The sequence below is a fragment of the Podarcis tiliguerta genome, assembly GCF_965153285.1.
Source record: "Podarcis tiliguerta genome assembly, chromosome: 2".
NCBI lineage: Eukaryota > Metazoa > Chordata > Lepidosauria > Squamata > Lacertidae > Podarcis > Podarcis tiliguerta.
In genome coordinates this window covers 41095000-41211076 of record NC_139535.1, presented here as the reverse complement: position 1 = coordinate 41211076, position 116077 = coordinate 41095000, and the positions used below count along the sequence as shown (strand labels likewise).

Here is a 116077-nt window from a genome sequence, read left to right as displayed (position 1 = left end):
CACAGCCCTCCACTTCATCAAATCTGGCCCTCTTTGAAAAAGGTTTGGACACCACTCCCTTAAAGGTAAAGGGACCCCTGACCATTAAGTCCAGTCATGACCGACTCTGGGCTTGCGGCACTCATCTCGCTTTACTGCCCGAGGGAGCCGGCGTACAGCTTCCAGGTCATGTGGCCAGCATGACTAAGCCGCTTCTGGCGAACCAGAGCAGCGCACGGAATCACTGTTTACCTTCCCGCCGGAGTGGTACCTATTTATCTACTTGCACTTTGACGTGCTTTCAAACTGCTAGGTTGGCAGGAGCTGGGACCAAGCAACAGCAGCTCACTCCGTCGCAGGGATTCGAACCACCAACCTTCTGAGTCCTAGGCTCTGTGGTTTAACCCACAGCACCACCCGCGTCCCATACCACTCCCTTCGGACGTCCCAATTTTCATTGGAGAAATGTTGGAGGGGATAGAGCTATGCAACCCCCGAGCCCAAGGAGATAAATAACTATACAACCTTTAGAAGACATCTGAAGGCAGCCCTGTGTAGGGAATTTTTTTTAAAGTTCAGTGGTGCCTCGCAAGACGAAAAGAATCCATTCCGCAAGTCTCTTTGTCTAGCGTTTTTTTCGTCTTGCTATGCAACCCTATTAGCGGATTAGTGCTATTAGCGGTTTAGCGGCTATTAGCGGCTATTAAAGGCTTAAGGGATTAGCGGATTAGCTGCTAAAAGGCTATTAGCATCTTAGTGCCTTAGAAAAAGGGGGTGGGGAGCGGAAAAAAACCCCAGGAATCGCAAGACATTTTCGTCTTGCGAAGCAAGCCCATAGGAAATTCGTCCTGCGAAGCACCTCCAAAACGGAAAACCCTTTCGTCTAGCCGGTTTTCCGTCTTGCGAGGCATTCGTCTTGCGGGGCACCACTGTTTACTGTTTTATTTTATTTTTTATATGTTGGCTGGGACAACCCAGTCAGATGGGTGGTGTGTGCCATCATCCACACCTCTCTCATCCAGGCAAGCAAGAGGCATGATCACATTCCACCCAGGCAAAACCACTTGAGAAGGGGACACGGCTGGAAAGAGAGGTCTGGAGGTGCGCCAAAGGCTCTCTACCTCGGCTATGTAGGAACGGTGGTAAATTTGCCCCCCAAAAGGGCTTGGGGCTGGTAGTGTGTACTGCTTACCCCACTGAGCTCTCCGACAAAACTGCTCTTCTCCTCGCCCCCACCCCCCTCAGATCAGTATGCAAGAAGAAAAGCAACATTGCAGCTACAGGCAGAATAGAAAGCAAAGGCTTCTTTCTGTTCTGCGGCTTCCCTGAAATATCTGCACACCTTTATGTTGTCGGCCCTTTTGATCTTGGCTTGCAGTCCATATAGCTGCTGGTGCCAAAGGCTTGGGGTTGCACTGTGCAGAGGAAGGCTGAAGAAAAAGTAGGACACCTGAGCTTACAGGAGAAGAAGGAGAAGGAGGAGGGGAAGAAGAGGAGGAGGAGGAGGAGTTTGGATTTGATATCCCGCTTTATCACTACCTGAAGGAGTCTCAAAGTGGCTAACATTCTCTTTTCCCTCCCCACCCCCACAACAAACACTCTGTGAGGTGAGTGAGGCTGAGAGACTTCAAAGAAGTGTGACTGGCCCAAGGTCACCCGGCAGCTGCATGTGGAGGAGCGGGGAAGCGAATCCAGTTCACCAGATTATGAGTCTACCACTCTTAACCACTACACCACACAGACTCAAGGTGCATCTTAATATTGACGTAGAGCTGTGTATCGGTGCTTGCGCAACTCTTCCCATTCAGGTGGGTTCATTAACCTCACTTCCAAGTCCATTGGGATGACTTGCTCATGCGCAACACCCTTTGCCAGGCTTGCCTGTTACATATTTGTTCCATGGAGTAGCCACTTTAACTACAGCAAGACACAATGGGAGGTTGGTCAACAGGAGCTTGGGGTCAGAAGGCTTCTGGTAAAGACCCTAAATTGGCACTGTTGTCTGGCTTGCTCACTCGAGCCAAGAAAAGAACCTGATAAGCTTGGCTCCACCTTAGCCAAATCTGCTGGATCACAGCTTTTGTCTGTTCCACAAACAGAGGCAGGTTGTTCAACTAGATGACCTTCTCCTGTTTTAATAAATACTTATACAGTCTCTACAATTTTCTAAGCTCTCTTACTCTCATATGTTGGAGATGATATAGATGATATAGATATAGATTATATAGATATAAAAGGCAGCTCCTGCCCATGCAATCACAGTCTAAGGGACATGAAATGAAAGGAAAAAAGGAATGCAGAGGGAAAAGGAAAGCAAGCTTTGGAGCATCTAAAAGGTAAAGGTAAAAGGACCCCTGGACGGTTAAGTCCAGTCAAAGGCAACTATGGGGTGCAGTGCTCATCTCACTTCAGGCCGAGGGAGCTGATGTTTGTCCACAGCTTTCCGGGTCATGTGGCCAGCATGACTAAACCACTTCTGGCGTGACGAAAGCCAGAGCGTATTGAAACGCTGTTTACCTTCCTACCGCAGTGGTACCTATTTATCTACTTGCACTGGTGTGCTTTTGAACTGCTAAGTTGGCAGGAGCTGGGACAGAGCAATGGGAGCTCACTCCATCATGGAGATTCGAATCACTGGCCTTCTGATAGGCAAGCCCAAGATGCTCTACTCCTTCCCTGGCCAACAGATGGGGTCAGGTGTCTCTCTCCCCTGACGTGTTTCAGGTCTCCTTTAAGTGTATCTGTGGCATAGAAACTTGGATGGAAATTCCAAGTTTGCAAAGGAATGAATCACTAGTGCAGGGACTGGGAAACTGGCCTCCCAGGTGCCACAACTACCATCATCACTGACCATAGGCCCTGTTGGCTGGGCCTGATGGGCATTGGAGTCTAACAACATCTGGAGGGCCACCTGTTCCTTGTCCCCCTGCACTAGGGTAAACAAGTCAATATGAACATATCAGTAGAGATAAATAACGTTTTAATTATGGAAATATGTGGAGTACCCATTAGGATAATCAACAAACAGCATGTGGTGTGAACTAATAAAATACACTTTATAGTCAAAACAGGAATTGCTGAGATTCAGTTCACAATTTATGGACAAGGGCTCAGATTCTAAAGTCCACTCATATGTGTATGGAAGAATCGAGGGCCTCAGCAGGTCACTGCACTGCAGGAAGCAAGCACCAATCTGCATGTTGGTCTTCAGCAGTCCTCAAGAACCTGCCAAAAGAATCACTAAACCCTGAAAATCACTTGGCAGAATCCATTCTCCGAAGTTAACAAAACACATTTGGGGAGGTAAGCCCACTGAAACGTTAGAAAAGGCAAGCTCTGTGCTGATTACTCTGCTACAGCCTTTCCCTGCCCCCATTTGGTGGTTTTAGACTCTGACTCCCACTTGACTGTTTGGCCGGTGGTCAAGGATGTCCTAGTTGTATGTAATCCAAAACATCTGGATGGTGCCCGACTGTGAAAGGCTGTTCTGCTACATGATCTTGCAAAGAGTGCCTTTAAATGTAATGCTAATTGTAAGAATGTGTAAAATACATTGACACTGCCACATCATCTGGGCAGCTTACCAAAAAAACAAAAAAAAACCCTCAATAAAATGTAAACGATCAAAGCAATTAAAACAAATCGGCACAACTACCCACACAAACAGCACAAAATAATTAAAAACAGCACTAGAACACAGCTCCAGGACAAAAGCTTGTTCCATAGACAGAAATAAAATGTCCGGGAGAATAAAAAGGACTTTTAACTGATGCTGAAAAGATTTTCATTAAGGTAGGTGCTAGGCAAGCTTCCCTGGGGAGGGCATTCTTTAATCAGGGCACCGACCCTCCCCTAAAGGCCCTGTCCCTATTGGCTTGTTGTTTAGTCATTAAGTCGTGTCCGACTCTTCGTGACCCCATGGACCAGAGCACGCCAGGCACTCCTGTCTTCCACTGCCTCCCGCAGTTTGGTCAGACTCATGTTTGTAGCTTCGAGAACACTGTCCAACCATCTCGTCCTCTTCTCGTCCCCTTCTCCTTGTGCCCTCCATCTTTCCCAACATCAGGGTCTTTTCCAGTGAGTCTTCTCTTCTCATGAGGTGGCCAAAGTATTGGACTCTCAGCTTCACAATCTGTCCTTCCAGTGAGCACTCAGGGCTGATTTCCTTAAGAATGGAGAGGTTTGATCTTCTTGCAGTGCATGGGACTCTCAAGAGTCTCCTCACCCCATTCAGGGAAGGAAACTGGAGAAGGGTGCATCAGGGTTTCTGCAGGCAACATGTTCCTTGAGCATTCATCCTGATTTGCTGGCACAAAGTTTGCCTGGAGGTTATACGATCTCCTCTTGATTGAGTTTTTGTTCTGATTTGTATGCGGGGATGTTCTAAGCCAATGAGAATTCATCCTGATTCATTTGTGCAGAGGTTATACAACGGCCCATCAATTGAACGCTACCCTACTCTCTCTTTTTTTAGTGCATTTCCCCTTCACTTTCTTAACCCCAGAGACGTTTGTGGGTTTTTTTAAGAGGACTTGTTGCAACAGAGCACTGACAGAGTGAATTCAATTGCACAAACCTACATTTCCAGTATGTGATTGAATTCCTCCCTGGAAAACAGTGACAGTTTGGAGGCAGCTCAAAAGTGTGGCCAGGTATATAGGGCAGGTTGTGATCCTTCAGGAATTCTGGCCCATCTAAAAACTGGAAAAGGCATTGCAAAATATAGATGTACTGGTGGCTGAGCAGCCTGACAGAGCATTTGAGATTTCATTATCTCTGCTTCCTTGAGAAACTTGCACTCCAGTTGACAGGGCAGATGCAGGTGATGGATGGAACATATAAAATAATGTGAGAGGAGCCTTGCTGGCCTATCTAGTCTAGAATCCTCTTCCAGACAGGGAGCAACCACATGCATAGGGGCCTGAGGGCATCTCCCACAGTTGTTCCCAGCAGCTGGTACCCAGATATGGACTCTGGCCATGGGAGGAAGGAAAGACCCCTGCAAATAGACTCACTAAGTAAGAACATAAGAAAAAAATCTGTTGGATCAGGCCAATGCTCCTTGCAGTCCAACATCCTCTTCTCACAGCGGCCAACCGGATGCCCGTAGCAAACATACAAGCTGCGTAAAGAAGTCCTTTCTTTTACCTTCCAAAATTAATCTTCGCTGGACAAGTTCAATTGTTATGCAAAAGGGAGAAAACTGTTTCCCTGCCCACTTTCTTCATGCTCTGCATACTGTACTTTTATTCACTTTATTTTATTTTATTTATTAAATTTGCATGCCGCCCTTCATCCAAAGATCTCAGGGCAGCTCACCGCATAAAGATACAAAATACAGATGTGAAAGCAAGAACAAAAACAAAGCAGACTCATAACGCGCCATCCCATAAACACATTAAAAAGGTGGATAAGAGAAGAGAAATGTTTTTGCCTGGCTCCTGACAATGTATAGTGAAGGCGCCAGGTGAGCCTCCCTGGGGAGAGCATCCCACAAAGAGGGAGCCACTGCCGAAAAGGCCTGTTCTCATGTTGCCACCCTCCGGACCTCTTACTCACCTTTTCTCCAAACTGTCAAGCCACAAGCGTAGCATCCTTTCCCCATAGGGGAGTCTCTGCCTTCCCTTGACCATGTTGGTTGCTCTTTTTTGAACCTTTTCCAACAAATGGGCTTTACACACAGGGGGCTTTGAGGTGACCTGTTTACATCCCAATTTGTTTGCTGAGTGGTTAGATTACACTGGCTATTTAGACAATGTTACATAAAGCAAATGCTATCTCATGTTTCCCGGTGCCTTTTCCCGTCGCTTTCCTTGTCGCAAGAAGAAGAGAAGAAGTCAAGTCTTTGGGGGGAAGTGGGTTTATTGTACACCATCTCCAACCCAAATTTAACTGTGCAACCTGAGCAGCAGTTTGGACGTGTCCACTGTCCTACCACTGGCTTTATAATGTCACCGTAATTAATTCATGTGGCTCTGTGAAGAATGCTTCCTGCGTAATAAGCATTTCATTGTAGTCTGTGGTCTCTGCGGTTATCTTCCCGCTGAAACAATGTATTAAACAAGGCTGCTAATAAATCACATTGAGCTAGAAAATAGCAGCAAAAGATTATTTGGAAACTGAATGCAGAGGAACATCCTTTTCCCCTTGAGAACTCTGTCTTAACTGTTTTCGGATGCTGATAAAAAGCATCCTATCTGAGAAGCTGACGGTGCTTTTAAAACAAATGTCTGCTTGAGGAATCTTTAACTTCTTTTTTGTCATTGATACTGGTAGGTGACCCAGGGGTACTGTCAATGTGGGACAACAATGAGTGGTCAGAGGGAGAAGAGGAGGTGGCAGAAGCTGAAGAGGCAACAGGGCTGTGTGAGGAAGGAAAGTCTGTGACAAAGAGAAGTCTCTTGGGAGAGACCAAGAGACAGAAATGAGTCAGGCTGGTGAAGAAGCAAGGGTGTCTCCCCCTCCTGCTGCTACGAGTTCCCCTGCCCCCTGGTTTCCCTGGACCAGGAGAGGCATGGAACAGGAGGAGCAAAGGCAGGCATGCTGGCGTAGTCTCAGATTGCTTGGGGGAAACCTTGAAGAGGAGGGGACTTAGGCAACTGTTGGGAAGCAGATGCCTACTGCAGAGAAAGTGACAGGAGCTGTAGACCTTCAGGCAGTTGTCACCACTTCCATATAAAAAATATGAAAATCGGCCCCACCTTCAGTTCTTATCAGCTGTCCAGGGCACAGGTCCTTTGCTGTCCTGTATCCCTGTGGAAGATCTTCCCCCAGCCAATTTCCCCAACTTTCTCATTCCTCTCGCACTTCTCTGCCCCTTCCATTGGTGTTTCCAGTGAAGCTGGTTTCCTTCCCACGATCCAATTTGTCCCCTTTTGCAAGTAACTGGCAGTTAATGAGGAACATTGCACTGTGAGAAAAATAAAGTCTGTTTAGTGTCTGCATTTCATTGGCCAATGATGATATAACCACGGCTGAGGTAGGGTGACTTTTTAACACTGCCTTTTTCGATTCTGTCATTATCAGGGCTCATTCAGACGGCACCAGAGCTTATTCCAATCACGTTCTCAGAGAGCAGCCATTGCCGCCGGTTTGCTTTCGCTCCTCTTGTCTGAAGGAATGAAAGCAGCCCACTTCACTCAAGAAGTTCCATCCGCCCTCTGCTCCCCAGAATGACCCGCCACTTGCACAGGTGCTAAAGTTTCCACGGCATTAATTGGCTGGGCTGTGGCGGCCAGATCGCTATCTGAGTTGTATAATTGGATTTTTGCAAGTTGGCAAGATCACCCCATTATTCAAACATGGAACTCTAAACGCAAAGTAATGGCTACACAACTTAGATTAAAAGAGGCTGGGGACCTATTAAATATTATCTCATTTGAGCAAATAATTAGATTCCCCCCCCTTCCTGCCACACTCAGGGCCTTTGCCCAATAGGTACTGCTGAAAACTGTCAGATTTCCTGAAGCTGGGAGGCTGGTTTGTTTTCTCTTAGCCACCTGACCATAAAGTAGAGCATTAACAGAATTAAAATGCAAGAGATTTTTTTAAAAATCCCAAACATTTGCATCACTGAGTGCACACAATGAGAGCAAGCATCAAGCTCCAGAATCTGAGCCTTGCAGAGTCTACAAGGTAGACAATGAGCGGCTGACGGCCCCTCGTGCTGGGTATTGGTGGGCGTGAATTGGGTGGTTTCCTTCCACTATAATAATGGGGACAATGAGCCTCTGATTGGAATTCTCTTCCCAGCCCGGCTTCTATTAAATCATTGTAGCAGCCTCCTATTAGCCAGCTGAGCACTGGCTCATGCCATCCACATGCCATAGCCAGGGGTGGCCAGGGCTGTACCACTGGAAGCCATCATTGGAACTGGCAAGGGATGGTTAACCCTATGATGCACAGGGCATTTCTGATTTCATTGACCGCTTTAGCCACTGCAGGGAGAGAAATGCTTTGAAATATTAAGAGTGTCTGAGTTATAAACAAAGCTAAGTGATGGGGGGGGGGATAAATTATTTGTACTTTGCCTATCCTAACAACTTTAGAATCTCAATTCCTTCAGATGAAAGTTTAGAATTGGCTGAATGCAGACATAGCCAGACTTAATGGAAACCTCATGAAATCTATGGCTAATTTTAACTCTCATTGATTTTAACTGGTCCGATCTAAACACAGACAAGTCTGGCTCCAACCCAATGTTTTGACTGATGCTGTTCAAATGGGAGAGATTGTTCAGTTAAAGGGAAATCACTGCTCAGCATCCCATTTTATAAATATACATATACTTGCAATGCTTTTCCCCCCAGGGGGTACCCAAGGGTACACAGTACCAGCAACCTCCTTTTTTGATGTTAAAAAGTGTAGCACTTACTGTAACAACTTCATGGTGAGTACTGACTTCTATTTTTCTAGGGAAAAATTATATACCAGTTCTATATAACAATGCTGTAACCATCTTGTCTGCAAAAGGAGTCCTCTGTGTGGTGTGCATATCTCCATCAGCTCAGTGGTTTTTAAGCCCCCAGTGCAAGCTAACCTTTGTTCACCAAATGTGTAATGAAACAAGCCACACCTATTTCTGAGCAATTCTTTTGAACTCCTAGTTAGGATTGCCTGTCAGGCTTCAATATGTAAACCAGCCATATAACCTAAACCTGTTGATTTTCAGCTATCATATTTCTTTCTTCTTCTTTGCATCTCCTTCTCTCCTAATTAAGCACATGAGACATGCAAACTTCAAAACGTTGTGCCTGCAATCCTGAGAGCTACTGTTACACGTGCTCAGTTGCCCACCTTTAACTAGAAGGGCTTTATACTCTTACTGGCCATCCCAATCTCTACCGAGCAATGCGGGGTTCCAGGGGTCTTGGGACTTAACCAGGGTTTGTGTTTCCTTTGGGGGGAGGGGAAGAGGCACAGTGCAGACCGTAGTGTCTTTATGAAATATGGTTTATTCACATGTATTTACACCTGAGTCAGGGTAGAGAGAGGGGACCAAGCATCACATCTCAAGAGGAGCTTGTTTCCCACAACGACACAGCATTGAAGGCAGCCAAAGCACCATATCTGTGTCTCCTTTACACAGCATGTCCATCCAGCATTCTGCATTGCACAGGGGCCCATCTTTCTTCCTCTAAAGCCTTGCTAAAATGCCTCAGGCAAAGAGAATACCTTTTTCCCCTGCGGTGAAATCACACCCCCTTGTAACCCTGGCTCCCTCCCAGGTCTGCTATTGTATTTTTGCTAACTAACACACAGCTGGGGGAGGGACTCCACCCCTCTTCTTGTCTGATGTTGAATGCTCCACCTTTTGTCAAGATAATGACTCTGTCATCACCTGTTTTGTTCTTGGATAGCACATCTCTCAGCCACATTTTCGTGTGTTTCCTCCATGTGAGGTCTGGGGGGTAGCAATACGAAAAGGGCCTTTTCTGCAGTGCCCCCCCCCATTTGTGGAATGCTCTCCCCAAGTTCACCTGGCCCCTTCCTTATATATATTTAGGAGCCAGGCAAAAACATTCCTCTTCAGCCAGACATTTGGCTGATTAATATACTACTTTTAAATGTGTCTGTGGGAAGGGGAGGTGTTATTGTGTTTGCTGTTTTGTTTTACTTACTTGTTTCTATCCTGTATTTTATTCTGTGAACCACCCTGAGATCTTATGATGAAGGGTGGTATAGTAATCCAATCAATCAATCAATCAATCAATCAATCAATCAAACTTGAGGAAGCTGCCTTGACTTATTTTTTAGGCCTTGCCATTGAACAAACTCCACATTTACTAGTAATTTCAGAAATTATGGGGAGAACTTGGAACTCAGGAATTTTAGGGGATCCTTGCCCCCCTGCAAACCCATAACAATACCTTTTTAAAAAATGTTTTAAAATTACTATGTACTCTGTCACAGACCTATGGTCACTCCCTACAGCAAGAGTGGGGGAACCTTTCTCAGATCATGGGCTTACATTACCACATGTGGAACTGCCTTCTGAGGCACATGATTGTGATGGATGGGACCATAGGCAAACATGGGCAGAGCAACAGAGGTAATCCTTACTTTTTGTACAGTGGCCTACATTCCAGCCATGCAAAGGCCAGTGATTTCTACACAGACACTCCTCTGACCAACCTGGCTTGATTGGTCTTCGCCCAAATGTCTGGACTGCCATATATGTGACCAAGAGTCAAAGGACCATCATGCAAGACATGGCAGAAGACCTTTAGGAAATAGTCCTGCAGTAATCAAAAGGCTTTATGAAGGACAGAGGCAAAGAGTTACAACTCAGTCCTCTGTATGTTGACTCAGCAAGTTGTACGGTGGGCTGTCAATGTGCATCAGGCTGAAGCCTCAGGCACAAAACTATGTTAAAAAAACTAGAATAGATTCCTAAAAAAAATATATTGCTCTCAAAACCTAGAACAAACCACAAGGCACTGGAGCATTAGATTTTTCACACATCAAAAAGATTTCTCAAAATCTCAGCTTCCTGAGTGGCAGCCCAGGAAATGCAGCTTTTTTTGTACCATTGATTTCCACTCAATGCCTTTTTGTCATATTTTGTATTACTAACACACAGCAAATGAGCTGATCGTGCAAGCTCTAAAAGAGCAGAGAAAATCCTATACGAGGAGCCAGGGTCTGAAAAAGGCGGTATGTTCAGACTGTAATTTGTCTGACTGCCCATTCCGGGAAATATCTGATGTAACCAAACCCTGAGCTCAGTGCAATGCATAATTAGCCTCCTTGCATTGGAGTCATCGGATCTAGTGATTAACTGAGATCGACTCTCAAGCAAGGGGAGAAAGTAGGTGAAAGCTAATGTGTTTGTCACTGTGACCTGGGTCATCCATTAATGTACATGAAACTCAAGTCCCCTCCATTCCTGCAAGAAATGGGGGTTTACTCTTCCTCTTGATTTCCCTAGTTGAAATCTAATTCCTGCCCTGGCCATGTTACCATTTGGAAGGAAGTATTTCAAACTGCCATATGTTCATGGGAGAATCTGTGGGTTTGTGGTACTTAGCAAAGAACATAGATGTAATTGCTGGCTACAATCAAGCTCTGTTTGGTTACAAAAGGTCATTGGAATCCTGCCTGTTACCAAGGTTCTCAGGCCCCCTGGCACCCTGAGCGTGCCCCTGAACTCCACGACATTGAGCTTCACTGTGCAAACTGTGTGACTTTTGTAAGCATGACAGAGGAAGCACATCTTGGCTCCCACTAGGTATCCTCCCTAATAGGAGATAAACTTGCCTTCATTGTCTGGGAAAAGAAGGTGCTTCAGATGTATGCAAATGCCTTAATCTGCACCCAATTCCTGTGCACATCACCAACCCAGACATGGACCTCTATTTGGGCAAACAAAAGCACCTTCTCAATGAGCAAGCAAGCCCTGGTTTTTACTTTTTGAAATATGGTAACCCTAGCTATTTGCATTTCTTAAGGTTAGGATTCTCCATTTCCTCTTTGCACTGGGTTCTTTTGCAGTTGGCGCTCAGGGTCTGGACCTAGTCTCCTTATTCAATTTTCTTCTGCTACTTAAGGCTGCTGCATACTGCTCTGTGGCCAGAAACTTAAAGTAGCCTACTTCCGGCTACTTAGCATACATACATTTTATTTTGCAAATTCCACCCTTCTCCAGTCAACCTTGCTGGCCTTTTGTTTAGGGAACCCATTCCTTAAATTCTTGTCCCCAATGGGCCATGAGGTTCAGTCTGCCAGGATTCCATGGAATGCTCCAGGGCCCAGGAATACTTCAACTCCAGCAAGCATCTCCTTCCTCCCTCTTCTACCCTGTCCCCTTGCCTCTTCTCTGTGTTGGTCCATTTCTTCAGGCCTAGTCAGGAGCCTAAAGGGAATACAAAACTATGTGCTTTCCTTTTAGTCATTTTTCTGTTCTTAACCTTGGTAGTGGGTGGGGGGAGGTTCAAGGAGAAGCCAGGCTGCTTGATTGCATACTGTACCACATGGGGTTCAGGGTAACCAGTGAATGTGTGTCTACTTTTGGTCTCCCATCATAGGCCCATACCATTTGCATACTAGTTTTTCCTGTTGCATTTAGGCCTCCAGGCCGCCTGTTACATCCCCAGTACCGTCTCCTTATATGGCAACAATAATATTCCCCACTTCCATCTATTTTTGCATCCATAGAGATGAGCAATTTTAACCTGTTTGTCCATGTTAAAATTTTGACAATTTTATCCTCTCTAGCCATTTGAATGTTATGGATTTTAAGCATTTTACTCGCTGTAGTCATTCTGGTGTATTATAATAAGCCTTCAGCTCTACCTGGATTTGGATTTGGTGAACTAATACTCATCCCCCTTGGTAATTAAGGTGCAAGGCAACATCCATGAAGAATGCCACAACTCGAGGCCCACGTTCTTGAATAACCACATCTCTGTGATTCCATGTGTTTGCATTTGTGTCATATGTAAGATGGGCTCAGGTACAACAAGCCTCCCTACCACAGTTTTTAGCAGGACTGGGGAACTTCAGCTCCCTTCAGTCCCACGAAATATGGCCGGGGCGAAGGAGAGACAGGAGTTCCAGTCCAACAACATAAGGAAGACCACAAGCTCCCCAGCACTGGTCTTCAGCATCCAAGGATCTCACTTGAAATTACTTACTAAACCAGAAATGTCACCTATCCCAGCACTATGGTATTCTAGCAGTAGTTTATTTGGGTGGGGTTTGCGGGGCGGGGGACTACCTCTCTTTGAAGCTGCTATTCAACCTGGGAAGGAAGCACTCCTTAGAATCAATGGAACCTCCTGAGCTTGAAGACAATTTAACTGAGACTGCAGCACAGAGGGTTAACCCACTCCCCATGCTGCCTGGTTTTGGTCCTGATGACAGCTCTCCCATGACTGCTATTTACACTTAGGAGAGTGGGAGGGGTGAAATGCCTTCACATATCTCATGCTTGGTCCTGGGCTTGTCTCCTGCATACCACAGCAGTATATATACAGCTTCCTTGTGCCTTGGAGCATTTTCTCTCTCCTCTAGCTCATGGGTAGTCAACATGGTGCCTTCTAAATGTTGCTGGTCTACAGTTCTCATCCACCCTGGTTGTTGGCTATGCTGTTGGAAGTTGGAGTCCATCTGAAGTGCCCCACAGATTACCACGGTCTAGTCTACCAAACCAGGCAGCCAATAGCACAGTATTACAGACAGAGGTGACCACAATAGGACCTTGTCCATGGGACTTCTTGCTTTTACATGAAGGTGTAACAAACCATGGTGCCTGAGCCAATTATGGTGAACATATGGCAGGTTTGTGTCCGATCATATAAAGGACAGCACACACATATGCATGATGGTGTCATGTTCTGGACTTCACCAACACTACTGCTACTGTTTTTGGGGTCTCCTGTTGAACACCAACTCCCTTCAGTCCTAGCCACCACAGCCAAAGACCTGGGATGATGGACTGCAAGCCTGAACCTCTTCAATGAAGCAATATTTCTTTTCCTCAGCAATTTTATTAGGGAGGCAGAGTTAAAAGAAAGTTAGCCATCTATTTCATCTCCTCCAGCACTATTGTGTATAATGACATTTGGCAGACAGCCGATCTGCACCCTGTCAGAAGTGTTGTACCTCATCTCCCTTGATTGGGGAATTTTATGAGCAGCATGACATCGTGGGGGAGGGGGTGGACAAAACAAGAGGAAGCCAAAGCTATGCTTCGTGTCTTCAATCAGCAGTAAGAGCATGTCAGTCCACCATCAATTTCCTGGTTCCCCATTTTAATTAAAAACTGAATTTCCTGAGAAGGTGTTAATTCCCCACCATTGATGCATTAAAAATGCATGTTGAGGGAGATGTGATTTGGGGGGGGGGGGTCAGCTTGGGAGACTTAGACTAAATCAGCAGGTCATCCCAACTGCTGGGAAGGGAAGGGAAAAGTCAAAGGGAAATGACTGATGCCCCAGGGAATGGATTTCATATCTTTTCCACATTGGTTGACCAGAAAGCAAGGATAGGAGGGGAGGGAGAAAAGGGAAAGGGGCAAAGAAGCAGGATGGCAAGGGGGAATGATCAAATGAAAGAAAATGGCACATGGCAAACAGGAAGGCAGGTGTCCTAAGTATAGCAGGCGAGGCATCATTCTGATCAGGGCTGGAGAAACTTTTGCCCGCCAGAGGTTGCTGAGCTTCAGTTCCCACAAGACCCAACTACCATGCCTGATGATCAGGGTGTTGGGAGTCATAGTTCAGTTTTGTTTCCTTGTTCAAACGAAAACTCTCTGAGCTGTTGAATAAGAAACTGGTGTTTAATTGCTGCTGTGCTCTAATGATATTTTAAAAAGTAGTCTGGAACTACTTTTGTTGGGATAGAAAAAATAGCTGGTGCCTTTTTTTCCTTTTTAAATAAAAGTAAACAGCATATGGGACACGGGTGGCGCTGTGGGTAAAAGCCTCAGCGCCTAAGGCTTGCCGATCGAAAGGTCGGCAGTTCGAATCCCGCGGCGGGATGCGCTCCCGTTGCTCAGTCCCAGCGCTTGCCAACCTAGCAGTTCAAAAGCACCCTCGGGGGCAAGTAGATAAATAGGGAACGCTTACTAGCAGGAAGGTAAAGGGCGTTCTGTGTGCGGCTCTGGCTCGCCAGAGCAGCGATGTCACGCTGGCCACGTGACCCGGAAGTGTCTTCGGACAGCGCTGGCCCCCGGCCTCTTGAGTGAGATGGGCGCACAGCCCTAGAGTCTGTCAAGACTGGCCCGTACGGGCAGGGGTACCTTTACCTTTACCTTAAACAGCATATACCACGTAACCATTGTTCTCTGCTCTAATCTGGAGAAAAGAACCACTCAGCTGATTCATTTCAGTCACTAACCTGGTGCATAATGCCCTTATGCCTGTGGGTGGCGCTGTGATCTAAACCACTGAGGCTCTTGGACTTGCTGGTAGGAAGGTCAGTGGTTCAAATCCACATGAGGGGGTGAGCTCCTGTTGCTCTGTCCCAGCTTCTGCCAACCTAGCAGTTCAAAAGCACACCAGTGCAAGTAGATAAATAGGTACCACTGTGGCAGGAAGGCAAATGGTGTTTCTGTGCACTCTGGCACTCATCATGTGTCCCATTGCGCCAGAAGTGGTTTAGTCATGCTGGCCACATGACCCGGAAAGCTGTCTGTGGACAAATGCAGGCTCTCTCAGCCTGAAGCGAGATGAGTGCCTCACTCCGTAGTCACCTTTCACTGGACTTAACCATCCAGGGGTCCTTTACCTTAAGCTTCTTTACCTTTTACATGCCTGCATTAAACAGGTGGGTACCCACTTCACCCTACTTCTGTGTGTACAAAAAACTGTTTAGATTGCGCTACAGGATAACCTTGCATTGTGAGAACTTTGAACATATGCCCCTAGGGCCAAAGCAATGAGATCGAGTTCTCAAAACAGTCCGCTCCTTGCCTCTACACCAGCGCCTTGATGGCGCGGTCTACCCTATCTAATTCTCCCCAAACGACTCCAGCGGAGATCCCACCTATTTCCTAAGCAGCCCAAAGCATAGTTCTAGATCAGCACGTCGGACAGCTCTCGGCGTCCTCGGAGCGCTTAGCCAAGCCCGGCGTCGCGGCGGGCACGCCCCCTTCCAGCCCCGACGAGACCTTCCGCCAGGCTCAGCCAGACGACCCCTCCTCCTCCTCTTCCTCCTCCAGCCCCTTCCCTTCCGATCCCACCTGCCCACAGCGAAGATGGCGGAGGCGGTGGCTTCAGCCGCCTACGCCAGACGGGTGGGCGCTACCACGGCAGGGAGTGGGAGGGAGGGCGGAGCGGACCATCGGGGCAGCCGGGAGCCATGTTGGGGCTGCGGGAGGAGGCGATGCTGCCGCCGCCGCCGCGGAGCAGCCAGGCCCGCAGGGAAGGCAGGAGCCGCCGCCGCTTCTAGATAGATGGTGGTGGCGGCGGCGGCGCAGGCGGAGAAGGGGGCAGAGCCAGAGGCAAGGCGGGGCCGGAGCAGCGCCAGGCCCGGGCAGGGGGGCGGGGAAGGGGCCGAGGGACCATGGCTGAACCGCGGCAGCAGCAGCCGGGACTACCAAACCGCCGCCGCCGCCGTCCTCGCCAGTGCCGCCGGCTGGGGCTGCTGCTGCTCCTTCTCCCTTTGTTTCCCCTCAGCCTGGGGGAGCCGTCGGACAGAGGGGGCTTGGGCTGCGCCCGCTTGGCTGCGCCGGGAGGGCCGAGCTGCGAGCTGCGCTGCTGCGCTCTCGTCGGGGGACGGTGGGGAGCCTCCTCCGTAGCCGGTGCCCGAGGGGGCGGCTGGGGCTGCGACGGCACCTTCTCTCAGCCCCCGCCGGGGGCCGGCAGTGCCTCCTGGGCTGGCTACGTGACCCCACCGCCGGATAAGAAGAGGAGCCGACGTCCAGCGAGCGCCCCGGGGGCGTGGGGCAGCTGCTCCCGCTGCTTGTGGATTATAAACGCTTCCGCACTTCTTCCGGATCCCCCACGCCCGGCGTGGTGGTGCCACCGGACTACCCGGGAATGCCTTCTCCAGCGAGCCAGGCTCGGGGCGGACTGGGAGCAGGCGGGCACCTTCTCCAGCCCTTGCAAGCCCAGCGTCGGAAAGCCGGACAATGGAGCTTATAGAGAGACTAGCCGGGCGGCCCCATCCCAATCCCGCCTGCGCGCACCGGGTCTCCACACCCGGAGCCGGCGAGTGCGCCTCTGCGGGCAAAGATTTCCCCGCGTGTGGAACGACACGGACCCGCGTGGGCTGCTGAGATCCGACACAAGAGCGACGAGAGGAGCCGCGACGCCGGCGAAGCCCCTTTGGCTCTCGAGAATGTGCCTCCCTTCTTTTTCCCGCTCGCCCTTCTGCGGGTGGCTCGCCTTGCTGACCTGCCTCCAGCTCCGCGCGGGGCAAGCGGGGCACTCGGGGGCTTCCCGTCGCTGTGCCGGGGGCGAGTGCTGCGGAGCCGGCCAGGAGCAATGCTGCCTCCAGCCTTGGGGAGGGAGAGGCTGGGCAGGAGCTGTTTCAGCACCACCACCGCGCAGGACAGCTCCCGGCGTCTCGCTGGGCGCCCACCCAGACGGAGAACGGAGGAAGCCGGAGCTCTGCCTTCTCTTCCACCCGCTCGACTCCACCAAAGGCTGTTTACAAACTCTTTGTTTCGGCGTGGGTTTTAGGAGTCCCTCCACTCCAGACTTCTTTCCCTACCTGCCGCTAAAACCTACTCACCCAACTATGCAGAATGAGCTAACCCATTCCTCGTGTGCCAAGAAGCGGAGGAGAGAGGGGGCATTGCTCCCTTTGCTAAGGACTCGGAGAGCAGCCAATCGCCACCCGCTCTTCCCTCAGTATAATTACCAGGTCCAAGTGGCCGAAAACCAGCCTCCGGGGACCCCTGTGATCACAATGGCAGCCCAAGACCCCGATTCAGGTGAAGGTGGGCGCCTGCTCTATTCCATGGATGCCCTGATGAACAGCAGGTCCCTGGAGTTGTTTAGTATCGATTCCCAAAATGGCCTCATCACCACCACTGAAGTTTTGGACAGAGAAAATATGGACCTGCACTACTTTCGAGTGACCGCGGTGGATCACGGGGCTCCCCGTCTTTCTGCCACCACCATGGTTGCCATCACAGTGGCAGACAGGAATGACCACAATCCAGTATTTGAGCAGAGTGAGTACAGAGAGACTATCCGAGAAAATGTTGAAGAGGGCTACCCTATCTTACAGCTGAGGGCCACAGATGTGGACTCCCCACCCAATGCCAACATCAGATATCGTTTTGTAAATGAGCAAGCAGCTCACTCTGTCTTTGAAATAGACTCCCGGTCAGGGCTGATCACCACCAGTGGGCAAGTGGACAGGGAGAAAATGGAGAAATATTCTTTAGTGGTGGAGGCAAATGATCAAGGTAAGGAGCCTGGCCCTCGATCGGCCACAGTTAGAGTCTATATCACAGTCCTTGATGAGAATGACAATGTCCCACAGTTCAGTGAGAAGCGATACATAGTCCAGGTAAGAGAGGATATCAGACCCCACTCGGAAATTTTGAGAGTTACTGCCACTGACTTGGACAAAGACAATAATGCTTTAGTTCATTATAACATCATCAGTGGGAACAGCAGGGGCCAGTTTTCCATTGACAGTGTGACTGGGGAAATACAGGTAGTGGCACCTTTGGATTTTGAGGTTGAGCGGGAATATGCACTGAGGATACGTGCCCAGGATGCAGGGCGGCCTCCTCTGTCCAACAACACAGGCATGATCAGCATCCAAGTAGTGGACATCAATGATCATGCTCCCATCTTTGTCAGCACCCCTTTTCAAATATCAGTGTTAGAAAATGCCCCTTTTGGCCACTCTGTGATCCACATCCAGGCTGTGGATGCAGATTATGGAGAGAACTCTCGCCTGGAGTACAAACTCACTGGGGTCTCATCTGACACCCCCTTTGTGGTGAACAGTGCCACTGGGTGGATTACTGTGAGCGGCCCCTTGGATCGAGAAACGGTGGAGCACTACTTCTTTGGAGTAGAGGCCCGGGATCATGGCTCCCCAGCGTTGTCTGCCTCTGCTAGTGTCACCATCACTGTAATGGATGTAAATGACAATCGGCCTGAATTTACCCAGAAAGAATATTTTATTCGTCTCAACGAAGATGCTTCCGTGGGGACCAGTGTTCTGAGTGTCACGGCAATTGACCGGGATGTGAACAGTGCCATCAGCTATCAGGTAACAGGTGGGAACACCCGAAACCGTTTTGCCATCAGTACCCAGGCAGGAGTGGGACTAATCACCCTCTCTTTGCCCCTGGATTACAAGCAGGAGAGGCGCTTTGTGCTGACAGTGACAGCCTCTGACCGGACTTTGCATGACACTTGTCATGTCCATATCAACATCACTGATGCCAACACCCATAGGCCAGTGTTCCAGAGCGCCCATTACTCAGTAAGTGTTAACGAGGACCGCCCTGTCGGCAGCACTGTGGTGGTGATCAGTGCCACTGATGATGATGTAGGGGAAAATGCCAGGATTACCTACTACTTGGAGGACAACATTCCTCAGTTTCGCATTGATGCAGACACTGGTGCCATCACGTTGCAAGCACAGTTGGATTACGAGGACCAAGTGACCTACACCCTGGCCATTACAGCCAAAGATAACGGCATCCCTCAGAAAGCAGACACCACCTACGTAGAAATCATGGTGAACGATGTCAATGACAATGCCCCTCAGTTTGTTAGCGCTCACTACCAAGGCATCATCTCGGAAGACAGCCCTCCCTTCACCAGCGTGCTCCAGATCTCCGCCACGGACCGGGATGCCCATGCCAACGGACGAGTGCAGTACACCTTCCAGAATGGGGATGATGGGGATGGAGATTTCACAATAGAACCCACGTCTGGGATTATCCGCACTGTCCGCAGGCTGGACCGGGAGAGCATCCCAGTCTACGAACTCACTGCCTATGCCGTGGATAGAGGCATCCCTCCCCAGAGGACACCTGTCCATATTCAAGTCACCGTGCAAGATGTGAATGACAATGCTCCTGTCTTCCCAGCTGAAGAGTTTGAGGTTTTAGTGAAGGAAAATAGCATTGTGGGCTCTGTGGTGGCTCAGATTACAGCTGTTGATCCAGATGAAGGGCCCAATGCACAGATCATGTATCAGATTGTGGAAGGCAACATCCCTGAAATTTTCCAGATGGACATATTTTCGGGTGAGCTCACAGCCCTGATTGACCTGGACTATGAGAGCAAGGCAGAGTATGTGATTGTAGTCCAGGCCACCTCTGCCCCCCTAGTCAGCAGAGCCACAGTCCACATCAAGCTCATTGACCAGAATGATAACAGCCCCATCCTTAAAAACTTCCAGATTCTCTTTAACAACTACGTCTCCAACAAATCCAATACCTTCCCTTCTGGGGTTATAGGGAAGATCCCTGCGTATGACCCAGATGCATCTGACAGACTGTTCTACACCTTTGAACGAGGAAATGAGCTGCACTTGTTGATTGTCAACCAGACTAGTGGGGAACTCCGGCTGAGTCGCAAGCTGGACAACAATCGTCCTTTGGTGGCCTCCATGCTGGTGACCGTCACAGGTAAAGGCAGTTTCAGTGCTTTTGGTGACTGTGGAAAGGTTGCATTTCCTTGACTTATGACAACTGGGCCAGCCTTTTAGCCATGTTAAACGGCGCCAGACTCTCAGTACTGGACCATTATGCCGGGGGTGGAGGATAAGGGGGATGGGGAGAGACTTTGATGGTAATTATGCTGGTGGATCTTTTATTTATTTTCCCCCTGCTTCCTTTAGGGCGTAATAGCTCAGTGGGCTACCAAAAAGGCAAGATTTGATTGCTCGCTATTATCTCGTGGCAGACTCATTTCATAATTTATTAGGCAGAGCCAGGTTCCTGCCCTGAAGAGTTTACAATCTAAATTAGATAAAGTGCGCACAAAGGAAGGGAGAACGGATGCAAATGGGCTGAGACAAACCTGCTTGTTGCGGGGAGGATTAAAAAAGGAGGGAATGGCTGGAGTGGCTTCCCGGCTCTTTTCTTGGCTTTCTTTTGTTCAGTGCTGGAAACAGCTCACTAAATGTAGAGTGTGCTCCAGCAAGGCCTTTGCAAGAGGAGAATCTGCGTCTGGGTTTGGTTGCAACAAGTGATGTAGCCTGGAGAGCTTTGCCTTCCTAGGAGCTTTCCCCACAGCTGTGGAACTTAATTGGAATTGGGTGGGAAGAGGGAGGGAGCAGGTTAAGGGTTGCCCAGAGAAAAGGATACCACCTAGTGCAGGATTTCTGAGGCACGCTTGCTGTTTTGTTCAGACCATGCTCCTCTGTTGATTTTAAATCTCCCAGCCTTCCATTGGACTAGCCTGGACTAGCTGGAAGCAGCATGATGACTACCACAGTTTCCACAGGGCTTGTGGGTTTCTGGCACAGTGGTTTAGCATGCTCAGCACCAAAAAGTACCTTGGCTGCAGACAGGGGGTGGTGGGGAAAGGATTTTGTTCTGAGATTTGGTGCAACTGTCCATGACTATCTGTCATTCTGGCCTTCCCAGCAAGGAACTGAGCGGCATAGAAAGATCTACTCTTGTTGCCATGCTGAAGGGAGTTCCTTTTAAATTGGCTTAGGGATACCGTGATGGCAATGATGGCTTATTGCCCTCAAGCATATGCCAACAAGTCTCCCATCTCCCGGACCTCAGCTTTCCCACCTGCAAACCATGGCAAGGCGGAGTTACTTTTGCAAGCTGCCTTGCTAGCAAAATGCAAAAAGAAAGTGCCAACCCATTAGGTTTTTTGTAATATGTTTGAATGCCAATTAGAAGTTAGCCTCGGAATTGTCTAGGATGTCAGGGCTCAGCCTTAAAAGAGGAAGTAGTAATGAAGAGAGTGGCTCTGAGCTTAATCGGGCTGTCTTTCCCTTGCCCAATAACAGCCTTTGCACATCTGGGTTTGAGAGTTAAAGGCTTCTGGGACAGAAGACATGACATCTGGTCATATATTCAACCCCAGCTCCTCTTCTTTTAAGAATCCCATGCTAGACATGTCCATTAAATGCATCTCTAAGCCTATGGATCAGCTGCCTTTCTCAAGGTCTTGACTCCCTCTCTCGCGCGGCTCAGGTACACATAATTGAATGCTTTGGAGTTTTCTCTTAAAAACAAGTTGATCCCCCATGGCCAAACTGATATTACTCTAGCTGGCTCTTAGATGCTGCCTCAGACCTAGGCACTGAAAACGTCAGTCCCCCTCTTGCTGTAAGATGGAAAATTGTTCCCAGTGCCATTTGGAGTCTTAACAGGCTTTGCCCAAGCCACAACTCACTCATCTTCATCAGGATTTGGCCTGATGGTCAGATTTCATCAAAACTGCTCTTTTTCATTTAATTCACTTAATTGGTCATGTTAACATGTCAGCATGTCTGTCTTGGCTCCAGTCCCTTCTTTGTCCTCCCTGCCCTCTTACTAAACAGAGTTTACATGGGCTTGGAGTATTAATCCTACTCCTTTTTAATGTTACCTTTATCATTATCAATTTTTGCTGTACTGGCATAAACTAGTTTTGTGCCTGAGTGTAATACCATAGATGGCACTTTGGTAGGTCAGGTCTAGACATATAAAAAACAAATGTGTCTCTAGAAAACTTCCCCTGCACTGTAAGGAGATCTTATTTTAATTTTATTAGTGGGAAGCTGTTATAGGAGAGGAATTACACCAATAGCCAAAGGCCATCAAGGAAAATCTACATTACGGCCAGGAATAGGATATAGATTGCTTGAGCTGCTCCAATCTTTCGCTCTTTCCGTAAGGCCACCCCCTTCCTTCTGTTGCTAGCAATAGGTGTGCTTGAAAATGGAGCCTAATTATGCCAAATAACCCAACTGTGACTTGTGCAAACGGGTGTGGGAGGAGGCCCCTGTTTATGGGGAGTGGGGAGAGACAGAGGAAGGAGGTTGTATGTATCAGTGGCTCACAGGCTTAGTTACCCAGCTGTGTCTAGGGAGACTTACATTATTCATGACTTTCCCCACATCCTTAGCTATCATCTAGCCCTCTCCTATAACCCCCCCCCAACTAATTTAGGGAGTGGGCTCGGAAAAGGCAGCCCTTGTTTCCTTCAAAAGTATGGGGGGTGCAGGCGATGTGTTCTGCTGGGGCTCATTGCTAGATTGGGGTTCTTCAGGGGTTAATTGTAACTGCAGGGCAGGGCGATATCGTATTCAGGCACACAGGCAGGCATTGGGCGCTGATTACTGGAGAGCTAAGCTGACCTTTTCATGCTTCTGCCAGGGTGCGCTGCTGACGCTGGCTCTGCCTCCCTAACACACTTAACCCCGCACAAAGGCAGGGAGAAATCACATTTTCGGGTCTCACATTAAACTGCCTTAGAACAACAAGGCTCTCGAAAGGACGGTGTTGTCATTTCCCCAGCTTCCAGTGTGGAAATGAGGAGAGAAAAGGCTAAGCTCATGCAGGCGAGGAGAAGCATGGAAAGGGAATTAGGCAAAGGAGCCCTCCCTGGGGGCAGGCGAGGAGGTGGGGGAGAGGTGTAGGGGGAGCGGTGGGGGGGAGAGCGCTGCGCCTTTTGTTGGCTCTGGTGGTGGCTGAGGATGCTCAGGCCATTTTGTTCAAGCACTTCTTGCAACCCCTGGATTTTATTTTTGTTGTGTTTTTTCTTTTCTGTTTTTTAAAAAAAGAATCTATTGTTTCTGGAGTACCTCCCATGCCAAGTTGATCCAGTGGAAACAAGTGCCAGAGCTGGTGGCTGGAATCAATGCACAATTAGTCATGTCTAGGGAAGAGGAGGGAGCAATTTACGAAAAAGGATCTTAATGGATGGAAACCCCAGACTTACTACCTTGCTCAATAATGCACAGGCCCCACGCAGAAATTAAGATGGCAAGCCTCAGTCTGTATCATGGAGCACACATTTATTTCAGAAGATCAGCAACTGTTGTTATTATTACAGCCGTACCTCGAACAGAATCTGTTCTGGAAGTCCTTTTGACTTCCAAAAATGTTTGAAAACCAAGGCGCGGCTTCCAATTGGCTGCAAGAGCTTCCTACAGCCAATCAGAAGCCACGGAAGCCCTGTCAGATGTTCGGGTTCCAAAGAATGTTCGCAAACCGGAGCACTCACTTCTGGGTTTGCAGCATTCGAGAGCCAAAACGTATGAGTACCAAGGCGTTCAACAACCAAGGTACAACTGTATTGCAGCATTATTGTTGTTGTTGTTGTTGTTGTTGTTGTTATTATTATTATTATTATTATTATCTTTCATTCCTTCTCATCCCATGAACTCAGCAACTTCCAATAGATGGAACATTTAACTGAGGGCCAGGCTGGACAAATCAGTAATTCTGCCAAATGCTTTTTTTAAAAAAGTAAGTTGTAAGTGTGTAAATCTCGATATGGATTGGTGGGGAACTGTTAAAGGCCTCCCCACCCTCCATGCCAGGGTGCTGATCCAGATTAGGTGCCCCAGTGCCTGCAATCTCCTTTTTAAAAGACACTCTTGCTGATGGTGCCAATGGCATCCAATGACTGTGAAAGCTACAAAGCCAGGTTCATATCTCAACTCAGCAACTGATTCAGTGCCAGCACTTTGGGAGCACTAGTTGGTTCTGCTTTTGCTGTGGACACATGGAGATGGTCTCACACAGCAGAGAGCCACCGCGGGACAAGGGTGTGCATCACCACCCAGCTCAAAAGACACATCCCAACAATTCAGGAAGGCCCAGAGGAGCATCACAATGTGGTTGAGCACCCATGCACAGATCCCCCATGTGCTAAAAGTGTAAAGCACTTTGTAGAGTCAGCATGGTATATAAATGATACTAAAATTATAGCTTTAAGCTTGCCTAATTACAGGGTGAATGTGTATACTATCCTAGCTACTGATGCTGGATCAGAAGATGCTGTCATGAGTGGGTTTAATCCTGTTCATGCGAAGAATTAAAATGAGAGGTGTAAGCCAACGCTATCCCTTTAGGAACAGACTTAATAAAGCTATTGATAAATAGAGAGAATGAGCTGCATCATACTAATAGGCTTGACTAAAACTTTACATTACTACGATCAAAATGATTCTTCCCAAAGGGAAGTGAGTATGAATCAGCTAACGGAGTTTCCTTGGAAGTGGGAGGGCAGGATTCCTCCCAGATTCTTCAATTATTTCTGTGAAAGGCCTCATGTCAAAACAGCTAGTGCCGAGGCGGGAGCTTGTTCCGTAGAGACAGGAAGCGCAAGCGGATGTCTGCTTCTGCTGCTGCTACTGCTGCTGCTTAGAAAAATTAATTCTGGAGATACAAAGCTGCCTAACCAGCCTAGTGGTGGGAAGCTCTTCTTCTTTTTTTAATATAATTTTTATTAGGGTTTTTTTTTAACATATCATTTCAACAGTAATTAAACATACTTTTACATCTTATTCAAATTTTTGACATCCATCAATCCTGTCTGAAAATTTTCCAATCTAATCTCTCAGTATGCATTTCTTATCTTCCCTATTACATTTCAAACTCATAACCAATATCTCTATCTTTTTCTACTTTGTGACACTTTGTATATTTCTCCTTACAAAACTTCTTGTAGTCCTACTAGCGTAATTTGTTGATTACAGTTGCTCTTCAAATAATTCATATACTTCTTCCAATCGTCTGTAAATCTCTGCTCCCACAGGTTTCAAATCCTTCCTGTCATTTTGTCCAATTCTGCATAGTCCATTAATTTTGTCTGCCATTCTTCTTTCATTGGATTTTCTTCTTGTTTCCATTTCTGGGCTAACAATACTCTTGCCTCAGTTGTTGCATATAAAAACAATTTAACATCTTGCCTATTAATGTCCTGACCTATAATACCAAGTAAAAATGCTTCTGGTTTTTTTAAGAATGTATATTTCAACATCTTTTTCATCTCATTATATATCATTTCCCAGAAGTTCTTTACTTTTTTACATTCCCAAGTGGTGGGAAGCTCTTCTAACAGACCAAGGGCAAAGCTTGGTATTATAAGGAAGATGAGACAGTCACAGAAAAGAAAAGAAAAAGCCCTACTCTGTATGCAGTTCCTTTCTCCTTCTTTGTAGCCCCTCATTCAGAGATCTGACTGGATCCTTTTCTCCACGCACGCTCCGTGGGCCAAGTGTGACAGGTGGATGGGGGCCAACCCCTTCCCATCATCTGACGTCCCAATGACACAAGGTGACCCATTTTTGCGCGCACCAATTGTTGGGGATTAGGTGCTCTGCTCATGAAAGACCCCTTTGGTGTTGCCCCCCCCTTCCAGCAGCAACGCTGGCTTCCAAATAAATCCAGCACCCCTACCAGGCACAGCTGTGTCAAAGTTCTTACTCTTCATGGGTGGGGCCAGATCGGTTGCTTCACCTTTTACGCAGCAATCGTGGGTTTCATGGTTGCACCAGTTTTGCACTGCTGTCTACAGCAGTCAACACAGGGAAGGCATTGCGCATCTCCAGACACCCAGTGGGTATGGGTCTGGGAGGCATGGACCCAGTCATGGTTCCCTGGCACACACACAAAAATTCAGAGATGTGCACTAATGTTTTCCATGTATACCACAGCAGCCACTGGTATAATAACACTGGCAAGCACAATTGGCAAGCCTAGCATGGGGCTTGAGATTCAGCAAGCAGGAAAACTGGCTTGGGAACCCTAAGGACTAAGCTCCACACAGGCCTTCCAACCGACTTCTGAAATTAGGCTGTCAGTCAATTATTTGACTGGTGTAAAACCACAGCGGGTTACATGCAGCTTTCCATCATTCCTTCATGCAAACTGGGATGAAGTCACTTAGGACCACTGACAATGATCCTATGGACTGCAGGTGGAACCACAAAGACTGTCGGAAGTCTACATGCCATCCTCTGCAACTTGATTTTTCTTGATGTGGTTAAAAATAGGTATCAGGGTGAGGAGATGGCTGAAATTCACATTGTAGAACGTCTTTGAAGATCTGGAATTCTCAAGCTGTCATGGCCATCTAGAGCCCCCGGAATGCGCTTGCTGTCAAGACTTCAACTTGAAAAGCTTCATGTGTGTTTCTCCACTGTAGTCAATCAAATTACCCTGGAGCTGAGTTCACCCTCTGTTTTGTGCCAGATGTTTCTCTGGAGGGGTCCCATCTTTGGGATTTGCTCCCTTGTAGGTCTGCCAGAGCTCCAGGCTAGTCATTTTCAGGGTGTCATGCAAGCTGCATGTATTTAGGTTAGCTGTTAATTAACAGTTTTGTAGTGTCCTTGGATTGTGTGTTTTAATCTCCGCATTTAAAGTTTCCAAGGCAAGAGGCACTTTAATTAAATTAGTAATAATGCATCGTGAAAGCCAAATTTGACCTGATTTGCAAAATCGCTTAATTCCCCCAAATAATCACCAGGAACTTTAAAGAGCTGTGGATGCCTTGCAGAAGAACATAACAAGGGAGGGGGGGGGGCAAGTAAAGAAGCATTTGCTTCAAAAACAAGCAGCTTTTGTTTTTGCCATTCCTCTTTTTTTCATGGGGCAGTGAGCAATCGGAAGCATTTTAAGCCAGAGGTATATGCCAATTAAATTTGGTTAGTTGACATCCTGGTACATGTGTTTAGGATTGCGAGTTTAGTCCACAAAAATCCCATGAAAACATACAGACTTGAAAGATGAGTCATTTCCCTTCTTTTATGACCTGAAAATCATTGGTCTCTGTGTGTGATATCCTTCGTGCCTGCCTGGGCAATTATGGGCGCCTCCAGGCGAACTGCTTATACAGAATCCATCCTGATTTGTTTGCACAAAACTTAAACAAAAGTTAGTCCAGTCTTTGGGGAGCATCCATCGCGACTTGCTTGCAGGGTGTTTATGTGTCTTCCCATTAATCATTCATTCATTTCCAGTGCACCTTCCTAACCACAAGAAGTCTGCTGGGTTGTCTGTTGTTGTTTTTAAAGTGGATTTGTTGCACCAGTGTTAGAGTGCTTTAATCAGTTTAAATTGTACAAATCTAAACTTTTTCTTGAAAACAGTGGCAGTCTGGCATCCCACATTCTTGTTGCTGTCACTACTGCTGCGACTTGGATTTAATGCTGTATATGGAAGAGGAAAAGCTCTTAGTCTTGGTGGGGATGGGGGTGGGGGTGGGGGGAGCACATCCTGCTGAAATTATTCTGATGTAGGGCTAAAACATTGCACAGTTATAACCACACACCGTTAACTGTCCCCTGGAGTGCTTCCGTACTCAAAAGCCAATATGGATGGTCCCGCATTAGGGACCAATTAGTTCCATCCACTTGGACACAAATTCATGGCCACAGCATCCTTTTGTCAAGGCTAGAGTGCTCTTTTGTGTGTAGTCCAATTGCCCTGGGTAAACCGATCCGCCAAGAGGCATCGTTTCCCAGCACTCAGTGTGTGTTGAAAAATAGAAATGCCGTCGAGCCAAGACCAATCTCCTTTACCAGTCACTGTAGCATGTGAACGGCATGAAAAGGGAACCAGCTAGTGCAAATGTTAGGACAAGATCAGCCCCATTTCTCAGTTGCTTTCCTCCTTGCAGCTGCTCCTGAAAGTGCTCATGTGCATAATCAGGTGTATGATTTGACCGGTGGTGCATAGATCCCATATATATATATATATGTATGCGCAAATGTGTCGCTTCCTTTCATAGGCGCCAATTGGCAGGGACGGTGTCAAAGTGGCCTAGCATTAAACACCCCCGACAAATATTTGCGCAGGAAATAACACTGCGAGGCCAAAAAAGCAACCCCAGCTCTTGCTCCAATCCTCACATATCAAGTGCCTTTCCCAGCACAAAAGTATTATTTGTGCCAGGGGTGACACCTGCCAGATCAGAAATGGTGTGCAGTTATCTCCTCTGCCAGGCCAAACAGCAGCTTGCAAGATGGGCAGGCATGAGAGGTGAGAGGCTATCCCTAGAAGTTTTGGACTATCTTCTCATTTTGCACTAAGAGGGTCATATACCAGGTGGTCCAGCCCTACCTAGGACTGGGAGCAGTTGATATATGCATATGATTTTCTAGCTACTCTGAAGGTCTCCCACTACTGAGTTCCTTGTGCTGTACCACAAGTTACCCCTGCCCAAATCCCCTCCTCCGCACAACTATTAAGGGTGTAGTAGTCCATCTGGACACAAGTGGGTTAAGCCACTGGGCCGCTTGGGCTTGCCGATTGAAAGGTCGAGGTTCGAATCCCCATGACGGGGTAAGCTCCCGTTGCTCGGTCCCAGCTCCTGCCAATCTAGCAGTTCAAAAGCACACAGTGCAAGTAGATAAATAGATACTGTTCCGGCGGGAAGGTAAACGGCGTTTTTGTGCGCTGCTGAGTTAGTCATGCTGGCCACATGACCCAGAAAAACTGTCTGTGGAAGTGGACAAGTGCGGGCTCCCTCGGCCTGTAAAGCGAGATGAGCGCCGCAACCCCAGAGTTGTTTGCGGCTGGACTTAATTGTCAAAGGTTCCTTTACCTTTACCTTTTAGTCAATCTGGCCACCCTACAGCTATGAACACAGCTGAGTTTTAATTCCAAGTGTGGATTTTAGGTTGGGCAGAGTTCTTGTGTGAAAAAGTCCAACTTCCTTTAGAAACAATGGACTGGAGAAGTAAATTGAGTGGGTTCAGGCTTATCATAGATTTGAATGACGTCTGGTTTGGGCCTTCCCCTTTTGCATCAGCAGCCATTTCACTGAATGCAACTGAGTTGTTGACTTCTGTGGTAGTGGTAGTGGCACCCGCCCTGTGGAACGCCCCCCCATCAGATGTCAAAGAAATAAACAACTATCTGACATTTACAAGACATCTGAAGGCAGCCCTGTTCAGGGAAGTTTTTAATAACTGATGTTTTAATGTATTTTTAACCTTCTGTTGGAAGTCACCCAGAGTGGCTGAGGAGACCTATTCGAATGGACATCGTAGAAATAAGAAATTATTATTATATATTATTATTATTCTGTCCTAGGCTAGGCTGAGAAAATGTAATCACTCTTGTTGTCCCTTAAGGGAGAGCGTCAATGGCCCATGCAGCGATGCATGTGAGCATCCACCCGCATTTAGCATGTGGCCTGTGTATGCTTTGTAAGGAGACGAAGAGGAGCTTCCTTCCTGGGGGAATTGATCAAAGCAGCTGAGCATTGATCCCTTTCCCCATTTGTATCATCCAGTGCCATGGATCCACTGGCTCATCCAGTGCCATGGCTACAAGGGGTGGCTACAGGGGGTGCTAGTTGGGGTGTTTGTTTGTTTTTTTGCCCTGGGTGAAGCCTCCAAGGCATTAATAGCCCACCCTTTAGCCAAAAAGGTTCACAGAGTATCTTCTGAAAACCACTTCTAAGATGGCCAGCAAAACAGGAAATAGGGTTAACAGATCAGCAGCATCCCTGACCCTGAGATTTCAGGATCCAAACCTGAGACCAAGGGGTGGCCCCTGGTGATGTCACAGGGACAGACCCTGGAGACAGAGGTTAATTGGGAGACGGGAGGGGAGAAGGGGAGACACGTCCCAGAGTTAATTTGCAGCCAGTTCCTACCAAGCTGAAGCTTATAAGCTGCAGGCACAGTCAAATGTGTCAAGATGTGTGTGTGTACGCAAATTTGCATGCTGGGAGTGCCAAACTGAATTTTTGACCCGGATGAAAGAAAGCCTAGTTTCACCCCTGGGCTCATCCACACTTCTGCTTGCCCTGCCACTTCCCCCGGGGAAGCCCCTGCTTACTGCTGAATCAGCAAACGTCAGCTGGGTTTTCTCCGGATTGACATTAGCTCTGATTTAACGCTAAAGGGAAAGGGCAAAAATGCTCAGACCCATGCCTAGAGAACATGGGACAAGCAGGAAAGTGCTCGGACCTGTGATTTCTAGGCAGGGGACAAGCATAAGTGTGGATGCTCCCTTTGCCACCAAGTGCTGCCTGGGCTCACTCCTGTAATATTCCAGGAGCAGAGGAACATTCCGCTTAGCTCTCGGCAACCATAACCCCACTCTAGATGCGCATAAATGTTTGGCGAAAGCCACCGTGACCTGTCCATGCAACCACTTGCTGTGCCTGCCTTCATGCGCCTGCAACTACATGTTGAGGAAGCTCCCTGTGGGAGAGGGACATGAATATTCACCAGCCTCTGGCTCTTCATCAGTTGCCAGGGCCTGCGTTTGTCGAGAATGGCTGAGGCTCTCTGATTAAAATTACTCCTGGGGGGGTTGGCGCTTCCAGCAGGCTTTGGGCTGCCTTTGTGTGTCGATTGAAAGGTGGGGAGGGGGAGGGGGGTCCTCCTCTTAACCATCTGCTTCCCTTTAATGTCGAACAGATTGTGAGTCTGGGCAAGAGGCCGGAGCTACCAGTCAGGATTGCACTGCAAGCGCTACTCGCAACGTAACACAGCCCCTAAAATAACCCTCGTAGTGTACATTTGCGTGTGTGTTTCTGCATGTGCACATGCCCACAAGACCGCCTTGCTTGCACACAGTGTTTCATGATGACGCATTGTTCCCAAGAAAGCTTGCGAGATTGCCAGCTTACCACTATGTGCTCGGAGCTATGTGGGGAATGAATTGGTCAGAAGAATTGACCACTCCCTTAATCCTAGAGATCTCTGTCCAGAACTGAATGTGTGGTAAATGCTGTTCTCCTCCCCACTTTACAAGATATTCGATGAGTGCTGATATGCGTTGCTTTCCAAGCCATTTTCTCCTAGGTGGGTTTAATTTGTTCGCTCACTTCTTACAGAAGAGCCAGATGACATTGCCGTCGAATCCCTACAATCCAATGTTCTCTCTGTTGCCCTTCCATTTATTTTTATTTATATATTTAAGACTATCTATAGACTGCTTGATTATAAAACAAACAACAAAACCTCTAAGCAGTTTACAAAAATACAAAGTATTAAAATTATAGATAGAAAGCAGGCATTTTGAAATGTTCAAAAGATGGTTAACAGCTGAAGCAGTTAAAAAGAAATAAAACATGCGTAGCTTTGATGTGTCTGGATACGGTAAAGGTAAAGGGACCCCGGACCGTTAAGTCCAGTCGCGAATGACTCTGGGGTTGTGGCGCTCATCTCGCTTTACTGGCCGAGGGAGCCGGCGTACAGCTTCTGGGTCATGTGGCCAGCATGACTAAGCCGCTTCTGGTGAACCAGAGCAGTGCACGAAAACGCTGTTTACCTTCCCGTCGGAGCGGTACCTATTTATCTACTTGCACTTTGATGTGCTTTCGAACTGCTAGGTTGGCAGGAGCCTGGACTGAGCAATGGGAGCTCACCCCATCGCAGGGATTCGAACCGCCGACCTCCTGATTGGCAAGCCCTAGGCTCTGTGGTTTAGACCACAGCGCCACCTGCGTCTCTTTTTATGTGTCTGGATAGACAAGCCTAAATAAAAATGTTTTAAGTGGGCATTCAAAATAGCACAGTGAACTGCTGCAGTCAAGTCCTCCCAGTCCAGGACTGCTGTGGCTATTGCAGAAATCGCAGGTGGTAAAAGATGCTTCTACCCACCGAGACTACCTGGGCGTTCAGTGACTGAGCTGGGTCGGGAAGCACCCCCAAACTGTGTACCTGCTCCTTCAGAGGGGGTGCAGCCCCATCCAGGGCAGGGAGTTGACCAGTTTCTCTGCCAAAGGAACCACTCACGCACAGTGCCACAGTCTTGCCAGGATTCAAGCTCAGCTTATCTTCTTTCATCCACCACTGCATCCAAGCACTGGTCCATGGCTCACACAGCCTCTCCTGAGTCAGATGCTATGGAGAAATAGAGCTCAGTTTTGTCAGTATACTGATGGTCCCTTGCCCCAAGACTCCTAATGACCACTGCCAGCAGCTTCATAGAAATATTCAGTAGCCCTGGGGATAGAACCACCAAGGAAGCAGAAATTGTTCTCCCAATGCTCCTGTCTGGACTCAGTTCCATAGGAAGGGCCGGAACCACTGAAACACAGTTCCTTCCCTCAGTTCCCATTCTATGAAGCCAGTCCAGGGGGATACCATGAAAAGCCACAGAGAGGCTGAGAAGCAAGGTTGCTTTCTGTAAAGTTCATTCATCAGGGCATCCAATGGCAGCTTAGTCCAGTGTGGTGTAGTGGTTAAGAGCGGTAGTCACGTAATCTGGGTAACCGGGTTCGCGTCTCCGCTCCTCCACATGCAGCTGCTGGGTGACCTTGGGCCAGTCACAATCTCTCAGCCCCACTCACCTCACAGAGTGTTTGTTGTGGGGGAGGAAGGGAAAGGAGAATGTTAGCCGCTTTGAGACTCCTTAAAGGGAGTGAAAGGCGGGATATCAAATCCAAACTCTTCTTCTTCTTCTTCTATGGCTGGGTTGTGTGATATGGCACTTTAAAGACAACCACAGGGCCCATATAGAGTGGCAAAATGCAACTGTGACTTCTCTTTGCTACTGAATCTTTAATAAATCATTATGGCCAACTTCCAGGCACAACTGGCCATTTAATTAGTTGCTTCCTACTCAAAGCCTAAGCAGTCCCATTCTTCTTCTTCTTCTGCTTCTTCCCATCATCATCATCATCACAATTGCACAGTTATGAGAATATATAAATAGTAAGGTTGCTTGGCCTACAAGAAGGAAACAACTAATTAAAGGGTCATCAGGAAATGATTAATTAAAGGACCAGATGGTGTCTAATATTCATGGGTTCCAGAGAGTAGGTGATGGCACACTAAAAGGTTGATTGCCTCCCAACCTCACTGCTTAAGATGGCTGTTCTGCCTTGCCTCCTCTCAGGAAGGCAGTTTCTGCTCTGCAGCTTGCTTTGCATAATGCTCTGTGTGGGGAAGGCTTTTTTCTTCTCTGTTTTGCCGCATCAGAGGCATCAGCAGCCCCCCTGACAGCCTAATGGTCCATCTAGTGCTGTCCTGCTTACTCTCTGCCTGTCAGCCCCTCCCAGAGTCTTGGGCAGGTGATTTCTCCAGCCCATGCTCCTAGTGTCCCTAAGTTGTCAGTGCCAGGGTTTGAAAGCAGGAACTTCGATATGGAAAGTTTACCCAGGTCCACCGAGCATCGTTCAGTTGTTTCCATCCTTCATTTAAACCCACTGCCATAACCCAAAACTATCCTTGTGCAGCAGCAGCAGCAGTGATCCCTGACACACTGTGACCTGCTGGGGCAAATCAATGTTTGCTATCGATAAGGTGCTGCCTGGCCCAGATGTGAGCAGTGGGAGTGGGCACTGTAGCTGTCTGTTCCGCAAAGGGCAGGAACAGGCGGCTCCAGAAAGGGGCAGGAAGAAGAGGCGGCTGGGCCTCTGGGAACAAGCGAGATGGTATAAAGGCCATGTGTGGGGTCAGGGGTGAGCATGGAGGGGCAGCGGGTAAGGTGCAACGTGAGGCCCAGGGAAAGTGTTTCTCTTTGTTCTTTGGAAGGCGAGAACCAGGAAGTGGATCTTTGGATGCCACATTGAAAAATAGAATTACTTGTGTTTGTTTTTGTCCTCCTTCTGGTGTAATATTCAAACAGGGAAGTTGTGCATCTCTCCCACAGTGGGACGGATGAGCTGCCCACAGAGCAATTGGACAGTACTTGGGTGTGTGGTGCTGCTGTTACGTTGTAAGCGTTTGAATACATCTCAATCTGGTAAATCCCTGTTGGGAATCTGCATGGGAATCCCCCTGTATGTCAATCTGAGGTGCCTACAGGAGGAGTAGCATATAGATATGATATAATCTGGTATCACAGGCCATATGTCTATTCTTTTAAATGAATTGGTAGTTTGTTTATTATTACAGTGGTACCTCGGGTTAAGAACTTAATTAGTTCTGGAGGACTGTTCTTAACCTGAAACCGTTCTTAACCTGAGGTACCACTTTAGCTAATGGGGCCTCCCGCTGCCGCCACACGATTTCTGTTCTCATCCTGAAGCAAAGTTCTTAATCCGAGATACTATTTCTGGGTTAGCGGAGTCTGTAACCTGAAGCGTCTGTAACCTGAAGTGTCTGTAACCTGAGGTACCACTGTACATTTATACATGTTTTATCCTCACAACAACCCTGTGAGGCTGGTTAGGCTTCATGGCTGAGGAGGAAATATTTTGAGTCATTAGAAGAGACAAGATGTGGGTTGTTCTATGCACTAAAATAAAGGAATATTTCCTCAGTTTTGAAGGGTGAAGGCCTGGATTTACTTTGGAGTGTGTGTCTACTATGTGTGTGCACCCTAAAATTTTAGAACAGCACAATCACGAGAATAGAATGTCGAAGGCAGACCCTCCAGTCTGTAAGTGCGCCTACAGGCCCCAAAGCATTAGCAACCCCAAGACCATGAAGTCCAGATTTAGAATTACTTAACTGTATTTCTTTCCCTGAGGCAGAGGAGCAGGTGGGGGTGGGGAAATGTCTTTCTCGAGGCATGAGGATGCACAGCAGAATTTCCTGCTTTGGTTCCACATGAGGCTTAAAAAGGGATGATTCAAAGGAGAAATGAAAGCCCCCTGTGCTCCACACCCCCTACATCTCTGACTCCGCCATCGAGAAGATTAGTTCCTGTGTTATTGCACCGGTGCCTCTATTTGCTCTCTTATTCCTCCCTCCACACATTCCCACCCCCCTTCCACCAGCTCTGTCTTATCTCCAGAGCTCCAGGGGTTGTTGGTGCCAGCACCTGAGGCTTCCTCTGGAATTTTCCAGGGCTGCCAAAGGAACTCTCACTCTTTAAAGGACAAAAGAAGAAGAAGAAGGGGAAGGAAGAGCTATTTCCATCGTTAAATCTTCCTGAGCCGTTAGCTTCAAACAGGAACGGGAGGAATCAAAGCGCTTGTGTCTGGGCTCTGTGGCTGCCAAGGGAGAAGAAGACAATCAGACCCGAGCCGTACATGGAGGGGGTGCCATCAACTGTCTGCTCATTGGGTCAGCAGAAGGAGGGCGTTTCTCTCTCTCTTTTTTACAACACTGCTTCCTTCCTGGAATATTGGTTCCCAATTAGAGCAGCTTCAAAGTGTGGGGGACTGGGGTGCTTTGGGGGGCTGTGATGGAAGCACCCTTGCTTATTACCCTGGCCATATCCATGGCTGGCTGTTTCTGCTTCCACCAAATCCTGCAAACATGATAGTATACCTGAAGGAGCGTCTCCACCCCCATTGTTCAGCCTGGACACTGAGGTCCAGCTCCAAGGGCCTTTTGGTGGTACCCTCACTGCAAGAAGTGAGGTTACAGAGAACCAGAGGGCCATCTTGGTAGTGGTACCCACCCTGTGGAAGAAGAAGAAGAAGAGTTTGGATTTGATATCCCGCTTTATCACTACCCGAAGGAGTCTCAAAGCGGCTAACATTCTCCTTTCCCTTCCTCCCCCACAACAAACACTCTGTGAGGTGAGTGGGGCTGAGAGACTTCAGAGAAGTGTGACTGGCCCAAGGTCACCCAGCAGCTGCATGTGGAGGAGTGGAGACGCGAACCCGGTTCCCCAGATTACGAGTCTACCGCTCTTAACCACTACACCAAACTGGCTCTCCCTCCCATCAGATGTCAAGGAAAAAAACAACTATCTGACTTTTAGAAGACATCTGAAGGCAGCCCTGCTTAGGGAAGTTTTTAATGTTTGATGTTTTATTGCATTTTTAATATTCCGTTGGGAGCCACCCAGAGGTGTGTGTGTGTTGTTGTTGTTGTTGTTGTTGTTATTTACAGGGGGACTTGCACCAAGTTCCCTTACAGAGATGTTCCTGAACCATGAACACCTGAGGAGGAAAGGTAGGGCCATATCTAGTGCTTAGGCATGCTCAGAGTAGGCCCATTGAAATCAATGGACATGATGAAGGCTGTGATCCTAACCTCACTTTACTCTGGAGTCAATAGACATGACAAACTGATCGTATGTGTGCTGCCTTGGATCAGATCAAGGACTGCCTTTCCCCATATGAACTGCCCCGGACCCTCTAATCATCATCTGAGGCCTTTTTTCATGTGCCTCCTTGAGAGGTCCGGAGGGTGGCAACACGAGAACAGGCCTTTTCTGTGGTGGCTCCCCGTTTACGGGATGCTCTCCCCAGGGAGGCTAACCTGATGCCTTTGTTGCATATATTTAGGCACCAGGTGAAAATGTTTCTCTATCAGGCCTTTAATTAATCAGGCCTTTGACTGATTAACATTTTATGGCTGTTTAAATGTATTTGTGGGAGACAGGTTTTTGGGGGTATGTTTTTGTTTTTATTATGTATTATTTTGTGTTCTTATTTTGTATTTTTATGTTCTGATCTTTGGATGAAGGGCAATATACAAATTTAATAAATAATAATAAGAAAATGTTAATAAAAAGCTGCCAAATCCAGCATTCTGTGCAAATATTCTACGACTTGGTTGTCCATCAGAAATGGATTTGTACTCCAGCAGCGGAATCCTGCCTAGCTTATTCCCACCTCTGATGTAGGAATGGATTAGGTCAGGGGTCTGCAACCCGCGGCTCCGGAGCCGCATGTGGCTCTTTTACACCTTTGCCGCGGCTCCGGGGCGGATACTAGCAAGGGGAGGAGGCGCATTGTGCGCCCCGACACTCCCCACTGTGGCGGGCTCTGTACTGGCTGTGACGTCGCATGGGGGCGGTGCGTGTGTTAGTCACGCACCGTCCCGACGTTACCTTCCCTCCCGCCGTCAGATAGTGGCTCCGGAGATATATTTGTTTTAAATGTCGCAATGGTTTTGCGGCTCCCAGTTTTTTTTCCTTCGGAAACGGGTCCAAGTGGCTCTTTTTGTCTTAAAGGTTGCAGACCCCTGGATTAGGTCTTGAAGGTAGCAATTGAGGTGCAGGAAAAGCCGACTTCTTTGGAAACATCAGCCGTTACTGCAGCTGCAGGTGGGATATCAGGCAGAATGCAAGAGCGGCTTTCGATTTCAAGTTCAGGGCCTGATTGCTTTAAGGCAGCCTCACCCAGTCTGGTTTCCCCAGATGTTTTGGACCACAATCCCCATCACCCCCTTATCTTTGGTCATGAGTCTGACCAGAATCGTAGTCCAGAACAGCTGGAGAGCCCCACAATGGGCAAGGCCCATTTAAGGGATGGAGCACAACTTGAGCGCATGGCACATGTTTTGCATGGAGAAGACCTCAGCTTCAACCCCTGGCATGTCCTGTTGGAATGAACAGGCAACAGAGCAAGCAATACTGAGCTACATGGATCTAATAACCTTACCTAAAATAAGGCAGCTCCCCCTATTTCTGTCCTGTATTTAGGAGGTCATTTTACTGAATCCCTCAGGAGGTTAGCACCTTCTTTTACTTCTTTAACAGTCACACAGTAAAGTGAGCATTCAGTGGGTGAAGCATTTCCTGGCCTGAGATGCGGGGATCTCTCTGCCTTTTGATGCAGCCCTAACCTCCCAGGGAGCATGCAGCATTGGCCAATTGCCTGAGCTTTCTGTATTGGTTTACTATTCTACAGACACCTCTTCAAGGGTGTTTAGCAATCCCATGGATGATGTGAGCTAATGCATTAAAGACGTCATGGTGCAGAGGACCTCTCTTAGGAAAGGCAGTCCGGCCTGTGTTCAGATCCCCATTCCCTTCCAGCTCTAATGCCTCTGGCTGCTTTTAAAAAACGGTGCATTGATAGAATGTGGGAAATGCATTTGCAGCTTCTGCAGGGGGCAAGTTAGTGGAGTGTGCTGGCTAACCTGAGCTGTCAGACAGAAAATCCTCCGTTCAAATCCCAGTCAGCCATGAACTCACTAGGTGGCCCTAGGCAAACCTCCCAGCCTGTCATCTGTGTAATGCGTATAACATACCCTACGTGATAACTTTTGGGATGTCTCTGAACAAATACATTCCCTCTCGAATATTGGCCTATACAGTGGTACCTCAGGTTAAGTACTTAATTCGTTCCATAGGTCTGTTCTTAACCTGAAACTGTTCTTAATCTGAAGCACCACTTTAGCTAATGGGGCCTCCTGCTGCTGCCGCACCGCCAGAACACAATTTCTGTTCTCATCCTGAAGCAAAGTTCTTAACCTGAGGTACTATTTCTGGGTTAGCGGAGTCTGTAACCTGAAGCGTATGTAACCTGAAGCATATGTAACCCAAGGTACCACTGTATAGGGAGGTTGCAAAGTGCCTGGAGCCCTATATGCACGCTAAAGGGGATTAACCCACAAACCTACCTGTGCATCTCTCTGAAATGCAGGTGGGGTTTTGCATTGGATGTTGCTGCCCTTTGCAATCCAAAGCATTGTGGGTGGTGGCGGGGAGCCGGCCTCGATGCTCCCCAGACGAGCCTCCCTTGCAGCCTGCCGTCCAGCGTGACAAGTGGAGCATGAACCCCCTTGTGGGTCTCCCCGGCAGACAGGGCCCATTTGTTGTGTGCTCTGCCTTGAAGTCTAGGTTATGTCAGCGCTGCGGGAGACACCAGATGCAATTATCTGCCATTCTGCAGGGCTGGCAGCTCATGCATAGAGAGGGGAGCGGAAAAGATGCTCCCGCTGTGCTGTCCCTGCAATACAATGCCTCCCTATGCGCCGTGTTAACAGCTCATGACCCCCGGGCTTTTCCTGTCACAAGTCTATTGAGGAAGCTGGCTTAGGTGACAGAGCCCAGGGCTTAAGCTTGAGCCACTTTTCATTGCCAGGCTTCAACCTGGGAACAGGATGCTGACACAGAGATGTACCTGTATGGCTTGCTGAAGATGCTCAGCCTGCCAGCCCTCTCTTAGCACCTCTTCCAAGGTCTCTTCTGTTACATACGGTCATCATATATTTTAAGTGCTCAAAACTACCAAGCTTGGTACAATTATGCAATTGACAAGGCACTGCCTCCAGTATTACAATCCACTGGAGTAGTCTGTACAGATGTGTCAGAATTGCATCTCTGCAGTGGCACCATTAATATAGGGTAAGGAAGGGGGGCATTTCTCCTTTTGTTTTTCACACCGCAAATGATGATTTCTATGTCATTTATTTATGAGGACATTTATATCCCACAATTCCTCCAAGATGCTCAAGGTGGGGTACACAGCTCTCCCCCTCCCTGTCCTCACAACAACCCTGGAAGGTTGTTTATTTATTAAATGCCTATAATGCTCTTTATCCAAGGATCACGGGGCGGTTGCGGCAGAGCAGTGGTGACTGGCCCAAAGTCACCCAGGGGGCTTCATGGTTAAGTGTGTGGTGGGTAGGTGGGATTTGAACTCTGGATCTCCCCCAAATTTGGGCCAGTGCTCTAACTGGATGATTCCATGCCCACCCCCACCTATATCCGTGGCCAACTCACAAGTTCTATTCACAGAATGTCTTGTTATGAGCAATGCAATGAATGAGCCCACCTACTCAATCTATCGTAATGCCTCCTAAGGCATTGCTTGTTTATTTAACACCATCCAAATGCTTAGCAAAGTCCGGAAAGGAAAGGACCCCTGCCCTGAAGAGCTTACAGTCTAAAATTCAATATAGAGGAGACAAGAGAGGCAAAGGATATAATAGAAAACAGGGAGAAGAGAATGTGCATGTATGTCAGTTGCAAGATTTTATTCCATCTCTACTATAGTGGCCTATAAGCTTTGAAGGTGGGAGAAGAAATGAACACAAAGACCCTCCAGGGGTCTTTTTTTATTGTGTAGTTGTGGTGATTTGTTGCTCGTGACAGTATCAGGGCAGTTCCATGGAATCCCACTTTCCAGAACTGTTTGTGCCTGCAAAGGTTCTGGGGCAGACAAATGCTCTGTTGACCAATGAGCGCACACTGAATCCCTGTAACTTTTTATATTACAAATAGTTGGATGCTATCCCACTTTTGTCCCACTGCAGGGCAAGAGACAATGATGCAATGACAGTGCAGGAGCAACTCATGAAGGGAAATGATGTGTGGACAGTCCAGGATAAATCCACCACTGATGCACAAATATTGTTTTAGTGGCACAATGCAGGATTCAACCCTGCAAACAGCAGCAACAACAATGCCAGTCAGGGGGGACCCTTTGAAAGTCCTGACTACACTGTGTTGCTGTTTCTAATACATTTTTTAAAAATAGTTCCTCTGTAATATTGCAGAACATGCAATCCTCTGTTCTGATCCTCGCTTTGAACTAATTGTGTTGATGATACTGCCACGGAGCTTATTGGACTCCACTGTGCCTGTTTGCTAATGGAGTGACAAGTTGTGGCTGTTGTTGCTGTGACTCATCTAAAGCATCTGTTCTTCATATGCTGGGAGAGTGTGGAATCATAAAAACACTTTGGCAAGAACTTTATTAGATATGTTAATGGCATCTTAAGAATCATTAGTTTTGTCAAGCTCTTGAGCATCTTCCAGTTGAATGAAGCCTGACTGAACTACAATAACTGGGTGCAGATAACTTTTTGGGTGCTTGGGGAAGGGCTCACATTCTAGATATGCATGCTAAAGGAAAAGATTTGTCTATCTTCCACCTACTGCAGGGTAACTGACCTGTGTCAATGTTGTCACTATGGTTGCTGCTAGAAATTAGTTGCAAAAAGGCTTTTAAAATATACATATTTTTTAAACAGTTTATCATGTTTTTTTAGGAGTGTGCTGGATTTCTTTTTGATTCATAGCTTCTAGCAGCCTTCCTCAAGCTAGTGTCCTTCAGGTGACTTGGACTACAATTCTCATCAGTTCTTGCCAGCATGATGTGTGTTTTGCTTTGCTAGTTACCTTGAGTGAGCTGGTCAGAGAATGATAGGGGGAAATACTAATAAAAATTTGGACACAGTCTTCTCACCCTACCCTACCAATCTTAGTCTCTCTCTCTCTCTCTCTCTCTCTCTCTCTCTCCACACCCACCCACACCCACGTGAGCCTCTGATCTGTGCTGCAGATCTGGTTCCCAGCAAGTACCGGTAATCTATGGAGTAATCTATGGGGAAATGTTTGTAAGCAGTTTTCTGTGTGGGGCTGTGTGGAATCACATTGCTAAGAGTTGGAGCAGCTTATTTCTGGTATTTCTTACCTACTCTCCCCCTTCAGATCCCAGAGCAGGTGACATAAAACAAAATCCAATAATGAAATAATGAATATTCAACAAACCATAAAATGACAGCAATCAAAGCATAAAACAAATACAACTAATAACACAATTTACAGGGAGGGTGACCAAAGACTTATGGTGCAAGTCCAAAAAACTCTATAGGGAGTGAGTTTCACAGCTTTGGGGCTTCCACAAAGAAGGCCCCATAGGCATGGGGAGTTGCTATTGGAGTGACAGGATTCAAATGTCCTGCTGCACACCTCAGCATGCAGTATTCATCACAAAAACCTTTAGAACAGGGCAATCTGGGATTGGGGAGGTATAATTCCTGGTGTTTACAGGGTGTGGCACATGAGTGTCATGGCTTATGTAGCTAAAGCAGCAGCATCTAGGCACAAAGGGGAAGTATTGGAAGGCTTGGGAGAATCCCAATGTTTGCAGAAGCCTAATCAGCCTAAGCAGGACTGAGCATGCTCAGTGGCCATAGAATGTGGGAGGGGGCATTATTGGTTTGTTTTTGTTTTATTGTGTATTACGTATTTTGTGTTCTTGTTTTGCATTGTTATGTTTTTAACTGCCCTGTGATTTTCAGATAAAGGGCAGCTTATAAATTCATAATAGAATAATAGAACGTTGACTGATTGTGGAGGGGGAAATGGATAACCAGGAGCAGGGGATGGAGGGGAGCGGCTGGCATCCTGAACAGGGAGCACGCCTGTAATCCACTACTCCACCATGTGGAATTTGCGAGAGAGGGCCATAGAGCATCTGAGTTGCATCCCCTGTGTCTCCAGGTAGAGCTGGGATAGAGTTCCTGCCTAAAACCCCGGAGAGCTTCTGCCTGTTAGTGCAGACAATATTGGGCCAGCTGGAACAATGGTCTGACTCTGGATGTGGGTGGCACTGTGGTCTAAACCACTGAGCCCCGGGCTTGCTGATCGGAAGGTTGGCAGTTCGAATCCCCGCGACGGAGTTAGTTCCTGTTGCTCTGTCCCAGCTCCTGCCAACCTAGCAGTTTGAAAGCATACCAGGGTGAGTAGATAAATAGGTACCGCTGTAGCGGGAAGGTAAACAGCGTTTCTGTGCGCTCTGGTTTCCGTCACAGTGTTCCGTTGCACCAGAGGCGGTTTAGTCATGCTGGTCACATGACCCGGAAAGCTGTCTGTGGACAAACGCCGACTCCCTCGGCCTGAAAGTGAGATGAGTGCCACACACCATAGTTGCCTTTGACTGGACTTAACTGTCCAGGGGTCCTTTACCTTTTACCTTTACCTGACTCTGGATAAGGCAGCTTCCTATATGTTCCTAGAATCTTCTGTCCCCCGCCTGGTGCTAACTCAAAAAGTCCTCTGTGCAGTGTTAAGGCAGCTCGCTACCTGTTGACACTTGCGGGCACCATTATAACTGTTGTGCAACCACAGCGCATTGCCGAGGGCACAGAGTTCTGCTAATGCAGTGGCCGCTCTGGCTGGATGTCCCGTGGTGCTTTGTTATAGCTGAGAGGAGCGCACACTCTGGTTATAAATAGCCACAGCTGCACCTCACCATTTTTCAGCTGCGGGAGAAAATATGAAATGTGTATAAATAAAAGCACAAAGAGAGCAAAGACATATGGGCAGGGAGTAATGGCTTGACTTCTTATTCCTCAGAAACCCTTTTCCAGGAGGGGACCATTCCATCACAGTCATGCCATCTCTCCCTGCTTTCTCTCTCTCTCCCTCTCACTACAGCTATTGTCGGGGACTGTCAGAGAAAGGGGGAGGTTCAAGCTAGGAAAGAGGGCACCAGCAAAGAGAAACAATTGTCCATAACAGAGGTCCAAGTGTAGAAACATGAGAATCTGTCTTAGACCAAGCTGAGGCATTGGTTTATATTGGGATATGCTCTGACTGACTGCAGTTTCCCAGGGTTTCAGGCAGGGGCTCTTCCTAGATCTACCACAGAATGCTACCATTTTAACCATTTCTCTCCATTTCTTATCCCCCACAATCTTAAGTTCAGTTCTACACATTTCAACACCCGTATGTGATTTTATTCTAAATTCCTCGTTCAAAATCCACTAGCAAACTTCTCCTAATAAAAGCATTCGTCCACAATTTTGCCAAAAATACTCATTTTTGCAAAAACATTCCCCCCAATAATGCATTTTAATGCCACTTTCACTAATATATGTGTTTTAATGCACACTTTACCCTAGTATATGCATTTTTGTACACTCAACTGGAGAACTGCATTGCAAAATTCGGAGAAGTGCAAATTTTGAAGGATGACTGTGTTTCAGCTTGCGTACTGTTCTAGAAAGTACGAATGAGTGTCAGCGATGGGTAGGAGCCAGAGAAGTGGGGGGATGCATGGGCCAAGGAGGCAGGTGGGGAGGAGGATGATCCAGGGGGAGGAGCCAGTGATTTCTGCGGTTCTGTGCTATCCACGAGCAGCTGCAGGTGGTGGTGGAAGAGGGGAGTTGAGAGTAGGCACAGGTCCACGGTCTGAGACGGGGCACAGGTCCACGGTCCTAGGTTGCCTAGACAGCTAGGTCAGGGGCTGATCTACTATGAAACTAATGAAGCTTAAGTTTCAGAGCCCCTAATCCTGGAAGGACCCCAGAAACAACTTTAGTCCACATTGCTTAAATAAAATGGGTTTAGTAGACGCAATTTGAGTTGCACAACTCAAATTGATTTTTTGGTTGCATGTATTTCAACTATCTCACAGATTGAGAGTTAATAGCACATATGCTGTAAAGGTTGTTGTAAACAACCCCATTGAAGAATATAACAGTGGCTACCCAGACCTCATTGGGGACCCATAATAGTACAGTGGTACCTCGGGTTAAGAACTTAATTTGCTCTGGAGGTCCGTTCTTAACCTGAAACTGTTCTTAACCTGAGGTACCACTTTAGCCAATGGGGCCTCCTGCCTCCTGCCACTTTAGCCAATGGGGCCAATGGAGCACGATTTCTGTTCTCATCCTGAAGCAAAGTTCTTATCCTGAGGTACTACTTCTGGGTTAGTGGAGTCTGTAACCTGAAGTGTCTGTAACCCGAGGTACCACTGTACAACCCTTCAGGGCTCCAGTTAATTGTTCTCGCTGGTCTGGGTGTGTTTGGGACAAGGAGGGAGGTTTGCCTTTAGCCGTGAACTGTATTTAATTTCTACCCCTTTCCTAACCCTCATACAGCCCCCACCCTGCTCCGGGAAGAGAAGGGTAGCTGGCAATCGCAAGGCAAGCAAAGCCACTAGGCAGAGAGCACTTGGTGTGTGTGTGTGTGTGTGTGTGTGTGTGTACGCGCTTTAAGACAAAGTGACAAATAGCATGCGAGTTAAGTCTGAAGATGGAGTACTCCATTTGGTGGTGAATGGCAAGGCTCCTTATGGTGATTGTAAAACATTGCTACAGTCCTGTAAATTTCCTCCGTCTCTTGCTGAGTATCCATAAGCAACAACCCTGCCCTGAAGAGCTTACAGACGAAAGATGTATTTCAAGGCAAATCGCTCACGAGATTCTAGCAATGTTTTTTGCAGAAGTTTGTGCAGGCCGCGGAAAAGCATGCCGCAGGGACCCAGTTCTCTCCTCTGGTCTGAGCTTCTGGAATCTGGAAGCTGCAATTAATACCAATAGATGGCTAACAGGGACAGAGGGAGCTGTATTATGTCAAAACAGAGGATTAGTCCATTGGTGTTATACCACTGAGCCACAGCTCGTTGCCTTCCACTTTCCCCAGCACACGGCCTCACCTTCCATTCCGATGCATCCCTGTCCATATGGCTGTGAACAGCCCAGAGCCACCCCCTTTTTAAATTCCCCTGGTGCTTTCAGGTGCGAGTTTAATACTGCAAGGGAGCCATTGAGTTGTGGCAAATCAGTAATTGGCAGCAGACTTCTTATTGGATTTTCCCCGGATTAAATGGGGGTGGGGAAACATGGGGGTGGCATTTTGATGTGTGAAAAACTTGCGTGCATTAGAAGCACCAGTCCCACATCCACACTATATATTTAAAGCAGGCATAGGCAAACTCAGCCCTCCAGATGTTTTGAGACTACAACTCCCATCATCCCTAGCTAACAGGACCAGTGGTCAGGGATGATGGGAGTTGTAGTCCCAAAACATCTGGAGTTTGCCTATGCCTGATTTAAAGTGTGTTTAAACTATGCAGTCCCCCCCCCCCCCCGGATCCTGGGAACTCTTGTTTGTTAAGGCAGCTGGGAACTGTAGCTCTGTGACGGCAAAACTACAGTTTCCAGGATTCTTTGGGGAGGGGGAGCCATGCACTTTAAATGTGCATCAGGTGTGCTTTAAATGCATGGTATGGGTGTGACTTGTGTCTGTTCCACCATAGCTATATATTTTATTGTAGAAACCTGGGCCATAACTACCTGAGAGTAGAACCCTGCTGATAGGAGAGTCTCCTGCTGGCTAGGCTGGTCCAATGCCAAAGAGGGCAGGCTCCTGCAACTTTAATCATTGTATAGAAGCTGCAGGAGGTGGAAGGAATTCACAAGAATCACCTGCCTTTTCCCACCTGTGCGCGTCTGTGAGATGCATCGGATGAAGTGGGCTCTATTCAACGAAAGCTTAGACTAAAACAGTTAGTGCTTAAGTTGCTGTAGTATTCTTGGTTGGTTTCATCAGGTGATTGGTTCACCATATCAGAAGTGACCCTCCACATGTGCATTGTTCCCCTTAGCTGCCTTTATGGGGGACAGAGTGTTCTATGCTCTTGTTTTGTGGGAGCTTGCGATAATCCACTTCCAGAACTCCCTCCCCATTCAGAGACTCCCTCCCAAAGAAATAAAGTATGCAAAACTCATATTCCCATACATAACACCACAACTTTTAGCAGTGTACTTCTGAAAAACAAACACATTCCTGTTAAGTGACCCACAAGCTTTGGAACTGGTCTGTGGTTTCCTGGAGGATTGGTAAAAGGAAGAAAGCTCTGCCATTCTCCCGCAAAGATATGCACCCGCATTGTTCAGCCTGGACACTGAGGTCCAGCACTGAGGCCTTCTGGTAGTTCCCTCACTGTGAGAAGTGAAGTTACAGGGAACCATGCAGAGGGACTTCTCTGTAGTGGCATCCACCCTGTGGAACGCCCTCCCATCAGATGTCAAAGAAATAAACAACTATCTGACTTTTAGAAGACATCTGAAGGGCAGCAGCCCTGTTTTGGGAAGTTTTTAATGTTTGATGTTTTATCGTGTTTTTAATATTCTGTTGGGAGCCACCCAGAGTGGCTGGGGAAACCCAGCCAGATGGACAGGGTATAAATAATAATGAAATAAATTGTTGTTGCTTCTGTTGCTGTTGTTGTTGTTGTGCTTTGCTCCTCTTGCCAGTCTCAATTTGTGAGCCAATTTCTCTTGTATCAGGTGTTTGTGTTTGAAGCCCTTCGCTCCGAACCCCTGTTCCTAACCTCTCCCTTCTCTGCCCTGCAGACGGGATCCACAGTGTGACAGCCCAGTGCGTCCTGCGCGTCATTGTCATCACCGAGGACATGCTGGCCAACAGCATCACGGTGCGCCTGGAGAACATGTGGCAGGAGCGCTTCCTCTCTCCCCTCCTGGCCAACTTCCTGGAGGGCGTGGCCACTGTCCTGGCCACCCCAAAGGAGGACGTCTTCATCTTCAACATCCAGAACGACACGGACGTCGGCGGGCAGGTGCTGAATGTCAGCTTCTCCGCCATGGCGCCCCGCAGCGGCCATTTCTTCAGCTCGGAGGAGCTCCAGGAACAGCTGTACATGAAGCGCATGACTCTGACTGCGGTCTCCATGCTGGAGGTGCTCCCCTTCGACGACAACGTCTGCCTCCGCGAGCCCTGCCAGAACTACATGAAGTGCATCTCGGTGCTCAAGTTTGACAGCTCGGCTCCCTTCATCGCCTCCGTCTCCACCCTCTTCCGGCCCATCCACCCCATCACGGGCCTGCGCTGCCGCTGCCCCCAGGGCTTCACCGGAGACTACTGCGAGATGGAGATCAACCTCTGCTACTCCAACCCCTGCCGCAACGGAGGGGTTTGCACCCGCAAGGAGGGCGGCTATACCTGCATCTGCCACCAGCACTTCACAGGTAAGGCCATGGTCGAACCTCAGCGAAAGAGGAGGCTTGCTGTGGGGCGGGGGCAGTGTTTTCCCAAATGAAATTCTGCTCTCAGGGGCTTCCATATGCCTACTTAGGCGGAGTCCTTGTGCCAAAGGGATCCACATTCTGCACTGAGGATACTAGACGTGCTTTACTTGTGTGGGTTCATGTTTCTCGTCACACTGATTTTAAAAATAATAATAATTAAGGCTCAATATAGGCACTACCCGTAAACATGTACGCTGGAGGGAGATTGGACTCTGATCTGCCTCCTGGAATAATCTTACAATAGAACATGCTTGTGGCCGCTGAGACCATATATCATGGGTCCTGAAAGACCTACATTGGCTCCCAGTATATTTCCGAGCACAATTCAAAGTCCTAAATGGCCTCAGCCCAGTATACCTGAAGGAGTGTCTCCATCCCCATCATTCTGCTTGGACACTGAGGTCCAGTGACAAGGGCCTTCTGATCGTTCCCTCACTGTAAGGTTATAGGGAACCAGGCAGAGGGCCTTCTCAGTAGTGGCGCCCACCCTGTGGAACGCCCTCCCATCAGATGTCAAGGAAACAAACAACTATGTGACTTTTAGAAGACATCTGAAGGGCGGTAGCCCTGTTTTGGGAAGTTTTTAATGTTTGATGTTTTATCATGTTTTTAATATTCTGTTGGGAGCTGCCCAGAGTGGCTGGGGAAATCCAGCCAGATGGCAGGGTATAGATAAATCATCATCATCATCATCATCACCTTGCCTATTACCGTATTTTTCGCTCTATAAGACGCACCAGACTACAAGACGCACCTAGTTTTTGGAGGAGGAAAACAAGAAAAAATATATTCTGAATCCCAGAAGCCAGAAGAGCAAGAGGTGAAAGCAGCAATCCCTCTTGCTGTTCTGGCTTCTGGGATAGCTGCGCAGCCTGCATTCACATTTCCACTTACTTTTTAGGAGGGAAAAACTGAGTCTTACAGAGCAAAAAATACGGTACTTTTTTAATAGCCATTTTAAAAAATGCACATTTAAAACACACCACTTGCTCTCAAGAATCTTGGGAACTGTAGTTTACCCCTCAAAGAGCTACCATTCCCAGCACCTTTAACTACCAACAGTTTCAAGGATTCTTGGTGCTCTAAGTGCATGGTTTGTGCACAACCTCTGTTACGGGGGCTTTAAGTTACAACAACTGTGACTAGAAGAAAAACTTTCCCTCAATCACCTTCTCGCAAGATATTGGATTATTGGTCTGCAAGCCTGACTAACCAACCAAAGCTTATACCAAAGCTGCTTCCAAACGGGAGGCTCTGAGCGCTAATAAATCACTGCTTTTCCACTGTAAGCTATAAGTGGAATTGCAATTGACTTTCTACACTACTGGGGATATTGCACTTTTTCTGCCTGTTCATGGGCACGACACAGCGGCTGTGGGTGGGGGAGGGAAGATCCAGCCCACCTGAGCAGCCATTTGGAAGGGGGCAAGGCAGAATCCAAAGAATCCTTTTTTTAAAGGGGGGGGGGTGAGCGCACGCCTAGCACTTATTAATTTAAGCATGATTCCCCATTGCTACCCATGAAATGCCCATAAACAAAAGTAGTTAATGTTGGTTTGTGGCTGGAAGCATTTAACTGGTGAGGGTGGAATAATGTTGCTAAAATGACAGTGACTGAAAAGTGTCCCCCCCCCCCTTATTAGCATTATTTTGCTATAAATCTCTAACGTTATTTTACGTAAGTGTTATTTAACTAACATTTCATTTTTAAAATAAGAATTGTTGATTGGAAGAGTTTAATCAGGAGGAAGAACCCATGATGAACAGGTCCTCCCCATTTATTCTTTCAGAAAGTTAGCATTGTAAACCTTTCCTTTAAGCAATATTGTGCTAATGTTTTATTTATCTTTTTTTTAAAAAATGCTGTTCACTCAAGAGTTTTAAGGCTAACTGGAAGACTGATGGTCTGCAGGGCCACAGGTCCCACATCCCTATTGTAAGGGCTGGAGTTGTGGGATCCAGTTCCCTGCCCGCCTGTCAAAACTGGCACTGCTGGGGTGGGGAGATAAATATCTGGTCTGCAGGCTAGAAATGATTCCCCATTCTTGCTTTAGAGCTTTGGGTTTACTATAATGTAAGCACTCGTCTGCCAGCAGGTGAAGAGTAGCAGGGAGCCAGCTGGGAGGAGAGGAAAATGTGATGGTGATCGGCAGGTACTTTCCATGTTCCATAGTCAGGCTACATGGCCAGCAGCAATGGAGAAGATTTTCAAGCAGACCTAGTTACTTACTAGCAGGGTTCCAGCTTAAGGCTCAACAGGCAGGCTATCTTGCAAAAGAAGGTAGTGAGAGAATTGCAGAGATGGACAGGCTGTGAGTTATAAATCTTTACAACCACACTTTCCTCCAGGGAAATCGTTCATGCCAGTCTGCTCAAGACTGAAAAGTGCAGGCTCTAGGATGGCTTCAGAAGGGGCGGAGACTGTTGTGTGTTACAAAAAGAGCTTAGTTCACCAAATTAGAAATACAGGCATCAGGGTTGTGTTTCCAAAGTCTGCTTGTCATCAGAGATGAGAATAATAGAACTGTAGAGTCAGAAGGGACTACAAGGTTCATCTAGTCCAACCTCCTGCAATGCAGGAATCTTTTGCCCAATGTGAGGCTAGTATTATGACCCTGGGATTATGAGCTATCCCATGGATGAGAGGTTGTTCTCAGGGCTGCAGGAATAACTGAGGTTGAAGTGTTGATTTCTCCAGCAGATGCCTAGAGTTTGGAAGTAAAATATAGTTGAAGAAATGTCATCAAATATCTGTGTACTTGTTCCTGGGAAACCTGCGTAGTATTCCAATGTGTTACTTAATGCTGTCCTAAGAAAAAGGTTGCTTTAGGCATAGACACAGAGCTGTAATATTTATTTATTTATTTATTTATTTATTTATTCATTCATACCCTGCCCAAATGGCTGGGTTTCTCCAGCCACTCTGGGCGGCTTCCAACAAAATATTAAAAACACAATAAAACATAAAACATTTAAAACTTCCCAAAACAGGGCTGCCTTCAGATATCTTCTAAAAGTCAGGTAGTTGTTTATTTCCTTGACATCTGATGGGAGGGCGTTCCACAGGGCAGGCGCCACTACCAAGAAGACCCTCTGCCTTGTTCCCTGTAACCTCACTTCTCACAATGAAGGAACCACCAGAAGACCCTCGGAGCTGGACCTGAGTGTCCGGGCTGAACAATGGTGGTGGAGATGCTCCTTCAGGTATACTGGGCTGAGGCTGTTTAGGGCTTTAAAGGTCAGCACCAACACTTTGAATTGTGCTCAGAAATGTACTGGGAGCCAATGTAGGTCTTTCAGAACCAGTGTTATGTGGTCTTGGCTGCTGTGTTCCAAAGGTTGCAGAGTTGTGACAGCAGTTTTTCTGTTGCATTAATCAAGCTTCTTAGATGTTCTACTGGTATTCAGACTGGGACTCCAGGCAACTTACACAAATTAAAACACAGAAGGTTTAAAACATATAAAAGAGTAATTAAGCTATAACAGCATTACAACAATATCAAGAAACCTAAGTTTTAGCCAGAGTAGACCTTTTGAAGTTAACGGACCTAACACAGTCATATTTATTCTTTTTAGTAGATCCATGCTGAGTAAAACTTAGCTGAATGGACTTTAACAGGATTTAAGCAACCTAATGGTTTACAGAAATGCAAGCCTGATCCTGAGCCTTTTATACACGGAAGGAAGACCTACTGAGCTTAATGAGGCTTCGTTCATGTAATTGTGACATGGTCTTTTCATGAGCAGGATGAATGTGAAGATAGGCATTGCGGTTCTTTCACTTAGATACTCACACATGGATGGTTTCTTGCAGCTGAGACAGCTATTAACATATCATCCCTAGCAAGCCTCCTGTTCCCTTGATCTACAGGGTAGATCACGTATTCACCGGACAGACAATCAGGAACAGAGGAGCCAGGGGCTGGCGGTTGATAAAAGGATGAGGCAATGGGTAAACTGGCTTTGCACACCTCGGCCTGCCAAGAGGGAGAGGCGCGCCTCCAAGCCTGGCTGGGGAAGAGATAAGCAAAGTCAATGGTAATTAACCCTGAGCGTCTGAAGTGCAAGCCCACATTAGGAGGAGGGTTAATGTGCACTTGCTTGCCTGTCACTTCCTGGCATCTCCCCCATTTCCTTAGGAGAGTGGACAGGACCAAAAGAACAGAGCAAAGAACCAGTGGAGGAATTAGAGGAGGGAGGGGATGGTTTCATTCTGCCCCTCCCCTTACAGGCTGTTGCTAAGTAGCTCTGTGCTGAGCTGAGCCTACCCAACAGACGGACTGGTGGATGAAGAAGTACCTCCCCATCAGATTCTCTGTGTTTATCACTCTCGCTATTTATGTTATTATTATGAATACTTACATTCATTATTTAATTTGTAAGCCACTCAATAGGCTTCTGACCAAGCGTAAAAATCAATTGCACTGAAATACAAAGCAACCCCATTCAAACATCTATCATTAGAATCGGCAATAAAGCAACCCCATTAAAACAACACAGCAATGAAAACAGGAGACATAAGGTGAGCAGATGCAGAGGAAGGCAGGGCCTTTGGTATTTCTGAATAGGTTTCAGGTTTTCTCGCCCATGCGTGGAAAGCTTTGCTTGCCAAAATCCCCCTCCTCTATACAGCTGTGAAATATCTTCCTTTGTAGTCAGTCAGCCTGGTGCGCAATCTTGCCGCGCATGAGGGGTCTTCCTTTTGGGCCACTGCTTCTGCTCTTCTAATTTTTAGCATTACTGTGGGTAAGCTCCTGGGTCAGCAGGCCACAACCCAGAGATGCTGCTTTCACCTGTGCAGTGGCCGGGGGAGACAAGAGTTGCCCAGTCCCGCTGCTTCCCCTGATCATTGCCTGCTGCAATAGGTGAGAGAGAACAGGGTAGGAGAAGTCACACTTGCCCTTTCTCCCATGCTACTTCGCAACTGGCAAAGGTATGAGCAGCATCTGTGGGGTGTGAATTGGTGACCCTATAAACTCCCATGTGGTGATGCTCAGTATCTGGAACTGGCAGGCCAACCGGAAGTGACCATTAGGGGGCAAGGAGAGCCCAGCTGGGTCAGGTCAAAGGTCCATCAGGTCCGCTCTCCTGCTGCCCACATTGCCAACTAGATTATGCTTCCAGGACGGCCACAAACAGGACACAGAGGCACACCCTCAGCATTGCACCATTGCTATCCCCAGAAAGGCATCACTATCGTAAGAGGGAAAAGGCAGAAATAGATTGACATAAAATGTGCACATTCAAAAGTATAGCCAAAGAGATGCTCTGTGTTTATTTGCATTTATGAATTGTTTCCTATAAAATGTTTCCAACAGAAACGTCAACCATTAAAACAATTTCATAGATAAAAACAACTTCAGTGCAGATACAAACTGGGATAGAAAGAAATCTCCTCTTGAAAGGCTGCTTGAAGTAGGAAGGTGCTAAAGTACAAGAGTGGAGGTGCCGGTTGAATCTGTAGCAGGAAGGTCGTTCCAGAGGGCAAATGCAGCCACACTAAAGGGCCAATTCCTACATCACACAGAATGGGCCTCCTGAAATGATATCTGCAATTTGGGAGTCATTGGAGCAACCCGCAATTGCCTAACCTTGGCTCCCATAGGTTCAGGTTGGGGCTCACAAGCGAGAGACTTCAGATAGAAGCAAAACAGCAGCTATAATTAAAATGCAATCCATCTCACCACAATGAGGAAGATTGCGACCGGGTGACCTGCGTGTTTGCTTGTTCTTCTGTGCAGGAGTTTCTAACTGCTAATGAGCATCCACAAGGCCCCTGCTGCTCTCCCTTCTTGTGGGTCTTTCTCTCTGAACTGAAGACCAGATAGCCCTTCAGATAGAGGACTGTAAAGCAGGACACGCGCCCGCCCTGCTGGAGCTAGCATACCTGGTGAATGTCTTTGATTCAAGACCCAAGAAAGGGTCATTAGTGTGGTACAGCCAAAAAGAACCAGAGGTGTAGGAACAGCAGCAGCAGCAGCTGGTGCTATGGAAGTTTGAAGCCCATGAATATTTTGCAAAGCAGGTAGCTTCTGTCTTTCCAGTTGTAACAGATTAAATGTGGCTCCCGCTCCCGTCTTCACTCCCCCTGGTATCAGACTGGAGGGAATCATTACAGATCTCATCAAAGAGAGGGCGCTTTCATTTCAGAGACAATGGGAAATGCCTCAGGTTCCCCTGGGGACGGACTACACGGAGCCCCACCATTCCCTCTTGCAAGATTTAAAGAGGTGGCATCTCCCTCTTCAATTGCTGCATAGATCATCCTTGATATTTAGCAGAAGGGGGATGAAATGAAGGAGCAGACTGATGAAGGAAGGCGTCTTGCAAACAGCGCTTTTCTCAGCCCTGAATCAGCATCTGAGCCCAAATAGGCATTGCTGGCTTGTGTTAGGGGATGCGGGTGGCGCTGTGGGTTAAACCACAGAGCCTAGGACTTGCCGATCAGAAGGTCGGCGGTTCGAATCCCCATGACAGGGTTAGCTCCTGTTCCTCTGTCTCTGCTCCTGCCAACCTGGCAGTTCAAAAGCACGTCAAAGTGCAAGTAGATAAATAGGTACTGCTCCGGCGGGAAGGTAAACGGCGTTTCCGTGCGCTGCTCTGGTTCGCCAGAAGCGGCTTAGTCATACTGGCCACATGACCAGGAAGCTGTACGCCGGCTCCCTCGGCCAATAAAGCGAGATGAGGGCTGCAACCCCAGAGTCGGTCATGACTGGACCTAATGGTCAGGGGTCCCTTTCCCTTTACCTTAGCTTGTGTTGGATTGTGTGTACAGGTAATTTGGTCCGTCCTTTATAGACGTTATCTCCTTCTGGATGAATCATAGTCCTTTTAAGGACTATGACTCTAGCACTCATTACTCAGCTTCCTCCAAATCATCACAATTATTACCTATGATGGGTAGGATCATCTCTGAGTGTTGTGGTGCAGAGACAAATAACAAATCTCCTGGATATTAAAAAGAAAGCTGTCCTAGGGCCACTTGGGAAAGCATTTTTTTCTCTCATTTAATCTGTTCCAGCCCTGCTGAGTTTTCTAGATTACCTTCCTTATTGCATTGTTGTTTACTGGCATTAGGGCATATTCCAGTGTCAGCCAGACAGATTTGTACTGTGAGATGACTGTAAATTTGGATTGTGAAAACAACCGAAGTTTGATCTGTCAACCAGGGATGACTATAATCTGTAATTACAAGCCTTGTCTTTTGAATAAGTGTTTTGGAACTGCCTTCTGGTGAATATCAGACGGGCTCCAACCCTTTTGGGAATTCGTCACCCATTGAGGACCTTTTTATTCCACAAGGCCTTCCTAGAATGATGATCCTGGCCTGGTCACTATTAATTTTTGAACAGTATAATGTTATTTTAATGGGTTTTTATCTGGTATTCATAAAATTGTATCCATTTCTGTTTGGTACATTGCTTTGAGATTCTTTTGGACATAAAGCAATTAAGAAATTTTCTAAATAAGTACCGTATTTTTCGCTCTATAAGACGCACCAGGCCACAAGACGCAGCTAGTTTTTGGAGGAAGAAAACAAGAAAAAAATATATTGTGAATCTCAGAAGCCAGAACAGCAAGAGGGATCGCTGCGCAGTGAAAGCAGCAATCCCTCTTGCTGTTCTGGCTGCTGGGATAGCTGCGCAGCCTGCATTGCTCCATAAGACGCGCACACATTTCCCCTTACTTTTTAGGAGGGAAAAAGTTAGTCTTACAGAGCAAAAAATACGGTACATAACTAACTGCCCCATCTCCCCCCGCAAGACCCTTAGCCTTCCAGATCTCTTACTGGCTTCAGAGACAGACTTTTACAAAACCATCTGCTTAAATAGTGCTGCTGGAGATGTGCTGTCCTCCAGTGCTGCTTGATACCAGTTTGTTAGTAACAAAACCAATGGACTGGGTGAGCTGTATGTTAGCCTGGTAGCTGTGGCAACTGTCCAGTAGTGCAGCAGGAGGTGTTCATCTTTCCATGCTCCTTGTGGTTAGTTTTCCATCCACAGCTCTAGATCTGCCTAGATTTGTAATACTGCCATTCCAGAGAGCCTCTTTCAGCAGACTAGAGGCATGATGGGCTCCTTAGATCCTAGCCAGCCCTCTCTTTGCCTCTGTCTCTTAAACTCCTCTCTTGTTTCAGCTTCAGAGAAGTGGAGGTGGGAGGATATTGACATTTGCAAACTAATTGTCTTTTCCTGCCACAATCTGGCAAGAAGCAATTGGATTCAAGGCTGTTGGATTCAAGGCTGTGTGGCCCTCATCATAACTGAATATTGGTGGAAGAGCAGGGGGACCCCCCCCCCCCCGTACTGAGCCCATACCATCTTCTGTAATCAGCATTAGTCCTACGAACATGCAAAGAGACTTGCTGGATCAGATTAAAAGGCCCATTTAGTCCAGCAGTCTGCTCTCAAATGACCTATGAAAAGTCCACAAGGAAAGCATGAGCCCAGTAGCATACTTCTGTCAGACTTGGAAGGTGCAAGTGAGTTTAATGCCCATGCGAGGGCTAGACTCTGTGCTCTAGTGAACCAGAGAAGTATTTGAACTCATGTGTGCTGCGATGCATAGGATATGAGCCTTGCCGACAAACGGTTCGAAGGAATTAGCTCTCAGCTGGGCCCGAGAGTTGTTGTCTCCTCACCTGTGTGCGCACTGACAAACCACTGGCAAAGAGAACTCCCCTTTGCCTGCATTCTTGCTCAGCCAAGGGAAAACTATAGCAGCAAACCTGACATGCCTGGTATTGGTGACGACAGCGAAGAGTTCAGCTTGTCAGTTCAGCTTGTCGGAAGGACGGTGTGTGGAATCTGATGGCTCTGCTCCCCAAGGCACCAAATGGTAGATGGCGACACCAAGTGGTTCTTTGGGGGCACAACAATGCAAACAGGAGAGATCTTCCAGAAGCCACATTTAGGGACACAGATTCCAGTTGTGTTGAAAACTGCCTCAACTTGGCAGCTGTAAGGAGCAGAGAGATTTGCTGTTGCTAACCACTGCCAGGAGCACCTGATGGTGCCCGTCCAGCAACTGTGGTGCTTCTTTTGAAAGAGATAGATGATGTCCATTTCCCCTAGGGCAGCTGCCTGGCCTGCTTTAAACTAGAGCAATAGGCTTCTTGCTGCCTCCTCAGTAGTCAACAAGCACAGTGGTGATGGCAGCCCCATGTACCCTGCCTGCGAGTGGAAACTGCTAATATATGCACATTGTCATACTAGCTCTTACAAAATGCTCCCCGCTGAACATTTCTATCTGGATGGATGACCTTGGTGTTTCATGCTCTTATCAGCTAATTATGAGTCCCCAGGTGATGGCTCTGGCGATACTCGTGTTAGAAAACAAATCTTTTTAATGCATGAAATGGTGAGGGAATTGCTAGTCCCCATCCCAAGCTGTTTTAGCGTATATGCCTGGAAATGAGGCCTGCTGAAGCCTCAGGAGAGTAGGCCTATGTAGCTGGTTTGACAAGAACAAGGGCTTTTGATATGTTTATAAACCTGAGGGAAATTCCTCAGCTGAGTTTAATGTGCTTTTGTGAGGAGAGCCATACATGGGTGTCCACAGGAGGGAGGCAGTTTACCCTATCCTGTATGAACCGTAATTACCAGCCTTTGATTTTTAAGCAAGCTTTTAGCACATGTAGAACCTGAGACATGAGACAAAATGTACAGGTATTATTCTCATTTCTTAAAATGAGAAATGGTCACTCTGCCTTTCAGTGTTTTACTTTGCCAGTCGCTCATGGAAAAATTCCTGCAAACATACATGGAACTATGTGTAAGGATTTTGTTCCTGCTAAGGAGGACTCAACTGAGGGATCTGCTGTTATGGCCAGCCCATCAGGGACTTCACACAATCTCTTTCTTTGGGTGACTGGAAGACACCAATTCTAATACGAGTAAATGTTTGCCTTGTGTGTAAAGGAGCTGATCTAATAGACCTTTTCAAATTAGTTCACAGGAGATATTCACTGAGAGTTCAGCATAAGTTTCTCCTCGGCCATGCGAAGCGACCAGCAGCTTTCAGGGTGATGGAGTTGAGGTCCTTGAGATAAAGCTGGAGTCTGAAGAAGATGCCATGCTTTGAGTTTTCATGGTTTTCCTTGGTGTATATGGCAGTGGATGGGGTTTTAGATCTCCAAAGCATGGCTTCCTAAACTAGAACGCTTTGATGCATGAAGTTTTACATAGGGTATAATCAGGAGGAAGAGGCTTATCAGGCTGGAAGCCGTTGCAGCTGATTGGCTTTTCTGGAGCACTGCAAACATGATTGACAGTATGCAGACATATTAGGTGCCTTTTCTTAGCAATCTATATATATTACTCCACCCTGTTCAATGCCAGGAACTCTCAGCCTTTGCCTCTTCCACTCCCAGAAGCCCCTTGATCTCTTTTCTTCTGCTTTCCCCCCCAACAGGTGATAATTGTGAGGTGGATAGTCGGGCCGGACGCTGTGTCCCTGGCGTATGTAGGAATGGAGGCACCTGCACCAATTCTGCCGATGGTGGCTTTCAATGTCAGTGCCCACCTGGGGGCTTCGAAAAGCCTTACTGTGAAGTGTCTACACGTTCCTTCCCCCCAAAATCTTTCATCATGTTCCGAGGACTTCGCCAGAGGTTCCACCTGACCCTCTCCCTCTCGTAAGTTATTTGAGCTGGAGCCTTGTCATGTCAGTTAACAGAATAGCCATTTTTCAGCTGTAGCTGATGATAATCATTTTCCATTCTGCTCTCCAAAATGCATTTGCCTGACCTTTCTGGGTTTCTCCTTCATACTAGATTGGGCTGAGATATGAGCTCTAGCTGAGTGTCTACTCTTCAAATGTGACTTTTTATAATCTAGCTGGAAGAAAAGAAGATTATTAGAATTAAGGTAAAGGTAAACGACCCCTGACAGTTAAGTCCAGTCGCGAATGACTCTGGGGTTGCGGTGCTCATCTCGCTTTACTAGCCAAGGGATCTGACGTTTGTCCACAGACAGTTTTTCCGGGTCATGTGGCCAGCATGACTAAGCCGTTTCTGGCGAAACCAGAGCAGTGCACAGAAATGCTGTTTACCTTCCTGCCAGAGTGGTACCTATTTATCTACTTGCACTTTGACATGCTTTTGAACTGCTAGGTTGGCAGGAGCTGGGACTGAGCAACGGGAGCTCACCCCGTTGCAGGGATTCAAACCACCGAACGTCCGATCAGCAAGCCCTAGGCTCAGTGGTTTAGACCACAGCACCACCCGTGTTCCGCATTATTAGAATTGTCAGCCCCTTTTTTTCTCCTTGCAGAATGGCTCTTATCTTTGTTGGGATACTGCCAGGGAGACAAAGGCCATCATGCCCTCTACCGTCTCCAGACGATCCATCGATCTCCCATAGAAACGCAGTATCAGTCAATTAGCGACACGAGCCTCAGAAATAACATGCCACATTCCAAGGCTGGTGCACGCTCTTTCAGCAGAGTTCGCACAGCGAAAGATGCACTCAGAAGAGCATTATTTACAACTTTATTCAGTGTTGGTCAGAACAAAGGAAAAAACATGACTGCCTGCTTCGATGTCTCCAGGCACAGAGAGAAAGAAAACAACAGCTATATAACAAAAGAGAAACATCCTGTGAACAGGAAATACGCAGGCTGTGACACAACAACCTGCTCCCTTCTTAAGGTGGAACGGAAATATCCTAACAATCTTATTTTATCACCTTATCTTATCATCTTAATCTATCTTACCCACCCTTCACCATAAGGTCCCAAGGTGGGTTGCAGCAATTAAAAAACACAATACAATAGAAATTCAACAAGTGCAGCTTTACCAGATATGGGATGCAATGTTAGCTCTCACTTGTTGGCCATTTAAGGCAGAAAAAGAAAGACACCAACCCTCCTTTTTCTTGATGGTTGAATCTTAATCTTAATTATTCTGCAGTTGCAACATTCTCTTCAGCCAATTGTACCCGATGAAGTATAGCCCCAGGGAATGTCATAATTCATCTCAGGCCCAGGCTAGCTAATTAAGAACTTTCAGAAATGCTTATTCTTTCTCTGCTTTATCACTGTATTGCTTTGTTTAGATTTGCCACCTTAGAGCGCAGTGGCCTCCTAATCTACAACGGACGTCTAAATGAGAAGCATGACTTCTTGGCTGTAGAGATTGTGGATGGGCAGGTCCAGCTGAAGTACTCCACAGGTAGGTGATGTAGATGGTTCTGCAGTACTACTTGCCTACTTTCTTACAACGGGGGTGCCTCCTTTGCAGAGCTGAGCAGGGAGGAGGAAGAGGGCGAAACCAGAATGAGTTGGCTCTGCCAGACATTGGGTCTGGCGCCACCTACTGTTGGCCTCCCTGCCTTCTGCCCTACCAGCTCTAAGGGGCACCAGGCTCCATTCTCTTAGCAACAGAAGAGTGATGGCCGATGTCTGTGGTTTTTGGGGACCCTGGTACTGCAAAACATGTTCAGGCTAGAATAGGATGCGATGGAAGGAGCTTTATTGGAGAGAAAGCAGAATCAGCAATGCAGGACTGCAGAAAGGAGGTGCAAGTGAAACTGTTGTGGGGATCCACTAGAACTCAAGCGGGTTCCAGAGCTCAAAAGGACTAATACATGATGGGTTGGGGGTGAGGACTGAACACAAACAGTGTACCTGGCCCAGAAAATCATATTAGCAGCCCTGCAGAGGAGCATGGGGCTTCAGGATAGCATTCAGGTTTGAACTCCTGGTGTGTGCCTTGTGTCTTCAGGGTCTGTACCTGAATGTGTGATTCTTTGTGAATCTGTGTGTTGAGACATTGAAGGCAGGGGTAGAACGGGATAAGCTGGAGGGCTGGGTTTCTGTGTTGCACTGTGTTTGCAATCAGTGGTGGTGCATTTGCTACCACTGGGACTGAAGAGGAATCCTGGGTGATGCTTTGCACAGGGCAAAAGGGCTGAGTGCAAAAGCTACCCCAAGGATGTTCACCTGGCACCTTCACAACATCTTTAGGTGTTAGGCAAAGACATTCTCAGGCCTTTAATCTATGGCCTTTTAAACTGAGGGCATGTATAGTTTTTGTTCATTATTATGGTATGTATTGTTGTAAACTGCCCTTTGAACTTCGGATGAAGGGCAGTATAGAAATTTAATAAATTCTTATTATAATTAAAGAGTGTTAATGGGAAACCACAAGGTACTATTTATATGTAGGTATAGGGTGTGAGCAGGCATGAAGCTGGGGAAAAAAGCATCAAATGGTGTAGATTGCAAGGGAACATATTTGTATGCGCAGCAATGTTTGTGTTCGCGTGCCTGTATAATATGTATTTGTACGTCGTCGTATCGTGTTGGGTCTGAAGGTCACAAACAGTCAAATTAGATTGTGTCTCAGAGGACTAGTTAAGCATGTTTTTTGTGTTGGGATGAATGATGGAGCTGTGTCAGTGGGAAGCCATGTTCTGTTTTAAGCTGTGGTTTAAAAGGCATCCTGTTATATGACACAACAAGACCACCCACCCAAAACCATGTCCGTTTAGATGTGAAGAGATATGGCCTTTTGTGGGCTGCTCAACTTCAAAGGCAATGTTCAGGTGTCAAGTGCCTTAAATATAGTTACTGAAAGGGCTGTTATTTCCGGGACTCTTAATGTCTCTGAGTCGATGGTTAGGGTGCAATGGCTGACCACAGCCACAAATAGGAACCCAAGAGCATCAGCTTGTTTGCTTGCTTAGTTGCAGGGGGGGAAATCAGATCAACACTGTGATACTGGACTCCTCAGCTTTGCTTAGGAGTGCATGCATGTTTATGTGCACCGTGGATTTATATTAATTACATTCCGCCTTTCAATCCTAATATTCCATAACCAATTAAATTAAACAATCAACCTATTAATAAATGATCAAAAATACAAAGAATGAAGGAGGGAACCACAATTTTTTTAGGGGGTTGATTCTCTCTGTTGCCTTTTTAAAAAGTCATACTAAAAGCCGCCAATCACCTCCCGTTCCTCAAATTTAATCCTCTTCAAAATGACACTACCAAGTTGTTACATATCCTAGACAGGATTTGGCTGTAACAGGTTCTTTTTTCACAAGCTGTTCAACACGGGGAGCTGATGCTTGGGAGGGCCAGGCAAAGATTAGCTCCAAGGCAGCTGCCTTTCCTGTGTTCCCTTGCCAATATACTTGGAACCATTCGACTGAATCACTTTGAAGGGTGCATGCCTTCTTCCTAACATTGCAGTGCCTTATTCATTTCTTAGAAAGTGTATCTAGAAATACTAAATCAATGCTACTGCATGTTTCAAAGCAACTTCTCTCTATCTTTGTGCATATGCACAGCACTTGTGTTATCATGCTGTCTTCCACAAGTTGTGCTTTTACATACATGCCTACATGTGATGAACTGTCAGTGATTATATGGGCCAAAGTGAGACTCTCTTATGATATGTTTGGAAGAGTGACACTGCTACCACACATTAGCAGTGTTCCCTTAGGGTTTGTCAAAGGGCCAAATGTGCCCTTTTCCTTCAAAAGTAACAGCTGTAGGAGGCTCCCAAGCAGGATCAGGATTCCAGGACATGGCAATGACAACTGGGGTGCGATGTAACCCTTCTCGGTGGGTCTGCAGCACAGTGGAGAAGAATTAGCATGCCACCCTGTGCCATGGTCCTGCTCCTGTTTGGACTGCCATTTTTAAAGAAGGGAAAGGGACAAAATTTTAAAAATCACACATTTTACATATTGTCCAGTTCGGCCTGAAGTCTTCCTGGCTGACATTTCATGATGTCTCTCCTTGCAGGAGAGTCTAGCACCATTGTTGCTCCCTATGTGCCCGGAGGTGTGAGTGATGGGCAATGGCATACAGTGCAGCTTCACTATTACAACAAGGTAGGTGCTGGCACCTTTGGCTTTCTGCCATTGTGATTATTTTGTTAACCTGGTTCTGTCTTCCTCTGCAGTTCTTTTCCACGTGCCATGGATTTTAAGGGGAAATATGATACAGATTCATTCTGTCAGATTTTTCTCTCTGGCCTGATTTTGTTTCTTGTACATTTTTTTTTTTTTACCTGGCTAACTGCTGCCCCACCCAGCAAACCACTTCTTCGTATCAAATACGCTGGCTTTAAAAAAATGTGAATTGCATTAGCAGGGGTGTAGTGCTGATAATTAATGGGATCAGACCAGGAATGGAGAGGTAGTTGAACACTTTCCTTCTGGAGAGGGAAATTAGCCTAGTTGCAGTCTTGAGGAAAAAAACCCTCTGTTCTGAAAATGGTTTTGCTTTGCAGCAAATTTTCCCTCTAATGCTAACCATTGCTTCAAAGGAAGGATTTTCTGCAGACATGCGTCGGGAGGGTTACATTAAATAAGAATCTGATGTTCTTTGTACCTTCCTAGTTTTCTTTCTGCAGGGATTCTGCTCCCCACACACCCGCATCTTGCATTCTGACTTGTCTTTTTTCCTGAATGTTTCCTTGGGACATTAATGAATTGAGAATAAGGCAATGTGGCTATTTCGTTTGGGTGATGCCTGCTTAGTCCTTGCTTTATCATTTCAGCCCAAGATCAGCTCCCTGGGCTCTGTGCAGGGACCTTCCAAAGAAAAAGTGGCCATTCTGATGGTGGACAAATGCGATGCGTCTGTGGCACTGCAGTTCGGCAATGAGATTGGGAACTACTCCTGTGCAGCAGAGGGGGTGCAGTCCAGTTCCAAAAAGTGAGTGCTTCCCACTTGCAGCTAGACCAAAAATGTGCTGCCCACTCTTCAAAGAGCTAAGTAGAAACACCTTTCCTTAACCCCCCCCCCCGCCCAAATGCAGTCAAAGCTCCCTCTCCACTTCATGCTCAAGTTGGGAATGAGAAGCTTGGAGTGTGGTCACATGATTTATAATAAGCCAAACCCTACTGCAGTGTGAGCGGGAGTCTCACAGTTACCCATACAGACTGCTCTGTGCCATTGTCTCTCTCTGGGTTTTTGCCTGCCTCCCCATCCCACAGCTACAGAGACAGCTGCAGTTTTTATTACTCGGCTCTGTATCCTATATAGGAGCAATGGTTAACCTGTGACCCTCCATATGTAGTTGGACTCCAACTCCCTTCAACCCCGACTAGCCAGCATAACACCACACCAGCCAGCATGGTGTAGTGGCTAGAGTGTCAGACTAGGGCCTGGGAGACCAGGGTTCAAATCCCTACTCTGCCATGAAGCTCACTGGGTGACCTCGGGCCAGCCACTGCCTCTCAGCCTAATCCACCTCAATAGGTCTGTTGTGGGGATTGATTGAGGAGGGGAAGAACCATGTATGTCATCTTGAGCTCCTGGAAGGAAACAGTGGGATAGAAATCAATAAACAATAAATAAATAGTCAATGGTCAGGGATGCTGGGAGTTGTAGTCCAAGAACATCTGGAGGGCACAACTTTGGCTACCCCGATACACACACATACACACATGCTGTCTAATGCCAAAATAGACTTTTACAAAACCAAAGAAATACAAATATCCATAATTAAAATGCACAAGAAAGCAGTACCTTCAGAACAGTGTAGCAATTGCAAGCAGGAGCCTCGGGCAATCCTCTGGACACCCTACTTGTCAGGTCCACTGCACTTGCCTGTGTGTGATGGCTCAGACTGGCTAGAAGGCATTGCATATGCACAAAGCAGTCCAGAGCTTCGATCCAGGCAAGGGAAATATTAGCTTTTCGTTTTGCGAATTTTGTTTTGCTTGTGGCTGTTTCTGTGTGACTAAGTCATGCATCAGAAGTCACCTCCAGAAAGGGGGCCGAGAGAGGAAAGTGGGGACTTGAGGATAGCAGGGCAAAAATGGAATGGGGGTTAAGGAAAGGGTGGGAAGAGGGGAAGTGGAGATTGCAAACGCACTGAAAGGCAGAGAAAGTTAGAAGCAAATAGGAATGAATTACAAGGAAAGAAGATAGTCCTTATACTGAACTAGGGACACACACACACACACACACACACACACACATTACATGCAAGCCTCTACTCAAAAGAAGAGCTGCATATAATGAAAAATAGATGCAAGGGAATGGGACATGAGAAAAGTTTGAACATGACTTCTGAAATAACAAGAGGCCTCTTAATATTGGAGTGTCTGTTTTGGAAAGAACACTGTTGAAGACTTTATACAAGTCAAGCTTCATTTTAAGGATTTTCCTTAGTTGGGATTAGTGTATTGTGTTTGTTTGTGAGTGTCAGAATCGGTCATAGGTCTCAGGTAATCATTCGACAGCCTTATTTGCATTGGCTCTTGGATGCTAACACTTGCTTTTCAGTGAACCGAATGAAATGGTGGGCGTGTAAAGGTTTTTTTATCAATGACTTTCATTAAGAAAACCCCAAATTTTCCACTACACCGGCCTTTCTCATGGTGTTCTTCAGAATGTCGAAGACCATTGAACACAAATTGGTCTACCTTTTAACAATCTTGTAACACACAAAATCAGGGGTGGTTAATTCAGTGAAAGTCTAGAGGTCTTCCTGTCATTTCAGTTCACGTATACAAAGTGGGGGTGAAAATTAAAATTGTGAGTGGTAACTATTCTGTAGTAAGGACAACTATGATAGCTTCATTTTATTTATATATTTATTTTCCACCGCTTGATACCAAACTAGGCTTCTGTGTAGTTTATATAGCATGTTTTGAATGTTCCGAGCACTAATTATATGTCATCTCAGTAATGCTTACAGCAACCTTGCAAGGTAGGTTGATATTACATACTGTTTGTCAAAGTTATAATGGCAAGACCCTAGAGGACTCTATATGCTAAATATCTAACAGCATCAATGAGAGTGTGGGCTGGTGGGATGACTTTCATTTTTTCTTTCTTCCTTGTGGTGATACGTGGAAGATCTGGTGTCCCACCACAGTCCTGGCTGCCAATGGCTTGTCCTAAATCCTGCATGCTTGGCTCAGGGAGGGTGGGACTACCTGAACAGTATGGCTGCATTTAATGTCAAAACGCCTGTGCACGGGGCTTCTGCATTTCCCTGATTTGTAGATTAAGCAAAACGCTTGTCCCCTTTCCCATTATACTCCCATTTCTATCTTAAAGGTAACCTTTCGGAAAGCTGACCCGCAGCAAATACCACTTACGGGCCTTTTCTTCCTCCAGATCGCTGGACCTCACTGGGCCTTTGCTCCTTGGAGGGGTCCCCAATCTGCCTGAGAACTTTCCAGTGGAGCACAGGGAGTTTGTGGGGTGCATGAGAGATCTGTACATTGACAGTAAACGCATTGACCTGGCTTCCTACATTGCAAACAATGGGACCGCAACAGGTAATGTCAGCTGCTTAACCATGGATGGCTCTCCCAAGCCATGGCTCATTCCTCAACCATATCATCCTTGCCTTCCATTGCAGTGTTGCATAGAGCTTGGCTATAGCTGGCTTGATGGTTCAGGGAACCAGGCCGTTGTTTTAATTATACCAAAGGCTGCACCAGTACCAGCTGGCCCTCTGTTTTGTAGCTCTGGCAAGACTCCTGGAAGAAGAGAGGTTCAGCCCTGTATGTTTATTGGCCCTTTGTTTTATCTAACGAACGTGCATGACCATTTGGCTGACGCTACGATTGTAATACTAATAGGGGCACCTCTGCTTTCTCATTGCCCGGGCAGGACGTGGGCCACACCCAAACCACTGACCTAATGGGAAAGGCTCTGTATCCTCAGGTCACCATCCCAAATCAGTCTTTCCCACTGTGGATTTCTTGGGGACTTCATACTTGTTGTGCTTAACCAGAAAGGCATTTCCAGAGGGAAAGGTGAGACTTGGAGAGGACCATTCTTGGTGTCTGCTGCAGCCTCCAGACATTGTGAAGAAAGGCAGTGCTTGAAGGACTGAATGAGGAAATTGATGGCATCGGGAGATGTTCCTGCCTATTGTTAATGTTCAACATTGAGGGCCTGTTATCATAGTTTAGGAAAGTTGGGAGTTGAAGCCAAAGAAGAAGCTATTCCAAGTAACATCCTTTGTCTTCACTTGTGCTGTCCATCTGCAATGTCCCCAGGTTGCCATGCCAAGCACTCCTTCTGTGATTCCAACCCCTGCAAGAACAGTGGCACCTGCACTGTGGGCTGGTCTTCCTTCTCCTGCGAATGCCCAGTAGGCTTTGGAGGCAAGGAGTGCAGGCATGGTGAGTGTAACTTGGTGAAATATTCAGGAGGCACGTGGAAGGGGTGGCTGGGACTGTCATGGGAGTGCCAGCCAGGAGGTATGGTCAAAACGAAACACAACACTTCAGCCTTGGAAAGGTTCTGTTGGAAGGGGATGTGGGTTCCCAAGGAAAGTCAGGCAAAACTGATAGTACGTTTTGTATTCAGTGTCAAAGCATGCTGCCTTATAGAGCACATATGTATATCTAAATTGTGACTTTTCCCTTTAAACTGCATGTGAGTGGTGGTCAGGAAAGAATCAGGCATCAGTTTTGAGGATGTTGAAGAGAAAAGCACAATTTCACAGAGGAACATAGGCTTGACTGAGTCAGGCCATTGGCCCATCTTGCTCAGTATTATCTCACTGACTGGCAGCAACCGTTCAGGATTTCAGACCAAGATCTCTCCCAGCCCAACTTGGAGATGCATGGGATTGAACCTACATGCAAAGCACGTGCTCTAACACTTACCTAAAAAAAAAAAGAAAAGCCAGCCCTCAAATGTTTTTTTCAGTCTGTAGAATCATTGAAATTTGCAGTTCTCAAGTGTTTGGCCCAGACCTGCTAAACCTGCCATCTGGTCATGTTGCTTGCCTTCCTTCTGCACAGTGTGTCCACTCCTCGGCATTTTAAGTGAGATTAAATCTCCAGCTCCTCTCCTCAGGCCTAATCCAGGGGCATTTCCTTGGCACAAAATGGCACAAAAGTCATTGGAGTGAAAGAAGCAAGGGGGGCTTTGGGGCATCTCCCGTCACAAGTTTCATCACCCTGTTCTGATCTCCAGCATCTGTTCTGATGCTCCTCTTTTCTTTTCCAGCCATGCATCACCCTCACCATTTCCGTGGCAACAGCATCCTTTTCTGGGACTTCAAGAATGAAGTGAAGATCTCCACCCCCTGGTATATGGGCCTGGCATTCCGGACACGCAAACTGAACGGGGTGCTGCTTCAGGCCCATGCTGGCCAGTACACTACCATACTCTGCCAGGTACCGTTCCCAGTACCCACAAGCCTATCATCTGCTTCCACTCTGTGCTGTGAGCATTGTGACAGGTATTCATTCCACTCAAAGCTGTAAAACCAAAGCTCATCTAGCTCAGGGGCTGACTGTGACCCTCCAGGCCTCTCTGGCCTTTGGAAATCTCCCTTGGATCCATCTCTTACCAGCCTCGCTCTGAGCTTTCTTGGGTCTTGCTCCCTGGGTAGAACTTGCTCCATTCTAACGTTGCCCTTTCTTTAGCTGGACTCCGGCCTGCTCTCCTTCATGGTGAACAGGGGCTCTGGACGCACCACCAAGCTCCTCCTGGATCAGATGCACTTGAATGATGGGACGTGGCACGACCTCCAGCTACAGCTACAGGACGTTCGGAGTGGTCGAGAGACACGTTACATCATCACCCTCAACCTGGACTTTGGCTCTTACCAGGTGAGCCCTGAAGGTCCCCATTATCCCCAAATGATCCACATTTTGTGAGTCTTCTTCCACCCTTTTGAGTGTTCCTTAACAGAACCTTGTTGCCTGCTTCCTTCTCTCTCTCTCTCTCCCTCTCTCTCTCTATGACCAATATTAATGGTCTCTTCCAGCCTTGTAACTGAGAGCTTCTTTTTAGAACATGTAGAGAACATGTAAAGTATGAAATTGCTATTGGTTGGGTTTCTTTTCTCAGGACACTGTAGTTGTTGGAAATGAGCTACATGGCCTGAAAGTGAAGCATCTCCATGTTGGGGGAATCCTGGAGTCTGGTAAAGTGCATCACGGTTTGGAGGGTTGCATCCAGGTAAGTCCCGGCAGTTTTCCAAATGTTAAACCTTCTCCGTTTTGATTCTGTGACAGGCAGTTTTCACAAATGGGAGATTTAAGAAAACAAAGAAACACAAAGGTCACATCCGTACCGTACGTTAAAGCATCACTATACCACTTTTAACAGTCACGGAGAATCTTGGGGACCTTCATTGGTTAAGGGTGCTGGAAATTGAGTATTTGGGAGTTCAGCATCCTTAACAAACTGTAGCTCTCAGGGTTCTTTGGGGGAAGCCATGACTGTTAAAGTGGTATAAGAGTGCTTTAAATCTATAGTATAGATGTGACGCAAGCCACAGATTTTTTCCCTTGCAGGGACTGCCACTCTTTGTGGGCAGAAGTGGTGGGGCGGCTTTCTATAGGACACCTGAATAGTTGGTAATAAGGGAAGAGAAAACATCAGGAAAGCTTGGCAATTTTACAAAAGAGTCGCTACTACTTGAGAGGCTGGCCAAATGGTCCATTGGCTTTCCTAAAGAGATCCTGTATAATGCCCCTTTCACTTGGCTTTCAGGGAGTACGCCTGGGTGACACAGCCACGGGGATGGCATTACCCAAGCCCAGCAGCGCTCTGAACGTGGAAGCAGGATGTACTGTGCCCAACCCTTGTGACTCCAACCCTTGCCCTGCCAACAGTCTGTGCCAGGACAAGTGGCAAAGCTACACTTGCGTCTGCCAGCCAGGTAGGAGATGCACAACCCTAAGCCCAACCCCAACCCCAACCCCAACCCCAAATCTAACCCAACCCCAACCCTAACCCTAACCCTAACCCTAACCCAACCCCAACCCCAACCCCAACCCCAACCCCAACCCCAACCCTAACCCCAACCCCAACCCAGCCAAGTAGGAGATGCACAAGCAACACAGATCCTTCACTTGCCCATGATTTTCACAAGCTGCCCAGTCATTTTGTGTGTGTGGAGGTGGGGGTGTCCTCAGTTCAGTGATCAAATAAGCCAAATTTTTCTGCCAAAGGTGTGTAAATCAAGCAGATTTGCACAATCCCTATACCTCAATCATAGCCTTTGGCTTCTTCTGTTGCAGGATTTTCTTTTTGGATGGGTGGGTGTAAGAGAGAATTGATAAGGGCTTGGCACTGCGATCCACTCCACCTTAATAAACTCGCTGGGTTCAGTTAGAACATTACTTCTAACCTGTCCTTCCAGGTTACTATGGTGCCAACTGCGTTGACGCCTGTCATCTGAACCCCTGCAAGAACAAGTCAGTGTGTCGGCGGAAGCCTGGGGCTCCCCACGGCTATGTCTGCGAATGTGGAGAGAATCACTTTGGGCAATATTGTGAGCACAGGTGAGATCCAGGACTGCTCCCGTACTTCTCAACATCCTATGGGCCTAGGTAAAGCTCTTTTCCCTATTCATTTGGTTTCCTCCACTCCAGTCTTTAACAGATAGGCCACTGAGGAGAAAAACCAGAGAATTTCGTTCTTTGTGCATCCATTTGTTCCTCCCATTAGAGTTGATTAGCAGCTTACTTTGGACATGGCTAATTAGCAGTGAGGTGATCTGAGCGTATCAGTGTGAGATGGGGCAGGCCTGCACAGTTCGTGACCCACCAAGGCAGGTGGCCGGCAGCCCCTACCCTCATTTATGCAATTTGGGGAAGAGAGGAAAACCAAGAAGGCGATCAAGCTCCTGGAAGACTGATAAAGATGGCTGTTGTGCTGTGCTGGGTGTATAACATCAGGGATCCATCTGACTTTCCCCCCTGCAGGATGGATCAGCAGTGCCCCAAGGGATGGTGGGGGAATCCAACATGTGGGCCCTGCAACTGCGATGCGGCCAAAGGATTTGACCCAGACTGTAATAAGACCAATGGGCAATGTCGCTGTAAGGTAAGAAAACGGAGTTTTCTTTCTCTCTGTGAAATGTTTTGGGGCTCTGACTCACTTTGCCCACCACCCACAATATAGCCCTTCAACACTCTCCAATGTCATATTGCTTGCACCGAGCTATGGGAATGTAAACCCCACCTTGATATTCATTCTCATGCATTTCCAGTTTTCGTTCTCAGGTCTCCTGACCCAGTGCAGCATAGCGGTTAGAGTCTTGGACTCGGACCTGAGATGACCAGGGTTCAAATCCCTGCTCAGCCATGAAGCTCCCTGAGTGATCTTAGCCTGGTCAATCTCACTCAGTCTAGCCTAGCTCGCAGGATTGTTGCGAAGATAAATGGGTAGTGGGAGGAATCACAAGAACCATGTATACCAACCTTGAGCCTCTGGGAGGAAAGGTGGGAAATTGTCCATTAAATTTTAATTAGTTTAATGTTAAGTAAACGTCCAGTGCACTTCCAACGCCATAAATCTTATCTCAGCAGAGAATTTCGTGTAGCGGTAGAAGGAAGGCAGGAGAGTCAGTACCTTTCAATGAGGAATCCTGGAGCAAGCACTTTGGAACTCAGGAAAAACTTTATTTACAAAAGAAAAACCCTGGCGATAAAGCACACATGCTTTTATCTCCGGCATAAAGAAAACTTTACTCTAAACTTAACTCATATCAGCAAACACGCCCATGGCCACAAACTGAGTCGGCAAGTCAGGTCAAAAAGGGCGGGGGGAGAGGGAAGGACACACAGGTGAACTGACTATTTATACAAACTAACTCACATTCCTGGATGCTTAATGACTTCCAGCTGCTCAGTGATTAGAGCGACTTGTTACCTCTTAACCCTTTAGTACCAACAGAAATAAATCAATAGAAATTGTGTGATTGCTGGGATAGTAGAGTATGAGACTCTTCATCTCGGGGTCCTGGGTTTGAGCCACACATTGGACAAAAGTTTCCCGCATTGCAGGAGGTTGGACTGGACGACCCTTGAGGTCCCTTCCATTTCTATGTTTCTATGCGCCACCTGGCAAGAGTCCTCCATTTCCTTCTCTCAATACCTGTGCCTGCCTGCCTTCTTGCCTGTTATCAGCACGTCACTCCTTGACCCAAACCCAACGCTACAGGCTTAGGAATAGTGCGTGAACCAGGATAGAGACTGTTTAAGGAGCCAAGAAGCTGCTGTTCACTCTGGCGCTTCCTAGGCATGGTGGATTGGGAAGACCCTGCATCATCAGATGGCCAAAAGCACTTTGGGAGCACTGGAATGGAGGAAGCAGGGCTGGCACAGTGCTGCCAATCCCACCCCCCTACTAAAACCCACACCCACTTGTGCAGCCAAGTTTGGCTTTCACTCAAAAGCAGCTGCCAGGGGCAGGGCAGGGCCCAGCAGCAGAGCTGGATCAGGTCAGCAAAGGAACCTTCTGAGCCCCTGGGACCCTGAACCAGTGTCCCCAAGCTGACTGGCTGCCGGTACCAGGCCTGGGAGGCAGGAACAGCTTATGTGTTTCTGCAACTTGGGTCTCCAGCTATTGTTGGACTACAACTCCCATCACCCCTGATCACTAGCTAGCAGGACTAGGGACCCAAGTTGGAGAAACACTGTATTGAATCTGACTGACTGGCTGGACTGGACTGGGCCGGGCTCTGCTTTCTGCTGCCCTAACAGTGCTCCTCTCTTTGTCCCACCAGGCCCTGCTCCCTTTCTCCTGCTTGTTTCGTTGGGCTCCCTTATGTCGGCCCTCCCTTCTTGCCCACAGTTTGCCCTTCGCTCCCTCTGCTGCCCCCTCCTCCTCCTGCAACCCGGCTCTCTAACCGCCTCCCCTGCCCCTCTCCCTTCTCCCCGCAGGAGTTCCACTACCGCCCCAAAGGGAGCGACACTTGCCTCCCCTGCGACTGCTACCCCATCGGCTCCTCCTCCCGTTCCTGTGACCAGGAAGTGGGCCAGTGCCACTGCAGGCCTGGCGTGATTGGCCGGCAGTGCAACAGCTGTGACAGCCCTTTTGCCGAGGTGACACCCAGCGGGTGCCAGGGTGAGTAGGCGTCCACGTTTCTAAACAGTTCTGAGGGAGCCTCTCATCTCCCCTGTCAAACTGGGGAGATTGCTCCACCTGTAGCTGCCCATTCCCCAGAGCTGGGCTTGCTCTGCCTGTTTTTGCTTCTGGCCCTTCAGGAAGTCCAAATAAATACGTTCAGCTGAACGTAATAGCTGATTTGAGAGGAATAGTCATTTCCCCCAATTTTTGGAAGGGGGGGATATATCTCTCCTCCCATTCGCCAATGGCTTTGTCGTAAGTTGGTGGAAGAGTAAACTCAGGATGCTTTAAGAGGGGTTCTTCATGAGAGCAGCTTCAGCACTGAAACTTCATGGAAGATGGCAGTTTAAGCTGAAAGACAAGCAATTCACAGTACAGTGGTGCCTCGCAAGACAAAAAGAATCCGTTCCGCGAGTCTCTTCGTCTAGCGGTTTTTTCGTCTTGCGAAGCAACCCTATTAGCGGATTAGCGCTATTAGGGGTTTAGCGGCTATTAGCGGCTATTAAAGGCTTAAGGGATTAGCGAATTAGCTGCTAAAAGGCTATTAGCAGTTTAGTGCCTTAGAAAAAGGGGGTGGGGAGCGGGAAAAAATCGCAACACATTTTCGTCTTGCGAAGCAAGCCCATAGAGAAATTCGTCCTGCGAAGTGCATTGAAAAATGGAAAACCCTTTCGTCTAGCGGGTTTTCCGTCTTGCAAGGCATTCATCTTGCGGGGCACCACTGTACAGGCAACATAGGAAAAATCTGAACTGGATCAGTACATTTCTTGTTTCAGGTCGAAATGCAAATCATCTCGTTCCCAATGAGCCAACCTTCCCACCTTTATTCATTCCATATTTTAACATAATTAGTTAGCATGACCATATTTGAGACATTTATCCGTCATAGAGGCTTCCTGGTCGCTGCTGCTCAAGTACTATATGAAATTCTTTCTGCAGAACACAGCTCTACACAGATTCTGTATCACACAACTCGGGTCTGTGCTGCAAAGGATTTGGAAGTTGCCCCTCTGGGTCCCTCCAGCAGTTCACAGCCTAATATTTCTTTAATGAGTTGTATCATCCCCCGCAGTAATTTTAGATTTTTCTCACAAGGCCACTGTATGCGTATAAAATCTGCTGCCTCTGTAGTTTTGTGCTCTAGGTTCCTTTTTTGTGCTTTATAAGCTATTAAATGCCATTGAAAATTGAAATTTCATTTTAGACAATGTTATATTTTAGTCGATGTTACACTGATCAGTTTTGAGAGTTCTTCAAAGGCCTCCCTGTCTTCAATCAAGGCATTGTGTGGAATAAAACCCCTACTTTAGATTCCCTGTGACTTATGTTTCTGTGTTTGGCTTCACAGTGCTCTACGATGCATGTCCTAAATCTTTGAAATCTGGGGTGTGGTGGCCTCAAACCAAGTTCGGCTTGACAGCTGTGGTGCCTTGTCCCAAAGGTTCACTGGGTAAGTGTTTCCACTTGCAGGGCGATGACTTTATGGACAGATTAGATCTGTCCTGTTTGGTTTCAGCAGACCCAAGTCACTGCTAGTCCCCCTTCTAAGTCATATCTTTTCTGTCTTCTTTTTTCCAACACTGTCCTAGCTGATTTCTGGGAGCCATTGTCATCAATAAGATTTTGAAGAAATTGGGCCTTCTGAAGTAGGCTCAAAGATGTTTGTTGTCCTGGCAATAGACTATTTCTGACAGTAAATAGAAATGTGTTGGTGATGCTGCCAGGGTTCAGGATTTTTCAGTTGGAAGGGACCTTTGGAGATCCTCCAGCCCAATCGCCCACCCCTGGCTCAGTGCAAAAATCTCCATAGCATCCCCGTCAAGCTGATTTGTAAATATATTGATGGTGCTTTTAACAGGTGGTGGTTGTTTTGCATTATCTTAGCCTTCTTATTGCTGTGCTTCCCTTTGTGCTTTTGTTGCTGTTCTAGTGTTTTTTACTGCCTTTGAATTCTTGATCGCCACCGGGTGGAAAGGTGAGAGATGTAGGGTGGAATTCAAAGAGGTGCTAAGGAGATCACTAGTCAGTGCAAGCATTTCTGCTTGCCCTACAGAACAATCTCTCCCCTTCCCTCCCCCCATGTGCTGCTTTGAGGGGGCCAAATTGGGGGTGCATGGGTGGCACAGGGGAGAAGAGAGGGAGGAAGCCTCATTGCACTAGCACAACTATTTATCTGATCAATAAATAAATACTTCCAGCAAATGAGAGCCAATCATCTCCTGGGGCTCTTACCACTAGGAGGTTTCTCCTCAAGTTTAGTCTGAAATGTGCTCCCCTTCTATTCTCACCTATTAGTTCTAGCACTGCCTTGTACTACTGCCGTCCTTAGTGGGGGAGTGGGTTGCAGGGCATTGGGCAATCCCATCTATTCCCACATATAGATGCTCTGATCAAGGCACAGCATTTGACAGAATGATTTGGGGAAGTGTTGTCTTTTAGGCTCAAGGAGATGGGTTGCCTTGGAATGTTTACAGATTGGGGGGGGGGAGTCGCACCGTTGTTTTGTTTAAGCCATTGCTTGCTTGAATCTAAATATACTCTTTGGATAAGTTTTGTGGTACATATAGGTTTTGTGGTAAATACACTTTTTGGATAAGTTTTGAGGATCGATACACATACAGGAGTGGGAACCTTCTGCACAGTTGCCTTTCAGCAGAGACTCTGTCCTGGGAAACTCACAGTGCATTAGCATTGCTTTAGAACTTTTAATGTTGTCCCTTTTCTCTACGTTTCTTTCTCTTCCACCTGTGCAGGTTTGCGGGGTGCAGGTAAGGCCTATTGCTGTCTCTTTTCCTCCCCTCACCTGCTTTATAAGGGCTGCTTTGTGTGGCTTCTCCATTCCCTGCTTCCTGCTTGAGACACCGCTGGACCCCACACTTTCCCCATCAGCTGCAAGGGCTGCTGGCACTATCGTTCTTGCCTTGCTTGGCCCTGATTTCCTTGTAATCCTGCCTGAACCTTCAGCTTCTTTGCCTTTCACCAGACACTAACCTGCAGAAAATGGCCTGCAATTCCCCCTTTTTATTTCCTCCCACTCCCTCTGCGCTTGTATAACCTGCTTCCGCTTCTGCTTAATGCCTTGATGTTCTCTTAGGAATTATGAGCAATTCCTCAACCATCCCTACCAACCAATGAGCCCTGAATCTGAGAGGTGGAATGCCAGCACAGCCAGTGGTGTAGACTGTGCCTGGTTTCCACCTCTCAGTTTCAGGACATAATAATAATAATAATAATAATAATAATAATAATAATAATAATGGTGATGGTGGTGATGATGATGGAGCACGTGTTGGCAAAAGCTAGTATGAACATAAGAAATCGGCTTGGTTGTTGCCTGTTGTGTTGGCTTTCTTGCTTTCTGCTAATTATTGTCTTGGCCATGCCACATGTTTTACCAAGTGTGCTCTCAGCAAGGAGATGCAGCCAGTCCTGACTCACTGGATGAAGATACATAAATACACATGTTTGCAGACCCTCAGTTGCTGCATTCACCCTTCACATTTTTAAGTGTACACCAGTGGAGGCTGGTCCATGGGGCAGATGGGGCACAACCCCACCAAACTTTGCCTGCCCTTAGCCAGCCCTCACGTACTTGCCTCCTTACTTACAACTAGTTTAGGGGGTGGCACTGGCTGTCAGCATGCTCCTCCTTAGTCTCAGTTTTGCTCTTGTAGAATTCAGCAAGGTGGAGGATGATAGGGACAAAATCAGAGCAGGCTCCATCTTTCATTGGCTGTGGTTCCATGTAGTGTTGCCTCCTTGCTTGCCACCCTATACACCCCAATGGGCACCAGCCTCCATCTGTGTCTGCTTAAATGTCTTAGGTACACATCTCAAAAAGCAGCCCAGGGTGCCACTTTCTAATAAAAAGGAAAGAAGGGCATTGAATTGTGCAATAAGAGGGTTGGCTGCATGCAGACTTATCTTCACGTGCAACATGTGGAGTAAGCTCAGTTTCTACCCCACCTTGTAACACCACATGTACAATCTTTGGATTCTAGTTCTTGTGCTTCAGGCAAGCCAACTTTCTTGCTATTGTTGTTTAACCTCAAGAGCCTTGCATGATTAACTGCTCAAACCTTTTCCTTGATGCTTCCCCTCAGTTTTTTACAGGTAGTTTTTTTACACTGCTCTGTGGGGCTGACACAAGGGCCAGACATTCATCACTGTAATTCTGACTGCTGCTGAAACTCAGGGCAGGTTCCCCCAGATCTTGATTCAGGGAAGATCGTTATATATGTTCAAAAACTGGGTGACTTAGGGAGCAGTCCAGTCTCGGCCGTACAGCTTGTCGTAATAGCTGGCCCTACAGGCAACAGATGAGGGCCAGACAATCCGCCCGTCGCACCAATGGACCAGCTGAGCAACATAGATCTGCAGAGCTCATGATATCCTAGCCCTTGGAAAGGACTTTCCCAGACTTTCTCCCTGACAGCGTTTAACAAAAAGTGTGGAGGATTGAGCCTAGAATCTTGAGCTAGCAGAATGGGTAGCCTTCCACTGTGGAAGCTTTAGCAACTGCCTGGGGCATCTCAGTTGACTGGACTGTGGACACTCTATTCAACACAGGAGATCTCAGCTCAGATATACTTGCTAAGGAGCAGCATTTGTTTGCCTCCAGCATTGATTTATGTAACCCTGGCCCTCCCATAACTTCATTTCCCCTCCCCATTTGTAGAGCAGCAAAGATGACAGATTCACCTGCCATGCTTTTGAACTATTAGAGATCACAGCTGTTGTTACTTTGCTGATGTCTTTCCCATTCAGGTCATTGCTGAACACACTTCTAGTGCCACCGGTGAGGATGGCAGATGGCGCAGGTCATGCTGATAATGGTGTCAGTGCTGTTTGTGATATGGAATATAGCATTAAGGGTGTCTTAATGCTCCCACTAGATATCTATATCATTTCTGTATAGATATTGGTAGTGTGGGCCTTCTGGCTTTTTGTGATGCTGGTGACAATTCAAGTGTCCTAGAAAGCTGCATGGCTGTGATTGGTGCCACAAATGGTGGGACCTTGCGCTCCAGTGCAGTGTTCTGTGGCTTAAACACAATTTGGGACTGTCACATTTCTTTGACTTAAAACATCCAAGTCTTTAGCCCTTTGGGTTGCAGAAAAATTGAAAACATGCAGGTGGCGTGTCGGGGCTAAGCCAAACGTTATGTGCAAACATGTGTGCTTTGCCCCAAACATACCTCTCCTCCCCTCTCTGAAAAATGGCTTGTGATGTGGAGGAGGTGATGTGGAGTGGAGAAACAGTGGAGGAAAGATGACATTTTTCTGCTCCAAATTGTCCATGTAGCCTCTTCCGTCATCTTCCGTTTTTGTCTCTCCAAATTAGACAATTGCCTGTAACATCTGATCTGGCTGTCACTCAGAATCTAAGAGGAACATAGAAAACTGCCTTGCTCTGAGTCTAACCTTTGGCCTATCTAGCTCAGTGTTGTCTGCACTGACAGGAAGCAGCTCCCCAGGATTTCAGACAGGGGAATCTCTCGGCTCTACCTGGCAATGCTGGGAATTGAACTTGAAATCCTCTGCATGCAAAGCAGATGTCCTACCACTGAGCTGTTGCCTTTTCCCAAAAGAGGTTTAGCGAGGGGTCCCCACCCCCACTTGTCCTGGGTGTGGATCTTTCATACTTCACTCAGATCCTCATCTCTTCCTTCCTTCTCCCTATGTTTGTACATGTCTCCTACCCTCTAGAGTCCTCCCCAACTTTCCTTATCAAATGTGTCACTGTCAAAGAAGCATCAGTTCTGCAAACATAATTGATAAGGGAATAAAATCTTGCCACAATCCACAATCCAAACCTAGTCATGCTAAAGTCCCATACAACCAGCTGGTCAAACTTGCTGGATGTCTGTATGAGAACTAGCCCAGTTTTCATTTTTTTAAAAAATAAAATAAAAATTGCAATCTCGGTTTGGAGAGCAGTTGTCCCTCCCAGTAGCACTTGACAAATCATTATCATGATTCAAAACTTCCTCCCCTCGTTTGATCGGCTCTGCGGGCGTACAGTGAGAGATGGTTCATTCTCAGGAGTGCACAAGGCAAAAAATAGAAAAGACCGCATTCAGCCAGAGGCTGATAATGAGCTATATTAGCTTAGCCAATGAAATTTTAATTCTACATCAGTTCTGATTTGCTGTAGCTGTGCGTTGATCCTTCTTTGTGGAGTCATCTCAAGTGACTCTTACGGTAGTCCAGAAAGTCTTACAAATCAGAAATTGTTTTTGAGCTTGATAAGGGTTTGCACAACATAATATTTAGCCCTCTCCTTCAAAAGCTTTTATCTGTCCATTCATGGGATAACTGAAATATCATGTGATGTGCTAGATGCATGACAGAGAATCTGTGACTGATGAGTTCTCCCAGGCCCAGCTTGAAAACAATTAACCCCAGCATTGGGGGTGGGGGCTCTCACAAAATTCAAATTTGTGAATGTAAAATCAGGGTGGTGACCTTAGCAAAGGGTTCATAGATGCTAATGTAGGGTCTGTGCAGCCTCCTCTGAATCTGTTCCCTCACTGATGCTGGTGTTCTGTGTTGGTGGTATTGCCAGTGCTTCGTTCAGTGAGCCTGACCTGGCATGATGCTGTTGCCCTGACAATCTCTTAGTGGGAGGCAGCAGCAACAGCAGGGAATGTCCTCCTCAGTCACGCATTTCTTAACTTAGGCATTCTTCCTTCTCTTAGGTGCAGCAGTTCGGCACTGCGATGAAGAAAGAGGCTGGTTGGAACCCGATCTCTTCAACTGCACATCACCTGCCTTTAAGGAGCTCTCAGCATTGGTAACCCTCTCTGTCTGTCTGTCTCCTGTCTGGGTGGGCTTTGCTTGGCTCACAGTTGTGGTATTTCCGAGTTGCATAAGCAACACAGTATCTGTGCAAAGCCTACTCTGACTACCCTAGTATGTCTGCACAGCAGATAATCTGTGTTATGGGCTGCATACGTACAACCTGCTTCAGAATGAATGTTGTCAGCAGTGCATGGCTTCTCTCCCAAGTGTTATGCCTACGTTTATGCTAAAACAGTGGTTTTCAAACTTTCCTGGCCTGTTTTGTGCAATGACTCTGAACTCGTTCCTGCAAAAAGCCTGCACCGAATCTGTTGGTTTGATTCTGCTGACCCACAGCAAAGGTGACAGTGCAAGCAGCGGCTTGTACAGCAATAACTTCTAAAGCATAAAGGATGCTGAGGTCTGACTAAATTAAGTAGCCCATTGAGGGCATTCAAAGTGCAAAACTTCCCCTTAGGGCTGAAACTGACTAGGCCATAAACTGTGTGCCATCCAGTCAGATCAATCACCACTCAGTTGAGTTGCCTGGAATTAGAAGAGACAGCTAATTGAACGTTAGGAAAGCAGAATGAGCAGCTTCTGCCCACCCCATCTCTCTGCAGTGAGACTCCTGCCTCCATTGTTATACCATTAGCCAAATACTTAGATGCTTCTACCACCCTATCAATAAGAGGGAATCTGCTCCCATCACTCTATAGAAACAAATGCCTTTACGCATCCTGCTTACATGACATCATATACACCAGGCATGGTAAAGAAACTTAGCACAGGTAGTTTTACCTAAGATCCATATGGCTCTTTCATGGAGAAAAGCAGGGTGAGGGTGGGGATAAAGTACAGAAATGTGAGGACATATGTTGGCAAGTGTTAAGGGTTATATATTATTAAGAGATAGGGACGCCAGTGGCGCTGTGGTCTAAACCACTGAGCCTCTTGGGCTTGCCAATCGGAAGGTCGGTGGTTCGAATCCCCATGACGGGGTGAGCTCCCATTGCTCTTTCCCAGCTCCTGCCAACCTAGCAGTTCGAAAGCACACCAGTGCAAGTAGATAAATAGGTACCACTGTGGTTAGAAGGTAAATGGTGTTCCCATGCGCTCTGGTTTCTGTCACAGTGTTCCGTTACGCCAGAAGCAGTTTAGTCATGCTGGCCACTTGACCCAGAAAGTTGTCTGTGGACAAACGCCGGCTCCCTTGGCCTGAAAGTGAGATGAGCACCGCAACCCCATAGTCGCCTTTGACTGGACTTAACCGTCCAGGGGTCCTTTACCTTTACCTTTTTTATTGCTTTACCATAAAATCCTCTCTCTCTCTCTCTTTCTGCTTCCTTTCCCCCCAGAGGATTTAATATCAGAACCATCTGTTAACTAGACGTTTCGCTTCTCTCATTCCCTTGTTGACACAGTAAATGCTAGAATTTGGTCATGAACACAGTGGCAATTTCACCTCTAGCTAGTTCTGTTTCACGGTTTCCAGTGGTCCCTAATCCCCGCCACTTCATCAGCAACATCCTAAGAAGCCCCTTTCCTCTCTGTGTGATTTGTATCTCTTTAAAAACAGGAGCTATGTTTTCAGTTCCTAGAGGCACTGCGTGGTCCCCCCCCCCCCCACACCCACCTCCCTTGTTTTCTGTGTTGGTAGCTGGAAGGTCTGGAAAGGAACGAGACGGAACTGAACACCATAGAAGCAAAGAAGCTGGCCCACCAACTGCGGGCAGTGACTGATCAGATGGAGCGCTACTTTGGCAATGACGTTCACATCACCTATCGCCTTTTGTCTCACTTGATGGCGTTTGAGAGCAGGCAGCATGGCTTTGGCCTGACAGCCACCCAGGATGCCCACTTCAATGAGGTGAGGGGACTTTTTCTGGTTACTGAGCATGCTGGGAACATGGATGGAGGGGGATTTAGGCCACAAGGAAGTTCCTCGCCCAACCTACTGGCAGGTAGGATCCTCAAGGAAGTGGGGGGCAGAGGGAGTCGCTGGGCTTAAATGTTTTTCTCTATGAAGCTGATCACAGAAGATGCTGCCAAAGAAACACAACACATAACAGGACATTTCCTACCTGCTACAGGGCTTGCTTATTTATTTACTTACTATATCTCTAGATTGAAGAGCTTACAATAAAAATGATTTAAGATATTTAAAACTTCTTGAGCAAAGATGGCTTAGCTGTAGGTAAGGATGGGGGGGGCAATATGATTCAGTTTGCATTTCAAGGGGAATATACCTAATCAGCTCTTTCCAAATCAATACACAAACTGAAATTCGTACTAGTGCAAATTCTGCAGTGCAGAAACTCCAGCCAAGTGAGGTGTATATACTAGGATGGAGTTACACTGGACTTCCCCATTCTGCTTCATTGGTTATACTACAATGCTTCCTCAATGTTATTGCATTATGTTATTGCCTTTGATACCCTTCACCATGGTGCCCTCCTGCATCAACTTCTGGGGTAGGTATCTGAGTACTACAGTGTTTCCTCTTCCAGCAGCATGTTCAAGTCCAGGGGGTAACATTGGGGAATGCTCTTTGTACCCGCAGCACAGAGATTCCAGAGGGCACCATTTTGTCCCCAGTGTTATTTAGCATCTATATGAAGCCATTGGGGGTGGTCATTAGGAGTTTTGGAGCAAAGTGCCAAGTTTCCACAAGTGCTCTTTTTCTTTCTTTTCACTGTGTGCACCTTATCTGCAAGCATTTTCTCACAGCAGCAATGTTTCTTTCAAACAACCATTTCAACAGGATAACTTGTGAATCCTTTATTTCTTCTCACCTGTTTCATTTTATCCAAACCCCCCCTTTCCCTTGCGCTGTTTTATTTATTTGCACGACTGCCACATGAGAAAATAATCTCCTTATTTTCTTCGCAACCTTTCCCACATTTCCCATTGCCCTGTCTACACATACTTTTAATTGGTTCCTGTGTGGTATACCCATCTGCTCACGGGCTTATAGGAAAAGACTCTGATTAGAAGCATTTGCTCTTCAAATATCCAGCCATCCCTCCTCTGCCCCCTCTTTACCCGCGTCTTCCCTCCACCCGAAATCCACCTTATACAACACTTGCATAATTCTGAAATAAAGCCTCTTGCACCTACTGTCTGCAGTTTCCAAAAGCCTCAAAACAAGTAGCCTCTAATAGATTCTTGAGGCAGGTGTCTAGACAAGAAGAAGTGCCTGATTTGCAAAGGCAATTTATTATCTTTCTTCTGTGATTAGCCTCCCACCTAAAAGATCCATGTACCCATCCAGTTTAAGATTCAGATGTCAGGGATTAACCCTGAGACCATCTGCATTAAAAATACCTGCTCAGCCACAGAGATACAGCCTTTCCCCATCTGGTCAGTGCCTGGATGGGAGATTGCTTGGGAACCAATGTATGCTCCCCTGGGCTCCATCGTGGAAGAAAGGTGGGCTACAAATGAAATAAATGATTTAAAAGCCAAATAGTTCTGGAAACTGCAGCCTTCTAAAAGACAGTGTTGTTGTGTCCCACGCGAGTCCTATTCAGAGCAGATCTGCTGAAATTAATAGACATGACTTGCTTTGGATCATTAATTTCTTTGTGTCTATTCTAAGTAGCACTGAGTGGGATGCGGCCCATTGTGTGAGGAGTATTTCTACATCCTCTGATGTTCCACCTCTGATCTTTGCCCTGTAGAACCTGCTGCGGGCCGGCAGCTCGGTGCTGGCCTTAGATAACCAAGAGCACTGGGAAGCATTGTTGCAGAACGACCACAGCAGCGCAGGACTGATGGAACAGCTGAGAGAGTACACGGGCACACTGGCCAGCAACATGAAACTCACCTACCTCAACCCTGTTGGCGTGGTGACCCCCAATATTGGTAAGTAGAAGCACTGCTCGGGGAAGGGAGGTGTTGCTGGAAGGCCGCAAGCAGCTCACTGACCACCCTGAAGATCTGTATGGTCTGTGCCACCATCTGTGAAGTCCTGACTTGCAGGCAGCCATGGGCTTGCTGAGGATGCATTGGGTTTCTGGGGTAGAAGCTGGAGTAGCACAGGCTCAATCATGGGGGCAAGGCAGCACAGGTGGAGTGGAGTGCTAGAATGCCACACCAGGGGGAGGTCAGGTGTGAATGCATTTCTTGGCCTGCCTTACACTGTTCCTTTTAAGTTTTGTGGGCAAGTGTTGGCAAGCCATTGGCTTCGTCCCATGTAGGTGCTTCACTCCTCATGCATGCAGACGTAATACAGGTATGTTTTCTGCAGTTGGGCAGGAAACCTCCCAAAGCAGGCCTTCTCTTAACAAACAGATGCCTATGACTACATTGCCCGTGTACATCTATTTACTAGAAACCACTGTGGAAAGTAGCTCTGAGAGCATCAGACATGCTCCACCAGTAAACATAAACCAGCATATTTGTGCCTTACTTGATTCTTATGCATGTTTTTCCATCGAAGCTGGAAGCATCTCTCTGGCCAAGGGGCCCTTTTCATTTCTCATCATTCACTCAGATAGGCCAACTCAGAGACCTCGTATCTGCTCCTCTCTCTCTCTCTCTCTCTCTCTCTCTCTCTCCCTCCCTCCCTCCCTCTCTATGCAGTGCTCAGCATTGACCGCATGGAGAACCACACCCACTTCAGGAGGCGTTACCCCCGATATCACAGCACCCTCTTCCGTGGCCAGGTCATGTGGGACCCACACACCCACGTCGTGCTTCCCCTCTCAGTCCTTACACCCCACAAAGTGGAAGGTAAGTGACTGAGCTCCACCAGGCCCAGAGCAAGGTAATCAAGGTAACCAAGAAGTCATTGCCTCCTTCCCAGCATGCTTCATTCAGGTTGCACTGGGCACCCATTTATGTTCCTTTGGGCAGTGCTCTGGGGAAAGAACAAAATGCACATGGATGCTCATGGCTGGAACCCCCTCAGAGAGCTTCCCATTCTTCTTTTGGAGCCTTGGAGAAGGGCTGTTTAATTTACTTGAAGCATTGTTAGAAGTTTATGATCAGTTGGCTTTGTAACAGAAGAAGACCTTTGCTTCCCATGAGAGAAAGACCCAGGAGAAGTTTCTGATGGGGAGCAGCACCTTCTGAGCAACAAAAAGACAGCTCTTCTCTGGGACCAGGGGTGGGGAACCTTTAGCCCATGGGCTGAACTTGGCCCACCAGGGATTCCAATTTGGCCCATGTTGCCGTTTTTGTGAAACCACACCTTGTTAATCAGATTACCTCTGCTCAATGGGTGGATGATATTGGCAGATGGGAGGGTTTGATGGTCAGTGCCTGAAGAAAGCAGACTTGAACCCTCTGCCCATCAGGTGATTGGTTGGGGGGTTTCAGTGCTGCTTGGTCACTATCACCCCGTGCCCACCCCACTGGTTGACTTTGACAAGTGGTCAGGACCACCCACCAGTCAATCACTTGGTGTCACTATGATGTCAGATGATTGACAGGTGTGTGATCTCGCCCATCTGTCAAGAATTCACTCCTGGGGTTAGAGGGAGATAAATATCTGGCCTGCTGGGCCAAATAGGTTCCCTACCCCTGTGTTGAAGTGGGAGGAATTTCCTTCTGCTGCAAAGGATTGGCCCGTTGGGCTCAATGGGCTCAGCTCAGTCAAAGTATAAGAACATGAGAGATGATACCACCACAATGCTAGGCAACTCTCTCCTCTTCTGTCCTGCCTCAAAATGGTGCATACCATTGGTTCCTTCCTGTTTTGCCTTCCCAGCTCCAGCTCCCAGCACAGCAGCACTGACACTGGTAAACAGTGAAACCAATGACACTGTGGAAACCTCCCCTCCCAAGCACTTCCTCCCGGAACCTGAGCCTGCTGTAACCATCCTCATCCTCATAATTTACCGTACTCTAGGAGGACTTCTTCCTGCCCGCTACCAGGTGGATCGGCGCAATCTCAGGTACCACTCATTGCTTACTCCTCTTCTAGGCTCTTTGCTACCATCTCAAGTCCTACGACTCCGACTTGAATGGACCATAAACAGTTTGTCAAGGATTGGTCAGCAGTAGCCCACTCTCCCGTTGCATGGACCAGTCTGGGTGCAGTGGTGTTGCCAGGTGGCATCAAGTAACAAGTTGCCTTTGTTCTTTGCAGGCTGCCCAAAAACCCTGTTATGAACTCCCCCATAGTGAGTGTGTCTGTCTTCAGCAACCACACTTTCCTCCAGAGCACTCTGGCAACCCCGTTAGTGCTAGAATTCCGCCTGCTGGAGACAGCCAACCGCAGCAAGCCCCTCTGTGTCCAGTGGAATCACTCCAGCCAGTAAGTTGCTTTGCTGCCTCTTTCCCAGGGAGCCATCCTTCGCTTCCTTTTTTACTTTGAGCGAGGCCCTTGACATTATTCTACTCATTTGAAATGCTTCTAAGCCAGCCTTTGCCCAATGGATTTCATGATGGGCATAAAAATTATTCAAAGCATAAATACAATTAGCGGTCTTCAAGTAAATAATTGTGCATGTGGAACAGCTTCTGCTTTCACAGTTAGGCGTTCCTCCCCCTGAACATACCCTGTGCCATCCCCAAATCTGCTCCAGAACATTGGGGAGAATCCCTAGAAAAGATTTAGGGTGTGTGTGCCGGCAAGAGGTGGGGGTAGATTCCATGGCACAAAAAGAAATCCTTGCATTGATGGACTGTTCACCTCAGTCTGCTGAATTCCATTCACAGGCACCCTCCATAGTAACTTAAAGATATAGGGTGATAGCTATTGTTAGTTATACTCAGAGAAAATGCATTAAAATCAATGGACCTGAGTCCGACCCGAAAAGGTCGATAATTCAAGCATAATTCATAGATCCTCGGTGAGTATCCTCATGCCTGCCTCTAAAAGAAAATGTCACCTTGAAGACTCTTTCCTTTGAGGCCTCTCTTTTTGGATTTCTTTGTGACTGCAGGATTGAGCCCACTGGCTTCTGGACAGCACGGGACTGCGATCTTGTTTATCGAAACGCCACGCATGTTCGCTGCCATTGCTCCCAGTTTGGCACTTTTGGGGTCCTGATGGACAGCTCCCACCGAGAGGTAATTCTGATGACAAGGTCACAGCAAGACCTAGAAAGTGATAAGTGAGGTGTGATCAGAGAGGTCAGAGATAAAAAGCAAAACAGTGGGCCTTGGTATCGCTGAAGACCAAACTAGATGAGTCAGAGACAGCCATGTTTGTTTACTCATGTACAATGTATAAAGCAGGGAATGAGTGGGAGGTCTAATTTCCAGGAGTGGCTGGCAAGGAAACACCATGGAGTGTTGTTGGTGTTTAGTAAACCATGGTTAATAAACCATGGCTTGGTGTTAACATGCCCATCAGGTTACTGTGTGCTTCCTCTCTGACTTCTCCTTTTGCCTTTGGTTTCTCCTTGCAGCAACTGGAAGGTGACCTGGAGACTTTGGCCATTGTGACCTATTCCTTGGTGTCCCTCTCCCTTCTGTTCTTGCTGCTGGCCTTCTCCTTCCTGATATGCCTGAAAGGTCTCAAGTCCAACACACGGGGAATCCACTGCAACATCTCGGTCACCCTCTTCTTCTCTGAGCTGCTCTTCCTCTTGGGTATCAACCGCACTGAAAACCAGGTGAGAGGAGGAGGAGCAAGATGCAAGTCCTAGGTTCAGCATGTTTGGGGGTTTTGAGCTATGTGTGCCACAAGGTCTGCACCCCCCAACTAAGACTGCTGCTCTTAGTCTAGGACACTGTCCCACTGCCAGTACTGAAATAAGATTCAGCTGCCAAACCTGTCAGCTGCTGCATATGGAATTTTGGAGGAGGCATCTTGTGCTTTGCCTCGGGCCACAAAATGTCTTGGGCTCCTGAAGCAATAGAGGGAAATGTTGTACAATATTAGTTTCAGATCAGGGGCAAGCTACTCACACTATTTTAGAGGACGCCTTTGAATTGTGGTGCTCTTGCTTGTTTCAGTTCTTCTGCACTGTGATTGCCATCTTGCTGCACTACTTCTTCCTCTCGACTTTTGCTTGGCTTTTTGTGCAAGGCCTCCACATCTACCGCATGCAGACGGAGGCCCGCAACATCAACTATGGAGCGATGAGGTTCTACTACGCCATTGGCTGGGGCGTCCCTGCCATCATCACTGGTAAGTGCAGATGTGCTTAGGAAGTGAGGGTTTCCTCTTCCCTCTCTCACTCTCTGCCTCTAGAAAGAAATGTACCCTGGCAATTGGCATGCAGAACGTGCTTAGTTTGGAACAAACCTACAGTAGAGCTTCGAACTGTGCCTTTTCTGCAATGCCATGTGACCAAGACGTTATGCATAAGCTGCAGGCATTGCAGTGTGGATCACCCCAGTTCCCACAGCCGTTGCTCAGCTGGAATGCTTGTGTCAGTCATAAGCCTATGTCTCTGGGGAGCCAAGACTTCAGGTCTTCTTTTGTGTGGCTAGTCAGCAGCAAGTCTCACAGATCAGAGGCTCTCAAACTTGGTCATAGAAATGAGCCTCCTGGGGTACAAAAGCCTTTTCAAAAGCAAGACCACTGGAGAGTTCTGTTTGTAGCATTCCTGCTCATGATTGCATCAGAAGCTGAGTAGATCAAAGGAGAACGGAGGAAGCAGGTTTACACTGACCTACAAGGATATGGAAAGTATATTGACTAGGAATGTAGAACATAATACATTGTTCAGCTGACCTTCTTCCTTCCTTTTGGTCAGGATTATCTGTTGGCTTAGATCCAGAGGGCTTTGGGAATCCGGATTTCTGCTGGATTTCCATCCATGATAAACTGATCTGGAGTTTTGCAGGGCCCATTGCTGTTGTCATTGTGGTAAGCACTTCTCACATTTCTTCAGTCTCTTTGCCAGGATGCTGTAGCCTTTCCATTTCTTTGTTCAGCATATTTGGTCCCCATTCTGCTGTACCTCTGCTTCCTTTTCCTGTCATTAATGTTTAGTGTTGCACTTATTTTTCCTCTCCCCCTGCCCTGCCCCTAGTTTGGCCCTTCATTCTTATTTTATCATTTCTGTCCAGTCTCTAGAAATATGTGACATAATACAAGTGAATAAAATAATGCACAGCATGGAGAAAGTGGACAGAGAAAAGTTCTCTCTCTCTTAAAAGACTAGAACTTGCAGACATTCAATAAAGCTGAATGTTGGATGATTCAGGACAGACAAAAGAAAGTAGTTCTTCCCAGAGTGCATAGTTAAAGCATGGAATTGGCTCTCGCATGAGGCAGTAATGGCTACCAACTTGGATGGCTTTAAAAGAGGATTAGACAGATAAGGCTATCACTGGTACCAGCCAAAATGCTGCTGCTGTTGCTCCAGTGTAAGAGGCAATATGCTTCTGCATTCCAGCTGCTGGAAACCTCAGGAGAGGAGAGTGCTCTGGGGCTCAAGTCCTTCTTGCAAGTTTCTTGTGGGCATCTGTTTGGGGATGCTGGACACAGATGGGCTCCTGGCCTGATCCAGCTCAACTTTCATGTACTTTTCCACACGTTATGACTCTGGGGGCTTGTGAGCCTTTAAGCATTGTGACCCCATCCTTAGCGATCTTCTCATCTTTTGCCCTGTCCCATGAATCGGAAGAGGAGAGACAACGCTTTTTTTTTGCAGAGTCCAGTGAAGCCAGCTGTGCAATGCACACCAGATACAGCATCCTCAAAGACAGTGTGGGCAATGTTGATAAGCAGGGTCATGAAAGTGAGGAAGGGTGGGATATAGACAATAAATATAAAACAAAACAGAGCTTTCCCCTTGCGTGCCTGTTCCTAACTAGCCAGTCTGCTTCCAGATGAATGGGGTGATGTTTCTGCTGGTTGCAAAGATGCTGTGCTCACCAGGCCAGAAGGAAGCCAAGAAGAAATCGGTTCTGTGAGTATTAACTTATCACAATGATCTGCTCAGACAGAAACGTGCTCTATAGTGCCTGAGCATCACTTTTCCATTCCCCATAAGTGTCCTTCCACTTTTCTGTCACTCTGCCTTGAGAGGCTCTCCTTCTAAATGTCATCTGGATTGTCTGCCTCCTCCACAACTGAAATTGCTTGAGGCAGGAGTGGTGAGTTTTGTCAGTACTCAGCTAGTATTGGCCGCTGTCACTTGTTTTGTGAGTTAGGGAAACACCCTGCGCCCTCAGCAGTAAAGAGTTGCCCTCTTGGGAGCCTGTTCCCAGAGCATTTTATGGGTGTGGCTGGATTGTGTAGAAATGGGTTTGTGACCCTCCTTAGTGTCTCTTGCCCTGCAGCTCAACCACAGATTCTAACCTCTGCGTCTGTCCTTCTGGGTGGCTCTTTCTCTCCGTCTCTCTCTCTCTCTCTCCAGTATGACGCTGCGAAGCTCCTTCGTTCTGCTTCTAGTTATTAGCACTGCTTGGCTCTTTGGCCTCTTGGCTGTCAACAACAGTGTCCTGGCTTTCCACTACCTCTACACTGTCCTCTGCAGCCTTCAGGTAACTCTCTGCGCTAGGATAGAGATGGTTAAGCAGGAATCAGGATATGGTGGAGCAGACAAAGAGGATAGTGGCTTCTGGTGGGAGCAATCCTGCAGAACATAACTAATTATCACCAGTTCCCCCAAATGAACCATATGTGGTTTGGGTGTCAAAGTCTACACCTTCTTCGCTCACAGAACTGGTTGCAAATTTCTCTGGATCAAGTCACATGCGCCAATCTGGTGTGATTGCTCCATTACATTACGTTTGAGGGTGTGCAGATCTAAATAAATTGCAAACGCATCTGGCACATTTGTTGTAAATTGCACATGCTTTGTAAGTGGCGATATATCAGCCAGCAAGTGTGTGGTGATTAACATACCAAGCAGTGCATGATGGCAGCCCTTCCAGTCCAGAAGCAAGACATTTTGTCTTTTAATATGAACCTACCTAATTCACCTTTTCCAAAACAATGCATGCTGTTTCCAAATTTTGCCATGGATTTCTCCAACCAAAATACATGGTACAAAATGCACATGAGGAATTTTCCTTAAAACACATTGCAAACTGAAAATGCAGCAAACTGAATTTAAGACTGGCGGCGGTCAAAAACAGAGAATACAAAATTGACCAGATTTGCACATCCCTATTTTCAAGTACTGTACATACATTAAAGCTTTTACAGAATGCATTTGCATGAAAAAAATTAAATAGGAAGCAAGGAATTAATGAGTGAAACATATAGAGGGGGAACAGAAATTAGTCTGCCACCACCCTAGAATTCACTTGCTAAGATTCTTGCAAAATATTACTTAAAGGCAGATTAAATATTGTGTGACCTTGCAGATATTTTGAGATACCCGGTGGTGGCTTTATGCTAATTTCAGTACTTCTGATTTGCTGTAGTCTTGTTAGATCTCTATACTCACAGAGCTTCCTGTAGTTTATGTTTAGATCATGATGATTCATATTTGCCTGCTTCTATGTAGAGTTTTCCTATCTTTGAGCTCACATAGAGACTAATTGCTCCCTCTAGCGGAAAGCTAATGTAGTCATTCTGGTAATTAGATCATTAACACTCAGCATTTATGTAGTAGTGGTTTTGTGCATGTTCCATAGCACAGAGGAAGAATTTGGATTGCTATATGCCATGCAAGACAGGACAAGTGGATGGTGCTCACCCCACTTTCCTGGTCCATCCTTGGTGACTCATAAATGGCATTTGCGGCTCAGATTCAGTAAATGCGCATAGGCCAGTGGCAGAGCATATGTGCTGCATACAGAAGATTCCTCTTCAGCCCCTGGCATCTCCAGGTATAGCTGCCTGAAATCTGGAGAGCTGCTTCTAGTCAGAATGCCAATGGCCTGACACAGCGTAACACAATTTCTAAGTTTCAGATTCACAGCCCCTCTTCCCTATCCCCCCCCCCCCCCCAGGGCTTGGCAGTGCTGATTCTGTTCTGTGTGCTGAACAAGGAGGTACAGGAAGCCTGGAAACTAGCCTGCCTTGGCAAGAAGGGTCAGGGCGAGGAATCCACCAGAAGCGGTCAGGTGGGAGCTGCGTTTGATCTTACTTGTTGGGTTAAGGGAGATGGGAGGATAACTTGCTCTATCCAAAGCCTAGGATACTGTCCTCTCCCGAAAGAGACCTTAACACTTTGATCAAAAAGTGCAGGAGGACTGCCTTGTAGTCACCTGGCCTATCCCAGGCATGCATCCTTGAAGGGGTTCAGGCCTTCCTCCTACTGCCCCCATTACTTCTAAAAGAAATAGTCCTTTTAGTGTATCCGGGGCAAGGGGAGCCTTTTCCAGTCTGAAGGTCAAATCCAGAACTGAACCACTCTTGGGCAGGCCAGTTTTGACAGGTTGGCATGGAAGCGCTTCAGGCATCTTCCTAGAGAGGCTACTCTGTGGTGTGTGTTTCCCCCCCCCACTCTCCCACTCCAGGGTCCCAATGCCTACAACAACACGGCGCTCTTTGAGGAAAGCGGCCTCATCCGTATCACCCTGGGAGCCTCCACCATCTCTTCTGTCAGCAGTGTGCGCTCAGCTCGGACCCATTCCAGCCAGCGGGGATACCTCAGGTAAGCTGCAGCAGCAGCAGGGATGAGTCTCTGTCCTGCCCACCTCCAGCACCACCCCCAGCTGTAGGCACTTGCATGCTGAGAAGGGTAGCCTTTCCACTGGAGACCAAAGCAGCCCCTGGGACTTCATTGCGGTTCCTCTGTTTGCGAGGCTAGATATGAAAGCAAATGGAATGGCAATGCAGATCGGAATGGTTCTTTCCCTCTCATCCCTCAAAATGACACTGCTCACCTCCACATTTCTCTCTTGATGCAGGACAGAGATTCCCAGAAGAAGAGAGCTCATAATAATAATAATAATATTTTTAAAAACCCAGCAACAGAGCTCATGGACTATACTTTTACTATGGGCCGGATTCAACTAATTCCTGCATTGCAGGGGGTTGGACCTCGGGGTCCCTTCCCAACTCTACAGTTCTATGATTCTTAATCAGCAGAAGCTAGTGCAAGGAATCCCACTAGCCCAGTGGCGCTTTCCCCAATTTTCCTTCCTACCACACAAGGATTTGCTCTGAAGCATTGAGAGAACTCCCAGAACAGCACATGGGACAGGAGAGGGGAGTTCGTTCCATCAGGCATGTGGAAATGCTTGTGTTGACAGAACAATCTGCTTAGCACTATGTTGAATTCCACCCTATGATAGGTGTCCATGGACTAGGCCTGTCTAACAAACCTTTTTACCACTGTGCACTTCCCAACGTTGATTTCTGACCTCTCGCTTGAAGAGACAGGCGAGAGTTCTGAGTATTTCTCTCTTACGAGTTTCAGAGAGAACATGATGGCGCATCAAGGCTCTGCTCTGGAGAACAACTTGCTCAACCATGCTGGTCCAACAGACCTTGACATAGCAATGTTTCATCGTGACGCAGGGCCAGGTAAGGCCAAAATCCAGGAACCTGCTTCTGATAGGGAAGTCTGTGGCTGTCAAAGATGAAGGGGTGTCTCCAGATCCCAAATTAAAAAGAAATCTTCCAATGCTGTATGTCATCTTGACATGTCTTTATATATACTGATCACTGACCAGGCCTGCAAGAAGGGCAAGTGACTAAGTGAGCAGACTTTTCTAGGGAAGGGAAGAAGTAGCAAGTTCCCTCCCCTCCGGGATTTTTCCTTAGCAATCTGAGACTGCGCCTGTGCAAAACTAACTTCTCTGATATTTTCATGCCTCTTCTAGTTCTGGGTGACCAGTGGGTGGGATCTTGTCACAGCAGGAGGGGGAGACACTTGTGACTCTTCACCAGCCTGACTCATCTCTGCCTCTTAGCTTCCCTCTTCTCCTGCCTCAGCTTCTGCCTCTGATCCTGGACTGCTGTCTGACACAGAATCTCCCAGCTCACACAGCCCTGTTGTCCCTTCAGCTTCCAATACCTCCTCCTCCTAGTCTTCTCCTAGTCTTCTCCCTCTGACCTCTCATCATTGTCCCACCGCCACTTCCTGGGCTCTGAGCCTTCTTCCCTTTGGGGTTCCTCAGCTGGTTCTTCCCACAATTCCTCTGCATCCAACCAGTCCCTGACAGTGGCCCCAAAACATTTGGGAACCACCATTCTAATGTTTTGTCCTTTAGAGGCTTTGAACCAGTGACATGGTATGTGCCGCTAGACCAACCCACTCTTCCAGTTTGGCAGAGTTCATAACTTCAGCTTGCTCAGGAGAGGGCAGTTTATGTACTGGAAAGCTATTAGCCATCACTTGAGAAGCTGTTCCCTCAACCCCACCTTCTTCACATGTGTTACATATCTCCCTGCAGATCAAGACTCTGACTCGGACAGCGACCTCTCTCTTGACGAAGAGCGCAGCCTCTCGATTCCATCATCAGAGAGCGAGGAAAACGTGCATCTCCGCGGCCGGTTCCAGCGCCAGTTCAAAAGGGCAGCACACAGCGAGAGGCTCCTCACCAACCCTTCCAACACCACACCCAAAGGTAAGTGCTGCTGGGCAGAGAAACACCTTGACTCTCAGGCCAAGCTGGGCAACAAGCTCTGAGCTATGCACAGTGTAACATGTCGGGGCCCATTACAAAACATGGAACGCACATCTTAAGACAGGAGTGTAGATCTTGTGGTCTCTTGGACTCCATTTCCCATAATCCACAGCCCACATGGCCCAGTGGTCAAGGATTTGCCTGTGGGTAGCTCCTCTTAAGATTAAGGAGCCCTAATTCACTGCGAAGAAGAAAAATAATTGTGCATGTGAATTAAACTAAATAATTAATTACTGTCTTAGTCTTCTTGCATGGTCTCTTCCAACTCATGCAGGCACTCTGAGATCTCTGCAAACATCCCAAAGGGGGCGTTATCTGATGGTCTGTATATTACCTTCAGTACAGGTGTCATCCAGGCACTTCTTATTTCTCTGCCCCCAGAGTTGAGCAGCATGCAGTGGGTGCTACACAGCGGGGAGCTGGCAATGTGCCACATCCCTAGTAGTTTTGCACCATCCACTGCAAAGGATGAAAAACTTAACCAATTCTTCCTCACAGCACATAATCAAATACCCTGGCGAATTCTCACATTAATCTGCTGAGATGCTCTTTGTCCGCCTTGTAATATACCAGCCATGTCCTCCCTCTAGATGTAGATGGCAATGACCTGATGTCCTATTGGCCAGCACTGGGCGAATGCGAAGTTCACCCCTGCTCCCTCCAGAAATGGGGCTCTGAGCGGAAACTTGGGTTCGATGCCAGTAAGGACGCTGCCAACAACAACCAGCCAGACCTGGCCTTGACCAGTGGCGACGAGAACTCCCTCACCCAGACCCAGAGGCAGCGGAAAGGTAAGAGAAACGGAACTGCAGCCAGTGTGCTGTAGTGGCAAGCAGGTCCAATGTGGGAGAGCCATGTGGCCCAGGCCTCAAGCTCAAAGGGGGCTTCCCATTCAGATGCTTGTTGATTTTTTTTGACTTTTTATAAGCATCACAGCTGCTTTTATGTGTAGTGGATCGAATCAAATTGTGTCACACTCACTCAGCTTAGAGCTGTTATTATGAATCCCCCCCCCCCCTGTGATTGTTGCATTGTCTTTTATTATTATGCTATGTCAATTATGTTTTTAATGTTGTACACCGCCCTGGGATCTTCGGATAAAGGGTGGTGTATAAATTGAATTAATCATCATCATCTGTGAAATTCCACAAAAGCATATTTCCCTCAGTAATGAGTGCATTTGCACAGAAATATGAATTTGTTAAAGCTATTCAGATTATGTCTCACTCCTTTTTCTTTTATTTCTGTTGTCCAGGGAGGGGGAGCACCTTGTTTTGTTTTCATGTGTCATAATTTTATTGTCGCTGCCTTTATTATGGCTCCTCAGAAGGAAGTGACCCAGGCCTACATGGGCCTCTAAGGTGGCCTAGTGGCAAATCCCTACTCATCCATGATGCTTGCTGGGTAGCTTGGGGTCCAGGGAAAGTCAGGGGCATAGTGTAGTGTTAGAACACATGCTTTGAATGAGAAAGATCCCTGATGTCTCCAGAAATGGCTGGGGAAAACTGTCTCAAACAGGTAGAGCTACTACTGGTCAGTATAGAAGGGGATCCTGAGATAAATGGGCCAGTGTTCTGACTTGGTATAAACAAACTCCTGTGTCGCAATACAGAATAATCTGCTCAAATACAACTACAACACATGGCTAATAAATTTAGTAAATGTATTATTATCAGTGGTTAGTATGTCATCCACTAACCTTCCTTATTTTTCACATAAGAGGATTTATATACTGCTTAATCATCAAAGCCACAAAGCAGTTTACATAAAATATACATTTGAAACACCAGCAAACACAAGATGTTAAAAACAAGATGGCCTAGATTTTAAATAAAATAGCCAATTTAAAAATATACCTAATGAAATACAATTGTATGTTATAACACATGCCAAATGAACACGTCTGGGGTAGCATTAAAAAAGGGTTTTGGCATATGCCAAAAATACAGAAAAGGTGCCTCCGTGGACAGGGATTTCCAGAGTGTAGGTTCTGCCATAAAGAAGGATAGAATCCTTCCAACATTGTGTATCACTTGTTAAATGCTAATTCCACAAACTGAAGCAGTTGAGGGGACATACAAAGGATAAGGTGATTCTTCAAGTAAGCAGAAACAGCAGGAAGAGGCCATAAAGAGAGACACCGGAGGAGGGATATTGACAGAGAAGAGTAAATGTAGGATAAGGAAGCTTTCTCTTATCAACAGAAATGCAAAAGTGACCTGCTATTAGGAAACAGGATAGAGTAAGATGACTATAGATAGGATGGGCATTGCCAATGGGAAGCTCTCAGAGAGAGCCCTTGAAGAGAGTCTCATCCTTCTCACCTTCTGCTTTGCTTACATTGTCTAGGTATCCTGAAGAATCGGCTCCAGTACCCTCCGACTTTGCAAGGCCTGCCCTCCGTGGGCAGGATGGCCAACGACCTTTCCTGGTACAAAACCTCCACCTTGGGCCACCGGGCCGTCCCTGCCGCTTCTTACGGCAGGATCTATTCGGGGGCAGGCAGCCTCTCTCAGCCCGCGAGCCGCTACTCTTCCCGGGAGCAGCTGGACATGCTGATGAGGAGGCAGATGTCCAGAGAGCAGCTGAGCCGCAACATCTCCGGCGAGTGTCTCGAAGCGGTTGCCAGCAGGCACGGCTCTCGAGAGCGTTTGGACACCATCCTGAACAGGCCTGGGTCAAGGGAGCACCTAGACACGATCCTCAGCCGCCACGGGTCCAGAGAGCACCTTGCAAGCATACCCAGCAGGCATGGGTCTCAAGAAAATGTAGCAGAAGCAGCTTCTGGACAGGATCAAAGAGATCACGGGAACACCCTACCCAGGAGGCAGGGATCTAGAGACCATCTAGATACTTTGCCCTGTAGATTTGGGTCAAGAGAACCGCTAGACTGTGGGGGAGCAGTCAGGGAGTTCTCTAGGGAATGGCTAAACACTATGCCGAACAGGCAAGCCTCGAGAGATCGGACGGACACACTGCCTTCTCGAGAACAGCTGGATCTGCTTTCCAGGAAGCAGCCTCTGAGGGAGCAGCTGGCAACAGCTAGGCAGACGTCGAGAGAGCAGCTGGACTTTTTATCCAGAAGATCTAATTCCAGAGAGCATCTGGACATAGTGCCTGGCAGGCAGGCTTCCCGGGAAAACCTGGAGCCTCTTTCCAGACAGCAGCCTTCCAGGGAAAACCTTGAACTCCTCTCCAGGAGGCTCCCTTCTAGAGAAAATCTAGAAGCCATCCCCAGCCGTCACCCCTCCACAGAGCAATTAGATATCCTTTCTTCCATCCTAGCATCTTTTAACTCCTCTGTCCTGTCCTCTGTGCAATCATCCAGCACGCCCTCAGGCCCACAGACCACACCCACGCCTTCCGCGGCCCAGACTTCCTCGACACCGTCCATGCCGTGCCCTTCACCACCTCGCTCTGCAACATCCCACAGTATTTCCGAGCTCTCGCCAGACTCAGAGTAAGTGGCTTCCTTTCTGAGGGGACATTTTTCCCCCTCCTTGGTCCAATTCATGTTGCCTGTGACCTATCAAGTAAGGTGGGTGAATTTAGAAATGTGGATCACTTTGTTGAAGAGAAAACAGCTGAACGAGAGAAAATCTTGATTCGGGGTGGAGAAGGTATTCGCATTTCAGGAAGGGTTGTGATTTTCTTGCCCTGAACTAGGTACATAGGATTCACCACCACTCAGTGTGGTCTAAAAGCCCCATCTGTTGCAGGACTGAGCTGAAAATTCTCGCTGGAGAAGTTTTGGCTGAAAATTGGGAAGCAGTCAGGAAGTTGGAAAATTGTGCAGAATTGCTGGCATAATCTGGGGAGGGGGGCACATTTCCTTAAACTCATATACGCAGTTCGTTCTGAACAGAGATGTTCTGTTTTTAGGAGTCTTAAGAAAGGAGTGTCCATCTTAATCATATCTTTCCTTTCTTCCCATCCCCCCTGCAAAGAATAACAAGAAGTGAAGGTCATTCCTGAGGGGCCCAGCTGCTGTGAGAACAAAGGAAGAAGCAGGAATGGTTGCTGGGGCCGGGCACTTCCAGCAGAGGATTGGGAATTCCTCAGGGCACCTACCACGGAAGGACTGAGGCTGACTGGGGGCCCAGATCAACCACATGGAGAACTCGTGGGCCGAAAGTCAGGCAAGACCTGGCTGTGGAAGAAAGGTGTCTTTGAAGGGGGGGTACCTCTGTGCCACACTGGCCACTCTCCCTGCTCCGAGGGAAAGAGGTGGGGAAGTTAACACACCATGAGCAAATCATATAAACAACAACAACAACAACCCAGACCAATTGAAATCTTCCTTTCTGATACATTTCTATACTCTGTGCAACCGTGAAAGGGTGGGAGGGTCCGGGAAGGGGTTTTTTATACATTTTTGTAACTTTGTAATCAGAGAGAAGAGAAATTTCTATGGTTATTTTTACGGTCCTGCTGTTTCCGTTGCCGTAATGCTGATCTCATTTGTCTTTGGCAGTGATAATGTCCGAACTGTGGCATGATGCTATGCAGGCTTCTTCTCCAAGTGAGGGCTCCTCAGAGGGCCTTGCAGGGTAGGAAAAATGGAGCGACAGATCATTTGAAGGCCCTCTTCAGACTGCCCTTTAGGCAGGCCCCTGCCTGACATCCTCACGGTAGCAGCACTAAGTGGCAGCCATCTTGCTGGGGAAGGGGCAGGCCCAAACACACCCACCACTGGCCCAAGCCGTCAGTCCCATGATTGGACCCTTGAATGCGCCAAAATTCCCACATTCCCTTAGCCAGGAGCTTTCGTGGAGCTCTTGTGAATGCTTCCCCATGTGGGCACAGCTTTACTGCTTCAATTTAGAGGCCTCGCATATATTTTATATGCTCTTCCATACACGGCCTCCATCCTCTTCTCAGACATTTTTGCAGCCAGAGTGGGTATTGGGAACCATCCGTCTTGTGAGGCTGGGCTGACAGTGAAGAGATGGAAGAATCTGAGCCCTCTAAGGTGCATCTTCCTAAACGTAGCCTTGATCCAGCCATGGTGCACATGAGAAACTTGCCTTTCTCTTCCTCTTTCTCGTTCATTTTCTTCCTTCTTGACAAGGGCATTAACTACGGTGCTTCGCTGTCAGCCTACCTTCTCCTACCAATTTCCTATTCCTTGGGCCCTGAGTGTGAATGTCATGGTATACAGTGTTTAGGACACAACTTCGAAAACAGGGTGGCTTGCTTTTCCCCCCCGTGGGGCTCTTACATTTAACAGCAGGAGGAATTTAGCAGGTCAGGATCTACCCCTGACTACAGCCGCCTGCTGAATTTTTTTGGCATCACACAGCATTGAAAAATTCAGAATGATATGTTTAAAAAAACAAAAGTTCAGAAGTCCTGCCTGGGGTGTGTGTGGGGGCGGGAAATGGGCAACCTTCACTAAAAGCTGAAAGAGAGATTGGAGAATTCTCCAAAGCATCCCATTTTGAATGGGACCCCCGCCCTGAGGTTTCAAAAGAAATCCTTTGTGGAAAACTTATTTCCTTCCACCAAACCTCTGCATGTTCCCTCTCATCAAATGAAGAAGAAAGCATTCTGAGGATTCCAGACAGTCCATTAATGTGATGCTGATCTCATTCATCTTGGCAGTGATTGGCCTAAACTGACAGGATGCTTTTCTGCATTATTTTCAAAACCTTGTTTTTAAAAGGGTCCTTCAATGGTTTCCCCATCCGTGGAATAGCATTATTTTATATTTGTGGTATGCTATACCACTGATGTATTCCACATGTGGTGAGGTTCTTGATTACTCAGGAAGTATCTATGTCAATCTGAGGCTTATCCCATAGTGCCAGCCTTCCCCAATTCCCATCAGTATCAGTACCATGGTCGCCAATGGTCAGGGACGATGGGAGCCCAAAACATCTGGAGGGCAACAGGTTGGAGAAGGGTACCAGAGTGGCACCCCATGCTTACGCAGAAGTGGCACCTGACTTGCTTCCACCATCTCTCCATACCTTTCATGCTGCTGCTCAGGTCTGCCACTGACTCCTGGCATTCGTAAGCAAGTGCTAATCTTCCAGGAGTTCTCTCTGTAATTCTGCAGTTTGGATACTGATACGGATCTAGAAAACCTACGAATATGAGCTATAGACCACAGCCGAATTAAACAAGGGAGGAAATCCTTCATTCATCGTTTTCATTTAGCAGTTCATGTCCTGGTGTGCATATATACAAAACAACACAAATATGTTCTCTAGGTAGAAACTAGTGAAATCCAGTTGTGATTTATGGTGCAATCCTATATATGTTATGGCGCAATCCTATACATGTTATGGTGCAATCCTATTGTTTGCATGGAAATGTCCCGCTATTTTTATGGAGTTTACTCTCTAGTGAGTAAGTATGCATAAGGACTGTAGCCCTAAGTCTCATTACAGTAGTACCAAAGCATTTTAACTGTACACTTTTGCCTCACTTATTCCAGAATTAGTCAATAGTTTTGACTTGCTCATTTTTTCACAGTACAGTACATGATTTCTTACTCCCTAGACTGTAAGCATTTCTCTCTTGTCTTGAAATGAAGTAAACATTTACATCATTGTATGTAGTTGTACATGGACACACACACACACACACACACACACACACCTCCAGCTCTAAACCAAATGCATTTCCAGGTGCTTTTGTTTTTAACAAATTATAGCTCTCAATGGCCTTAAAAGATTCAGAAAAGCTGCTTTGCTGTCAAAAGCCATCCTTTCTATCCAGGCATTAGAAGAAACGGCCCTCATCACTGCACTTGTGCTTATTTAAATTGAAATAGAAATGCAAAATGCACACAAGCACACATAAAGCAACAACCTGTAATTCTAATTTGCTTTTCACACTTTCTTCCACTCTTCGTTTGGGTGCCCATATACTCATTTCTTCTTTGTCCCGGGAGTATGGCAGTCTAGTCAACTCTCAAGGGCACCCAGTTAATTTTGGGGTCTCGGTGCCCAACTGTTTGTTTTCTTTTTAACCACACTTTTTTAAAGCAATAGTGGGGTACCACTAGTGATGTTTACGGTAACTCCACTTAGGACTCTGCGCCTCTCCAGATTACCTTTTCATTGTGCATTCATGATGATTTGCACTCATGATGGTGTCAGGGCAGTAATACACAATCCCTTCCAGTAATTTTTTGCTCCTGCAAAAGTTTCAGGGTAGACAAACAAGTTGGTGTGTGTCCCATAAGCTTCCTGCAGAAATCCTGTGACTTTTCACTCCACAAATGGGCTGAGGTAGGTGAAGAAGTGCCCCACTTTTATTGCGCCAGAGCGGAAGAGTGCCTTTCCAGACAGCAATAATCTGGTGACACTGAGGAAATGTTGCAGAACAACCAATAAAACCCTTGCCCTCGCCCAGACATGAGAGAGTAGGACCTGAATGTTCATAAGGGCAAGTGATACAGTCCCTTCGTGGCAATGCGTTCTCTCAGAACCATCACCAAGAATTGCCTGTTTGAAAGCAGAACCGTCCATTAAAGTTAGGGAGAAGGCAGCCTCCTCCCAGATATGTTAAATTTGTTTTCTTCCAAATACAGGGATAATTTGAGAAGGTTGCTTCCAAATAACACCACACACAGACAGACACACACACACACACACAGGAGTGTACCACATATCTGTCTGAATGTTTAAATTTCTAGCTCTGGTGGCCGAGAGGATTGTGCTTATAAGAGAAGCAACTGGTCTTTTGGTGCTATATAAGATCTACTTCCAATCTCAGGCTTCCCTTGCATGTTGATGTCTCTTAACTCACTTTCAGCGGCGACAATGCTCCGTTTACTGCCTTATTACCACAGAATGCTACAGCTTAATGTTAAACAAAACTGACTTAATGTTTACACTGGGGGACTTTTTTTCTGTGATGGTCCAAGGTGGGTGGCAGCTGGCTTGTGGCCACCCCTTCCACTCGCTCAGGCCAGACGCCTTTTGATTGGTCTAATTGTGACTAAGAAAAAGGAATGGGGTTTTTCTTTTTTAATGATTCTCAAATACATTCCACAGTCTGTTACCCTGGGAGGGAAAGGGCTCCCGTTAGACTTCTGACCTTTCCCACTTGTTGCCTGAGCAAAGGTGGGATTGCTCCAGCTTTTGGTCAGAGCTGCCTTTATCCTCCCATGTAGAAGTGGAGGAAACCATTATGTGCCAAGCCAAGAGGCAGGTGGCAATCCACCTCTGCTGCCAAGCAGAGGGCACAGTTATCACTGACCCTTGCAAAGGCAGAAGATGGGGGATTGGGCCCAGAAAAAAAAATTAAGCAGAACTTACTTGTTTATAAGAATCAAGCTAGGAGGAAACGAGGCTGAGAAGCAAGCAAAGACCCAGGCATGCTTTTGTGCAAATATGTAAAAGAAATGAAATGCAACTTCTTTCTCATGTAAAAGTGCAAATCATTCCAGACGTGCTGAATGCAAAAGTCCTTTGTGTACTCATCATCCCTGAATGTGACCTGTTGGGCTCCATTAAAGAGCTTGTTTACACTGGGGGGTTTTCAGTCTGTGTATGTATATATAGCCAAACCAGGATCCAGATTTTCTCTTTGTTCCACTGATCTCAAGAAAGATTGTCTCCTACTTTCTTTGGATGCTGTTTGTACTTTCTACCCTCGTTATAATTCAATTGATGTCTGCAATGTTTATTGATCATCAAAAAGAAAAGAAAAGAAAGCTAGTTGGTGGGTTGGTGGAATACTGGAGTTTCTGTTTTCATTTTAAACTGATTTTTCTCTCTTCGGGAAGGGCTTGATTGGGTGAGTGGCTATGTTTTCTTGTGGGTTCGAGTCAATATCTAGAAGAGGCCATGCCATCAAAGGAAAGCCCTCATCTCTCTCTCTCTCTCTCTCTCTCTCTCTCTCTCACACACACACACACACACATAACTGCATCAGTACAGATCTTTCTTAGAAGGAGGCTTCCATTTTCAGAACCTCCACTTCCACTTCCCAGCATGTTGAACATGGTTTTGTCTTGGAGGGGTGCGAGGCCATCAAACCCACCAAAGCTGTGTGCAGATTGTCCTGGTCTACCAGGGCACTCCTTTAATAACACCAACCCTGTTTGTTAGTTTGAGGAAGAAAGCAGATGGCTCATGTTCAGAGGCGCTACTTCTGCCCGAGAGGTTTGCATGCCTCTTTGTGGGTAAGGAAAGGATCCACCGAACTCATCAAACGCTTCGCAGAGATGTGTGCCAAAAAGAATGACACTGAGCTATAGGCAAAAGTGTCAGCCTCTCTCATGCCTTCCTAGTTGTTTGCTGTGTTGCTGCTGACAGCTGGCACTCTTATCACTGCCTTGAAGGGCTCAGAATGTTCCTGGGAGGAGGCATTCCCCATCCCCGTCTCTTTCCTGGGAGATGAAGTTGCCGTGCGAATCTGCAGAGCGGTTCTTTGATTGTACATGTGGTGGCCTAGGCTCTGGAGAGCATTTGTTTTGGTTGGTTAATTCTATTTTTCGTCTTTCCCTCCCCCTCTCCAGTTTGTTGGCAGAGAGAGGTCTGTGGACGTCCTCCCCAGCCATGTAAAATTGTACCATGAAAGCAACAGATTTGGAAATAAAAGATAAAACACAGTGTGGCTCCCTCGTTTTGTGCCTGTCTGCTTCTTACTTCTTCTAAATTTTTCATTCACGGAAAAAAGTATGGCAGAAATGCTTATATGATGATGAACCGTGCTGAAGTTTCAGGGTTTTTGAAAGTTTCATGATGAGGATGAGGAAATTAAAAGACTGGTCCTCTCCACTGGATAAAATGGTACCCCACTGAACAAGACTAGGGAGCCTATGGCCCTCCAGATGTCATTGGACTCCAGCACCCATCAGTCCCCGCTAGCGTGATCAGTGGTCCACGGTGATGGGAGTTGTAGTCCATCAACTCCAGAAGGGCTCCTGGTTAACCACCCTGGTAAACCAGTAAGAATCACTTGGAGAACTATTGGACTGTAGGGCTTATTCTGTTCAATTTACAATGTGAGTCTGTGCCTACCTCCTCAAGATTTAAGTCCCACATTTCAATACAGCCCTACCTGCTTCCAAGTGAATGTGTGCAGGGCACACTCCTCTCTGCATGTCTCCTCAAAAGTCATTTCTGTTGAGTTCAGTGGAACTTAATCATGGGTAAGCGTTACAAAGGCTGGCAGCCTTAATCATGAATGACATCAATTAGTGCTGTTTTTCTAAAATTATGTTTAGGGGTACTCTCATTTTCCTACTCCTATTGAAATACTGCCCCTCAATGAGGCCAAACTTAGATTCACAAAATATTTAGGGGTATGTGTCCCCCCAGAAAAAAAGCACTGACATTAATTGATTACAAATTTTTTTATTGATGGTCAGTCATCATAGTTGGATAAGTACCATATTTTTCGCTCTATAAGACGCACCAGGCCACAAGACGCACCTAGTTTTTGGAGGAGTAAAACAAGAAAAAAATATATTCTGAAACTCAGAAGCTAGAACAACAAGCGGGATCGCTGCGCAGCGAAAGCAGCGATCCCTCTTGCTGTTGTGGCTTCTGGGATAGCTGCACAGCCTGCATTTGCTCCATAAGACGCACACACATTTCCCCTTACTTTTCAGGAGGGGAAAAGTGAGTCTTATAGAGCAAAAAATACGGTATCTCTTTGAAAACAATAGCTAAACATGGAAGGAAGAAAAAGTAACCCAATAGCTTTGCCCAACTTTGGAGCACTCAAGGAATGCGCTACTGAGCATACCAGAGTTTTATTTTCCTCTGACAGTGAAGAGGGATAAATATTTACAGCAAACCATGGATCCACCCTCCACTCCACCCCATGAGCAATCTTAAACTTGCTCTCTTCTTCCGGCTACTATTTGAGCTGACTCCAGAGTGAAAAGCTTGTAAAGGGCATATGAGCAATTGCTTTGCTAGGACAGACCAAAGGTCGCTCTACTGTAGCGTCCCATTTTCAACAGAAACCAGTCAAATGACTGGGTGGTCACAAGCAAGGCATGAATGGAGGGACATTCCCCTGTCCTCCATCTCCAGTAACAGATACATAGAGGCTCTGTTGATACTAAAAGCCAGGCATGGACAAACTTGGCCCTCCAGATGTTTTGGGACTATAACTCCCATCATCCCTAGCTAACAGGGCCAGGGATGATGGGATTTGTAGTCCCAAACATCTGGAGGGTCGAGTTTGCCTATACCTGCTAAAAGCCACTGACAGATATAAAAGCAAGAGTAGGTCACCTTATCCAAGCTTTGATTATAATAATGATGATGATGATGATGATTAATAGTAATAATAATAATAATAATACCCCACCCGTCTGGCCAGGCCTCCCCAACCACTCTGGGAAGATGCTCCTTCAGGTATACTGGGCCAAGGCTGTTTAGGGCTTTAAAGGTCAGCACCAACGCTTTGAATTGTGCCCATCTCCTAAGCATCAGGTCCCACTGATGGAATGTCAACCATCCTGAACTATTAACTAGTAATCTCCATTTGAACAACTAGTTTTTAATTCTACATAGACATAAAAAAAAAAAACTTCCCTCAAATATCTACAAGATTATCTGTGCTGTGATCACAGGGGATCTAATCTCATTAAAATCTGTATTGGAAATGCATGTACACTGTGGAACTGACTACGTAGACTGGCGAAAACTTGGTGGGGAAACCCTTTGAAGTCAGTGTTTGCTAAAATGAGGGAAAGTGGTTTTAAAACAATTCACAGATGGCACTAGACACCCACAAAATGCCACAGGTTAATATCTCTTTCATCTGCTTTATGTTGAAGAGGATGTCAACAGCTATGTTCCATATTTCCATATATGGTTGGGATTGCAAACTGGTACAATTATTTTGGAAAAAGAATCTCCGAAGAAGTTTCTTCTATTATGGGACAGGTGATATACAACCTGATCCAAGGCTTGCTTTGTTGAATCTATAAATGAACATAATAATTTACTGCTTAAAGATCTACTAATCTTCTTCGTGGCTGCAGATGGAAATATTGGAAAACATCTACTAACTTAACCCTAGAGGCATGGTGGTGCGGAGGATGCCCCTCGCTGGGTGCCTTGCTTTGCACTTCTCATGGTCATGTCTTTGTTTAATCCCACCTGGGACAAACACCTAAGGGCATTTTTAAAAAAAATCTGAAGCATGGCATCCAGCTAGGTGCCCCCTTTATTCTCTGCTGCAGCAAAGGACAGCCTCCACAGAATGAGTCTAATGGGAACTGCCCCAAAACAAAGAGAACCACAGTCTTTTTATCCTGCAAACTGCCCTAAGACCTACAGATGAATGGTGGTACAGTGGTACCTTGGGTTAAGTACTTAATTCGTTCCAGAGGTCTGTTCTTAACCTGAAATTGTTCTTAACCCGAAGCACCACTTTAGCTAATGGGGCCTCCTGCTGCTGCCGTGCCTCCAGAACACGATTTCTGTTCTTATCCTGAAGCAAAGTTCTTAACCTGAAGTACTATTTCTGGGTTAGCGGAGTCTGTAACCTGAAGTGTATGTAACCTGAGGTACCACTGTATACACATTTAACAAATAAATAAATGATCGGAATATTTTTGAACTACAGCCATGCACAGTTTACGTTTCTTTGTTCCCTGCTGATGCTTGTGTAGGTCTGGTTTCTTCTTCTGCTGTCTGCACATGCTCAGTTACCCCCGTGCTGACTCATACCCTGCTTTCTCGATTCCAAACAAAAGAACTTTGAGTAAGCAATTACAATACGTTGCAATGTGAGGCTGACACACCTCACTTACCTCTAACCTTCCCTGTTCATATGTAACTGTCGGGTTCACACAAACAGTGGCAGGCATCTCGCACTCCCCGTCTTCTCTTTTGCTTCAGGATGCTAGCAGAGTAGAATTGCAGAGCTGAAAGGGACCCGGGGGTCATCCAGTCCAAAGCCCAGCAATGCAGCAATCTCTTCTTTTTTTTTAAGTTTTTTATTTATACAACAAGAAAGACAAACAAACAAACACCGAACACGAATACCAAACCATACACTAATCACAAAAACAACCATAGACACACAATACTCCTAGCAGACAATAAAACATCTATTGGTCTTAACACTAAAGACCCGACCTCCCGTCCATTCCATACTTCAAATTCATATTACTTATTGCCCATACACATTTTTTCTTATAATTAAACTTATTCTCATTAAATCTAATTTCTTATATCTACGTTACTACTATTACTGAAGTTCCTCGAATGCTGCGACAGAATTTAAACTACTATATTTATTTTTCAAATATTCTTTAAAAACCTCCCATTTAGAAACAAATTCCTGTTTTGATTTATTCTTTATTTTTTCTGATAAACCATCTAATTCAGCATATTCTGTCAGCTTTTGGATCCAATCTTGAATAGAGGGGATTTCATTACTCTTCCATTTTGCTGCGATCAAAACTCTTGCTGCCGCCGTGGCATATAAAAAGATACCCTTCCTCTTTTGTGGAATATCCAAATCTGTTATTCCTAGGAGGTAGGCCTCTGGTTTTTTATTGAAAGAGATCTTTAGCATTTTTTGCAGCTCTGCATGTATACTCTCCCAGAATGCCTGTATTTTCCTACATATCCACCACATATGGAAGAATGTTCCTGAGTCTCCGCATCTCCAACAATTACTTGATACATTTTTATACATTTTTGAAAGCTTCCATGGTGTTAGATACCATCGATGTTGGCAATGCAGCAATCTCAACATCACCCACAGGAAGATGGAACGCAAACCCTTATGGAGAAACTAAGCATCTTGGAGCGCTAAGAAACACAAAGACAGCTTTGAAATTGCATGGCCCATTCTTCCTTGAAATCATGATTGTCCTTCTCATGCAGTTTATATGTCAACTTTGCCAACCCCGCACAATTCATCAGTTTTTCTTTCCATTATTCTTTCGTTGGGATTTCCTCATTCTTCCATCCTTGTGCTAACAAGACTCTTGCCGCTGTTGTAGCATACATAAATAAGTTATTTATTTTCTTTGGCAGGTCTTGTCCTAAAATCCCTAGCAAAAATGCTTCTGGTTTTTTAACAAATGTCATTTTAAACTTTTTTTTCCAATTCATTATATATCATCTCCCCCCCTTTTTTTACTTCTCTACAGTCCCACCACATATGATACAAAGTACCTTCTTTTTCTTTACATTTCCAACATGTATTTGACCTGGTTTTATACACTATTTACAAGCTATTTAAAAAGACAACAAAAGGATTTGGACTCCTTGGCAGGTTTCGAATAAACATCCACCAATTTATTAGTAGAACATATGATAGATAAGGCAATGATATGTATAATTTTACAACATGCAGAGAAAAGTATGTATAAACAAATCAGAGAGGGGAGCTGAGGGAAGTCTCTGGAGGGTGGGAGAGGGAGGGGGAAATGTAATTGGTTATACTGATTTATAAATTGATTTGTCAAAAGTTATTAATAAAAAAAATTAGAAAGAAAGAAAGAAAAGAAACTACATGGCACATTTGGGGAACTGGAAAGGATGGTGTTGTCCTCTCACCGCCATCTCTGCTTGGCTCACTCTGGGAAAATTGGTTGAAACAGAGGGTGGAAGGCACCTACTTGATGTAACCAACTCTAAACTATTACAGAGACCTGCATAAAGTTTGACTACATCATTAACATTGTATATGCGTGGAATGTTTAAGGGGGGTATATGGGGATTGTTTGTTATATGCATTTTTGAGGAGCTGAAAAATAAAGTTAAGCTTGTCAGCCAGCAGCCGTACCAGCAGGTAAAGTCCAACTGGCAGTTCAGTTGCTGTAGAACGCTGGCTTTGGGATGCCATTTGTCTACACAGGATTTGCACCTTCCCGATTGTGAAGAGGACCAAAAATTAGCTTTGAAGCAACAGAACTCATGGGCAGGTGAGAAGCAAGAACCTACTACAAGAAAGCGAGCAAAGAAAACTAGGCAGGCACAGGAGAGTGAAAGCATAAGTGATAAGACTGAAAGGTCTCTGGGTCCTTTTCTGCAAGGACCTCGTTTATAGCTTAATTGAGGGGTTGTGTCTCTCTTGCTTAAGTGGCAATTCAGCCTTGAACAAGCAGATAAGGAAAGGAGTGGTTTAATGGGAATCCAATAGCCAGTAACTGGATAGGAGGAGGGGAAGAACAAAGCCTAAAGTCTGCCTTGCTCTTGGCTCTAGCCATATTGCTATAGACATGAGACCTATCTGGTCCAGCGATCAGTTCTCACCATGGCCAGCCAGGTGCCCAAGGGGAGCCCTAAGCAGGATCTGGGCACAAGAGCACTCTGCCCTACTGCACTTTCCAGCAACCGCTATTCAGAAGCATGCCACCTCTCACTGAGGAGGTAGAACATCAGGGTTAGTAGCCCCTGATAATCTTATCCCCCCCCCCCCGTCTTTGTGGGACAACATTCCATAATTTAGCTAGGTGCTGTGAGAAGTATTTTCTTTTGTCGGTCCTGGATTGCCCAACGTTCAACTTTATTAGATGTCCAAAAATGAACAGCCTTATTTACTAATTTCACAGAATTTATACACTGCTTGATTGTACAAAAGCAAACAAACTCAAAGAGAATAATACGGAATATATGGCTTTGACCATTTTTGCCCCAATGTGTACAGTACAGCAATACCTTGGAAGCTGAATGCCTTGGCTCCCGAACAATTGAAACCCGGAAGTGAGTGTTCTGGTTTTTGAACGATTTTCAAAAGCTGAACGTCCAGTGTAGCTTCCAATAGGCTGCAGGATGCTCCTGCAGCCAATCGGAAGCCGTGCTTTGGTTTTTGAACGGTTCCGGGAGTCGAACTGGAACTGGAACTGGAACTGGACTCCTGGATTGCATTCTGTTTGAGAACCAAAGTACGACTGCACTTACATTTGCCATTTTCTGTTTCTCCATGCCATGCAAAACTTTATAAACGTTATCATGTTGCTGCTTTCTCACGTTTTCTCTGAACTAAGAAGTCCCAAATTCTTTAGCCTTTTTTCCCCAGGGAGTCACTTCATCCCCTTGGTCATTTCAGTTGACTTTTTCTAAACTCTACCAGGGCCCCACTCAGCAGAATGAGTTGGAGTCTGCCCCCAACCGCCATTCTCTGCCCTGTCCGCTTCCAAATGCAGCAACCACATTTTGAGGTTGGTGATGATATACACATATATGTTGCCATCATTCTAAAGATGACCGCACACCCATAAGAGCACTAAGTCCACAATCTGAAATTTCCTAACAGCATTGCCGCATGGCCTGCTGGAAAGTCCTGTGATTGTTCTCGTTGGTTTGACTGCATCACATTTGGGTCTTGAATCTGCGAGCCAGGCTTCATTGTTGTCATTTCATTCATTTCCCCCATAATCATCTAAAAATAGTAAGGTGGCATACTGGTCATGATTCAAAGGGTTTAACAAAAACAAAACCCACCACAGTCCAACATCTGATCTTGTTATCAAGGTCATGGAGTACACAAAGGATTGAATTGCCATCTGCGATCTATAATTTCATAACAAGATAAGGAAGGTGATTGGGGCCTTCCATGTGTGTAACTCATAATAGCATGGGCCACGATTCCACAGAAAAGAGCACACCATGTTCTTCAGGGTTTGGCAAACACCAGCACTTGCCAATGGATGCTGATTCTAGAACACATCAGCCAGGAGAATTTGCACTTTCAATGTGAGTCTCCTCAGATGCAATAACATGTCAGCCAGACAATAGCACTCAAAGAAGACATAGAGCAGAGTCTGTGTCCTCTGATGTCATCCCAGTCTCCAGCTGGTGCAAGACTCAAGGGGTTCCAGATGCTTTTCCCTTTGGGTTTGCATTTCCTTTTGGAAATGAGGCACAGTAGAGACTGGTGTCTTTATGATATATGGTTTATTTACACATATATGCAAGCTGAGTCTACGATGGAGGGGTTCACAGTGTTAACACCCCCAAAAGATCCTGCTTCTCTCATAGCAGCAGCCTCAGATTTAAACAGATATCAAGCATCGCTCTCTAACCCTCTGCTTGCTGCTTTTCCCATAGCTTCTTAACATCACACAAAGCTTTGCCCTAAAAACTCGGGCGTCGTCTTTCTAACCATCTAAGAGCTGGAGGAGGGGCCCCACCCATTTGTCTCCTGGCACAGAGCCCCCTTCCCTCTTTTGTTTTAATGGCCCTGACAATCACCTCATGAGGAAGCTAGCCTGACGTATATTTGAACACTCATTTTTATTTATTTGTTTGTTAAATTTGTATCCTGCCCTTCATCCAAAAATCTCAGGGCAGTTCACTACATAAAAATACAAGATAAAAAACACAAAACACATAATAAAAGCAAGAGCAAAAGCAAAACAAACCACGGTTAGCCACTGTGAGAGCAGAGTGATGGAATAGATGAGCCTTTGGCTTGATCCTACAGGTCTATTACATTTTTAATGGTTGTGCACTAGATAAAAACTGCTTAGTAATGGAATTATGGAGAAAGACAGAATTTTGGGAGACTGGTAGTTGGCTGGAGGCTGTAGAATACCGTATTTTTCACTCTATAAGACGCACCAGACCATAAGATGCACCTAGTTTTTGGAGGACAACAAGAACAAAATATTCTGAATCTCAGAAGCCAGAACAACAAGAGGGATAGCTGCGCAGCGAAATCAGCAATCCCTCTTGCTGGGATAGCTGCGCAGCCTGCATTTGCTCCATAAGACGCACATACATTTCCCCTTACTTTTTAGGAGGGAAAAAGTGAGTCTTATAGAGCAAAAAATACGGTAATTCTTTTGATACCTTAAACAGAATAACTGCAAGCAAAGCTAACTAGATAAAGCAGGAATGAGGGTCCTAGGATGCAAATACCATTGGCTCTGGCCAGCACTGCCAAAGGTCAGGAATGATGGGAGTTGTATCTGGAGGGCCATAGGTTTTGTGGTATAAGAGGAGAGGCCAAAAAGAGGAAAGAGAACGGACCCAGAGTTGTGGCACACAGAGACAAATAAAACCAGATGTTTTAATGACAGTGCCAAAACAGATATCAACAACATTCTCAACTCCCTGAGGAAAGCATGGCTCAGATTAGAAAAGTGTAGCACACAAGCTGCTATCACAGCAATAAGACTTAAGACCAGTAGTTACAGAAGCAGCAGAAGCTAGATTTATAGGGATTAGAAGCCTGGCACCCACAAATTCATAACAATATGTTGTCATCATTCTAAAGACGACCCCACCCCCATAAGACCATTAAGTTCACAATCTGAAATTTCCTAATGGCATTGCTGCATGGGCTATATGAAGCACTGGAAAATCCCGTGATCGCTCTCATTGGCTTGACTGTATCACATTTGCATCTTGAGTGTGTGACCCAAGCTTTATTGTTGTCCTTTAATTCATTTCCTACTGTAATAATCTAAAAATAACAAGGTGGCATGTCATGCCGTCCTCTGGTCATGATTCAGCAACAGAGAACTTAACGAGACAAAAAACAAAAACAAAACCCACCACAGTCCAACATCTGATCTTGTTATCAAAGTCATGGAGTACACAAAGGATTGAATTGCCATCTGCAATCTATAATTTCATAGCAAGATAAGGAAGGTGATTGGGGCCTTCCATGTGTGTAACTCATGATAGCAAGGGCCACGATTCCACAGAAAAGAGCACACCATGTTCCCCAGGATTTGGCAAACACCAGCACTTGCCAATGGTTGCTGATTGTAGGAGACATCTGCCAGAAGCATTTGCATTTCCAATGTGAGTCTCCTCAGATTCAATAACAAATTCAGTAACGGATACCAGAACAGAGACTGGTATCTTTATGTTATATGGTTTGTTTATACACAGATGAGTTCAGATGCAAAAACATTTCAGCCAGACAACAATACTAGAAGAGGACATGGAGCAGAATCTGTGAGGTGTGTTGTCTGGGGAGTGGCTGTGGCCTGAGGAGAGTCCTGAAGGGTGATTAGAGATGCCTAAGGATCAGCTTTGACCCCATGCCTGAGGCTGCCCACCTCTACCCTAGGCCTCTGAAGCCAAAGAAGAAGCCTTCAGATTCTAGCATGTTCTACTGCACTCAAGTCCTGCTTGTGAGCTTCCCATAGACCTATGATTGGCCACTGTGAGAACAATATGCTGGACTAGATGGGCCTTTCACCTGATCAAGCAGGGCTCTACTCATGTGGAGGAAAAGGGACAGCGAAGGAAGATGAGACTAATGCAATTAAGGCACTCTGCTTCTGAATTATCACTGGCTGATGTGAACATGCCCACACTGATGGAGCAGAGACGGTGGGAGTCATCCAGTTACTGACTTAATGCTAATATTTCCAGTCACAATGATTTGTGGGAAGGAAGAAGAAGAAGAAGAAGAAGAGTTTGGATTTGATATCCCGCCTGTGATGGGATGATGAGCTGCTTGTGCGTAAAATGCAAGTTCCTCAGAGTTTAATCAGGTTTTCAAACCTCTCCCTGTGACGGAGCCCCTCCGGCATGGCTGCGTCAATCGCTAGCAGAATCCGAAAGTGGTTGCTTTCGGAATCGTTTCCAACATAAAAGCTCCTTTACGGAAACACGTCTTCTGGACTCTCGGCGTGACAGTTTCCGGCGAGGAATGGGTGTCCCTATAGGAGGTCCTGAGACCTCCCCGCTGTTTTCGCTGGAAGCGTCTCTGAGCCATCCCTCCGACTCTCTTTCCTTTGAAGTTCCTGCTCTCCCCCTACTGGTTCCCTCTTCAGCTGCTACGTCTCTCTCAACCTCAGTGAGCCTTTGCACCTCCTGTCCTTCCGATGGCAGTTCCCTGACATCCACCTCCCCTCCAGGGCCCCCTTCACCCCCTCCCATCTCCTCCCCTACGGGCGGTGAGGAGGTAAAACCCCGGAAAGAACCTTCCTCATCGTCCGAAGTTTCGAACACTTCCCTCCACTTGTTGCTGCCCCTGGTCTCTCGGTACTCCTCGTCATCGGAGTCCATTCCCTCTTCCAACTCCGACTCCGCGAATCCTTCCAGTTCCTCTTCCTCGTCGGTGGTGCCGAAATACTCCCTCCTAAACCTTGCTACCGGCTGTGGTTTCCTCGGGAATCTTTGGTGAAACGTTTCTGTTAAAACCTCGTCATTGACCTCCCCTGCAGTCACCCAGGTGTTTTCTGACTCCGGTTCCCCTTCCCACCCCACCAAATACTCCACCTGATTTCCCTTCCACCTGGAATCGAGGATTTCCGCTACATGGTTGCTGCTTTCCCTTTCTTCCAAGGCTGGTCCCCTGGTGTGCTCCCCTTCACGTCCCCCCCTGTATGGTGACAGTAACGACCTGTGGAACACTGGGTGCAATTTCATGTGGTTGGGTAACCGGAGTTTGAAAGCCACTGGGTTGACCTGCTGAATGACCTCAAAGGGTCCCAATCTTTTGGGTCTTAATTTTTTACAACCCCCTTTGAACGGCAACCCTTGGGTTGACAGCCACACCTGATCCCCCACCCTTATAGTTTCACCTTCCCTTCTGTTCTTGTCTGCCTGCTTTTTATATTGTGCCTTGGCCCTTTCTAAGTTGAGCTGGAGCTGATGATGGATCGCTTCCATCTCTTCTACAAAATGTTCGGCCGCTGGGACGCTCCATCTCTCCCCTCCCTCCCCTGGAAATGCCCTGGGGTGACACCCGTAATTAGCCAAAAAGGGGCTCATCCCTGTGGACACATTCTCCGCATTGTTGTAGGCAAATTCTGCCAGCGCCAACTTTTCGACCCAATCGTTCTCTCTGTCATTGACATAACACCTCAAATATTGTTGGAGGATGCCATTTGCTCTTTCCGCCTGCCCGTTGGTTTCAGGGTGCCGGGCAGTCGAAAAATTGACTTCCACGTGCAGCAAGCTCATGAGCTTCCTCCAGAACCTGGAAGTAAATTGTTTGCCGTGGTCTGAGATCACCCTCAAGGGGGCTCCGTGCAACCTAAAGATGTGTTCTACAAACAACTTCGCTGTTTCTTCCGCTGTGACTGCATGTGAGCATGCTACAAAGTGGCACATCTTAGTTAACAGGTCTACTACTACCATGATGGCAGTTTTCCCCTTGGAAATCGGCAGATCCGTCATAAAATCTATTGATACCGCTTCCCAAGGCCGTTCTGGTGTGGGTAATGGTTCTAATAACCCTGCCGGCGCCCTTCTTTCCCCTTTGGCTCTCTGACATTGGTCACACCTTCTTACATACTCCTTTACATCTTCCCTCACCTTGGGCCACCAAAATTCCCTGGTAACCATCCACATGGTCTTGTGTTGCCCAAAATGTCCCGCCGTGGGGCTATCGTGCAACTGCTTGAGTACTCTTCCCCTCAATTCACCTTCTGGTATATACAGCGCCCCTTTGTAATACAATGCCCCATTTCTTTCCTCAAAACCTCCGGGGCTCTCGCCCTCCCCCCTGAGACCTCTGAGCTTATCCTGGGCATACTCATCATTTTCCGTTTCCTCTACCAGTTCTCGTCGCCCCACCAGCGCCGCCCCACACACCCAGCGGTCCTCAGGGATGACATGTCTCTCTTCGATTGCCCCCTCCCCCTCCAAATACTCTGGTTTGCGTGAGAGAGCGTCCGCCCTGACGTTTTCTGGGCCTGGCACATAACAAATTTCAAAGTGGAATTTGGAGAATTCCTGTGCCCATCTCACTTGTCGTTGGTTGAGCACTCGAGCTGTTCTCCAATACTCTAAATTCTTGTGGTCGGTGCACACTTGCACCTTGTGTTGTGCCCCAATTAATAAATGTCTCCACCTCCGGAACGCTTCGTGAATGGCGAGTAGTTCCCTGTCATACACCGTGTAGTTCCTCTCGGACTTATTCAGCTTCCTCGAGAAGAAGGCACACGGTCTCCACTCCGACGTATTCCTTCCCGGTTGAAGAAGTACCGCCCCGATCGCCCGGTCAGACGCGTCGGTTTCCACTCTCATGGGTTTTCGTAAGTCCACATGCAGAAGTTGTTCTTCCGAGGCGAAAGCCCTTTTCAGTTCTTCAAATGCTCGCTCCGCCTCCGCCGTCCAAACAAATTTCTTCTTGCTGCTGAGGCAGTCGGTGATGGGCGCCGTCAAGTGTGCAAAGTTTTTGATGAACTTCCGATAAAAATTCCCAAACCCCAGGAACCTTTGCACATCCTTCTTGGTCTTCGGTGTCTTCCATTCCAGTACCGCTTGGACCTTGCCTGGATCCATGGCCAATCCCTTGTCTGACAAGCGGTACCCCAGGAATTCCACCTCCTTGGTATGAAACTGGCACTTCTCCAGTTTCACCCACAGCTGGTTGGCTTGCAGCCTGCCCAACACCTCTCGCACGTCCCTCACATGCTGCTCCTCATCTTCCGAATACACCAACACGTCATCTAAAAAGGCCACACAATTCTTGTAGAGCAAAGGTCCCAGGACGTGGTTCATAAAAGCTTGAAAGCACGCCGAGCCTGCTTGGAGACCGAAGGGCATAACGAGGTATTCAAATGCTCCCAAAGGGGTGAACATGGTGGTCTTCCATTCATCCCCTTTCCTTATGCGTATCAGATTGTACGCCCCCCGCAGGTCCAGTTTTGTAAAAATCTTCCCCTTCCTCACCCTGGTCAAAATGTCATCAATTCGGG

At 46.8% G+C, this 116077-nt stretch overlaps 1 protein-coding gene across 1 annotated transcript; it reads left to right on the top strand.

The window, feature by feature from the left end:
- The first annotated feature begins 15959 nt into the window (after window positions 1-15959).
- CELSR3 (cadherin EGF LAG seven-pass G-type receptor 3) lies at window positions 15960-103087 on the top strand. The gene is made up of 36 exons (XM_083419166.1): window positions 15960-20035; window positions 46786-47418; window positions 57892-58114; window positions 59535-59650; window positions 62236-62324; window positions 62996-63153; window positions 65572-65735; window positions 66465-66590; window positions 67426-67595; window positions 67848-68033; window positions 68275-68385; window positions 68923-69091; window positions 69575-69716; window positions 70140-70260; window positions 72102-72285; window positions 73637-73738; window positions 75042-75056; window positions 78990-79084; window positions 80732-80941; window positions 82755-82938; window positions 83659-83808; window positions 84788-84974; window positions 85169-85336; window positions 85968-86094; window positions 86436-86642; window positions 86986-87160; window positions 87732-87844; window positions 88813-88892; window positions 89343-89469; window positions 90889-91002; window positions 91399-91535; window positions 92304-92410; window positions 93283-93456; window positions 94107-94307; window positions 95866-96976; window positions 97464-103087. Exons 1-36 carry the CDS (start codon window positions 15988-15990, stop codon window positions 97489-97491), a joined length of 10452 nt encoding a protein of 3483 aa, XP_083275292.1. The 5' UTR covers window positions 15960-15987; the 3' UTR covers window positions 97492-103087.
- The last annotated feature ends 12990 nt before the right edge of the window (window positions 103088-116077 follow it).

What these genes read in the sequence shown, in the direction of transcription:
- CELSR3 (XM_083419166.1), top strand. Translation starts at nt 15,988, where the DNA reads ATGGCTGAACCGCGGCAGCAGCAGCCGGGACTACCAAACCGCCGCCGC. An exon ending in AGGATGCCCACTTCAATGAG is followed by an intron (nt 80,942 to 82,754) that starts GTGAGGGGACTT and finishes TTTGCCCTGTAG; the next exon opens with AACCTGCTGCGGGCCGGCAG. An exon ending in TCATCGTGACGCAGGGCCAG is followed by an intron (nt 92,411 to 93,282) that starts GTAAGGCCAAAA and finishes ATCTCCCTGCAG; the next exon opens with ATCAAGACTCTGACTCGGAC.